The sequence below is a fragment of the Copadichromis virginalis genome, linkage group LG6 (genome assembly GCF_057382275.1).
Source record: "Copadichromis virginalis isolate Kocher_CV1m ecotype Utaka linkage group LG6, C_Virginalis_male_GT1.1, whole genome shotgun sequence".
Classification (NCBI taxonomy): domain Eukaryota; kingdom Metazoa; phylum Chordata; class Actinopteri; order Cichliformes; family Cichlidae; genus Copadichromis; species Copadichromis virginalis.
In genome coordinates, this window is record NC_140623.1 from 32,054,375 (window position 1) to 32,164,961 (window position 110,587).

The window sequence follows — 110,587 nt, forward strand, 5'->3', positions numbered from 1 at the left end:
GCTTATGTTCAACCCAGCTTCAGTTGAATCATGTTCCTGTCACACAGCTGCCGTTTGCATAAATAAGCAACTAAAAGGGTTGCCATATCAATTTACAGGGCAATATGTTGGTTTTGTTTTGACCTTCCCACTTATTAATGTCAGTAATTCCCAGTTTAGAAATTTAATTAATGTTTATGTTAAGCAAAATGACTTTAGTTACACAGGATTGTGTATCTATTAATATTAGCTCATACCAGCATGCTGGTCACACCACATCAGTGTATATATACTGTATATATGTTACTATAGCAGTGTGCACACTGTCCATATACACCAGCAACAGTATGCAGTATTTATAAAAATCAATATTATGGTAATTATAAGAAGAAGCAAAAAAAAAATAGCATGGTTCAGTTCAATTTAATTCAATTTTATTTATATAGGGCCAAATCACAATAATAGGTGCTTTATACTGCAAGGTAGAGACTCAACAATACAATATAGAGAAAACCCCAACAATCAAACAACCCCCTATGAGTAAGGACTTGGAGATAGTGGGAAGGAAAAACTCACTTTTGACAGGAAGAAACCAGAACCAGGCAGAACCTGGTAAAGTTTTCTTTTCTTTTCTACAACATAACAAAATCTCCCAGAAAATTTCTCCTCACATTCAAAATGAGCATGGAGTATCAGCACGACTGCAAACATGTCTGTCCAGTGGGAGCTCACCCCCTGTGTTTATATGTGCTGCAAATACACTTGCACATTCTCACACACATGCACTGCCTTTTTCTCACAGACTCACCACACTTATACATGTTGTAAACGTGCAGAGAAACAATCCCCCGGCTAAATATAAGTGTACATCAGGCTGTGTTGGATAAGGTGGATACACAGTTAGAAAAACTCCCAAAAGACCATTTAGCTTTCTGAGGACTGTGCTGCTCAACTGCCTTCCTGACAGTCAAAAGGAATCCATTTACATACTCCTCCTCTGCGGGGAAAAGCTATGCTCTCTGTTTTCGATGCACAGATTATAGTTACTCAATTGTTTTTTTTTCACCTGCTCTTCGAAGTCTGATGGAGGGAAGACAGTGAAAAGACAGAGAGAGAGCAAAAGAGAGATGAACCAGTCAATCAGGATCTGGTTTGACAGGCTGCGTGTCTTTATTTAATGACGCATACTGTGGTAGCACAAGACAGCAAATGAACCGTTACTTCTTATCATCCAAAACGAACTCTGAAATCTAAAGCTCCACAAGACAGACTTGGGATGGGAAAAAAAGATTAGAAGGGTAATTTAATTTGACATCTTCCCAAAAAGAAAAAAGTCGAGCATCTTATCACAATCTTTGTTAATTCAAAGCGCAAAAGAACATTTGCACATGTTCTGTTCAGGCTCATTAAGAGCTAAGCTCTTTGTTAATCTCTTGCAAAGGTCAGATTCAACAGACCTGCGTATTTGCACTTTTCTGTTGGAGTATCCAATTCACTGTACAAGAAGGTTTTCACACCCTTGCACGGGTGGCACGTAGGACCGCTTTATTTTCTCCTTTGGGAACTCTTTAACCTGTGATCATTTTCTGAGAACAAATTCAGACGTTTTCTTTTGTTCGTGCTGCCTTTGTGCCATTTTATTACACGCCTCTAGTGTGGTTTGTGTGAAGTAAACACACAGTAACATACTGTAAATTATAACATGTCATCACCAGTCTGAAGTTTTATATGGCTCCTTGAGACTGCTTCAGGAAATGGCCTTTATTTACTCTTTAAAAGGGTCTGCATTTTTTCCCACACCGCCATCATCATCATCATTATCTTAACCGTCATCGTCATCAACATCATATCATAAAAAAGTGCAGAATACTGTATCCATAACAACAAAAATAGAGACAAATATTCAGACAGATCATTTTGTACAATACACGTTCATAAAATACAATACATATCATGGACTTCACTGTGTCTGTTTCTTTTGTAAAAATACAAAGAGCAGTTACAATAAAACATGTTCTCGCTGTGGTGTTCGGTACTTTAAGCCTCTTTTTTGTGTGAACTTGGTCAATGTTGAGGCTGTGGGTGGCAGACGTTTCGAAAAGATGCTGCAAGACATGAGAGAAGTTAGCCTTCAGTTCTTTCTGTTGTATTTCATAGAATGTTTCTTAACCCAAACAACAATCTTTCTGAAATCTTACCAAATATTTGTGTTGCTCAAACCTAGAAAAGCATAAAAGAAAACGAGATTTTCTGCCAGAAAGTTCTAAAGGCAAACTTTTCCCACTAGTGCACAGGAAGCTCATCCTGGCAAAGCTTTTCCAAGCAGTAACACCTAGAGCAAACTGGTGATCCATGCACAAAGATCAATGTCTTTTACAATTTATGTACAGGATGGCAAAAAAGAATATATGTACAAGATCAAGTCCATCATACATATCTCCTAGTGTCCCTCCTGCACAGAATCTTTTTGAATGACCTCCGGAAGTCGTTGTTGAAGATGGTGTAAATGATGGGGTTCAGTGCACTGTTGCAATAGCCGAACCAGAAGAAAAACTTGAACAGTTTTTCAGGGACACAGCAGGACAGACACAGTGTCTTCAGCATGTATGTAAAGAAAAAGGGAAACCAGCAGATCACAAATGCTCCAATGACCACTGCCAGGACGAAAGTGAAGCGTTTCTCTCGGTTCTGACGGCCTTTCCAGCGGCTGCCTTTGGTGCTCGGCTCGCGCTTTCTGACATCATCTTCCCCTGGTTTGATTTGACTCAGTCTGGGTTTCCCCTTGGTCGATTTTTTTTTAATTGAGCATGGATTGTGCATATGATGATCAGAGGAGGATGAGTCCTCAATGTCCACCCCGTTGGCCTCACCTTTCTCATCCTCTGCACCATCGCCTCGTTTCACTTCCTCCTTCAGTTTGATGACCTGTTCGCCATTCAGCTTGTCGTGATCCTCATCATCCCCCATGCCGTTCTGCTTCTGGTTGGAAGCAGCGACGGTGGCAGCCTTTGGCAGATCCTTTCGCTTTCTGTCTCCGGGTGGTGCTCGTGTCCTCTTTTTGGCAATCTGGTAGATCCGAATATAGACCAGAACCATGATGATGCAAGGGAGGAAGAAAGACCCGATGCAGGAGGAGATGACATACCATTTCTCATCATTGATCCTACACGAAGGTTTAGTAACATTAGTAAAACTGTTATTATTGTTATAATCATTTTCAGTATTCTTGTCTTTCTTCATGGTGATTAGAGGTGGGAAGGATATAACTGCTGCAATAACCCACACAATGAAGATGATGCATTTGATGCGACGCGGTGTCCTTTTCAGGTTGTACTCGATGGCCTGGGTGATGGACCAGTAGCGGTCTAAGCTGATAGCACAAAGGTGGGCAATGGAGGCAGTGCAGAAGAGAACATCAAGTGCAAGATAGATCTCACACCACACTCCACCGAAGTACCAGTATCCCATGAGCTCATTGGCCAAGGAGAAAGGCATCACAAGGGTAGCCACTAAAATGTCTGCTGATGCCAGAGACACCAAGAATAAGTTCTGGGGAGCCCGCAGGGCCCGGCTTGTAAACACAGCTATGACCACCAGGACATTACCAAACACTATCAACAGGATCATGATCGCCACCAGCACTGTGAGTGGCAGGGCAATCTGGAGGGTGTAAACTTTCATGTCTGTCTGGTTGGTCTCCATAGCACACTCCATTGGAGCAGGTTGACCCACTGCCTATCTGAGTTCACCTGAGGTTAACAAATATCATCCACCAGGAAGGACAGAGCTTGTAGCTCACAGCAGGGATGAGGAAAGGAAGCAAATGAATCACTCCTCTGGGGCTTTCCTCAGCTTTTTCTCTTTCATTGTGCACTGCCTCCTCCAAGAATTAGCCCTTATTATTTATAAGGCTGACAGTTCATCTGAAAATATGAGGCAACACAAAGAAACAAACATCAGATCCTTCAGTGCTAACAATTCTGTTCTCGCTTAACTATGACATGACTTATGTACTAATTTCACCTGTCTGAGACATTAGGGAGTAACACTGAGAAAAGAGCGTAAAAAAGAGCGGAGCAGCCTTACCTGAGATGAAGGGCAGTGGCACAACGTGTCCAGTGCATGAGAGGCACAGGCATTAAAAAACTGTCAGTGGGTAACTTCTTCAGGCAGACCGTTTGAAAGAAAAGAGGCTCCATGAGGCAGATGAAGCGTTTCCTCTGCGTCTCCTCTCTCTCTCCTCACACAATGATCTCTGTGCTGCATCTAGTTGTGCTCAGTAGCGGACCTAATAGAGCGCTAATCACGTTATCCCGGGCGCTGCCGTGCTTCTGTCTGCGTGTGGAGTTTCTCTCCTCAGTGTTAACCAGTGCGCCACTCCCTCTCTTTATATTCCGCACGCTGCAAAAAGTGTCCCCATCACCGGGCCACTGTGCTTCCGCGGAGTGTCAACACTGGCGTTTTGCCATGCCATGTTTATCTGGCAACATATCGCACACAAAATACGGTCTGCAAGCTTAGTGCAACGGGGAGGCGGAGATGGAAAAGAAAAGAAATGAAAAGAAAAGAAAACTTGTGCAACTTCTGAACGAAATAACAGGTATATCTGGATCATGCGATGTTGTTACATTTTTAATTTAATTTGTTCCCCTTCAAGAATTACTGCTCCAGGTGTTTGACATGACGCCTCGTGATCCTGATTTTTAAAACGAAAAAACAGCCAGAGTAAATAGATACTAAAGGCAGAATTACTGCAAGAGAAAGAACGCTTTTTTGTGGCAAAGTTATGGAGGTTTTAATTCAGGTCACTGAGTAAGAAGCCACATTTTGCAGTTCAAAAAGAGACTATTGAAAGCGTAAAGTAGGGGAGACCGGGGATAGTTGTAACATTTTTGACATTTCTGTCTGTAAATTGAAGCTCTTTTAAGGTAGTGGATTCAAAATGTAATGCAAAGTATTTACATGTCTCTGCTATTAAATAGTGCAGCTATTTTCTCTGCAGCACAATTACCCATTGCATGGTATGGTCTCAAACACGAAGAGTGAAATGTTACAATTAACCACATAGTCTGGGTTAGTTGTAACATATCCTGGGGTGAAATGTAACACAATGAAATAAGGGTACTAACAAAACATTAACATGTAATCTTTGTTTATTCAACACATGAATGCACTTACATCCATTTATGTAGCTATGTGTGTGTGTGTGACAGAATGCAGAAATCTAGCTTTTGAACATATTCCAACCCCCCAAAAAAGACAAATTATGGAATTTTCTGAAACTGAATATTTCATTAATTTTGGTTGGTCTTCCTTGAGTTTGGCCTCATTGGCTCAGTGGGCATTATAACCTACAACTCTTGCACCAATTTTGAACATAACAATGAAGCTGAAAAAATGTAGTTGTTCACCAGCATCGCAATTCCATTACTTTTTATCCTGGCTTACCTTGGTGTGGTTTGCAAAGTGCTTCAGAAAGATGAGGAAATCTGTTTCTTGCACCCATCCTGACTTATTTCCACTACCAGTGCTTCCTACTGGTCCATCTCTGACACAGTGGTCTGCATAATGTATGTGTGGGAACACAAACAGTGGAGGAATTGTGTTGCCAATGGCATTACCGCATATACAAATGCGACCAGTGAACCTCTCTCTGCTGATGTCGTTGCCCCAACTTGTTTAATATAAGTTAAAGTAATAGTGTGGTAAGTTGTAACATCTGCATTATTGTTACAACTAACCCAGACTGTTGCTGTTACAACTGACCCAGACTCCTATAGCCACGAACTAGCTAACATTACAGGCAACGGCTAAAACATTAGCACTAAAGACCTACACAGAATATATCCCCATAGACATACAAATAACATAATTTAAGTTTGATGAGTTTAACTGCAAAGCAGATAATGCTATTAGAAATTGAAATAAAGTAGAAAAACTTACTTTTTGGCATACAAATTACTTTTTTTCGTGTTAAATTGTCTGTGTTTGACAAAATGTGCTGATTTTTCACATGTGATAGCAGAACTGAATTGGGCATGCACAGGATGAGTCACATCATTTGAAACTTAGCCCTGATTGGAGAAATTGGAAGTGTTACAACTGACCCACGTTACAACTATCCCCGGTCTCCCCTACAGGCCGTGTTGGGACAGATATTTTTTGCAGTGCAGCTGCTAGACTCTGTTGCTAAGCAGCTGCCATGGACACACCATGTGGATATCAGAGAAGCATTTTATTACCCACCAAACCTAATTTATTTGGCCACCTTTCACACTCCATGTAGAACACACAAGGGAGTCCCCAAACTTTTTCGAGAGCGGACCTCCGACTGACTCACAGACCTGTTTGCCTGAAGGATACATATAACAAAGTGGCCAATGGTAGCAGAGGCTCAGGCAGATGTAGAGTATTAGCTCTGTATTCCTTATCTCTCAACCTCCTAATTAACAGTCACTCCGAGTCACACCCAAACACGCAGAAATTTGACTATAACTATGAATAGAAACCCTTTGTCTCTTTACATGTCATGAACTCTGTTCAGTAGTTCACCTGATGTTTGAATTCAAATATTTAACTTCACCTGATGCTTGCATTACTCTGCCCAGTCCAGTTTACTTAGACTATATTTACCTGTCATATGATGCATTGCGTCCATAGACTAAGGATGTGCCAGGTAATCACACAACAGCTGCAACAATTTAACACTAAAAACATATTTATCAGTATGAAAAAAGGATAAAGACTGGATCTTTACTGAACTTTAAAATAAACCAACAGTGCGCCGAAGCCGGAAAATGTTTTTCATAAATCTAAGACAGCAAGGGAACATTTAAAAAGAGAGTAATAAAGAGTCAGTTTTAAGTATTACTTAAGTCAACTAGAAAGTAGTTATTTTCCTAAATCTGACACATACAGTGTGGGCAGTATTCCTCTGACATTAGATCAAAAATCTCACAAGACTTCGCAAACCCCACAAATGCTAATCCCCTCTTTTTATGTATACAATTTATAGCTGGAGAAGCCTGCGCTTTTGTTTGGTTTGGACACTTTTAGCATTTCTTTAGATTTCATCCACTGGGGGATTCATTATGGTCCAAACTCCCAGACTCTTCTCAGAAAGTCTTTCTTACCACAGAAACTGTGCTGAATGCATTGTTTGTGTTCCACTAAAAAAAATCGCTCCAGCAGGGTGACTCGAAGGAGGGAAATCTCGAAGAGAGGACACAGAGTACGCTGCTTATCATCAGTGTGTGCCGGGCGCGCTCAGAATGCAGGAGTCAGCAGACACACTGAAAAAAGTGTTGTGATAATCTTGACTTCAGTTGTGCTCGTCTCTCACAAACAAACTAAAGCTGCAACAGTTAATGGCGACTTCAGTGGGTTTAACACCCTGTTGGTGTCTATGCTGTGGAGCGGCTAAAACTACAGCTCTAATTATGAACCAACCATATTTTAGTTTGTAATTTTAGCTAATAATACACTGATTTTTACAGTCACGTGCTTACATGTAGTGTCAAATTTTCTGATGTTTTTTCCGGGGATCTTTTATTTTCTATTCACCGTTAATTTGATGATTTGGATCACGGAAACAGAAGTGTGTCTTTGACCCTGTTCACTCCAAAGCAGGAGCAACAAGATGTGGAAGAGAAAATTGACATGATTTTAGTCAGAAACATGTAACCCAATAGCTTAATGGATTATTAGAAATTTTGGTTGCTCTGTGAGTGTCTTCTGTTGAAGCCATAAACCACAAACTATCCGATAAATGTGCGGAAAGCTTTTAACGGGAAGTCAGTGAATATTCAAAGTGCCCACCTGCGAATCGCTGCTCACAGGCAGGACCCACAAAAAAGCCTGACAATCCAACTCTTATCTGTCCTGGCTGGTGAAATGATAGCAGCCGTACAGGGAACTGGCTGACTGTTTTTGGGTAAACATTGTCTCGTGGCGCCGGTTGATGCATGAGGGCGCGCACAAAGCGCAAGGATACAGTGACACCTGTCGTCTCCAGCAAGAGCCTCCCAGCTTCGGGAACCAGCTCCGTGGGAAAAAAGATATTTATGGACAACACAGACGATGAGGAAGTGGAGGAGGTCAATGAGCTCAGTGTTTTTTCCCCCAAGTTTATGATTTCCTTTGCTAAAGACAGATATGTGGGAGACAGCACTCTCCCACAGTACATACTTGAGCGTAACTAGACGAGACGATGAACTCGGTTGATCGGGTTGATTTTCAGATGGTGTTGGTAGCTCCATGGTGACATCATGTGAGTATTATTATAGATTTATTTAAAAAGATGAAATGAAGACAAGAAAAAAGAAGAAAACCCCGTTTCGAGCTTAAGTTAGAAAACAATTTCATCTCCCCAGCAGGGGGCGGTGTTGCACTGGACTGATGACACCGATACAGCTTCAGGCCGTTAGAGAGACTGTGATTACTTAAAAAACAAACAAACAAACAAACAAACAAACAAACATTGTGTAAAATGCACCTGCTGCTCTTTTACCATCTTTCGTTACACATTATGTAGCATAAATGAAACCGTATTAACCTCAAAGGCAAGGTGAAAATAGCCAGTCTGAAAGTGAATTATAGATATATGGTGAGAACATCTGTGGCAATGCTGCATGTCATCAACCTGACAAGTGAGAAATGCTGGATGCAGACAAACCGCGGGCAATACTTAAGATTAGAGCAACCTATTTCTTTCCGTTATCAGCAGTGGCGTTTGCAGCTGTATTCTCTGCACAGGTGAATAATGAATCACATCAGCACTTCCAAGATGAGCTGTGAATGAGAACAGACTCAGCTCTGGCACAGGTCAGCAGCGATGCAAAACAAACAGGAAACGTGTTGTGCAGTGAGTGCTGAAATCGTCCCCGGGGGTGACACACAAAGACTGCTTCCACTGCTTAAGTGGAACCAGTGGAAAAACATTTGTTTATTTCATTTAGAACATTAGAAGAGTGTACTTTTATTACAAATTAATAAATAGATTTTTCTTTCTTTGTAGTTTTAGACGGATTGCATTTTGGGCTACGATAAATCTTAATGATTTGTTATTGAAGAAACTACTAGCTCTTACAAAAGTTTCTTATCAAGGCAAAGTCCCACACCACCAGTGATGAAGCCCCAGTGCATGTCCCACTAACTGGAACTGTTTCTCTGTACAGCTGCTTGCTGTTGCCACATTTTAACAGCACAACCACCTCTTAAAATTGCCACTGTGGTTACATAAAAAAAAAATTTGTGTGTGTTTATTTGGTTGGTTGGTTTCTGCTATTTTAGAAATTATTGATGTTGTGTTTTAAAGGTGAGTAGCCTATAGTAAGTTTTGATTTTCAGAGCATGATGATTGATGACGATTAAGCACGATGAGTTTTTACTTGCACTTTCCTTTAATAAATCATGTGGATGTTTTGGATTTGCTCTCATGTTTTTTCATCATGGTGGGGGAAAAAACAGCTTATTAATTTCAAGTCTCTTTTAACTTCTGATTACTGTTACCCTTTAACATTAGGGAAACGTTAATATTAACTTAATATTCCCATGCTGTGATGTCTGTCTGGAATACAAAATGGAAACAAAACGATAGAAAAATGGGGGGGGGGGGGGGGGGGGGGGATCCTGACTCTAAAAAAATGTGAAATTTAAATACAAGCACATGAATTTGTAAATATTTATCAGTTTATTACAGTTAAAAAGATGTATGTACATACAGAACATCACCAAACATGGTCATTTTCACTCATTTGCAAAGTAGTACTCTGCAGCTAGTTGGTATCAGAATAATTTTCTTACAATGGGGCGGCATTGATTAAGTTTGTCATTTACAACCAAGCACAAGAGTCGGTGTATTTCTCTTCTTTTCCAATTGCCAAATAATGCTTAATAAAGGCATATATATCCAAACAAATAAAACATCGGAGGGGGGTGGGGGTGCTTAGTAAAACAGACTGTTGTTTAATTGCTGGTCCAGATTTCCTGTTTCAAACACACAGCTGTACACAGGTGGAAACACCTCAGACTGGATCTTGGTCACTGGTTAGCAATGAAGACTCACATAGAGGTAGTCATGTCTGCGTCTGCTCGTCCAGTCAAGAAACAACTCATCCAAAATCTGTTATGTCCAAGGACCCGCATCTCTTTACTGGCGTAAAAAGGAAATAAAAGAAAAAATGACTGTTTTTGTGGATTAAATCAAGCGGTCATAAAGGTTTTGCTTGGTGCACATAAGGCAGTCAAGTAAATGTATGGAGATACTACAGGAGGATGTGTCAGTGGCTGGGTGCGATTCAGATAAGTATGCACTGGGAAAGATTGGACAGCTTCACATTAAAGGGCCATTCCACCAAAGCTGACTCGGTTTATATACAAAAAAGATGAGTAATTATGAATCCATGTTCCCTCATGTGGAAACAAACCTGGAATTTTTTTGTTGTGTTTCTGAAAACATGTCCAAACATGTCTCAGTATAGATTTATTTTTAAGAAATTAAGTTTAGTCTCTCTGCAAAACTCCTGAATTAAACCTGATATAACTGCAGAGATAAGATATTAAAAAAAATAAATACGTTGTTCTTTCGCAAAATAACAATGCAAGTCAGTGTTGGTGGAATTCCCTTTTAATGCCAAAGACAAGGGAGACGTAAGCTAATGCACATCCACTTGGTAGCATAATGGCATCATCTTCCATTGCGCTCTCTGTTTTCTTGAAAAACTCATCACATTACAGATTTTGTAATACTGAGCCTACCATAACGTCAGATTACTGTACAGAGTAAAAGGAAAAATAAGACAGAAGAAACTAGACCCAAATTTACATTGTAACAACCAGTTGCTTGTCATCAAGTACAGTCAGTGGCCATAGACACAAGGAATAGCCAAACAAACACATTAAAAAAAGACCATTAAGGCTGCTTGTCAATGTAGATTAAGTAGGATAAGCATTGCCACACAATGCTTCGACACCCTTTGCAATATACAAAAAGGGAGCATTTGCAGATACACCAAATAGCCACTAAATCGAAATCTTCTATGCAAAAACGCCCGATTCTGACCCAGACAAATCATGTCAAATGTGTTCAACATGCTTGTTTCCTGTACAAAATAACAAGGCAAGAAAATGATGACTCATGATCCAGAAACAAAAAAGCAAAAGGAGCAAAATGACTGATTCTGTGATGCTCTCGATGGCCTAAAATCACAAACGATAGAAAAATAAACAAAATACTCCAATTATTTTGGATGCACCAGTACGCAATACATCATCACCACCTGCAGCAACAAGTCAGCACCTGGAACTGAATGGACAGGTCGGTGATCTCCATCTCCTCCTCAGAACATTAAAACTACATTCCACGATCTGATAAATGCTCTCCACTCGATCAGCCCCGCTCAGTTCGTGCCTCACCTTCCGTCATCTCGTCTCTTCATACCCTGGCATTCTCAGCCTTGCAAAATGGCACATGAATAAAGTAAAACAGAGAGACTGAATGTAAAAATGGGTCACAGCGCTCACGCTGCATACCTAATGCACATCTCACTTTTGAGTACTCGTTGAAGGCATTTTTCACACAATTGTTTACAGCTAAAAGTAAATACACACACAAAACAAAAGAAACTTCCAAAGCTTTTATATAAAACCCAGGAATGCAATGCCTCCGGTGTGTTGTTGAGCGTGAACACAGAAAGCCCTTTTTACAATTTTTTTTGTCTTTTTCCGACAGTCTTGTACTGTAACTGCGTTAAGCTCAAATATGCACCTTGTGTTGTCTCATCGTTGTGTCCGAACGATTTGATCTGTGTGAAAACCACCGGGCCTGATGCTTAACCGAAAAGGTCAGTGGATTTGTCCCTTGTCAGGTTTTCGAGTGAAGTCTCTATCGTTCTTGGGAGTGGATCGTTTTCCCTTCTCCTGCCCTACTCGGCTCCCTCTGTCTCGGAACAGCATATGTTTAAGTCCATGAAAAGCAGCAACAGGTTCTGCTGGTAAATTAGAAGCAGCGTTTCATTGTTCCCCCAACCCTGACCCGACCCAACTCCAACGTGAGCTGTGGTGCTCACGTCACTTGGGCTTCCTGTTGAGAAGAGTGGCCAACACAACCCACTAAAACACACCAAGCTGCTGCAGAGAAAGTAGGCCCACACATGTCAATACAAAAAAAGATCCATGATTGAATATAGAATTGGGATGCAAAACATCTTAAGGAAACAAAAAAGGTTTGGTTTGATTTCCTTTTGTTGGATTCTTAAAATGCACAGTCACAGGAGATAATACTAACTGAAAGCACATTTTATCATTTTGAATAAAAAAAACAAACAAAAAAACCCCCAAAACAAATTGATTTAAAATAAACTGGGCTCATTTGAACTGCAGTTAGCTGTTATGCTTGCAACAGAGAAAGCAGGATATGTGAATATTAAAACTGTCTCACACCCAGAGACCTTTTTTTTTTTTTTACAGTTCAAGAGAGCAGGTTCCTTTGCGACTGAAAGGAAAACCTTCCCCAAAGAAAGTTACCATTTATTTTGAGCCAGTGAAACTCAGCATTTATATTTAATTGATACAAATTTACAACCGTTTAACAAATAAAATACTTCTGAAACAAAATGCCCCCATTCAAAAATAATCAATGAGAGACTACTGATTTTTTTTTTTTGTCTTAATATAGAGAATGCAAATAAAAAGTGCATACAAGCAGCAGCATTGCTGGGACAGTGTGGGACAACAAAGATATCTTTAAAAAAAATTAAGTTACAAATCAATACAAATCAAGGGAATAGTTTGCATGATGCTATTAAGATTCTTAACTCGACCCTGTGAAAACAAACTACAGAAAATTAAAGACATCTTTTAAAAAGAAAAAAGAAAGAACTTTCAAGAAGTTACCGGCCAATGTTTTATTATAAATGTTTTTCTTCTTTTTTTTTTTTTTTTTTTAAACTCTCATACACTCACCACTTGCTCCAGAAGCTCAAAACGTCTTTTAAAAACGCTTGATATGTTGGTCAATGATCAACTGGATGACAGCTATGCAACCCAACACTGAAGATAATATCAAACAAGTAAACATAACTAAAAATTGCACTCAAGGCAACAACCAGTATTTGTATTAATATATAAAAACATCATTTATCCCATCACCTATGTATGCGCTGATGTTTCTCAATACCTTTTTGTCACATAAAATCAATATAGACAGGGCCCACAGCACTGCCTGCTTTGGAGAAAAGTCCAAGTTGCTTCTGTTTTTCAAGCATGTGTGATTGGCATTTCTCTATGTATGCATTTACTATCTCCTGCTGCTATTTATTTTAAAAAAAGACCCTAAAAAAGTAAAAACAAAAAGTAACAGCAGTAATTTAAAAAAAAAAAAAGTTACCGAAATAATTTATGTCTTTGTACTCTTGTGGTCAACAGTGTTTAGAAATAAACCACTGGTTCACTCTAGACATAGGCACATTTAAAAAAAAATTAAAAGGTTAAAAAAAGAAAACAAAACAAAATGCCAAAAAAAAAAAAAAAAAAAAAAAAAGAACACCATCATTAGACCTTTGTTCTCTATAGTCAAGAAGCAATTAACACAATTTATGTCAAGGGAAGATGAGGTTTAAAAAAATGTTTTAAAAATGGGAGAGTCAAAAGAATATATAACAAGATGACGTTAAAAATCACGGCAGCAGCAGTAAATTAAAAGTTCCAAAGACTTTTTGTTTGTTTTTGCATACAATTGTATCCTTGCTCACATAATAGATGCTTGTAATTACCGTAAATACATTGGCAATGGGAGCATGGTTTATATGGTTGAAAGACTTGCCACTTAGCTCACAGTTACTCAATATATATAACTTTATATATCTTCAGTTTTGGCAAATAGATGGAAATAATTCCTCTTGTATGATTCGGAATGAAAGACGAGTTACGGGTGATGGACTGGCGTCCTAAAATGACCGTGATAAACTGGAGAAACACAGAAGTCAAGTCTCCAAAGGTTTGCTTTGCTTCTGCCCAAGGATGATAAAAAGAAACATTTTCCTCCTCAGTATCCTCTTTTTATTTGCCCCACCGACACCTGTTGTGACGAGTGTGTTTTCTTTACAGTGTATGATACACATAATGAGGGTGGGCAGGCAAAAGGGTGCAGAGCAAGTGGAGGGTTTGCAGTTAATCAGGACTGGCATTGAGCTGCTCTTGGCTCAGACCATGGCACGGTATGGTCCCTGCATCTTGAGGAACTGAATGATGAAGGAAGGGCCTCCTGCGACAATCTGGGGTGGCAGATGGGTGAGGGGACAGTTCTCTATGCTCATGATGGACAGTTTACTGCAGAGGGCCAGCTCAAATGGAAGGCTGTGCAGGTTGGGGTTGTCGTTGAGGTACAGTTCCTCCAAGTTCTCCAGTGTGCCTGAGGACAGACATTATGCAGTGTTAGTTGAAGCGTATACTGTCATCCAGGGAAACTGTGTCAATAAAATAATTTTTTTTCAATGATAGCTCCTTTATTTAGTATATTAGATTTGATGCACTTTAAGCACTCATGAAATAGCAAATGAGGTACGCATAAGTGCAATTAATTCCAGCGCGCCAAAAGCTCAGGTCAGATTAGGTTCTGGTCATCTCCGCTAGACACCCCTGGCTCTGAGCAAAACAGCATCACCAATCTATTGTTCAAAGAGACAGCCAATGAGAATAAACTTGGGCTAAAAGCAGGGCACCTAAGTGCAGTTAAAGATAATCCAGGATTATTAAGAATGAAACTGTGCAAAGCTGCTGTAGTAACTACCACGTCAAGAATAAAAGTATTTTATTTATATTGCAAGAGGTTTCCTTGTAATGTTTTGCAATAAACTTTACTGATCATGATACCTAATGCTGCAACTAGTAATAATACAAACTGCCAGTTAGTGTCCTTTTGAAAGGCTTCACATGTTAGTGAATATGAAGGGCAACAACATAATTCATTCATATTAGAAAGGCCAAATTAAACCAAGCTCAGAAAAAATCATTAATGGCCATTAAGATGGTAAGGGCAAAACCTCCAATCTTCATTAGCTATACAAATTTTAAGTCTTACAAACTATAAATGTTGCACTGTTACTGCTTCAAAAGAAAATCCAAATACCTCTATACCACATCTATAACCTACTTCTTCTCTCTGCCTAAACACTCTAAAAATACACTAACCTTATCTTCTTTCCCCACTCATTTTAATCTCTGGCTTAACGCAACACTAACAAAGCTATCCAGATTGGTCCAGTCACTGGGAGGAAGGGTCAGAGGTGGCACATACTGTGGACTGTTAAGCTCTTGAACTCTAATGGTTACGCTTAGCCTTTATGGAAAAAAATAATGGTTACATGTATTTTCTTTGTCATAAAGGAGATTTTCAGAATGGGTATAAGAGGAGTACTGACCAATCTCCTCCGGAAGGTGTTGCAGCTGGTTCTCCCCCAAACCCAGATGAGTCAGGTTGAGGAGGTGGCCGATTCCTCTGGGTAACATAGTCAGCTGATTATTTGTCAACACCAGTTTCTGAAACGAAGGTAGAGACAGCACAATGAAACTGTAAAAAGGCTTCTGATTCCACTGTATGCCACAGCATTTACCAGCTGGAGACCAACTGTGGATGATTATCTAATGTGTAGACAGGCTGTGCTGTATCTGCTCCTTAAAACTAAAGTGATTTCTATGATAAAGGATTAGGATCTCAGTTTTTAAGATTGTTAAAACAACTGATTCTGATTCATATACAACAGAAATCAGAGCAACCAGACAATTTTAGCAATGGTAGGCTTACCTGTAAATCTTTCAGATAAGCGATTTCATTAGGTAGACATTCCAACTTGTTTTCCTCCAAGTCAAGCTCCCTTAACTTTCTCAAATTCCCAATACCATGTGGTAACTTCTTGAGAAGATTATTGGACAAAATTAACACCTGTGAAGACAATGAGGGTTTTTTTTAATAAGGAACAATCAGACAGCTTGGCACTATTAAATATAATGATTCACAGAATTAAACAATTAAACATCACAATTAAACCAAAAAATAAACCCAGAAAAAGCAACAGCGGCTGATATGAGTTTATTTAATAAATCACTAGCCTCAAAGATAAGTTCCCAATGTTCATAATTTATTATAAATCTGTACCAAATATCATCTCTTAGATATTGTGCTGAGATACTAAAAAAAAATCAAAAAAAAAAAATCAAAAATCACCCAACATTTATGTATGAAAGACTCACCTCCAGAGAAGCAAGACCACAGATATCCTCTGGGATCTTAGTCAGCTGATTGGTGGCCAGGTTAAGTTCAACCATGCTAGTCCATGTACCAAAATCCAAAGGCAGTGCTGTTAACTGGTTGTCCTGAGCGAAGACAAAGGAAAAGCGTTATTAGCAATATAACTGACTATTCAGTGAGTCAACAAAATAGGGTGAGCAGACTGATGGATTACATTAGATATGCTTCTTACAATAAAACATATTCTTTTGAAATGACACTTTAAGAGTACTCACCGTGTGTTTTTTTCCACGTAACAGATATTTGACTTCGATATATTTAATGATTCCATGAACTTTTATCGTTCTACCTCACTTTTATTAGAACTACTGTAAAAGCAAACTTTCCAAAAGTGCAGAATGTTGATTTGTTGCTTTGTTAAATATCAAAATTTTCTATGGATTCACAGGAGTGCATAACTTTTTGTATGTGACTCCATATTGCTCAGGTATAACAAAGCTTCAGTTCAATACCTGATGTTCCTGTGGTTTTTCTTCTCTGAAGATATTTTAACATGTCACAGCACAGATTCAATAATGTTCAAATTCAATTTAGCTCCCTCAGTTTCAGCCTCCTAGTATTGCTCATGCTAGCTCACAGTCACAGCTTACTGGAACACTTGACAATAACAGAGCCATTGTCCACCTGGACCTTTCTTTTTACGACAAGTCAAATATGTCTGCGGTAAAAACCAGGCTTAATATTCACCCGTTTTATCCTCTTGTGATACCTTACTACCACCAGACTTTGGCAAAAATAAAACAACAGCAGATAAAATGGAGATAATTTAACCAAAAGATATTAATTGTATATTGTATTACAAGCGTGTAACTATACCTTCATGTTAAGCTTGCTTAACACTTTTGCCCTGGAAAAGATGCCAAAGGGTATCTTGTTGATACGGTTGTGCTCCATGTTGAGAGAGTAAATGGTTGAGAACTGGGATGGCCCACCCACAGGGTACGACTGGAAGCAGTTTCTTGCCAGTGTTAAACTCGTCAGATTGACCAAACTTGACAGCAGACCCTGGCCAAATACAGAAACAGTAGCATGGCAGGAATCATATGAGCAGGACAAGGCTGTTGGTATATGCGGTTGGGTTTTACACTGGATATATTCACAAGTAGACCACAAACATATCATATTACATTTGTGATAAAAATCCATGGTCTACTTACCTCTGGCAACACTGAAATGTTGTTGTTTTCAAGATTTAGCTCCTCCAGTTCTCGACATAGCGCTAAAGATCTGGGAATAGCTGACAATCTATTGTACCTCAGACCTAAGCGATTTATGCTTGCCAAGTTTCCTGAAATAGTAACCAAAAACGTTTTTTGCAGTCTTTTTGTATCATTATTAAATGTAGCTGGATTCACAAACTGATGAATACAAATGATGTAGTTATATTACCTATAGTCTCTGGGAGGTCCAAGAGCTCATTGTGCTGCAAGTCGAGGTTAGTTATCTGTGTGCAATTTCCAATCTCCCTCGGTAGGTGTTCCAACTGGTTATGGGCAACGTCCAGAGTAATGAGGCTGCATAGCTCCCCTGCAAGAAGATGCATACAAAATACAAAAACTACTAATTCAACAAGGGTGTTTTCAATATTATACACTGGCCTCACTGACAACTTCTAAGCCTTTTGTCTCATTCCACATAAAGAGAATTAAAATACAGATTTAAATGTGCAGAACAGATTTTTTTCCCCCCGAATTGGAACAGCCAAGTTAACAGCAACAATTTTTAAATGCACTACAGTACGTTAGAGAGAACATTGACAATTACAACGCTGTTATTAGTTTGGGATTTTGGAATTTAGTAATGGTCTATGTAGTACTGCTGGAGCTGAAGGAGACTGTGTATAGGGGTGTTGTAGAATCATATACATTAAAAAAATGGCCATCACAACGTACACCCTGATTGAAAATTAATACAGCTAAATATTTCAAATCCATGGTCAATCACTCCCTTACACTGGAATCTTCTTACAGTCAGTGAAAAAAGGCTGTCTTTTGTCCTTCCTTCACCTGAAAAATTCATTTCCATTTTACTCACCTATCTCAGCAGGTAGCTGTTTGATCTTGTTCTCACGAATGCTGAGCATGGTGAGTTTGGATAGGTTTCGGATGTCCTTCTCCACTGTTGTAATGCGATTGAAGCGCAAGTACAGCGTGGTCAAAGATGTCAAGCGATAGACGACTGGTGGTATCTCTCTTAGCTTGTTATGTCGGAGGTCAAGCATTCGAAGCTTCTTCAGGGAGTCCAGGGAGTCAGGCAAACTGGTCAGGGAGTTCTCACTGAGGGCCAAAGTGACCAGGCCTGATAGGCAACCCACCTCAGCTGGCAGGCTCTGCAGCTTATTGCTGTATAGGTAGAGTTCAGTCAACTGTGTCAACTCCTTAATGGAAGTGGGCAGAGTGTGAATGGACCGCTTGGACAAATCCAGTCTCGTCGAATTCTCCTCCCGACATTTGTTAAGCTCTTTGATCACCTCTGCATTACTGGACTTCTTGCGTGTACCTGTTGCTGGGTTTGGCCGCTTTATCGTATTGTCAACGGAGAAGGCAACACCTGGTGTTGAGCTGCTGGTGTCCTTCTTTCCTTCTTTGGCATCTTTCCCTTTGGTCTTCGGGTCTTTGCCCCCATCCTTCACTAAGCCGGCCGGACCACCTTTGGGGTCCTTTTCTTTCGTTTCTTTATCTTTACCTAAAGTACTACTCATGTCGACGTTATCGGGGAACCTACAAGATTGCTCATGGGAGTCTCTCTTGTCAGGTCACTTATTCCAAAAAAACAGGACAGACAGCCAAAGAGGCTTTTAAAAAACACATTCCTGTGCAGGCCCACACATTTACAATTACCCTTGGAATAAAGGCCTTTGGATCCAAAGACTTTTTGGATACTTATGATACTTTGTCCCTTTGTTAAAATGCCATGGGAGAAAAAATCCTTTGAAGTAGCTGGATTGTGGCATCCATAGGCCACATGCTTAAGTGTTTGAACAGCACACGATCCCAGGACCTTCGGATGGAAGCTCTTTCCCGTTGCAAAGGTTAATGAAGGTTTGTTTTTTTCTTTTAAAATTCCTTCGACGTTTGCTGTGGGAGAAAAACAGAAATTTTGTTTAAATTGGCAATTTTTACACTTTACAAATATAACACTTTGGATTTTGACAGTAAATTTTAACTAGCTGTCAGTCACTTTCTCACACAATTTTTGTTTCTTTTAACTCTTTCCTGGCAGTTCTGACAAAAAGAAATACCCCTTTTTGAAAGAACTTCTAAGAACAAAATGTTTAGAAATATTTTCTACTCTGATGATGAATCTTAAAAGTGTTTCCTACTAAAAGAATGCAGTTCTCATTACCATTTAAAATAAATCTTTAGTCCTCTTGTAGTGGGCAAAGATCAGAATATGTGTATATGAAAACTGAGAAAAAAAAGAGAATAAAATGTAAACATGCTCCTTAGAATTGTGCTGATATATGACAATGTCGAGATCAAAGATTGTAAAAATGAGCGGCGATAGCATAGGTAATTTTTATTGCATTTCCTCTTTAATGCATTAAATCATTATTACCATTATCATCATTATGAAAGTTTAATAAATTGGATCTGCCTTCACTATCATTTCTCCATAGAATCAACACATGCAACACAGAGATGTCTGGGTTTGCAAAGGCACGAAATTAATGTGAGTGAAGCAGCTGTAGCGAACCATCATCATCTACTGACCGAAAACAGGAGGATATTTCTGACCGCCGTACTGATTTTTGAATTAGAGCTTAATGTGACTACTGAGATGCTCTTCTATCTTATCTCATTAGGCCTTAGTCATCTAGGTCTAGAAACCAGGCAGTGATCCCCTGAAAACATCTGGCTGCTAGGGAGAAGCGTGTATTCCCAGACCGTCTGACAACAGGCTGCTGGCTGCCAGTGTGTGAATTTGCAAGAACTGAAAAGAGGGTGATTGATTTGATCACTAGCAGGTTGCTGCTGTTAACGAGTGTAATACAAATAGGAAATTCAGACCACTCACCCTCAAAGTAAAAAGTTGCAATTTTTGAAACATGGTGGTTTGAGTGTTAAGTAGGGCTGCCACGATTAGTCGACTAGTCACGATTACGTCGACTATCAAAATCGTCGACGACTGATTTAATAGTCGACGCGTCATTTGAAGCTTTGTAAGATCACAAAAGCAGGAATAAGTAGCAGGATTTAAGAGTGTAATAACGGACTGAAACAGAAGATGGCAGCACTGCATGTACAAGGATGCCAGCTGCCGTTAAACCCCGAAGAAGAAGAAACTGTGTCCCAGAATTCATAGCGCGGCCCAGCGCAGTTGTCAACAATGGCGGCAGCTAGTTAGTTTTAATATTACTCTTATTATTCTTTCTGGGTCACAAAATAAACGTTTAACATATTTTCAGGCGAGAATGTAGCTGTGTAAACCTCAAATATCTGCTCAGTTTATCAAGACACCACATATTTTCAAAAGCGCTCCGACGTTTTCAGAGGCGTCTGTTACCCACTAGCTCGATAGCTAGCCGGGGGCCATGAGAGCACCGGACTCCCGGCAGATCGTTTTCAAACCCACCGCCCTACTCAGGTTAAACATATACAAGTCACTTAGATAACTTAAAAATGTTATTGTTTGGCTTTTTTCAGTATTTTATTTGTTCCTGAGTAAATCGGCTGAGTTTATTAAACTCCACCGAAACAATCTGCACATTTAATTAGAATTCAATTAACTATCATCTTGTCTTTATTTTTAGTTAGCACAGACCTTAAACACTTAAAGCTGTAAGCTAATGATAGTTATATAAGAGCAGATGCTGCTGGTGCAATAAGCTGTACTTTTACGTTCAATGGATGATGATCTGATTAGTCGACTAATCGCAAAAATAATCGGTGACTAGTCGACTATCAAAATAATCGTTTGTGGCAGCCCTAGTGTTAAGGACTTTTATTTTAAATGAAAAAAACTGTCCATTTCGAGTTTGTATCACACTTTCACAACCGCTTGAAGGTCAGCAAATGTTTTCAGACATATTTGTGTATTTCATACAAACTACAAGTGACCACAGCAACCTACTGACCAAAGCAATTGCACAGAGGGTTTCAGTGCAGCACCGTATAGCTCTTTGCAACCAATTTCACTTGGCGATAGCAGCAAGCAGCCTCCTGAAACCACTTGCCAATGGTAAGGAATACTTAGTCAATTTCACAGAAACCTCACGCAACCAGTCAAAACCGGTTGAGCAACCCTCCACCCACCTCCTCTGTATCTTTTATCAGACATAACTGGTTACCGGGAGATTGCAGACCAGTCTCTCAACTTATGTGATTGGAGCTGTGACTTTTTTCTTCATCTGGTTTTTCTGTCAGTGGAAAAACTCAGCTGTGTGAGAAGGGTATGGAATAGAGGTCAGGCGAGATGGGTAAGATAGGTGAAATGTTTTATTCAAGGGGGGGAGGATGATGGATGCTACTACAGCTCTACGGTTAACAAGTCAAGAGTCAGCAAAGGTTGACTTTATACCGTTTTAGCTGTTCAGCTGATATCTACCCACTTAAGTTAACTACTTATAGTAGACTCATTGTTGTACTGAACATGCGACATTGCTAGAAAACTGCCGGAACATGTTTCTCTTATTGTGTTTCACTGGCATTTAAACAAGATACACTGACAATATTCTTCCTTAAAAAAACAGGTTTCATATGCTGTCATTATAATTAAGATATTGAGTGTGCTCTGCCAGATCAAGAAATCTGTTTAATTCACTCAAGCATAACCTCACACCAACTACAAAACAAACATTGCATTGTTCTAAGTCTAACACCCCACTTAACCACCCCATACAAAATTTACAACGAAATGATCATATTGACTCCTGAGGCAATACTTATGCCCTAGATGTCCAGAGCAAACAAGAACGGATGTTAAAGAATATACATGTGTGGTACTTGTCTCAAATACTCCCAGACAAAACACAGTCCTTTGGATCTTTATGTGACAAACTAAGACAGCCTCTCTCTGGCAGCCGTCTCTGTTTAGCCTCTTGCTGGTGCACCTTGATGACTGTGTAAGCTCTCCAGCACTAGTACAGGCTAAGCTGCAGCAAAAAGAGAGGCAGGTTTGGCTCAGGATCAGAGCTAAGTGAAAAGGTTAGGACTGCTGAGAGTAATCTTTAGAAGTGGTTTTCAAAGCATGAAGTTCCCACAACAACAGGTCATATGACCTTTTGGGTAAAAGAAATGTTTGGTCAATAGTAGCACCCCTTACATGAGAGAAAGCCTTGTAGTGTGTTTCTGTAAATAATAAAATGATGTATCCACTGCTCTTTTTCCCTGTCATAAATAAGTTAAACAGCTAATACTGTCTCTAACAGGCATACCTGTGTACTACATATTTAAAGAAAATGAGAATACCCAGGCCAGTCCAACTCCTAGAGCAATGTAAACCAAACTGTGCAAGCAACTTCCTTTTATGGTTGTACTCTCCGTACCTGTCCTTTTACTTCTTTATGGCTATAACAAACTGCAAGTTAAAAAAAAAATCATCTGTATAGATTTGAATGCAGTTATAGACTTATAAGAGTTGTTGTATGTTATGCACACAATATGCACACTGATTTCAAATCAGTGCAGTTAAGAGTCCAATGCATTCTGCTTTCATTTAAATCTGTTTCTCTCGTCTCTGTGAATGGTAGACATGAGCATTGATCAGTGGTCACGACTATTTGCATAGTAATGATCGTGAAACTGAGCTCATGGCTCACTGTTAGTCAGTGGTGCTAGTTTTCGTCATTATGCGAAAGTACTGTTTATAAGGTTAGGGAAACCTACAGTGAACTGAGACTGAAGAAGTCACGTGAATGTGTAACAAAACATTTCTCCTGCTACATCCAAATGAATGGAGAAAACTTTCTCTGATTTTTCTCCACTCCTTTGCTTTTTTTGGTTCACCATGTGTGTGCCGATAAAAAAAAGAGTTTAAGGTAACTTGTCACATTACTGGAAATGAAATTCCAGTACAACTGTGGATGCTCCTTAATCCAAAAATGAACCAATATCAACCCCAAATTTTTGGAAGACAGCTGCCAAAACAATCCTGAATATGATGACAAAGGTCAGAATGCCACAAGCTCTGCTGCTGATAGTGGAGTTAGTCGTGTCCGAGGCACTGGCTGGTCTCTTGCTGATATAGTTGAAGCACAAGAAAGAGATTAGGGCAACTCCTGGCTCCATAAGACCAACATTTAGGCTACATACAAAAGTAAAAGAAAACGAAAATGAAGCCAAGAGAGAAAAGCAATGTTGTCCCCTCCCTTTGAGCTTTGCTCCACTTGATTTTACCTGAATACAGTCAACTAAGGAGAAATATACTTTTATTTCATAGGTATTCTGCTTAATTTGTCCTTGGGACTAAGCACCAAAGAACAGTTGCCTCATAGATAAGGCAAAGACTGTGTCTCATTTATGGCAATCTGATCAACTAGAATGCATTTTATGCTTCAATGAATGAAACGGTCAAAAATATTTTTATTCAAATCCTGGAGCATTTCCTTTGGGAGTGACCAAAACCTCTCTGGTGGGACCAAAATTCTTTGTATGCAGGATAAACCCTGAATTTGTGATTATCGTATCATCATTGTCAGTAGCAATGACAGTAAAACATTTCCCTAAGCAAAACAAGGGTATTATGATTTGTATGTGTCAAATAAATGCAGTGGTTTCTGTAAAAATCACTAAGTGGCTTAATATTTAAATGAGCAAATACATTATCACTTCAGAAGGATAATAACAGAACACATTAAGAAGAAGCACCAACAGGTAAGAGCGCTGTTGAACAACCACAGATTCAAGATATTCAGCCACTAGGTTAAGGCAAGTCCCTATTTGCATGAATGTAATGGTTGGCTATAAATACTGGAGTCCTGCTCAATTTGGATCATTTTAACATTGGCTCTAGCAGGCAGCATTCAAAAGCCCCTCACTTGGCTAGGTTCCTGCACAATGATAAATGATGATAAATAGAATCTAACAGCAATACATATATTCAAATACTAAAGACTGACAATATGTGACACCAACCTTTCAAGTGGGGATATGCTATAGCCAATACGGGTGGGAGAAAAACTGACACAAATATGAGAGATTTTGATATTTCGACTGCCAATACCCTATCGATACAGGGACACCAAATATCAATAATGTATTACAGAAATTAAAATACTCTTGTGCACCACCAATCCTGAGATAATTTTAGCCCAACAATATTACATTTTGTTACAAGGAAACTACAAGGAAACAAATCTGAACACACTCAGCTTGACAAAGCTACCTCCTAATTCAGAACAAGCTAACAGCTCACTCACAAGTAAAAATAGGATAGCAACCTCACTGCATCTACTAAAATTGGTGATGGCATCAATTTTTTTTTTGCATACTGTAGTGTCTGAATGGTTGCTCAGATTTTGAGAGTGTTTCACAATCACAACCACTTTTGATCGCAAGGCAACTGCACAGGTGGCCAGATAGGAGGCAACCTTTCTGCAAACAGTCACAGTCTTACTTAGACTTACTGCAATCACTCAAGTGAGACTGCTAAAGGTTTGCAAATAATTTCTAAGCTATAAATGCAGACACATTGCCAATATGTTACCACCAGTCTGAATGCGTTTCCAGGAGACTCGACTCAGCTGGCTTTGAGCTGGATGTATTCTGGTTATAATCCTTTTTATTAGGAAAGTTGTTGAGTGTAAATGTAGCAGTTCAATATGAATTTCTGATAAATGATACAAATATGTGATAGCAATAGATATTTGATTTTTGACCATTTATCACAGTTAATTGTTGTATTAGCATAAAAAGATTGCATGCAATTGCCAACTTGAACCATTTGAATCACACACTGATAGCAAACTGACTCCACCTTAAGATAACATTTCTGGCAGTGTTGATATGCCTGAAATCTCATTTTGCACCAAAAAGAAAAATAACTTATCAAATAAGGTCATCTTATTGAATGAAAAAAAGATCAGTGATATCTAGAGAAAACTGCTGTTACTTGAAATCTTTTTTTCAACATAAACTTTCTCAACAAATAACATTTAAACTCATCTCTCAGAAGAAATTATATACATATTATTAAGGCTTATTACAATAAATATTACATAAATTAAAACACTCCACTGTAAACTAATATCAGAGTAGGTCTTCAGCTGGTTTAGCATGTAAGACAATGTCCTATCCTATCCAAGTCAACCTAATTGTATTTAAATAATGCTAAGTCACAACAACAGGTCCCCCAAGGTGCTCCTAAAAGTAAAGAAACTCAGACACCATGTAGAATGATCAGTGTAACTTTTCTGCTCTATGTGCATCACTCTAATTTTGCACTTTGAACATTCCCTCACATCAGTTCTGATAGTTTCAGTAATCTACATCCAGCAATTTGCTGAAATCTGTGACTCCTTATATTGATGTTATGCTTATTATTTTTTATTACTGAGACAATGATTGTTATTCTCTCAATGATAAATATAAAACCTGCGGTGAAAAAGTAGCCAGAAATGCACAAGAGATATTGCTGCATCGACGCAAAGTGTAGTTACATTTCTAGGAAGGTACACGTCAGGTTATGGTGTAGAGTTTCAGAAGGGTTTGTGGTTATGATGTAGCTACAGAGCAGATTTCCTGCTGAGCCATAATTTCCCAGTCAGCAGTTAGCAATAAGCTAGCTAGTTTTTTTTAGCATCTGTTACCCCATGGCTCACTATAGTACCTTTGTGTTAATATAAACACATTACAGCAGACAATCTCTTTCTAAAAAGACTTGGATAAGGGTTCATTTGTTCTTAAACAACAGGGGGGAAAAAAGTGCATTTATATTCAGGAAGCAGACACTGAAAACAGACAAATCATAACCAGGTTAGCAATTAATATGTTGTTATGTGGTCTGAGTTATGTGTAACCAAAAGGTTCTATATCCCAGGCTTAATCCTCATAGTGAAACCTTACTTGGCTCATCTGTAAGCCCCAAGGCTCTAGTATACACAGAGATTATTGTTATTATTTTACACCTCATTCTAAACATGTTGTACACATACTGAAGTCTAAGAAAAAGCCATAGAACATGTAAAATGACAACATAATTCTTGGGGGACTGTTCAACCTGAAGACACCACACACATACGGAAAAGGTTTGGTCGGTTGTCAGAACTAGGTTACTGTTAATGCTGTGGTATTGGGTGTGCTTAGTCAGACCAAGAAAGTCTAGTGTACCAAGGATAAACTCAAACAGACTTGCTCCTGCTACGCAAACATGGCCCAGTGGGTGTTAACATTGCAGTAAGCCTACAACCCCATCTAAGCAATCGTTCAACTACTTAGCTAAACCCTACAAAATCCACAAAAGAAAGACAATTTTAACTAGATACGTATGACTGGAAAACCTAATAAGTCAACAAAGGACATAACTCATGTGAAATTATGCAACTACTCAGCCAAGCCTGTTTGACCAGAACGGTAAATTATGGATGAGCCTTTAGATCACCCTTCACAACTGACTGATATGCTCATGTGTGACTGTGTGTAAGCTGAAACTACTTGTTTAGCCAATGTAAATATGAGGCTGAACTCAAGCAAGGTTTTGCAGAAAAAGCTAATGCATTTGTCCATCAACACAACCACAACACCACCATAAAGTGCTATTTGAACTTCCCACATAGACTAATGAAGTTATCCATTAAGGATATCTTGGGCCCATCTGCTAATGTCAGTACATTCAGGCATGAGTGGAACTGTTCTCCCTTGTTTGTCCATTATAATCCCTTTAGGATCAGATGATACATGTGCCGATATATCAGCTAATTAGAGAATGCAATAAAGCACGTCCGAAGCAAAGAAATGTTTCAGAGTCAGATTCAAGAAATATTCAGTCATCTGCTTGCTGGTACTTCACAGTAAGTTGAGGCCTGTCAATATAGAATCTCCGTATGATAGAAGGACGCAAAATTGCACAACAGGGGTGAGGTGGCAGCTATCGCTGTTGCCACTAAACAGAACTCCACATGACCCCACTAGGTTGAGGGGGGTCATGTAGGCTACGTGTGCAAATGGCAAACCCCTGGAAACAGACTACCGACAGAAACGGTAGCTACCAGGTCGAGAAGTCGCATTTCAATATCACCCAATTTCCATGATATGAACACCTAATATGGGTATGACAGTGTATTATCAGTAATGTGAGTGTAACACCTTGACGCTAATAATGCTACGTTGTGACTGTTAACCTAACTGCACAAGCTAGACAACTATTTGTCGTAAACCAACTCGAGTAAGCTAAAATGTCTTCTGTTAGCTAAGCCACTTATAAAACTAAGACATATAATACACGTCTCAAAGTCTTTTCTAAACTGGGAGAAACTGCAACCTGCTAAGACGACTGACAACAAGGCAGGAAATAAAAACAGCTAAGCTGAGCGTCAACGGCACGGCAAACGTCAGTTAAACCAGACTGCTAAATTGCTACCGTCAGCTAGCGAGCAACTTAGCTTACAAGCTAACGGTACTTTTTTTTCCCCAAACAAGGAAAATCAAAACAGCTGTCATTAGCACATAATGAAATAAAGGACCATTGGTGGGTGTTTGCTAGACCGTGCAGAGAGGGTGTCGAGATTTGCCCTTAATACTCACACCCAGCGCTTAGCTTAATCATTAGCAGAGGTGTGTGTGTGTGTGTGTGTGTGTGTGTGTGTGTGTGTGTGTGTGTGTGTGTGTGTGTGTGTGTGTGTGTAACGCAGGCCCGAGCGGAGCGGCTGTCGGACGTAGACCGACCCGACCGAAGGGGGGGAAATCTCTGCTGTAGCCAGCTGAGTGCATACGGGTAGCAGATACCCAAAGAGAACATCCTGTGAAGGCGTGAAGGCAGCTGATATCCCGACCCGAGCAGCCACGCAAGGCCACAGAAGAGCCGACAACCTGTAACGCTGAATCTAAGCGCCGTTCCCGTTGTGAATATGAGCCGAGAAAAAAGAAAACAGTGAAAAACAGCGGCCATTCCGAAGCTGAACAAAAGAGTGCGTTCGTACTCGCCACCGCAAAATGACACATCGCTGTTACACACGCCTTAACGAGAGGCTGACAAGTACGTTACATCTAGAGCAATGCGTTACCGTGCTGTGGGGATAAAAACGTCCAATGTTAATGTACTAAAATAACTGCTTTACCTTCAGAGGTGTGACTCCGCCATCCTTGCTGCTTCCTCCTCTTTTCCTACACTGCTGCTCTGCTCCCCTCCCTCCCCCGGTCACCAAACTGCGTCATTCACACGCCTAACCAATGTTATCACGAGACTTTGAAATGCAATCAAACGTCCATTATTTTACAAACATTTATCTGTGAAAATCAATCTGAGACAATAATAATGATTGATTACAAACCGGAGCATTAAAACAATGTATTGAAAAGAAAATTAAAAAAGAAAACGAACTCATACAAATCTCTGACTTTTATTAACTGTAAAACTGTGCAAATACATTCTACAACTAAAAAGAGATGAATGTCCTTAAAAAAGCAAGCGGATTTGTTTTCTAATTTATGTCATGTCTCTTCTTCTTTTTTTACACTTATGAAAGTTTTCTGAGTTTTCAGCTCCTGAAAACGCCCCCTCCTGAAAACGCCCCCTCATAAGTGTAAAAAAAAAAAAAAAACCTGCAACCACTTGGGGCTGTGTCCAAAAGTTATTCGCTCCCATGTTAAAATACACACAGCAAAATGTGTAGACTTGCAAAATAGATGCAAAATAAAATCCAATGAATAAATAAAATTGTTCAATGTACATTTAAAACAGTACTACAACAGGCAATTCTATAATTATAACCTATACACTGGGCCACCTTTACAAATACAAGACAGATTCAAGCATCAGCAATCTAATTTAAACCACATCATGAACCCATCTGCATAATAAACAATACAAGCATGGTACAATCACAGAGAAATATAGTCAGAGCTATAAAGGTGCAAAAATATCTGTAGTTATGGCTTAGTGCACAATATATGAGAGACTTTCTCTGCAGAAATGGGTTAATGAACTCACCAAACACTAGGATACTTGTGAATCCAGAATATATAAAGGCTGCAGTTTGTTTTGCAATCTTTGACTGAGCTCATGCTTTTAAACCTTGTTGCACAAGCTAAAAAATTGCCTCTTTTTTAGTCTAATTTAGACATATGGGGGTTAATCCAAACATTCCGAATTGCATAAGCCCATGCCCCACAAAACCATTTCTAGTGCAATTGCTGTAGATCCACTACGGAGCTACTGTTAACCAAATAATTAACATGAGTGTGATTGTTACTGCAATAACTTACTAGTGATGCGAGGGGGCAGAGGCCACACAGTTATGGATGGGACTGATAATGCCACCCTTTCATTCTATATGATAACTTCTGGCTTCAAAAACAATAACAGGGCAGCAGACAAAATGCTTATGTTAGCTTTCATAATGGGGAGTACAAAAACCAGTGGTCATGTCCATGTTTTATATACAGTTTGTTATCTTTACACATTTAATTTACAGTGAATACAATTTACAGATGACAGTGGAAATACACTGCTCAAAAAAATAAAATAAAAAAATAAAGGGAACACAAAAATAAGACATCCCAGATCAGAATGAATGAAATATTCTTATTAAATACTTCTTTTTTTTTTTACAAAGTTGAATGTGCTAACACCTGTGGATGTCGGGCCCTAATTTACATTGTGTTGTTTAAGTGTTCCCTTTATTTTTTTGAGCAGTTTATAAAAGATCCAAAACCCATCGTTGTGTTGATTTTTTGTGTTGTATATATCAAACAACTTGTCTAACTCTAAAAATATTTTTAGTTTCATATAGATCCTAAGTGAGAGTAGATCATTCTAGAACATATTTTCACTTCATGTTTATTGTGGCAATAAAAAATAAGAAGAAAGAGATTATGCACAGACAAAATCATCTATATATTTGTTGCAACCATGACATCCGTACTTGAGAGTGGTTATACTACAAACTAATAACGCTGTCAAGTATTCATTCAAAATTGTATTTTAAGGTACTCATTTTTTATATCCCACTGAAACATATATAAAATACTTGAAATATATACAAAACTCTGAAGGTGAAATAATGCTTTTCATCTGCAGTAATTTCCCCTGACAGATCTAATATTTTTTGTTTAAAAATGTGAGTACTCGACACACCCCTTAGCTATTTTCAAGCCAACCAGAAGCCATCTCTCTGGATATACAGAAACATTACCAACCTATATCAGTGCAATAAGTGCACATAATTATTTTCCTTCTCTGGCTGGTCCCTTTATGGTTCACCATAGTAGATCATCTGCCTCCATCACATCCTACGCCTAGCATCCTCTTCTGTCACACCAACTATGTCCTCCTTCACTACATCAACAAATCTTCTGGTCTTCTTTTCTTTACTCCTGCCTGGCAGCAGTCTTGTCTCTATAACTTTGTCTCCAATATGCTTAAACTCATCTACCTCTGCTCCTTACAGCTACACTGTCACACATGTGTCTCTCTCATCCATACACATGTTCTGTCCAAAAATAAAAGTACAAAAAGACGCTCAATGACCCTGTAAAGCCTGCTTCATAGCGTCAAACATTATTCAAGTTATTGAGTTTTGCTATTCTGCTAGCTGCCTATAGGTGCCAGTAAAACACTGTTCAAATTAAATAGACAACAGAAGAAAATCACGTGATTCTTGCGGACGCGTTGGCTTGACAACTGTAATCTTTACCTGGTGCTGAAGGTGAGAAAAAGATTTCCATTTTACACATGCCCGAGTGGGTGAATAGTATTGATTTGTTTATACTGTTGTGCATTGGTGAGACATTGTGTCTTTGGATTAGAGAGCGTTCGCTAAAAGCAAAGCTATCGTTAGTGTAGCTAGCTAGCTAGCACTGTGTACTGACCTGTGGCTAACCTTCTGACCAGTTTATTATAAACTATGTAATACCCACTATAAAACTTAACAGGCTCCTTGAATTTTGCATTCCCTCTCGAGCGGAGAGCATTTAATGATGCAAAAACTATTCGGAATTTATGAATATGTGTCAAAAAGTCGTGAAATGTCCAAATATGCTTACCTTTCAGCGAGCACTCAGAGGACACCATGCCAGAGATCAAATCAATATTCAGAGAAGTTCTGCCTAAACAAGGTTTGTACCAAAGCTATGTGGACAGCAGTAGTTACAAAAGGTTGTTTGTGTCTCTCAAGACAACACGTGAAGTGAACTGAAATTTCACAATAGCTTGGAGATTTAATCAAGATATGCTCTGTGGTCTCTCCTGAAAGTCTTTTCTGGCTTAAAAATATAATTCGGGTCAACATTTGGGACAATATTGCTTTTCTTTAGTTAAAGGTGTACGGGTTGTTAGTAAGAACAAGCTGTTCAGTGGCTCACAATCAGATGTGTAAGATGCCAGATTGGTAACTAGTTGACCAGATATCAAAAATATTGTTGAATTCTTCCGGAGTGGTTGAAAAGATATAAGTTTATAGATGTAGCATCGTATATTTGAAACTCCTTTAAATAGAACAGTAGCTCTGTTTGCAGTACTATAAAGGTTAAAGTGTAAAGAGAACATTTCTCACAGCTAATGTGCTGCAGACTTTTATGAGAAATAGCAGACATGCTAGGTTTTTACATAATATTTTCATTTATGCTTAAATTAAAATTTAATCATTTGTGGATTGTTTGAATGCACCTCACAGGACAGCTCTCCATGGAAGATGTCCCTACTATGGTTTTGTGTAAGCCAAAGCTGCTCCCACTCAAATCAGTCACCCTTGAGAAACTGGAGAAAATGCAAATGGAGGCTCAAGAGGCTGTTAAACAACAGGAACTGGCAATGAAGGAGCAACTACAGTAGATACCCAGTGAAGGATTGGAAAAAAACAAATGCCTAAACTGGCAAAAGTCCTTCAGATGGATCAAGCAAACACACTGATTCCAAGCACTGGAATGTATTTGTATGGACTTGGAGGGAATCTGGCGTTACAGAGTTTAAAAAAAAAAAAAAAAAAAAAAAAAAAGTGTTTAATCCCTCTTTGTCCCTTTTGAAAGTCTTGCTGTTCTGTGGTTATTGTTGAATGATCTATAGCATGGAATTAGCAAAGATTATATCTGTTACTTGCCAGTAGGGGTAGTGAGCTACTTAGGTACTACTTTAAAGTGTTATATTATCATTATTATTATTATTATATATTTCAGATAACTGCTTATTTAAGTTGCAGTATGCAGTTAGTACTGTGTGTTAAACAGACAAAAACAGATGAAATGATTTCATAGTGATTTAATCAACAATCAAGGAACGTCAGGGTGTCTCTCACACTCCTTATTCCCCAAATATAAAAATAAACACTCTTAACACACCACTTTGTGAAGTTACCTGATTGGTATTCGTTTTTGCACAGAACTCGTGCCACGGATGTGTGATTAAAGACTGAAAACCTAGCACAGCATAGAAACAGTAGCTAGTTTGGAAGCCAGTATTGCATTGAACCAACAAACTCCCTTTTATTTTATTTTATTTTTAATACATTTTTATAAAGCTCTTGACACAAACCAGTCATGTCAATACAAACACTGCTTTCTAGAAAACACAAAAGGAGTGGCAGTGAAAACAAGAAAATACTGTACAAAACAATGTGGAATGACTGACACGGAGAGGTGTGGCACTTTAAGAGCTAGCTTATGTAAATGTTTATATTGAAACACCTTGGAGAGAGTGATCTACTTTAGTTTCAATCACAAGTGCATTTTTGTTTAAATTACCCTTACCTCAATTTTGGAAATGTACCTTCTTTTGACCATTAGAAAGGAGAAAAACCATTTTTCAGGTACTTTGAAAAATATGCAAGTAAAAAAGTAGCTTTATGTTTTTTGGGGTAATATGGCACACAAAGTCTTCTCAGTAGCTTTCAAGTTTGACAACACCACCGTCTCCCTCGCTGACATACCTCTTACGGCCCCTGAGAGAAGATGAGAGCAACAACATGATTAACAAAAACAGAAGCACATCTCTGGAGACGAGTGTCAGATGTGTGTGAAAACCAGCGTGCTTACCGACAGGGACAGAGATCCCTCAACTTTACATCAATGATTCCCATGCTGAAGCTCTTGTCAACAAACTGCTCCAAGATAAAGTATGCACGAGGGACATCAATGTTGATCTCAGCGATGTCCATGTAAACTCTTTGGTAGCCCTACAAGAAAAAGACAACCATTTTACAGGCCTACAAAAAAAAGAAAAAAAAAAAAGCAGTGCATAATTCACACACCAGGTGGCACCATACCCTTCTCATTTGGTCCACAGTAATCACGGAGGACACAGAGAGTGACTTGAGTAGCTGCAGAACCATTTTGAAAGTTTTCTCTCCATTAGACTCCAACACCATCACTATCGCCTGCGAGAAACATTCACAATCCTGTGTTTAATTTAACTGAAGACCACACAATGCAACATTAAGGGTGTAAAGCTAAAGAAATCCCCTCAAAACAGATAAAATGTTTCAGTAGTTTTATAACATTTTACATTTAGACTGCATTTAATGTGTCTGCTGCTACATCAAATGTAGCCATGAATTTACCTCATAGGCAAACTCGTGATGGAAATGGGGAACCTCAAGATCTCTGAGGCATCGCTCAGCCTCCTTGCTGTCACCAGATAGGATGTACTCCTTCAGAAGAAGGTTCATCTGGCATGACAGAATACAAATGAGAATTTTTGTTATGGCAATATCCATACAGTAACAAAGAGCTACACAAAGAAAAACAAAACGCAAGTCTGCTGCCATCTGCTTTCCAATTTCACTTGAAAGTGATGAAAACAGACATATTTTATGGTAAATGGCCTGTATTTGTATAGCGCTTTACTAGTCCCTAAGGACCCCAAAGCACTTTACATATCCAGTCATCCACCCATTCACACACTGGTGATGGCAAGCTACATTGTAGCCACAGCCACCCTGGGGCGCACTGACAGAGGCGAGGCTGCCGGACACTGGCGCCACCGGGCCCTCTGACGGCCACCAGTAGGCAACGGGTGAAGTGTCTTGCCCCAAGGACACAACGACCGAGACTGTCTGAGCCGGGGCTCGAACCGGCAACCTTCCGATTACAAGGCGAACTCCCAACTCTTGAGCCACGATCGCCCATGTGCCCATTTTACACACAACTGCTCAAAAGTTGTGAAAAGTTTTTTTGGGATACTTTTACTTCACCAATTCCTCGCTTTCAGACCTCTTAACATTTCTCCCACATATGACTGCTATTTTGAAAACAACAACGAGACCAGGCAGGACCGGTTCATCAACATGGCACGGTTTGCATTTTAGGAAGAAGTTCTACAACCCCCCAAATACATGATGAAGACTGTACAGTGCTGCTTCAATTTTATTCGAGCTTTATAATAAGAACCAATTACAATTCAGAAAAACTGCTTTCATTTCAGAGTGTACTTGATTCTGCTTCATATAACCTACCTCTTTGATGAGCTGTATGACTGGTTGCTGGCCTCCACCTGTCCCCCATTGGCTATCTATGCGAAGCCCACCCATACTCATCTTCAGTAGCACAGCTGCTCGGTCCAGAGCCGCCCTGAGAAGAAAGCGATACACACAAGGTTTATAAAACTTTAACCTAAACTCTCTCTCCTTGTTTTGGAGAGTTGCTTGTAATGTTTAAAAGAGGTGGTGCCTGAGTAGAGCGTGCTGGAGGCAACACACATGATGCACACTTCCTCATTGGGAACTTTAAATCCTCTACCCTCAATCTACATTTCTCCAAATAGCAAGCTAGCAAGGAAAATTGGACATTTGCATTCTTAGATACAAATTAGACAGGCAACATGTAGTACAAACTCTTAACAAGAAGGAAAAAAAAAAAAAAAAAAAAAAAGAAGAAGAAGAGTCCTGCAACAGATGGTCTGGTCCTAACAGAGCCCTGATCACAAAAAACAAGAGTCAGTCTGGGATTACATAAAAACATGGGCACTGAGGCAGTCTTCATTCAACCAACCTGCCCCAAACACCTTGTACACTGTGAGAACTGGTGCAGTTTCAAAAGCAAATCATGATCCCAACATTTTATTTTTATTAGATATTGTTTTGTTGTCCTTTTTTATAAATGCACACTTTTATTCAGTTTCTAGATAAACAATATAAATGGCAATATTTTTGAAAGCATCCTCACATCACTGGCAAAAACGTTTTAAACAATACTGTTCGTGTTAACCTGCTGCTCTCCAATTAGAGGACAACAAGAACAGCTGATCACAAGGCTAAACTAAATCCTCTTTTCTCATGAATCACATTGACTTATTGCATTATTCCAACAGCTATAATTACCCTGATCTCTCAAAATGCAAATGGTGCAGACAAACATGTAACTAACCATTAAAGCAATATAATAAAAGCAACCTATTGTGGGTTTGAAATCAGTTTATTGCTAAAAGATCTGGCTATATATGAAGACATTTTTAATTTCTGTGAAAAAACACAAAACAAACATTCCTTTTTGACTCCATGAACTTTTTAAAAACAAAGTTAATGATTTGGACATCTTTGTGCCATTTAAAAAAAACAATAATAAAAAACTAAATTTTCAACCGTCCATCCTAACTATTACCCCACATAGGCTACAGCTGGCAAATATTATGAGTTTCAAGAGATTTATACAAATTTATTTTCTGAGACAGAAAAAAAAAAAAAAAAAAAAAACATTTTTGCTATCATTTTATTCGAGCTCCAGAGTAAAACCCAAAGAAAATTTTTGTAGAATATTTACTGCCTATTTATTTAGCAAACTTTGATCTAACCCAAAATCTGAAATACAGATTTTGTATACAGTTTTTCGTATAGAATTACATATGGTATAGCTAAAATACAAACTTAACATGTACCCTGATCCTTTCAACAGAAATTATTACGCTCATTATTATTTATAGTTAGGTGCTCATATTTAACATGGTCAACGTTTAAAATAATGAGGTCAGTGTATGAACAAGTAATCCCTGTGAGCCAAAAGCTTCAGACTCGCCAGATTAATTGCTCTGTTTCTGACGGCAGAGAAATGTTCCTAATGTGGTAATACCAGGCCAACAGCTCCCCACCTACTGCCACAAACCTTCTGTTTGCTAAGGCTAGCAAATTAGAAGAGATTATTTAAAGGGAGAAAGAATAAAACTCCTTGTTTCATCATGCTAAGCTATTGTGGTGGAGTCCAAGAATGACATACCTTGCATATTCACAGTCAACTTTTCCTTTGTAGCCTTCGATGTAGGTCTTTGATAATATTTGGTCACTTACAGCTCGTGCAATGAATTGACCCACCAACTAAAAGAGAGATACAAAGATGGGAAAAAAGCAAATAATTTTAAACACTCTTGCACCATGTTCCTGTTTCTTAGAGCTGCTAACCCACTAAATCAGGAGATATGATTGGCTGGTCATTTATTTTCGGCATAAATAAAGTCGGCTTTCCACAGCCTGCAACAATAAGATTATTTGTAGTTTACAAGCTTCAGTTTGGAGGCCCCACAAAAACACTGACTGGACAGATGACTGACTGTTGCTTCACTTGCACGTGTCTCTTTGTTTACAGTAGTGTGAGCACGTGTATGAGGAAAATGAAAGAGCTGCCTTTGCTCTTCTGGCCTCCACAAAGCCTGGGCTCACTGTTGCTCATTGTTCCTGTACAGACAAGAGGCAGCTACATCTCAGCTGACCCACTGCTGTGTCTAGACCGACAGGCAAATGAGGAGTAAGGGGGCGTGTGCGGGCTTGTGTGTGAAACTGAGAGAGCGAAAGCGCGAAGGGAAGGAAGTGGGGGCAGGGCGCTATCATAATGTCCCTTTAAACCCACTGAGAATTTGGAGAGTGGGACAGACATGACCAGCGAGACCCAATGAGATGGCGAGAGGAGGGGTGCGGGGGGAAGTACGCAGAATAACCCTTTTAGCGTCCTTTGCTGAGCTTGCTTTTTGCGAGCACAGTTAGACAATAGCCACAGATCTCATGTCTGTGCAGGCCGAAAGGGAAAGAGCTCTAAAAAACACACCGGCTCTCTCTCGCACACCAACACACAAGAAAAAAAAAAAGAAAAGAAAAACCCCACAGCGTTGTTCCCCTGTGCTCAACCACAAGCTATGTTAACACTTCAAACAAAAAGCATACTTCTAGCTGACGAGTGTTAAAACTGTTATCTTCTTTAAAGGGACTGACTTGAAATAATTATTCTTCAGGAAGTCAGTTTGTTAAATGTCCTTTACCACTTGTTTTATCTCGATTATCTTGCTCCAATTATCGCTGAAAGCCAGAATTATAACTGAAGTTCTTTTGTTTAACTGCAAAGACCTAGTTTGGACTCATATCCTCAAGAAACAAGTAACTAGAAAACACACAAACAGAATAAGTTGCTATCTGGGGACTAAGTATACACACATTTGTCTCCAAACACTCACCTGAGCAGCCCCAGGTGTGTCTAGTACCAAATCAGGCAACTCTCTGAGGAGTTTGTCAAATGACTTTTCCATGTCGCCGTGGGATAAAACAGGCCCACAAAGGTCAGCCAGCAGCCTGGAGGTGAGCTCTCGGTGGCTGGCTTTGGCCTCCAGGGCCAGTGCTACAGCCAGTGAGGGCACCACGCTCCGCATAGGCCCCAGGTTCAGCTCTGCAAGCAGCTCCTGGAAAAGGAAAAGGACACCAACTTGTCTTAGAATTCATGGTTGTGTTAATATCAGTTTGTTTTTTTTGTTTTTTTATTGTGTGTTGATCTCAGCTTCTGTAATAGAGTAGCTCACCTCAACTGCCAGTATGCATCTACATTAACTTGGTAACACTCACCGCTACTTCATTTGTGTCTCCATGTTCAAAATACTCTTGCACTATGGGGGTAACAGTCTTCTCGAAGTCCCTTTCATCCAACGGGGGGACCACCGTCTCATACACACAGTTTTCCTGACAAAGCAGAATCGCACTTCAGTCACACTTGTTTGTGGAACATGTATCCTTTTTTTTTACATTTGTAGAAGAGCCTGTGTTAATAATAATAATAATAATAATAATAATAATAATAATTAATAATCCAGGTGATGTCAGCACAACAATTACCTGATCTTCATCATAGTTGGGGTCTCTTTCATCTACTGCCTCTGGTTCATAAACTTCACCAGATCTGCCCCATACACCTTTTCCTCCAGCCCCACCTGGAGACAAAGGGCAGTGACAATATGAATTGTGATGCATGACATTGTCAAAGTGCTTTCTTTTTCTCTTTTAAAAGCTTTAGTGCCCCACATGTAGTGGCAAATCTTACTGTTTCATTATCAAGTGTACAAACAGGTTTGACAACAGGACTGAATTTAGTCATAAGCTTAAAATGTGAAATGCATTTGGTGCTCTACTTTGAACTAAAACAGCTACTGATACTTCATTTACTGCATGTTTCCTGAATATCCTGACTTGCTTTGGTCATAGAGTACAAACTTCCTTTAAGAAATGGGCTTCTAGTCATAAAAAAAGGGAAAAATACTCGTTTTTCCATTAGCATTTAGTCTAAATTTAATCAATCTGTCTGCATAATTTGTACCAATCCAAAAATCACTTCACTCCAGTCAAGTTCCTGTATGTTACATGCATCACTGTGTTGGTATATGGGGGTCTACTCGCTAAATACTTCCTATGCAGATACATGCAGAGAACTGAAGCTGCTGCCAACATGCTTCCCAGGCTACATTTTCTGTGTAGACACAAGCAGCAAACATCTGCCAGTTCTGAGGTCAGCACTGGCAGATTGCAGACGGTTTAAGAAGCTGAATGCCAAAGCAGCTTGTGAGACATCCCTTAAAACCTCCATTAGTCTCCCACCCAGTATGTGGCATACGACATGTCACTATATTTAGCAGAGTCCACCTTGGTTGTGAAAACCGCCAAGCTTTAGCATTTAAACATTACACTTTTTCCAAACCTTAAATGCATAAAATTTTCATGCAAGAAAGCTACAAGCTCAAATTGCCAGGCTCTGATAGTGTGGCAGTTCTGTTACGCAATCGAGGAAAAAAAAGAAAGAGAAACAAAAGAGGGCAGGCTCTGCGCAGGGAGAAACTAGACATGCCCATGCCTGAACTGTACTGCAGTCTGCAGGGACACATACTGTAACCGAGAACTGTATGCTGACATCACTGAAGATCTGCAGCGAGAGGTGGCCGAAGGATTGGAAAATGCTGACACTTTGCTAAACTCTCATCTACTTATAGATCAACAATTATCTATACAACCTATACAAGAGGCAAAACGTTGGCAGGTCAGAGAAGCCATTATGCAACATTTCCAGCTGATTGAAAAAATTATATTTTCAATAGCATAATTATCTATAGCGTTAATGTTGCTTTACACCCAAATAGATAGACAACAAAAACACGGGAAATCAGATGCTCTATAAGCCTTGTGACTGTAACTTTAAACAGCACCTGTGCATCCAATAGTTATCTTAAAGATGGACTATTCATGTCACATCCTGTGCATTAATATCAACAACGAAAGCAGTTAGTGGTACATTATACACAAAATGGTACCAGGATTGTTTTTATTTTAACCTTCTCACAACAAAAAAAATAAATAAATTAGACCTCCTATTAACAAAACTAGTTACAACGAACGATTATGTTACAATGCTATTTTTGGGGAAGGGGGGCATTCACCATTCTGCAAAGAAGCCTGGAAATTTCCAGAAAGGCTTGGCTGAGCAGATGACAAGGGGAAAAAAAGGATACAAGTGAGTCGGAGCCATTTGTTTACTTGTTAATTGGTTTATGGCTTCCATAAAATAAAAACAACAACGACAACAACAACAAGAATGGATGACAGCACTACATGAATGTGTGGCTGTAGCACCTTCCCTTTGAAGTCCGGGAATCTGAAATACAAATGGCTCTTTGATAAACATTCACATGCCTTTGATAACGACCGTGCTTTGGTTACAACTGTGCTACGTTCTTCATTTAATAATATGCTCTTACCTTTCTTTGGGAGGCCTCTGCCCTTCCCGAGCCGGGACTTTCTGTCTAACAGCTTGCTCTTGGGACTTGTGGGTGCCACTGAAGTTCCCCTAACCACATCTCCATTATCGCTGAGCGAGTCCCCCCTGCCAGAGTCCCTGGAGGAGTTCTTCCTCAGCCTCCGCTTGGCCTTGGCCTTCAGACGTGCCTCATGGATGCTGTTGCTAGAGGAGGCCACCCAGTTGCCATTGATCTCGTTGTTAATATTTTTATTAGCGATAATGAAACCTCCATTGTCTTCCTCCCCAGATACAAAAGAGTCACTCAGGTCTCCAATCTCTGTTGGTTTACAAGAGAAAATTGTGGCGAGTTCGTGTTTGGTTTGATTTGATTTGATTGACAATATGCATGCATGCAGTTAATTTCTATCTGCACTTAAACACAGACTACAGCTGAGGGGGAGTAAAAAAAGTAACCGAATCTGTACACAGTGCAAGATAACATACTTTCACCCACTTCCGCATGAAAAAAAACCCCCACTGCCCCACATCCTATCCAGCTGATGAAGCACAATACTTAAATGGCTCTAAATGCTCACACTTACCCACGGGGTTTGCGTTCAGCCAGGCCTCGCAGTCAGCTGCCATGATTTACAGTAGAAAAGAAGCTTTTGCGACAGAACGGCGCAAAAACAGAATTTCAAGCGATACCTGCAATAACGAACAAGAAACTGTCACCTTATGTGTGGACGTGCGTCGATAACAAGCCCAGACAAGATTCAGTAACACCACGCCTCCCCCCTCCCCCTGTTCATTCAAAGTCGCACTGTTGATAAACAATGCCTAACGCTACATTAGCTTAAATATTCACTGCTAGGAGATGTAACTGCTTTAAAAATCTATCTCCGTGCGCGTATCAACGAATAAAACGCCCACACCGTCCAATATCCGCACTTTTGTAGGCGTTTTATGCGTCGCTAACGGTTATCTAGCTCTTCTTCTCGAAGCCCGAACGTCAATTAAACATAATGTCAAATTGCAAAGTCGCGAGCTCGTTCTCCATCTTGAAATACATCTATAAAATCCTAATATCTTTATATACGCTGTCATATAAATCACAGCATTGGAAAAAAAACAACAGAAAAATCTCCGACCGTCTGCTGTGTCCAAGCTCCAAACTGTGACACGAACACTGTTGTTTTTGTTTTACTGACAGGTAACGCTGGCACTTAGGCCAATGTTTTTCCTTTGCTCATTGGCTGGGGGAAAGGTTTTTTAAAGAAAGAGCCAATCAGCATGCAACACGGATTTCCTTCTCGCAATTTCTGTGAGGCCCGTGTGCTTTATTAAGTGCTGCCCTCTGTCGGCGATGTCGCGGAGCTGCACTTTCTATACATAGAAGTCATTTATTGGCAAAAATGGCATGTACTGGCAGCTGCAACATGCAGGTTTCCAAAAATAATAATAATAAAGCTATGGTCTTATTGACGTTACATTATCGATAGCCTAGGATAAGACATTATTAAAATATAAACTATTTGTGTGGTACTTTATACATTTATATTTGTATTTTTTTTTAAATAAAGATTAAAGTATATGTCTAAATTTATATAAATGTCTTTTATTTTCACCAAAATCGTCTAAAATCAATAATGGAGGAAGAATATTGAGATGCTAGTGCTAAAACTTTTGCTTTTTGATAGTTTCTAATGCAAAATATGCATAAATTCTCTACCATTAAATGGCCCTTCTTCCTCATCAACCTCTCTATGTATCAGAGAGAGTGATGAAAAAGAGCATAAGGCTGTGGTGGACAACTTGGTCACAAGGAGTGAGTAAAACCATCTGCATCTTAATGTGGCAAACACTAAACACTAAAAAGTGGTTGTGGATGAGGTAGCCACGAACACCAGTGACCCTTATTTTCATCCACTGGGTCTGTGTGGAGAAAGTAGATGATTACAAATACTTTGGTGTTCATGACAATAAACTGGACTTCATCAAAAACACAGAAGGCCTCTGTTTCTATTTTCAGAGATGACTGAGCTCCTTTTACAGCTGTTCAGGATCTTTTATGAGTTTGTGCTGGACAGTACCATGCTCTTTGCTGTTGTGTGCTAGGGCATTACACTGAGTGTGGTGGAAAAATAACAGATTCAGTACACTAATCCGAATGCCAGTACCGTTGTGGGTGTGGAGCTTGACTGTCTGACAGAGGCTTCAGAAAGGAGGAGGCTATCCAAGTTACAGTCAGTATTGGAGAGTCTGCAAAATGTGGCCACCAGACTTTATAATTCACATTTATAATTCCTTACTTTCATTTCTGAACATAAAAATTGGTTTAAGTGATTGAATGTTATACTTGTTCTGGCTAAGATTTGAGTGTAGAAACATGAATTCATTTTATATGGCTAATAAATACCAATATAATTTTTAGTTTTAAACAAGACTGTGACAGCTTTCAAAAAATGTGTTATGTTTTTTATTGTTGGTTTTTTTTTTCATGTCAGGTGGTCTAATAAATTTATTACGTACTGTATATCTCACTTCCAGTTTCTAGTTCCAGACCTATTGATATAAAGGGATGATGCATTACTTTAACAAAAACGTTTTGTATGTTAACACCAGTTACATTGGGACAACTGATGTTTAATTGATATTAAAAACTGATTTTTTTCCACCATGGCAATATTATACTTAATTTAATGTAATGATAATTTCACTAAACGTTATAAAAAAAATACATGTAGTTGAAAAGTGGGGTACATGGCCAATCTTCCATTTTTAAAATTGGTATTTTAAGTGAATAACTAAAATTCTGAAAACCTCATGTATGAACAAACTTAAATTATCATTACAACATTTTCATTATAAGGTCACTCAAAAGGATTTTTGCAATTGACAGCATTTCCAGTTTTTGTAGTGCGATCCGGATTTTTGCATATTGTGAGTAACCAGCAGATTCAAATTTATCACAGTAAACAAATAATGATGAAATAAAAAACACGCATCTGCATTTAAAAACTTTCTCTGGGTTTTACATTTCTGTTTACAGCAGTAGATTTATTGCAGAATTACATGGATGTAGTGGGGGGTTTTTTTTGCCTCAACACTTGGTGGAGCTCTTTCACAGCGCTGCCTTTCAAGGTTATTACACACAAAAAAGCTGCTAAAGCAAAATGATCGAATCTGTTTTTTGTTCAAGAAAGGAAGATGGCTAATTTGAGACATTCACATGGTTTATTCAAGTGTTTTCCATCAAAAAGTCAAGAAGTCTGTCAAAGAAAAAATAATACTATATTGCTGAAGTCACAGGATCAGTATTCACAGTATACAAAAACAGAGTGTGAGCTTGATAATCCCTCCGTAACAAATTGTCGTAACATGAAACAGTTCATGTTTAAGTTAAACACATGGTCCAGTTGAAGTTTCATATCTAAGGCATTACATGTCTTGGCAAATATGACTGGGATTGTCCTATGAATTACATTCAACATAAAAGAGAAAATAAAGATCTTTTGTATCACTGAAACATTATTAATCTAAAGGACGTATAGTCGTATAGTTGAAAGGAGGTGATCCATCGGTGTTGACTAATTATAGGCCAATATCAAATTTGTGTGTTTTATCCAAAATCCTGGAATCTCTAGTTTGTGACCAGTTGAAAGAGTTTTTGTACTCTAATGATATTGTCTCCAAATTTCAGTCAGGCTTCAGGAAAAAACACAGTACTAACACTGCCACTATGAAAGTGATAAATGATATTATTGTGGCACTTGATAAGAAATTGTACTGTGCGTCACTCTTTATTGACCTCTCAAAAGCTTTTGACACTGTTGATCATGCAGTCCTAAAAAACAGACTGCTCAGCCTTGGATTGTCAGAACATGCATTAGCGTGGTTCTCAAATTATCTGAAAAATAGAACCCAGTGCATTAAACTTGAAGGTCTTTGTTCTAAATTTGTTGCTGTCCACAAGGGGGTGCCACAGGGCTCAGTTTTGGGTCCCCTTCTGTTCCTTTTATATATCAATGACTTGGGTCAAAATGTCTCAGACACAAATTTGCATTTGTATGCTGACGACACAGTTATTTACTGTTATGGATCATCTCTTGCTCAGGCCATTGAAACTTTACAGAAAGCCTTTGTTGCTTTCCAGCATTCACTTATTCAGCTAAAATTAGTTCTCAATGCTGACAAGACTAAGCTAATGTTGTTTTCCAAGTCAAAGAAGGTCCCGGAGCCTATTCCAGTGGTGTCCACCCTTGAAGGAAATGTCATAGAGATAGTTCATGAATATAAATACCTTGGTGTCTGGATTGATGACTCCTTCACCTTTAAACCACATATAGAGAGACTAGTAAAGAAACTGAGACTTAAACTTCGTTTTTTCTTCCGTAATAAACAGTGCTTTTCTTTTGCAGTAAAAAAACGTCTTGTCACTGCAACCTTTTTATCTGTGTTAGATTATGGTGACATTCTGTATATGAACGCTTCTTCTTCATGTCTTCTAATGTTGGACACGATGTATCATGCTTCCTTGAGGTTTATTACCAATTGTAAATACCTGACCCATCACTGTGATTTGTACTTAAGAGTAAAATGGCCTTCTTTGGCCATTAGAAGACAGGGGCATTGGTACACTTTTATTTACAAAGCTATGCTTGGATTGCTGCCTCCTTATATTTGTACTTTGGTCACAAGGACAAATAGTGGTTCTTACTCCTTGCGCTCAAATGATCAGCTGCTGTTGTCTGTTCCCCTTGTCCGCACAGAGCTGGGTAAGAAAGCCTTTGTCCACTCTGCGCCTTTTTCATGGAACATGTTACAGAAAGACTGGAAACTAACTGAATTGTTGTCTTTAAATACTGAAGTTCACAATCGCATGTGGGGGGGAAAGGGAAAAAACAAAACAAAAACAGCCTTAGATATAAATAAAAATGTTAATTTTATTATTTATACAGTGAAATTTGTTTAACAAGAACAATAAACCTGAGAATCTGCCTCAGTTTTTAAACCGAGGGGGGGAAAAAAACACAGTGGCCCTGAGAGCTCACGTCACAAAGACGTACGAGAAGATAAAACACAAGCAGATGAAGAAAACATCCTCACTGATGATGTCACAAGTGAAAAAAACAAATGCCACAAATGCTTTTTGGGTTTTTTTGTTGTTATTGTCCAGTTTTCTTAAATACACATAGCTCTCAGGCTCTGTAACAAAAAAAAAATCATAAACTTAATACCCAACATATTCAAGTAATTTAGCAGACCTAAGTCTGTCCCAGTTGTTTCAGTGATGACGAGACAAAATTCAAAACACAAACTGTAAAAGACTTTTTTCTAGATAATTTAAGATAAATGTAAATGCACTTTTATTCCAACAATATAACTTAATTTCATTTCACACAAACCATTAAAGTAAACTGTAAGAAAAATGATAAAATTGAAGTTAAATTTTAAAACCTTACTATACATTTCACTTCATGTATGTACAAACCTGAAAGCCTCTATTGCCTGCGCCATTCAAACATTGCTCTCCCATAAACATCAGCATTCTTGTATTTGTCCGCATGTTCCATGTATGGCATTATCCGTGCTTTAGGATCGTTTAGGAAATCCTTCCTCTGATGTTCGTTTTGGAGCAGGTGAGAGGTCGAAGTATCGTCACTGTGCAGCTGGAGGTTCGGTCAGCATGCTCGATAGACTGACCTCTGCCAGCTGGGAAAGGTATTTCTGTTAAAAAGAAATCAAAGCAGATACCTGCTTAATACCTGCAAGTTGTGTGCTAGCCGTCTCATAAGTCGGTCTTGCTCCAGAACATCCCTCAGCACCCTAAAACCCATCCATGCTTTGGTTTTTCTTCAGACACCCTTCACAGGAAAGCACTTCACAATTGATCGATATAATCCCAGGAAGAGACACATTATACTCAGTAAAATTAAAGTAATCTAAATGCTGATATAAAAATCCAGCCTCATTCTGAGAAGTGTCAGCACGATGGCTTAAATCATTTATTTTGTACTGTCTCGAGATGAGAAGAGTAAAACAAGAATCAAAACAAAATCAAACAAAACAAACTGCTAAACACACAGAGCTTTGACAGACAGCACAACTGTTTAAAACTGTTTTTTTCCTCCTTGGAATGTAATGCATCAAATGTGAAGGAAACACGCTCCCCGACCTCGCTTCAGCTGTGCTGCAAAGGACGAGGGAAATGTAAGATGGGTCGGTGCTGACTGGCCAATAACGGGAAACCTAATACAGTCGCAAGTTTACATGCGATGCCTATGTTCGTGCGTATGTGTGCGCGTTAGGACGTGACAGCAAGCTGTATATTTATGTTCGATTTCAATTTACGATTACGATCCATTGATTTTGTTAAAAACTTTTTTTTGTCATTTAAATTTGAGCTGTTATGAAATGAACTTAGAAACTTAGAAAGACTTAGAAAATGGGTTCAACGATTTGTCAAGCCACAAACGCCCATTAGAAAAGTAAATCCTCACATTTCAGGAACTCGAATTAGCAAATTTTCTCTCAATAAACAATAACAAAAGAAAACAAAAGAGACAAAAGAGTTATTTATTGCCAAAAGTGTCTTTGTGCTATCTGATCATTTAATATCTGTTATGTCTTCCAAACGAAATTTTGTGAAGAACATCTTTCTGAGAGCAATGGAGTCTGAATGAATCATTTGCTCCATGCATTGATAGGTAACACAGCCTCTGCAGTGGGGTTAGTGCTGAATTAAAATATAAAGATAAGTCATTTTTATCATTGCAATCCTGTTTGGAGAACAGAATCCTACTTAATAAAAAAAGAAAAGAAAAATAAGTTTTATCCTCATGTGACAAAAGCAAGGCAAATTAATATAATATGCACGTGCTGACTGTGGAACAAAGAGATTACTCTCTAGGCTGAAAACAGCTGGTGTAATCTTTCGTTAAGGCCACAGTTGATGTGGCCTAATGAATCCCTCAGTAAGGAGTGTGCGTCACACAGATCGACTTTATATGGGCATGCGGGAATGCCAGCACACACGGGTTTATGTCAGATACACTATCTCCCGCCATAAAGGCTTGATGTGTTCATATAATTAATTTCTCAAAGACTGGATAAAAGAATGGAGGTGTGTGCCGTCTCGCAGTTTGTACCTGTAGGTTCCTGTAATGGATGGTGCTGCGGCAGTGAGTGGTCTTTGCAGTTTCCTCACTGGTGTAGAAAAGTCCGCAGAGTTTACAGTAGAAGCCGGTTCTTGGCACAACAAACTCCACTCCTATGAGAGAGCGAAAACAAGAATTACAATTTAATCCTTGTCAAAAGACGAGACTCGCATGGTATTTAATAATGAAACCTTTTTTAGAAGGATTTTGATCCAGAACCACAGTCAAGCCTCATCCCACTAATTTGAGTCATTCTACAAATTTGCATACATTTTTTCTAGATAATAAAAAAAAAAACAATTATAGAAGGTCAGTTATCAAACGTAAATTAACTACTCTACTGGGACTGGCTCGTGGGTTTTGCGGCTGACTGAAACCATCATGCTGCTGGTCTCAGATTACACATTTTCTTCTCTCTCCCCCGGGTGCCCTGATACCAAATTAACTTTGAACTAACTTTAATTGTAAATGTTTTTTTCCTGTACTGACTTCTTTCAACGCATAGTCTCCATCATCCTTTCTTTTCTTTTTCTCCATAGAAAATACATAGTATTCTTTATTCTAACAAACATCACAAGGTTTTAAAATTTATTGTCTTTTAATCCAAATGTATCTTGTCCAGACGTGTTTTGTTTTTTTCTGCTTTCTAATATTTGTTCTATTTCCCCCCGTCTGCATAGGTTATAGTAACAGATTTAAGGGCACCAGATGGGTTGTAGCTGAAGGTAAACAGAGGCTTGGTTAAAAATTAAACATGGTTGGACCAATGAGCACTGAATAAAGCACACTGGGAGTGATGGGGTACGTGGAGACCTTAACAGTTGCTTGAATATTCTGTATGTCAGTTGTAAACAACTATGAATTCAGTGGGATTAAGGAACTTTACACTCTCATTGCAAAATGTCTTATAATAAACAAAACCCAGAAACTAAAGTAGTTTTCCGTCATGAACAATGTCAGGGGAATCAATTTGTTTGATTTAGCCGAGGGAGAACCTGGATCAAGTGTATGGAGCAGGACACGTGACATCTAATCATTTGTTCTGACTCCATCGGGCAATTATCTGAGCTATTTGCACATGGGCACAATCAGACATCACGCAGACTGAATGGAGCTGGCAAGGCAACAGCTGTTTAATGTCCAATATAACTCTACTGGACATTCGATGATAGATTTCCAAAGGGTAATGTAATAAAATCACAATCTGATTTTGTGCGGTTAAATTCAATTGAAAGAATGGGATTATATTATCTAACAATAAAAGCGATCATACCCTGCTGGCAGTGAGTTCTTATAGTCTGCCCACTGCATTCATTTCAGACTCAAAGACACGGCAAAGCCCTATTTTTAATACCAGGATTAATTATGTATAACATAACTGTATAGGTTCTCAGTCATCTGTAATCTTAAGAGCTTGCAGAGAAGGTGACTAGGCAAGGCAAGGCAAGGCAAGTTTATTTGTATAGCACAATTCAACAACAAGGTGATTCAAAGTGCTTTACAGAGACATTAGAAACAAGAACAAATAAAAAGCATGATTTAAAATTGATTAAAACAAGCAAATAAACTAACTAGTTAACAAACAAACAAACAACAGTATATAAAATCAAAACAGATAAAATCAGAACAGTAGATAAAATCAGTAGTTAAATGTAAGTTTTGAAATTTAAGCTTAAAGTGTGGATTTGGTGCTTTATTCAAATGCAGCTGAGAACAGGTGAGTCTTCAACCTGGATTTAAATAAACTGAGTGTTTCAGCTGATCTGAGGCTTTCTGGGAGTTTGTTCCAGATATAAGGAGCATAAAAGCTGAATGCAGCTTCTCCGTGTCTGGTTCTGACTCTGGGAACTGATAAAAGACCGGATCCAGATGACCTGAGGGATCTGGATGGTTCATACTGGGTCAGGAGGTCATTGATGTATTTTGGTCCTAAACCATTCAGAGCTTTATAGGCCAGCATCAGAACTTTAAAGTCTATCCTCTGACGGACAGGCAGCCGTCAGAGGATAGACTAGACTCCTTTAAGTTTTTTGAAGATGTTTCACCTCTCATCCATGAGGCTTCTTCAGTTCTGGACTTTAAAAGAAGTCCAGTCGCCTTCTTTTCAAGCTCTTAAGAATTATTTATAACCAAAACAACTAAAAAAAAACAACAACACTTTTAGTTAGCGGGAATAAAATGATTGCTGGACATATATAAAACATAAGCGCAATGATAATGTGCTCTTAAATAACTAAAAGCTAAATGTATTAAGAATGTTCTAAATGGTTGTTTGAGGCTTTGTTACATATTGACTCAGTGACTCAGAAACCTTTGTAAATTTGTTTCTGACTGGGTCCCACAATGATCCACATTTATTACAAATAAGAAAAAGGCTAAAAAAAAAACTAAATTTAAAAGCTGGAAACTAACAGAAGCCAAGCTGAATTGAAAACACATCCACCACACACACCTATTTTCACTTTCAGGCTGGTAAAAAACGAACAAGATGGAAACAATCAGAAGACTTATCAGTATTCCATTGGTGTTTATGCACACGGATTTTTTCTGGACACACATGCAACAGAAATAGCTGCACAATGCTTGTGTGTGTGCACTGTGCACTGAGCTCTGTTGTTGTTGTGCCACTCCAGGGCTTTTGTACAGTAAGTCTCTGCACCGCAGGCTGAAAACTGGCCATGTGCTTTGGCTGCGTCATTCTAGCTCTAATGATGATATAAATACTGATCCCTCAGGGGTGCATTTCACAACCTGCTCACAGAAATAGGTCAGCAAGTAGCCAAGCAGTTCCAGGCAATTAGAGTGCTAATGCAACAGATTGTCAGTGCCCTTACTAATGGTGAAAAAGATAAAACTTTTTTATCTTTGGGACTAAGATTATGGGCTCAAGACTCCCGCAGCTTTTGTCCACGATAATGAATAAATATAGCTGTGATAAGCAGGTTTTAAGCACACTGCTTTGAAATATATGGACTAAAGAATTTTCAGAACTGAGAGCAGACAAAAGCATGAGGATGCACGCTGAGACTTCTGTTTCAAACCTTATTCTCTGACCATCAGGATATACATTTTTTTAACAGCAACGGGTGTTAACTGGCCTCTAACATACAACCAGGTTAAATTAAATGTAAATCTTTTACAAACAATTGTGCAGTTGATCAGAATGAGGTTGTTAATTATTAACAAACTCGTTAGGAGCAGAGGAGGTGTGTGTGAGCTTGTGAATTTCTAATGCAATGAAATCTGATGGTAAACAATTTTTAAATTGCCAGCTCAATAGTACAAAATCCTTTCTCCTGCGTGCTCTGTGCAGGCTCCCTCACCTAAACCTAAAGTATTTCCAGTAGTGCAAATGCATTTGAAGCTGACCATACCCTGTTGTGTGTTTTATCTGAGCAGCAGATTTTTTTTTTTTTTAATTTAATCAGAATGTCACACGTAAGAAGTCTAGACTAGATTAGAAAAAAGGTGTTACTTTTCATTTGATACTGCTGTAACTTAGTGGGTTATCTACCCAGACATCCAGTCTTCTACTGGTGACTTTTTTAGGTTGTGGACTTTATTCCGAATTATTGGAAAAACTTTAGAATGAGAACCGCTCGCTTTCAGTGATTTTATCAGTTCAACAGTAACAGTAACATGGTAACAAAACTGTGTTATGCTTACCCAAAGGAATGCCGTGTTCACTGACAGCTCTATCTTGTTCACGAGATGGTGAGCGGGCCTCAAAGTCTATGAAAGGCATATGAGTTATGAGAAAGAAACGTACTTACTTCTTGTTTTGTTTTTTGTATCTGGGTTAAGACAACTAAATAAAACACTTGTAGAAAAAATCTTCTCAGGTTACCCATCACGTAGCTCTAATTACATTTATAACCATATTGGTGACTTATTCTAATGAGGTACAGAAAGAGGAATAATTTTACAGGTCTCACACTAGCTAGATGCTTTTGTCCAACAAATGATTAACAAAACTGTATAAGTTTAACAAAATAAGCTTAACAGCTACACTTGTCTGTTTTTTTAATGGACATTAATGTTCTCTTGTAAGCAGTACCTTTTTTATGAACATCATCCTGGTGTTGCACTCCATTATTGACTACTTCCATGACCTGTCCTACTTCTGGGGTCTTGCTGTCCTCTAATACACAGATGTGATTTTCCATAGTCTCTCCTGGTGGCCCGTTGTTGGCTATTTCACTACCTTCAAAGCATGTCTCCTTCAATGCAGCTTTAAACTCCTCACTGGGGAATTCACTAAGGTTAGCAACTGGTAACTCAGAAGTCACTGGATTCGTTTTCTGTTCTTCTGGTTTGGCTGAAGTCGTAACAGTCTCTTGTTTCTCAGTTACAGTTGTTGCTGCCTGGTCTCCAGCATCCCCACAAGACTTTTCAGTCTCTGGAGATTTCTCATTAGATGTTGGCTGCACCTCCAAGGATGAGGAAGACGGCAATATAGACTCCTCTACTGATGGCTCCCCTGCTGAGTCTTTGGGGCAGGATGCAAACTCTTCCAGCTCAGAAAGGTCTGGCTCAATAATGGAATCATCTTCTCCTCCCACTTCATCTACAGTGACCAGTTCCTCCATGTTCTTAGGATACCAACACTCTTCATCTGTGTCGTCACAACTTTCCCGATCCTTCTCCTAAGAAAACGGGTCAAGAAAATTGTTTTTAATACCCTACTTCCAGCTGGAACCAGAGCTTATAAGGTGTCATAAACATCATGTTTACTTACAGCGTCCCTGTCTTTACCACCTTCATTAGTTTCTTTTGTCTTACTGATTCGCTGAGGTGAAACTGATTTTTCTTTTGACTCGCGGTCCTGAAAAATTCAATCTCTTTAGTTACAAGAAATATTTGGCAGATGTAAATAAACAATGTACATTTACAGAAGTTACTCACAGTATTTTCAGTAGCATTTTCTTTCTCTTTTTTCTCCGCAGCCGTGTACCTCCTGCTTGTTTTCTTACTCCTGCCCCTGCCTGGTGAACTCTGCCTCTTATTTTCAGGTGTTCTGCAAAGTGTCTGATCAGCCATCTCAAATTCTGAATGCCTGGACCTAGAGTGGTAGTCATCACCATCCCTCCTCTTTGGCTTTGTGTCATGTCGCTGGTATGGAGGTCTGAGCGGCTTGTCTGATTTGTACACTTGTTCCTTGTAGAAATCCTCTTCGATGTTCCTGTACGAATTATAGGATGAGCCTTGAGGGCTTCCTCGTGGGTGCCAGTCTCTGCCCCTCATCCCTTCTCCTCCACCTCCTCGCTCATCTGTAGATCTGAAACTAAGATGATCTAAGGATTTTTGGTAGGTCTTTCGACGGTCAGGCGCCCGTCCACCATTAGGTCGATCATCATCCACGCTGCCCCCATTCCTCCACGGATCATCCCTCTCCCTTTCATCCTCACCCCTTCTTAAGTGTGACGACCACTCCCATGAGCCCCGGTGGGGGCCCATACCATCTGAGCCTCTCTCCGGACCCCTGCATGGTGGCCCTTGGGGGCTGTGGGCTGAGCTGCATGATGTAAAACTGGGGCTGTGGGAATGAGGACTTAGAGAGTGGCTGATAGGGCTGCGAGAACGTGCTCGCTCTGGTACAAAGCTAGGAAGAGAAGATGCACGTTTTTGAGATTGCATTTTCCCCATTAGCAACTCAAAGAAGTCTGCTGCATGAAAACAAACATTTGAGTTTTCTTACTGTTCATGTTGTTGCATCTCATCCCTTTCCCGCTGTGAGGTAATATCCTGGATGATTGATTGAACATCTTTACCTGGTTTCTAAATTAAAAAGACTTATGGGTTTAGTAAATGCCCAACAGAGTGTATAACTGATTTTTGAAAATGTTTCTCTTTAGTTTTACCTTGAGTTGCAGCTCCTTGTACCTCTTAGACATTCGTATTAGAAGTTTTTGGTTGTTAATCATAGCTGGAGTAAGTTGGTAGTACTGAACCATGGCATGAGCTGCCTCCACATATGCCATTTCTACAAAGGCCTGATGGAGGAATACAATGTTAGAAAGTTGCAATAAACATGAACCCTGTTACGAGAGGTTCTTTTTTCAGGGCTAATCTTCTCAAACATATATACGTTTCAGATGACAGAGTAGATGGAAGAAAATCTGAACATCATCATCCTCCAGTATCGTATTTCATTAACGTAATAATTCACTGAAACATTTTCTTTAATCTTTGCAACTAATACAGTGATTTTAGAGTGAATGCTTTAAATTTGATAGGGGTGATATGAATGCTGCAGGTCTGTTAAACGAAACCCTGGAGCCTAAGTGAGCTGTCAAGTACTGGTAGTTAAACAGCCAGTAAGTTATGACTAAGTGTTTGGTATCATATAACAGCCGTGGCAGAAAAGAAGATGCAGATAATAAAAAAGAAAAAAAAAGATCATTGAAATTTTACACATGTGCTCTATATAAAGGTAATCATCCAATCCGCAACTTTTCTGGCGGTAACCACTAAAGAAATCTGTGCAAACATAGCAAGATGCTTCATATATTTTAAAGTTAAGTTCGGGGTATAATTAAACACCCTGCCACAGGTATTAAAACCCCAGCGGTCAACTGTATGTATGACAAGCAGCTGCAATCAATCAATAAATGCTAAAATAAAGAAAACTGTAACCATGTGTCCTGCATGGTGCACATTTTAAGCACAGAAGTTACCTTTTTATACTAATGTAACAAAGAATGTACTGATCTGAATGAGCAATGGCCAAAAGTATAGTTTTCTTTTTATATAGACATGTAATTGAGACCTAAACAGTTTCTGATAAACATGAACAACAAGTTACTATTCACTGATAAATAATCATTTTGTTTTACCTGATGTGTAGATCGCATGAGAATGTAATTGGTAACTTTGCCAAAGGGTATTCCCAGGTTGATGACATCAGTCTCTGTGCAGCTGCCCTCAGGGAGGTTGCATATGTGGACGACTCGACCGACGGAGGTGTTTCTGATCGGAAATGGCTGCAAATATGAAACAAAAATGCAATCTTTGAGCAACTTTAAATACTTTATCTGATCTTTATTTAGATCGTCAAACTTTAAAATAGCTTTATTCTATTTGCAGCACTTGTAACCATGACCAGGATACAGAGAGCTGTGTTTATGTGTCAATTTTAGTGTGTCCCACAATGAGCACACGACTTCCCAAATGCAGAATGCAGACACTGAAGACAGGTGTCAGCCATGGAATTCAGTTACCCAGCGTCTCAAAGGTAAATATAAAAGATATCACATGACATTTCATAGCTTTAATTTCCCCTTTGACAAATCTTAGCAAGAAGTTTTTTTTCCTTCCTTCCGGAATTATGTGAAGCTAGGCGTAGGAATTGTTATCGATCCTATCATCTAATTTTGGCTGATAACAAAAAACATATCTTCAAAACTCTGTGTCAATCTCTGCAGTATATGAAAATCATGCATACTGTGTAAAATGAGTCTAAGACTGCTAAGACACTAACAAACAAACAATGTGTAAATTTCCCTCCTTCATACAGCCCACCTTAGCACATTTATTAATAGATCCTTGGGAGCCATCCAGCAGTAAAAATTACATTTTGTTATTTTTTGGCATTAGAGACATGTCAGTTTACTAGGCCCAGACACACACATCTCTCCAGGCTGTCAAGTATTGTGACCTGCACTGCTCAGCACCCACTTGTAATTCCTTTTTTAAATCTGACCTGAGAGGGGGTAATACAGAGGCACAATACCCTCTTTTGTTATGGAAAAACACTAGAACGTGCTCTCTCCGGTATAAAGCTGGAGAAGGAAGACAAGTGGAAGCTAAAGTGCTTCCTTTAGTAATTCTCACATACTTAGAGTTTGATAAACCCATCAAATAGAGTTTTATAACACGTAAAACTTTAGTATTAAAACCACATAAGATATATTGTAATTGATAATACAGATACCTGCAACTCTTATGCACCTTCTTTACTGTGACGGAGAAGAGTGAATCCTGCGTATTGCATCTTGCAAATACAAAGCACTATATTCACCATCAGACTAGCTGGTGACATGCCGTCATGTTCCTTTGACATCACTGCAGAAAGCAGTTATAAATTCAACTTGTTATATCACAGTCTTAATTCTGCAACCATTGTGCTGCAACTGCAACTTTTCCAGCACCCCTCCTCTTCTTTCTGTGTCTCTGGTTGACAAACCTTTTTTTTTTTTTTTTTTTTTTTAAATGACATCAGAAACAGCAGTATGCGACATTACGTGATGGCAGAGCTTCAGTTCATCCTTTGTCATTTTTTTTTTTTTTTTTTTTTTTTTTTAATAAATAGGACAGGGGGAATGAATGAGAGAAAGAGGGGGAGAGAAAGAAAGAAAACCAAAGGGGAGAAGAGACGGTGAGAAGGGGGGGGAAGAGAGAGAAAAAAAAAAAAAAAAAAGAACTCCTGGGTCACCTGTATGGAGAAAAAAAACAAACAAACAAAAAAAACAAACAGAGGAGACAGCAAACAACAAAGAGCAACATAATAATAGAGAAAACAAAGCACCATCACAATAAACTAGCTAGCCATAGATATCAATATTTACTAAATAATAAACGATATTGTGCAGCACGCAAGATAGACAGCGCACAGTGTGCTTTGAGGTAGCAGCCAAGAAAGCTTTAGTCCGCGTCTGTGAATACCCATATGTGCATACCTGTGTGGATCAGCATGCTTGCATTCCAAAGGTTTCTCCATGTAATGATCTGCTAGGGAGTGTGGGGGGGCCACAGCCCCGTCCTCCAGGGTGTGAAGCGGGTATGGAGGAGATCAAAACTCCAGACATCCAGAGGCCCCCAGAACACAAGAGACCATGGAAGACCAACAGAGGGGCAGCCGCGCCACTGTTCCAGTAAGAGCTGAGGAGAGTCCCAGATGAGGGCTCGCCCAGCAGCCGCGGAGCAGAAGTCAGGGGGAGTTGCAGTGACGCGCCCGTGAGCTCCGCCGGCCCCCAGCTGCGCCTGAGTGACCGAGCCCCAGGCCGAGAGGCCGGGGGCACCCCACCTCCAAAGGGGCCCGAGCGAGCCCCAGGCCCCAGGCCCCGACAAGCGGCCGCCAAGGAGTGAGCCGGTGTGTACCCGGACGCCCACCCCCAGACACAAAGAACCACCAACACACCGACACCTGAGGGAGTCCGCCACCGGCAGGGGAAGTGGTGGTGGGTGGAGATAGGCCTCCAAACCTTGGAGGGCCTGAGGTGTCCCCAGAGAGGTGGCGTCTGATACCCAACCTGACATATAGACACAGACATACAGGCACACACAGACACAAACATCCATTCCCACCCTCATGCTCTCATATGCACTCACTCCACACTCAACCAACGTGGAGACAGACATAAAGAGACGCTGTACACACAATCACACTCCCCAAGCGTACTCTACAAACCGGGTCTAGGTACCCTTGTCCCTGGAGGGGGGAATTGCACCCAGACCCAGGTGGTGTTACCCTTTTCCCTGCGGTGGGGAGAGGCAGACCACCCCGACTCCGCAGCAGCAGGGAGGCCCCACACCCCAGACCGCAGTCGGATGGCCAACTCCTCCTACTAGCCCTCCCGCTCCAGCAGGCCGCAGAGAATGGGGGTGGGAGAAGACTCCAAACCTCCCTCCACCCGCTCATTGTAGTGTTGATGCATATGTGTTCTAAGGTGCAATTAAAACCCAGGAGGGCATGGAGCTACCTGCCATTGGTTGACAAACCTGACCGACAGTTCCATGTATTAGCCAGACCGGGGTCTCGATTCGACCCGGAGCATTTTTAATTTTGTCCAAGAAAAGCCCAACAATAACAAAGACTTTACTTTGCTTGAATCTAGAGTGTATATAAGTCTTCGTAAAAAGTAACCTTTAAAATTTACATGTCAGTTTGGTGCATATTCTGTGCATACACAAACAGCCCAAACACAACATGTGCCATGTGACTATATTTTAGACAACAAAAAAAAAACATTTGATAATGCTATTAAAAAAAAAAAAAAGATATTATAACTTAATAGTTTCTGGCCAGCACAGTGACATTAACAACTTCAGATGCAATTATGATAATTCTATTAACAGCCACATGCCAGTTCCACCACCAGAACACATAAAGGTCAGTTCAGGATGGGCTCAATAAACAGATCCAGGAATAGGCTGTTTATGTCCCTGGGATATTAGTGAGAACAAGAGGCTCAGTCGCTGCTTGCTTTAGTCACAAATGTGTGACCTGTAAAAGTCAGGCCTGTGTCTGATAGGCCAGACAGTTTGACCACAGCATTAAGATCACTTTCAAGGTTGGCTCAGGCTTTGAACAGTAGCCGTTTCCGTGGTCCGCAAACCAGAAGTGCAGAGTTATGCCGTGTCGTTGACTACTCACAAGGAGACACTTTACACACAGCCTGGACCTCCTTAATGTGGTTTATTTATTTAAAAAAAATAATTTGAATAAATGACAGAAGACCTTTGGTAATGTTCAGTGTTCACTAAAACTTAATTATCAACAATTAAAATGCACAAATACATAAAGAACAGGAATGGAAGGACTTCAAATAATCTTTTAACTGAACTGGCAATCAACCCTGACTGAAATTGTTTAATTAAACCCTTGCGAGTTTCTTACAGTTTCTTACAATTCAGCGAAAGGAAACAGTCCTAAAAATATAGCTTTGCAATGTGTTCAGTAAATTGCAGTGGAATCTCTTCTGAGGATACGTCTGCTTTTTTTTACAAATCAGGGTTCATGCTGCAAGACGGTCAGTTTGGTTTCACAGTTTCTCCCCACGTTCCTACGCAGAGTGCTCACAAGCCGATTCCTCAGATCACTTTACCAGTCTCTCACCAGTCTGAAACTTAACACTGCTGCCTGGGGGGTGTGGCCCTAGGGTCTTTAGGTCTGTGCTCCATGCAGCGGTTAGCTGTAATCCTGTGTTTATCTCTGTTCGAGTTCTGTCGAAAGAAGCTACTGTGTTACGTCAGGCTGGACAGCTGACACTGCAGTGCAGAGGAACAAAAGTTGTGCATGCTTCTAATGTATGTATGAACCCACATTATTATATGTTGTGGTATCTTCACAGTGTAGTGGTTTACAAATTCCCTCACAAGCAAAAGATCCCTGGTTTGAGCCTTGGATGGGGCTGTGTCTGGAGGGACTTTGGTGAAAAAGTGTCAGATCCAACATTTGGTGGTACCTAAATCCCCTTTTGAATATAGAGCAGCTGAAAATAGCTTTCATCTTTATACTGGTAATTTTTTTTCCTTTTAGTCTGGTTTGTATCTGAGTTACTGTAGTTTTTATTTTTTAGTTTTAATTAAACTTTACTCACATTTCAGTTTAATTCCCGTTTGCTTTTAAAGCGACCATATCAGCTTAATTTGTGTTACTTCTAAATGCTTAGTTTTTATTGTAGTTTTTGCCTTAATATGGTAAAATGGTGCACTTTTGCATTTTGGTTTTGTGACTCTTGCCTGTGAAAAGCGCTTTTCAAAATTTTTATTCACTTACTAAAGTGTAGTTTTTATTTTTTATTTCAGTTAACTGCAACCACAATTTTTTTTATTTAGTTAAGTGAAATTAATGAAAACAATTTATGTAACTTTTTAATTTTTTTCTGTGCATATCTAACAACTAAATTGCTGTTACACTAAAAATGACACAGAATATCAAAACTTGTATGCGTGTGTGCATTTGTGTGATCCCTGGGATCTCGCAGGGCTTTAAAAACAATAAAACCTCACATGTTAGGCTTGGACAGGTGTGTGTTTATTGCAACCAACATTAGCTCATGTAGCACACCCTATAAATACTTCCACGCTAATAAAATCAAATCCTTTGTCAAAAACCAACCAAAGACGCACACGGCTTTTTCCATCACTTACTTCAGCATTCTGTTATACAGTTACCCTGGCAACAAAGAACAAACAGCGGCTTTAGCGGCGAAGGAATCTAGTTTAAACATTAAGGCATCCATCTCTGGATCGGCCTGTCTTGTCTTTGAATTTGACTTTGAATTTGTCACAAATTAACTTTAATTTAAAGTTACAAATTTAACTTCAAAATTTAAGGGAAATTATAGAAAGTGAGAAAATATAATCTAACAAGTTGAATGCCATGCTTTATGCATTATAAAAAACTGAAGCTAAAATAAAGTATAGAGCACACGAGTCTGTATAGTGTGTTTGTGTAACCATATTAATACATATCCATGCACTGGGTGTGTGTTGATGCCCGCAGACTGTTGAAAGCTGCATGCTAGTCATAAGTGTAGGCTTCCCGAACGTTTGCTGGGTCTAATTTTGGTGTCCTTTCTCTTCACTCATCATCTGCACTGTGTTGTCATGATGGACGCCTATCAACAGCTGCTGTTTTTTTAACCCCAGTCAAACACAGGCTCTTTAACTCAGGCAAACTCACTGCAGGACCACAGTTAGGACAACTATCCTTCATCTATACTCTTAGAAATACTTTAAAATCAGTGTTAGGATTAGTTTTTGCTTTTGCAACCCATTTGGTAACCCTCTACATTGCTAATATTAATTATGTTTGAATCCTTCAGTGTCATCAGGAGGTTAAATCTAAGTGTCTTTACATATTAGGGTGCATAACCAGAAAACAGAAGTAAAAGAAAAAGTGTTCAAGCAATTACAAAAAAATCTCTTATTCTTAAAATATAAATGTATTCTTGAGTAAATCTGGATAAATGTTCCTATGTATGTATTTGTATTTATTGCTGTTGTGCTCTTTTTTAAACCTAGGGCTTTCGTAATTCATGCGCTTGATAGATTTGGAAGTAGTCTTCTAACTATTAAAGTTCAGTGGAAGAGCGCTAACATGAAACTTGGTGTTGGGCCTGAGCGTCTGTCAACAAGGTGAACTGAGTCCATTCAATAAGCAGCACACATTTGGTGTTGATTCTTACTTATTCACTCTTTCTTGATGTTTAAATGTCACATGAAAGAAGTGTAGCAGAATAAATGCTCAGAAAAACTAAATGAAGAGATCATGTCAAAGGTATAAGAGCCCTTTGAACATACTGTTGGATGTTCAAATGTAATTTAAAAAATCAAATTTGAATTATATATTTTTTTTTTATAGGGAGTGAAAAATCAAGAATTTCAGCTGCTTCTTTGTCACTAGCATTTTTTCCAACTTATCTTAAAATTTGATTTATGTGCTCTGGGCAAGCTCTAACAAAGAACCATGTATCCAATCCAAAAAACCCAAACATTTGTCTGACCTTTGACTCTGGCTGGTGTGAGGCAAATCCTGTGTCTGGCGTGGGGTAAGTCTTCATGGCTGTAGCTGGCAAGTATGACATACTGGCTCCTGAGGATACATCTGTGGAAACAATTTGATATGGGAACTTACAACTGTCCTGAAACAGTAAACCCAGTGCGAGGGAAGAACTTTGCTTTAGTAAAGTACATTTTCAAACTGTTAAATATTTTGTTCAAAATGTTTAATTTTTTTTTTTATTGTTGCTTTTTCTTAATTTCCTCTTTGTTCAAAGTCTTTTTTTGCCCCAACCAGCACCTAGCTGGAAGAAAAGGCTTTGCTAAACACGTCACTCTTGAGAAACATCTGGGAAACAGTAATGATGCTCCACTGTGATGCAGATGTAGTTGCAGTTTCATTTGCATAACCCATTTTCACACAAGCCCTGTAGCTTTATAGATATTACAGATGGAGATGCAGCTGAGAATGAAAATGTTTGATGAGTCAGATTGGAGTCTTCATTCTGCAGTTTTCTCTGCACCACAACATTCACATGGTGTCTGATTAAGCAGATTTCTGCCATTTTGGCCGATGTGAGAATCGTGCAGGCATTAGTCCTAGCTAACTCGTGGTGATTATGTTTTCTTGTCTCTTTCCCCTCATGCTTGAGCCAGTTGCAGCAGATGGCTGAACTTCCCTGAGCCTGGTTCTGCCAGAGGCCTCTTTTTGCTACACGAGAGCTCTTCCTTCCCATTGTTGTGTAAATACTTGCTCATAAGGGACCATCCAATCACTTGGATTTTAGCTCCAAAACTATTTAAACCAGATGGTTTAATCTTAAGTGCAGAGTGCCTCCACAATAGATATCCAAATGTTAGCTTCAGATTTATTTAAACCCTAAAGAGAAGATTGTCTAAATTTAAAATCGGTTGAATGTGCCATAGGAGCTGTAACTATGATGGAATGACCTCAGAACTATTGGAAATTGGCACACAGTACTAGCATAGTTCAAACAGCTACCCAGTCTTGGGTAGCTCAAAACACATTGTTTCCATTTTATTTAAAGACATTTCTTCACCACCCTTCCAAGCAATGGGAATACATACTGAGACAGAGATCTTCTAACAGATTACTCATCCAATAAAAATTGTGTTAGGTAATTAATATATATTAATGCTGTATGGGCTTGTTGGCAGTTTGTAGTTAGTAATTATACATAAGTGAATGCATGAAGCATATATAATAGGATCAAGAGAGTTTGTCAGAAAAGCAGCGCGTAGAAGTCTTCGGCTTTGTTGTGTTTACTACTACTCCTCCAGCATGTACAAAAAAAGATGACTTGGCACGGTGCAGCACTGTTTTAGGACTTCAAAACACTTCACGCTAACTGCACGCAGCACTTCAATGTGTTAAAATAAGAAGTGTTCAACTATAAAAACATGCTGCCTCATGTCCTAAAAATACCCCGTTTCTCATAATCAAGTGATGAGTAAAATATCACTCTTACAGCAGGAGTTAAGACTGATGTTTTACACTTTGTGCTAATGTAAGGAGATACACAGCTGGTGGTGTTGGTGGTGGGTTATCCTACCTTGACTCGCAGCAGAACAGACTATGTGGTTCGTTCCTGCGGGGTTCAGACCTCCATCAGAAGGCCTGCTGACAGCATAGTGAGTAGCTCCAGCTGATACCACCGCTGAACTGCAACAATCAGAGACGGCTGATTTTAGCTGCCTCTCCCCTGCCTTGCTCGCTCATATCTTATGACAGAGCTCATATTCAGAGAAAGATTAAGACAGCTGCATAAGAAGTAAGGAAAAGGAAACTAACATATTTCCAACTGCTAAAAGAGGTTTGCTCTGAATTGATCGACATCGTTTTAAAGCTGTGTAAAAAGTCTGAAACTCAGCAAAACAAAAACCACAACAAATCACATCAACACAGAGGCTTACTGAACGTCCTCAGTCATCAATGATAGTCTAATTTAGACTGTGTGCAGTGAATTTTTGGAGTTGTAAATGACTCACCTGTCATTTGCATACAACATTCGATTCTGGAGGTGTAGCTTTCCCTTCACGTGCTGTTCCCAGTCCTAAACACACGTACACACATAAACACTGTCTGAACATGTAGACTCAAACAGCTTAGACACAGGAAGCCCAATACTTGCCCTCCCTTAGTGGCTCTTAGCTACCCCTTGTATAACCTCATGGCTGAAACCAATTAAAGAGACACCATCATGGACTTAGAGGCCATCGAACAAAAATACTTAACTACTGTATATTAGCTATTCTTAATATCTGCTTAATGCTCATTCAGAAAGTCAGGACTTGTTTAAATTTTGTAAAATCCTTCAAGCAACGCACAAACTTGTGTTTTAGTTCAAGAAAACTAACTTTGTTCTGTTCCTGTTTCAAATATACAAATGCATAGATTCATATAATGGTCACGTGCTAAGATTTACACTCATCAATTTGCTCACCTTTAGGTTGTAGACCTTCTTGTCACAAATGCTACACTGGTGTGGCAGCTGAGTGGGTGTAACAGCATGGTAATCATTGACTTGATAAGGCTGAAGTGTCCTGGTACCTGACGATAAAGCTTCCTCTTTTCCGTGCAGGTGCTGGTAGAGTCCTAAAGCCTGCATGCCACTTGAACCAAAAGAGGAAACTGCTGCACTATTGCAGTTTAACTTCGTATCATGGGTTGGCTCCTCTGGGTTATATAGTTCAGTCCTAGGCCGAGCCGGCTGTCCAGCTGGTGTCCACGCAGGGGGAGGATTAGAACCCACATCCACCATACCGGTGTGAGACAAGTTGGTTTGACCTTGCCATTGCTCTTTATGTCCCATTGAGTTAAAAATGTTCATTTTCTGCTCACTAAACCCAGCTTGTTGTACTTGCATATCCTGTCTATAGAAATCTCGCTGAAGACCAACATTGGTCATGTTATTTGCCTGAGTATTGATAACTGTGGACAGCCCGTTACCAGCAGTGGCTGATGCTGCAGATGTCCCTCCAGATAAGTTGTACTGAAGTCGTCTGTCTGTGTCAGAGGGGTAAGTCGACCCAGACTTTTTCCCATACTCATTGCCCTGTTGACCCATCGCGTCTCCTCCACAAGGATGGTTCAGCCTAACAGTGCCTGAATTTTGGTTGAATCCCCCACTGACCAAGGCTCCCAAGGCTGAATTTGAAGAGGGGAAACCTAGCACTCCTGTGGGGAAGGCACTCTGTTGACTTCCAACCATAGTTGAAGTCCGTAACTGATTAAACAAGGGCTGAGACATGTTGACATTGGAGAGAACCTGATTGAGAACAGTGGCCGCAGCAGCTGTGTTGCCTTCCTGAGCCAGTTTCAGGCGATGGAGGGTAAGCTGGGCCTGAAGCTGAGCGAGTTGGAGGCTGGCTGGAGTCAAGAGGAGCTGCTGGTTTTGCTGCTGAGGACCTGTCTGCGAACTGCCTGGGAGCTGGACACCCAACTGGAGACCCTTATTGTCAACACCGTCCAAAGGTCCCGAAGTGATGCTGCAGGGTACAAAAGATCACAGATGTTTTTCAGGAACCTCAAAGATCTAATCTATTAACCTTGCCTATTTAACTGATACTTATAGGCTACAGAACAGATCTTTGCTCTGTTCTTCATTAAAAATGGTGGATTTAGTCTACAACTGTCTGTAAAGTGTCAATTACACATTACACATGTTTTTCATTTCTAATAAAATATGTGGCCAATACTGTGATTTGTATGATATTTTCAGACCATTTTCTTTTATAGCTTCATAATTATTTACTAGTGATTTGCAATACTGCAAGGTTTGGTAGCAATCCAATACCAAGTAAAGACACAGTGAGTTTTGCTAATACCAAAAACCAATATATATACTTTTAACTTAAAAAGCAGCTTATGTAGAGCAGAGAGCTGTGTCATGATTTATGACATCAATCATCACCAGTTTGCAAATTCTGAACACATTTTAAATATCACTAAAGCATTTTTTACTTTCCAGAATATTTAGTTCACAAAATAAAACACAGCTTTCACTAAACCATCGATTCAATCTTGCTAGTATTACTCTGATAACAATACTGGCTCAATATAATGATAATAATAATAATAATAATAATAATAATAATAATGGATTGGATTTATATAGCGCTTTTCAAGGCACCCAAAGCGCTTTACAATGCCACTATTCATTCACTCTCACATTCACACACTGGTGGAGGCAAGCTACGGTTGTAGCCACAGCTGCCCTGGGGCAGACTGACAGAAGCGAGGCTGCCATATCGCGCCATCGGCCTCTCTGGCCCACACCAGTAGGCGGTAGGTGAAGTGTCTTGCCCAAGGACACAACGACCAGGGCAGAGAGTACAAGGATCGAACCAGCGACCTTCCGGTTACAGATGCGCTTCCCAACCCCCTGAGCCTGGATTGATATGTGTACACATATTGTTTCCCACACCTATATATAAGTAACAACCAATTCTCTACAGTTTGCATCACACAGGGTCTTGTGTACAGAGCATTTTTTTTAAAATTTGATTTGCAAATGTTGTGTACTGATACCAAATAATGACACATTTTGCACAGTTTGCACAGTCCTTTGCAACAGCTTAATAAGCACTGATATTGTGCTTGGCTTAATGCCCACCGGCAGCTAATTTCTGATTAGCTTTCATTACACTAACTAATACCATATATTGCTGGTATTACAAAGAAAGATTTATCAGATACTTCACAGTTTTCCTTTTCTTGCTGATATTGGCTGATTTAAAGTTTCAAAGTTTCAGCTTTAAATTTTTACACACTTAAGTGCCCCACAGCTAATATCTGCACACATGGAAAATCTCACAAGCAATAAACCAGAAAATGAGAGTTTAGCACTGCCATTAGCCTGTTGTCATTGCTGCTGGGATTATGGCAAACCAAACAATGTAATTACACAGCATTTTGCTTCTGATAAGCAGATTCCCATCTGCTTATGCATTGAAACAATGTCTTAAATCAAACATAATTCCCAAAGGTCCCAACCTAAAACTATCAGGTCTCCTGCCAGGTTCATTTCCATACCCCAACGGGTCACAGTTGTTTTTCAGGACCTACACAGTATAAACATTGTGGCTAATCAGTGTGCATATGGACACAGACACTATGTTTTAACCTGTTAAGACCTGTTCATCAATTTAATTTTGAAACCTTTTGAAAGTTTATTACATCTCTATGGCACATATACTAGCATAATTAAAGCAATGTTATATCCATCTAAAGCAGCATATATTTGATCCAGTATGGTCAATACTAACACATCTCCAGTCCATTGTTGACAGCACAGGAAATATCATGTATTCTTTAATTAAGTCCAAGGTGCAAGGATGAAACAGAAAGGTAAGAAGACAATCCACTGAGGTATTCCCATGACGATGGCCACGTGTACTGACACATCTGCACATCTCCTGAAAATCTCCCTGTCATGTCTCTTTGTCAATTTCTGAAGGCTCAATTCTTCATATTTAGCAGCTTTTACAGGTGATAAAGAGCTGATAAAGTCTAAAAATCACACTGTCTTGGTACTGATTGTGTTGTCCCCACATAAGTCAGTTTGCTCCATTTTGCAGTTAACCTGGGAGCTCATTTCATGTTCATGCTCACAGAACACAGAAAAACCCTTAAAAGGTCTCTGCAGACCTCCATTAGCAACCTGTGATATCCTACTCACAGCATATGAAGCGAGCTCAGTGTGTATCATGAGTGTCTCCTAAAGAAGTTAGGTATTGTCCGTTTGAATACAACTTATGCGTTCACATTCTCAATCTGCCCCAAACGGGATGTAAGCAGCAGCAACACATGTGAACTCCCTCGACCAATCACACGATTGGAGCCTCGCAGCAAGCAGTTCACATTAACATGTCTAGAATAACATCATCTGTTAATCCTACATCACAAGTACTGCAATCCTCACACATTTCCTCTTGCCAGTCTGCCTCTGTGTGCCTGTTAGATCTGAAAACTGCTGAGTATGAGTTTGGAAGATTTTCCTGCAAAACTATCTCAGTAAAGCACGTGATCCTACAATCCCAATGTCCCTCTGGGTCTTAGTCAGTGCAGCTATCATCTCAATTTTGTCTGCTATAAGAAATAAACTGAAGAAAGAGATTAGACTTTCTAGATCTTACTCTCCATCTTGGCCGCAGCCTTGCATTCACAGGGTATTATCTTTAACTCATTGAGGATTTGGGATCTTGCAGTGTGGCTTTGTAGACCTCAATCAGCTGATTACTTATGTAAATGATGTTCCACCTCCTGATATTATAGCATCACAATGCAAAGAAAAAGCACTGGGAAAAGCAAGAAAAATCAAAGTTTGGATAGCCAGAGTTCAAACGCAAGTACAAAACACAAACATTGAAATGAGCTGTAGGAAAATTAAGTCCTGTATGATTTTTAATCGTAATATTTGCATATTAATATTTGATTTAACATTATTCATCCATGTAAAACATAAATTCCATTTAATTTTGACAAAGATGTTGGAAAGTTAGCACCTGAGCTATTTATTTACAGACACAACAACACAACACAAACTGTTGTAATAGAACAACACAACCCACAGGTGCCATGACCCTGTTTCACTGGCCAGCCTTTTCAGTTTCAGATGAATGCTCTTACACGAGAGCTAAACTTAGTCGACTTGACTATTCATCACATTATCTATGTTAAGCCCTTGACACCGGCCTGCCTGGCCACTGCTTCAATATTTGTGCAAATACTCTGTCAGAGACAAATAAGCGACAGCCATAAATCTTTGTTCACAGCAATTATGAAGCATTTGAATCTGGATTATTTGCAATTTTTTCATAAAAGGTAGTACTGTGCCTAAGAAGTGAGAGATTATAAAATGGATTTTGGTTGTTCTAAACAAAAAAAAGTCAAAAGGCATTTTCAAATATTAATTTATGAAACAGAATCTTGCAGAGGATTATCACCTTCATGTCTGTCATCCTGTTGGCTTTTTCAGTTGTGATATGGTCTTGTGACTACATCGCCACATCATAAACTTGTCATATCATATCCATCACTCACACTTCAAGTGAGCCATAAATCATCTTGCTGTATATACTGTGGTCCTAAAATCCCACCTCTCCAAATGAAACATTGTGAGTTTGTTTTGGACTTTGAGAATATTGTAGTACACTTTGTATTGAAATATTGTATTAAAGGTTGTGTATTTTCTACAGTATAAGAGTAATGGCTGATGTATAACACCATCAAATCATAAAAAAAATACTAGTTCAATCAAATCTGATAATAAAGCATTCATTTAACTTATTATGTGTCCAAAGTGGTACATCACAATGAGTTAGTTCATCAGCAGAACTTTCTGTTTCCAATAATTGGTCATACTCAGTGTTTTGGCTTATTACCCTAATTTAGTCAACAGTTTTTATTGTTCTTTGTCTGTAAAGCTCTTTGGAACTTTGTTAATAAATAATTTATGTATTTGCAACATATACAAAGCAAAGTAATCCAGTACAGTCTGTGGAGTTATAATACCTGTGCGTATGATATTTTGCTCATCCTGGACAATTCACAGCTCCCAGTTCTTCTTAAGTGAACAAGCATGCTGATGGAGAGATACACTTACACCATTCCAGCTTATGACTCAAAGCTATAAATACTAGAGTTGCCCTCTGCCATCATGATACACAGTGTCCTTAATAGGCTAATATGGACTCTTGGGCTCCTGGCACAGTGTGCCAGACACTTCAAACTAATCTTGTTATGACGATAGGGAATATAGGTGTCAAAATAACCTCAACCAGTTGTGGAAGGGAAGGGTTTAACACTATGTATGTATACATATATGTTTCTGTAGCTTATTTATAGATAGATAGATAGATAGATAGATAGATAGATAGATAGATAGATAGATAGATAGATAGATAGATAGATAGATAGATAGATAGATAGATAGATAGATAGATAGATAGATAGATAGATAGATAGATAGATAGATAGATAGATAGATAGATAGATAGATAGAATAAACATTCAATGTGACTTTCTATATTTCATTGAAAAGTGGAAAAGAATATCAAGAATATTTAATAACTACAGGAATGGACAGGAAACGTAAATAGGAAGTTATAAAGTGACAAACAAATCTAATCTGAAGACAAATCATTCAAAACAGAAAAACAAACAAAAACATGCATTTCTGTTTAAAATAACCAATTTATCGATCGTGGCTCAAGAGTTGGGAGTTCGCCTTGTAATCGGAAGGTTGCCGGTTCGAGCCCCAGCTTGGACAGTCTCGGTCGTTGTGTCCTTGGGCAAGACACTTCACCTGTTGCCTACTGGTGGTGGTCAGAGGGCCTGGTGGCGCCAGTGTCCGGCAGCCTCGCCTCTGTCAGTGCGCCCCAGGGTGGCTGTGGCTACAATGTAGCTTACCATCACCAGTGTGTGAATGTGTGTGAATGGGTGGATGACTGGATATGTAAAGCGCTTTGGGGTCCTTAGGGACTAGAAAAGCGCTATATAAATACAGGCCATTTACCATTTACCATTTTCAAATGGACTAGAGAGCTTAGATTTGAAACATGCCTGTGCAATTTTCAATCCTAACACACTCTGGTACTATAGTATCCAAAAGAGAAAACAGTTGCAAATCATATATAAAAACATCACACGTGTATGAAATACAAATATAATATTGATATTATACATTATATAAATGTAAGATGGCGGCACGTATGCAGCTGCACAGCGCCCCCAGTCCCACAATTTGTTTTATTTTTATTTTGAAAATAAAGGGCTATTCTATTCTTTTCTATTCTATATTTGAATATTCAAATATAGAATATATTTGAATCATCTGCCGTGATGTGTTCTTATTTTGTTTCAGGTGGTGTGCCAGTGTGTTTTTTGGTGTGTATTTGTTACAGTTCCCTGCTCTGAGTGACGCGCTGAAAACAGCCTCTCACAGTCAGAGTCGCAGTACAGATTCATAGCAGACAGCATTAGCTCAGTCTTCAGAATAGCTTCATGTGTTCTTAGCTACATAAATACATGTACAGGTTTCTATTTCGTCCCACAAGGTTTAATTTTAAAAATACATAATTAGAGAGAATATACATCAGAATTACGGCTGTTTATAAACTTACGGAGCAAAGTGATGGCAGATGGTATCAAACAAGAATGTCTACTTTCTCATATGGCATCATTTACAAGTTAATTTGCTGATAACTATGCATGCTCACTTATTCATTTTTTTCTGATAGGGAACCATAAGCTGTCACAAAAACATAATAAAGACTCATAGTGACCTTTTTGCTAAAGAAAAAAAAGGACAACAAAAAGAGGTTAAAGGCTGAGTGTCATCAGCATATTTTAAAATCAAATGAAAATACATTCCTTAACAACAGAAAATATGATGTTTCTAATAACATAAACCAATATAAAATGCCAATAACCAAAACAATATAAATCCATTTTATTAAGAAAATCTCCCCCCCCCCCCCCCCCCTTGTGGACAGGGGCACATACGTTGTGCATTATGATGTCCTCCCCCATATTTTCACTGTAGTTCAAGAATCTAATTATTTCTAATTATTTCAGTGAAAAATTCATATGAATGTTAAAAGAAAAAACTCCCATCTATTTCCTTATTCAGAAAGCAGTCAGATAAGCTCTATTCTGCACCTGGAGCGCTGATTCCTTTTAAATTCAGCTCAACAAAGCATTATACAAATACAAGACCACATCCTAATGTCCAGTTAAAACTTCATTCGTGCATACTGTATTATGAGAAGCATACGTAAAGCAGCAGATTCATAAAAATCAGCCAAAAACAGCTGCCAAGCTGTTCTATTTTAAAAACAATAATAACACAGTCGTTTGGGGGACATGTCAAACTACAACAACCACATTCTCTCTGCAAAACTCGCAAGACAGCATCATAGTCAAAAACTTGAGCGTTGATCTGGTCTGTCTACAAAGCCTCATCGGAGGAAGTAACAAATTAGAGGAAGGGTTCAGGTCCAGTTTGGTTCAAGAATAGTCATCCGCTGAGTCCAGTAAAACATCCAGCAAAATGCAACATTGTCCAAAACAGTTGCATCTTCACGATTAGCTATAAATCCTGCTTCCGTGCAGCTGACAACACTTGATGCTATACACCCAACGAGCCAAAACTGACAAGCAAACCTTGACGTATTGGAAGAAATGCACAAACCTTGAAAAGTTAGGCAGTGAAGGTCCGAGTTACACCTCTGACGCTAAATTCTGCACTGCTTCTTAATAATCTGACCTTTGCCCAGCAGCTGAGATGGCATCTTTGTCCACTAACATGTTGACTAATGCTAGCACATGTACACTAACATAACATCACTGCTAGAGGTCTTTACCCCAGCGTGAGTGACACTGCTTCCCTGTGTTAACGGGACAGGCAGAGGCAGAGACGCGTGTGATGAAAAGTCACAAGTGGTTGGCATGTGTGTGTGAGGACGGGGCAGACCAGCACACAGGAGGAGAAAGTATTTACAGAGAAGGCATTTGGGTAATGCAGTGCAATCCTGAATCTGTTGCCTCCACAATAGCAGCTGTAAAGTTTGGTGTGGAGTCAAGTGTCAGGTTCAAAGTCACAAAAAACAGTAAAAGCTGTCACAAGACTACCAACCAACTACCTCGTACGTGTTTCGCACCAGCAAACCCACAATCAGGAAGTTTTGCGACGCAAAACACGGATGTAAAAAAACCCAAAAAAACCCCAAACAAAACATTTGATAAATCAAAAAAGATGCATATTCAAATACCTCCAATCTGAAGGGTATGCATATGGTGTGATTTTAACAATAAAAAACATTAGCTTCTTGTATGCATAATGTGCACATACGAAAAATTAGTTTTGCCTAAAAAACACCTCATTGGAAAAGACTTGTCTCTAATTTCTGCTTTCTCCAAAAGATACCAGGAAAACAAGTGAAGTATGCGTGAAACTCACGGCAACCAGAAAAGCTGTTGTTGTAAGATTTATTAACACTGAAAAAATTGAATACATTTACATTTCTACAATAAAAGTTGTCTTTTTTATTTTATGATGTAAATAAAACAAAATAATAATTATTTGTTGTTCATCATTACAGCTACATGACTATAATATTGCAATTTGTTTTTATATTTATACAACTTAACTCTATTTATAAAAAATGATACATATTTAAGCACATTTTAAAAAAATTATATATAAGTTTTCACTTTACAAATGTGCTGTCTGGGCATGTACAAAAAATAAAACTTTCACAACATTTGTCTTTTGATTTACTTTTGGGAGGTTTTTTGTTTTGTTTTTTGGTTTTTTGTGTTGTTATGCATTCATGTAGTTAAAACCAGATCATTAGAATTACATAATGCATTTTGTTCGCTTCCTATTTCATAAGAAGTCACCACGGGTAGTCATGTACATTTGATTTGACAGATTTTCACATTAGATTCTTTTCCTGACTGAAACACAAAGAGATTTCTGTGTCCTCCCCTGATCGCTTGTCAGGCAAAACACATGTTTAAAACACGACACTATACTCCAGCCTACTGTAGATAAAATAAAATTTACAAAAAACATATACATTAAAATACATATATAATACATACATACATAATATATGTAAGCCTACTTTTTTTTTTTATTGGGGTTTTATGTAAAGTGCTGTCAGTACATTTTTTTTACAGCTGCAAATAAAATCTTTACTTAAGCATACATGCATTCAACTCCCAAGGAGCCTTCAGTTTGAGAGATTTATAGTCACTCCATCTGTTAGCGTCACAACCAGATGGCAGGGAGAGAACAAGCTGCTTGTTTGACTGCCATACTTTATGACTATCAAGAAAAAAATTTTTTTTATTTTTTTAATACCGGTAGTAGTAAACGTATTATTATTATTATTAAAATTCACCAAAATAAAGTTGCAGAATATCTTTCAAGTACTGTTTTCTAACACATTTAAATCAACTGCATTTTCTGACTGGATCCAGCAGACTAATGCAAAAACAAATTGTGTGTTAGTGAAGAAAGAAAGCAAACTGATAATTATACTAAACATAGATTTTATTTTGTCTCCTTTAGTTTTTGATTTAGCTTCAGAACGTTTTCTGTAAGTACTTGCAGCTGCAATGTCTTGTAATGCTGTTTTCTTAAAGTGTGGTACAACTTAGAAAATCAGACTTTTTAAAAACTGTAGCTGAAAGTACACGGAAAAGCCTGAAGTATCACACAAAAGGTTGTGAATGGTATTTATGTTATTCCTCTATTCACAGACGATTTTAATTCCATTAAAATGCAAAAGTAATGTTTATTCTGCATATTATCAAAACGTTAATTATGTTTTTTGTCACTTCTATTTTTTTGTTTTACTGATTAGAAATTTCTTTAGCAGTTTAGGATTAGATCCACATTAAATCATGTCTCTACTGCTTCACTGACTTGTATTAATTTCATGATGACTGTACCAACCGACAGGGTTGTCATCTTTTTTGCCTAATTCCACTTACACACAATCTTTACCATAAAATGTAATAATTTACAACATTTTGACTAAAAAGAGACATTATTTTTGTCCATACACTGTTAGTAAAAAGACCTACAAGGTAGGTCCCTTACAAAAAACTATTTCTGCTGTCCACTAGGTGGTGCTACATATCAACATAAGTAGCCCCAGGTGGTCTGATAAGGATTCATCATTTTGCCATATGAGGGCACTCTTTTCATTTTAATTAACAGGTCCTTACCAGGTTCCTAGAATATGACATACAGTGTTTACATTTGCAGGCAGCGATTTAGAAAGTGTGCCTCATAATGAAATGCCATGATGGTGGTATGGTAGCCTTGGAATGGGAAACAAAGGCTTTCCAATCCCTTGCACAGATGTGACATGCAGACAGAATGTGGAGAGATGCGTATACGTGGATACTGCTGAATGCATGACTCAAGACACTAATCAAGAGGAGCACGTGTAACCTCTGCTCTTCCTAATAGGGCAAAAATCGTTACTGACACTCCAGAACCTTAATTTAACTTTTCAACAAATGAGACACATAGCTGCAGCCTATCAAGCAACGAAAGACGGTCACATGGTGAGATATGTGCTAGGAAGCGGGGTCAGCTTGCTTTCATCCACATTTGGCACAGACGGTAGTTCCTGATTTATAGGTTTCTAGCGACGGGTGAGGTATCTCGGCCACAGAGACATAGGGTCTGGCCCATCGCAACCCCCGTAAAGCTGACACATCCACTCAAAGGCATCACTTTGATCCATACCATGTTTCTCTGGTGATGCTTGTAAAATGGTAAGATTTATGCAGGGGATCAGTCACAGGGTTTTATGAAGTCATATTAAAATGTAAACTAAAGTTTGTGGGGCAACTTCAATCGCATGCACCCCGCCCAGGATAATCAGCAACAAACAAACCTTTAAATCAATGACTTACACCAAAAGTGAACAGGAGATATGCAACTACACGTTAAGAGAGTTAGTTCTCACATGCACACGGTAGCTGAAGGTGATCTTGTTTCAAGCATAGGCTGGTAGGATACTGGAGTCGTGGAGAAACATGCAGGTCAAAAGTGTTACTTGATAGCTGTCTCCCAACTGTGGACTTTTAAGAGCCCTCCAAAAAATATGTTTCCTAGCAGGAAATCCGCAATTAGTTGTCAAAGCCCCCATGGCATGGTGCCCACTTAAGGACTTTAAAGGGACACCTGCTTAAAGCGAATGCAAAAAATTTTTTACTAGCCAACTGATGACAAAAAATGTGCTCGCTATTCACTAAATTTACAAAAAAAAACCTATGACAAGTAACCCATGAATTGTAATGCCAAACCTTTATCAACACTTGTCCATTTTTTCTAGTCTATCGGATGTTCTGTGGTTAGTTTTGATTCAGCAGTGCTGACAAGAGCTAAGAAAAGCCCTTCGGTTACCTGGGATCTGCTAACACTGAGTGTCAAACTGGGTGCTGAGTGCTGAGGGCCAGGTGAGTCAGCTTTGGACAGAGTGACATCAGCGATCCAGCTGGCTGTCAGAGCTGCTGCTGGCGAAAAGAAGGAAGGCAACCTCATAGGGAAAGTCTAAACTCCATAAACTAGCACCAGTTAGACAAAAAATGATCCATTTCCCTTAATTAAAATAAAGATATATACTATGTAAGAAATACAGTCAGCCCAAATAGTATTTTTTTTCTTCTTGGCGAGTTAATCCTGTCTAAACTGGATTAGTAAAATATTTGTAATGTGGGAATTCAAGCACAGGAACTGTCACAAGACTCAGAGGTGAAGTAATATGAGGAATGGGGGTGTGTGTTGGCTTTGACAGCTGAGCTTTACCAGCCATTTTTTCTGCTGCTCTGAAATAGTTATTTATAGCTGCTGTCTGGGTGTAGACAGTAAATTTACTTTTCACTGGAAGCTGCTGTGCCGTACCACATTCATGTTTCTTTGTGAAATTCCCAGTGTAAACATCAAAATAAAGCTTAACATGTCCACAAGCTTACTGATTACTTCTGTTGATGTGTAACTGCGGGGTAGAGTAAGGAACACGTAAGTTTAGTCGTTCCTGACTGTGGTCAGCAACATCAGAGCTATATTGGTGCGCAACGTGATGTAGCGATGATTCCTACAACCCCTCCTTCATTCCTTCTCTCTTTCCTTCCTTTCACCCTCTCTCCACGGTCTTACCTCACTCCCACTCTCCTCCATCTCCTTCCAAAGCCAGCATTGCATTTTGCCATCTGTCACTTCTGCCAGCCTCACAAATATCAATTGCACCCAGCTGTGTCATCCCAGTCTCTGACCTCTCAGCCAATGGGAGTGCAGCTCCTTTCTCACCTCCCATCATCTTTTAAAATTACTCCATCTACCCCTGAGTAGCACTAATGCAAGCCACAGTGTTTCCTGGCCTACATTATAAAATTGCATCTTTTCAAACTAAGCTGAAATGCACCATTAATGATTCAATAAATTCCTTTAGAGCCGATAAATAGTCCAACCAGCAATGTAATTCAGTAAAACCACTGCAAACCAAGTGAAGCATGCACAGGATTCCCTGCAGGAAGGTGACTGCACAAAACTGGACAAAGATCAAATAAATGGTAAAAAATGGTAAATGGCCTGTATTTATATAGCGCTTTACTAGTCCCTAAGGACCCCAAAGCGCTTTACATATCCAGTCATCCACCCATTCACACACTGGCGATAGCAAGCTACATTGTAGCCACAGCCACCCTGGGGCGCACTGACAGAGGCGAGGCTGCCGGACACTGGCGCCACCGGGCCCTCTGACCACCACCAGTAGGCAACGGGTGAAGTGTCTTGCCCAAGGACACAACGACCGAGACTGTCCAAGCCGGGGCTCGAACCGGCAACCTTCCGATTACAAGGCGAACTCCCAACTCTTGAGCCACAATCGCCCACAAATAAAATGGGTGGGAGAGCTACGAGTATTGATCGTATTGCAATATGCAAAATCTCTGTCTGTCTGCAACAGTCCTCATACACAATCAGGAGTTCAACAACTAAACTTGGTACAAAGGATGAGCTACAATCCCTGAAGATTCTTATCTGTATCAGAAACTGTTGCAACTGCCTAGCAACAGACTAAAGAAACCTGTTTTAGCACTCATGCACCAATAACACATTATAAAAGCTTCGTATCATTTTTACTTGGTAGCAACAACATCTATAATTTACATCCATAAATGTGGAATTAAACGTACTATAAAATGAATTCATTGTGTTGCCTGACAAGAACATAGCAATTGGCTAAAATGAATGCTTTTAAAGCACCCACTACTTTAAGATCACTACATTAGCATCTCATTTATGTCCAATTTGAATGATAAATGCCTACAAACTACCTACAAATGGGCTAAAACTGCCCAAAATTTAAGCAATTAAACATCTACTACCACTTTTACTTCTCACAGTGTGATTAAATATATCATTTTTCCAACAGTATGGGCATTTACTAGTATTTTAAATACAAGGTAATTCAATAGCTTCACTTGCTATGGGTGGGTTGGGAGTCGAATTCAACAAAAGACATTGAAAGTGATTGCACACATAGACATTTTTCTTGTTTTCTCTCTTTCACTGGAAATATTGGTCTCATGCAAAAAGAGGGATAATCTGCTATGAATTTCATGTTTTATTAATAGTAATTTATTAGCTATTTGTAGCTCATATAGTCTAAACTGCATGTTGAGTAATGGTTCAGTCACCTTTTATTTTACCAATAAAATTGGCTTAACACGGTTGTCTCATTGTGATATTGAAATACAGTCAAGACACAAACCACATGGCACAGCAATAAAAATGAGAGTTAAAGTGAAGACGACAGAAGGATAAAACAGCCAGTCATACTGTTTTACCCTAAAAGTAAAACAGCGGTGGACATAACACAAAGCTGACAGTGATAGAGAGGCCATTGCTGCCATATGGCTCAATATATCTCATCTCAGGAAACTGCTGGCATCTCAGGCTGCTCAAAGAACCATTAGTAGAAATGAGCCTAAACAGGGAAAGCAAGCGATTTTACCACCTTTTCCAACAGCTGCTCTGCAGAAACCCTAAAACGACAAACGAACCGAAGGGGAAAGAAGAGACAGTCGTCCCAGTGTAAGTGAGAAATCCCCCTCAAAGCCAGTGGACAGAATGGGTTGGCTATGCCCTGGAGTAATGACCATCGAGGGATTTCTCTGCAGAGCTTAGTCATTGGAGTAATACATACTAATAAAACTCAAGCGATAAACTAAGACTACTCATCTTGTACTTTATCATTTTATAGCTACAAATTAGGGTTGCCAACTCCCTGAAAAATAAATAAGGGACACCTCGTGGCCAGGGCCGGGCAACCCAGTTGTCTTCACCCTTCCCAGCAAGGCTGGACTGGGACAAAAAATCGGCCCGGGCATTTTTTTTTTTTTTTTTTTTTTTTTTCTAAATGACATCAGAAACAGCAGTATGCGACATTACGTGATGGCAGAGCTTCAGTTCATCCTTTGTCATCCTGGGTCACCTGTATGGAGAAAAAAAACAAACAAAAAAAACAAACAGAGGAGACAGCAAACAACAAAGAGCAACATAATAATAGAGAAAACAAAGCACCATCACAATAAACTAGCTAGTCATAGATATCAATATTTACTAAATAATAAACGATATTGTGCAGCACGCAAGATAGACAGCGCACAGTGTGCTTTGAGGCAGCAGCCAAGAAAGCTTTAGTCCGCGTCTGTGAATACCCATGTGTGCATACCTGTGTGGATCAGCATGCTTGCATTCCAAAGGTTTCTCCATGTAATGATCTGCTAGGGAGTGTGGGGGGGCCACAGCCCCGTCCTCCAGGGTGTGAAGCGGGTATGGAGGAGATCAAAACTCCAGACATCCAGAGGCCCCCAGAACACAAGAGACCATGGAAGACCAACAGAGGGGCAGCCGCGCCACTGTTCCAGTAAGAGCTGAGGAGAGTCCCAGATGAGGGCTCGCCCAGCAGCCGCGGAGCAGAAGTCAGGGGGAGTTGCAGTGACGCGCCCGTGAGCTCCGCCGGCCCCCAGCTGCGCCTGAGTGACCGAGCCCCAGGCCGAGAGGCCGGGGCCACCCCACCTCCAAAGGGGCCCGAGCGAGCCCCAGGCCCCAGGCCCCGACAAGCGGCCGCCAAGGAGTGAGCCGGTGTGTACCCGGACGCCCACCCCCAGACACAAAGAACCACCAACGCACCGACACCTGAGGGAGTCCGCCACCGGCAGGGGAAGTGGTGGTGGGTAGAGATAGGCCTCCAAACCTTGGAGGGCCTGAGGTGTCCCCAGAGAGGTGGCGTCTGATACCCAACCTGACATATAGACACAGACATACAGGCACACACAGACACAAACATCCATTCCCACCCTCATGCTCTCATATGCACTCACTCCACACTCAACCAACGTGGAGACAGACATAAAGAGACGCTGTACACACAATCACACTCCCCAAGCGTACTCTACAAACCGGGTCTAGGTACCCTTGCCCCTGGAGGGGGGAATTGCACCCAGACCCAGGTGGTGGCCCGGGCATTTTGACTAGAGACCGGCCCACCAGGATAAAGATTGAAATGTGACGTCATTCAGGGATAAAACCGCAAAGGATTCTGGGAACTTGTGGCAAGAGGTACTAGCGCACGCAGGCTTTCAATTGAACTCAGTTACACAGCGATAAAAAGAAACCCAAAAAATGGCAAGAAGCTGTTGTATTATTAACTGCAATAGCCGGTCGCATGACAGCCACGGGAAGCCGATGGGTAAAGAGATCGTTTTTTTTTATCGGATTACGTCGTTGAAGTGAAAATTTTTAAGCCATGTTTCCGAAGTAAGAGCCGACGGATGGTCTGGATATACCAAATATAACATCTCAGAACACTCCAGCTCACATGTTAGTCTGATCCAAGCATTCCCACAAAGGTCAGAGTTTTGTAGTAGTTAATGCGTCATTTTTCTTAACATAATTGGTGATATAGATTACAAGCAAGTCTGGCGCTGAACAGAAATTGTCGCGCTATGCTCCTTTGTTTATTGTGCATAAATAGTGAATTGTCCTGACACAATATTGCGTTTCGCTTCTGTTATAACCATGGTACACTGACAAAACCATATACTTTTATTCACAAGATAAAACAGTTGTTTTGTATCACTAATTGTCCATTGCGATTACAACATACAATATTATTGTCACTGCTACATTTCTGTAATGCTACTGTAACCGGTTTCTGCTTCATCCCGCTGCAACAGTTCGGCCCAAACAGACTCCTCGACTCTGCGTTGTGTAGTGTTTTTAAAAAGACAAGGAGTCTCTGATCGATCGTTGCCACTTTATTTCCTGAATGGAAACAACGGTGTATTATCAGTGCACAGGCTCGCCATACACCACTCCGCACAGCACACTCTCGTATGGCTACGGCAGACTGGCAGCGATTACTGCAGCAATATTACAATTTCTAATATACAATAAAATAACAGCAACAACAAATGATGTACCTGAATGGAAACAACGGTGTATTATCAGTGCACAGGCTCGCCACACACCACTCCGCACAGCACACTACGGCAGAACATCTCATTAGCATTCCGCTTTAGCATACAGTTTCACACATTAATAAACAAATGAAAAGTACATAAAACTGGTGTTGGACATGTGTCCACTAAGCACTTATTACACTCGGTGCTCTTCAGCTAATCAAACATGTTTTATGTGTCTGTACTACTTAGCTATATTGTGTGCGGAACAATACAACTCACCTCTCGTATGGCTACGGCAGACTGGCAGCGATTACTGCAGCCAGCCACACCGAGAGGGGGGGCGCTGTTTCCCCATTACACTGATATTTGTGGCAAGTGGAATAATACCACATAAACACTGTTACACTACCAGAAATTATTTCCACTACTAATTAATTACCGTTGAGCTCAAAGGTCCTATTAATAAACTGTTAATGAATGTGTATTTATGAAGACGATTTGTGAGACTGGTAAACTTATGATATGTACAATAGTCTTTCGTTCTACACGGTGCGTTTCAAGGTCCTGTACCCATCCGTCGGTAAACTGTACCTGGGCTTGTTGCAGTGACCTGAAGTTACTAAACTTCATGAGTGTATGCACTCACTCCAAGAACCGTATAATTATAAATCTGAGCGTGGTGAAAGTTGGGCAGCACGCTGACGTCTTTTGTCCACTCTTTCACTCCTTTGATTTTGTCCTCGTATCTTTTCTTTGTCTTTTCGTCGAGTCTGTCTTTGTACGGACCGGCATTGTTCTCCTTTTGTTTTGTACATTCCTTTTTTGTGCGGCAAAGAAAAAAAAGAAGGTATTGGAACCGGAGAATGAACGTTTTGCGGTGCTGCAAATGTTTGCATTTGATGCGGTACTTGGATTGTTTTGCCACGAGTTCCCGGCATGCAATGCGCGAAAATCGCGTGATTGCTAAACAAGGGGGAGGGTGCATCCAGCCTCCTCGGCTGTAATTGGTCCAGCCCAGAGTCGATCATGACCAATTGGCCAATCCAACGCCTTTCATTATATATACCCTTCCTAAAAAAATAATAATAAAATAAAAAAAATCCATCGGCCCATAAAAACAAAAAATCGCCAGCGGCCCACCGGGCAAATGCCCGGTATGCCCGATGGCCAGTCCAGCTATGCTTCCCAGTGTGGTAGCTCTTTTTTTGTGTGTGAAATTATTTTTTTAACCATTTGACTTGAAGTTGATTTAAGCAGATGCATATTCTTTGTGATATGAACACATGGGAAACAAATGATCATTTAGCCATTTATTTTTAGCTCAAAATGACAACATTAACACAGTAAAACAGGTCTCCTTCTTAAACAGAAGCCTGTCATGCTTAACTTTTGAGAATATAAGTAAATCTTTCTTTAAAAGAACTCTGTCCTGCTTAACTTAAAATTATATAAATTAATAGAAAACAATAGAAAGAAAAATATTCTTGTAACTGTGCACATTTAGTGCATTTAGTACAATTGGCTTCAGTTGAGGTATTATTTCAGCTTTTCTAATGCTAATCAGCTGCTCCTGTTTGTAAACCCGCTTGTTCCCATGATTACGCATCATAACTCATCATCATTATTCATCTATGTATTACTTTTATGTATTAGTCATCTATTTGTTGTAATCATCTATCCTTACAGATGTTTATTACACAAAATAAGTTATATTATCACACTTCTGGCCACATAGCGCTGATATTCACTGCACATGCCCATATTAACTTTTTCCAGCCAGGTGTTTTCCTTTTCCCATTCCTCCCTGTGCTTTTGCAGCCTATTTTTCTTTCTCTGAGCGAACAAACATTGCTGCTCTAATGCTGGGCTCACACTGCGATTTTTGGCCCATTTTGAGACGATTTCTGAGTCGTGCGACGGATTTGGTGATCAGACCGATTTTGGCCTTCATCGTGCGTCGTGTAGTATACGTGGGGTAACGAGAAGCGATTAACACCTCACGACCAACTCCCGATCATCAATCGCTGTGAGGGTGTCACCGCAGCCGCTCACACTGCGCACGCGCAAACACGTAAACGTCGGTGAAAAAGACTGAGCAGCACAGCTGTGCAGCGTGTGATCTGGACACAAGCCATGGAGGCACAACTTGTAGAACTTTAGAAAGCTCATCCGAGCCTTTTCGATGTGGCATCACAAAATTATCATGACCACAACAACCGTGAAAACAGTTGGATTTACACTGCTGCTTAATCACAGCTGCCTGATCAATGTTTTTCATTAGCAATTTAGCAAAGTTGATGGTGGTGGTGTGTCTGTGTGAGTGAAAGACAGAGAGAGCGAGCGACAGATTGTAGTGATGTGCGATACCACTGATTTTCTTTCCGATCCGATACCAAGTAAAATTCAGGGTGGTATCGGCGATACTGATCCGATACCGATACTTTGTACAAAGCTTATTTTATTTATTGTATCTCAAATTATAGCATCATAATGATTACAGGACATCAGATTATTTGTTCTTATCACTTAATAATGCAGAGTTCATCATATAGAAATAAAAAAAAACTGAAGTTGTGCTATTTGAACACGTTGCCTGCCTGCAGCACTAAAGGACTCCATGAGAGACGTCTGTCTCGCCCTAGCAGCACCTGACTCTCTCCTCCTCTTCAGTTCGCCTCAACATACTCTCGTCATATTCTGTGACATGATTTACTCTGAGGTGTTTGACAAGGTTAGTGATGTTGCCACAACCATACATGCCAACCCTCCCGATTTTTCCGAGAGAATACCGAATTTCAGTGCCCCTCCCGAAAATCTCCCGGAGCCACCATTCTCCCGAATTTCGCCCGATTTTCTAGGACAACAAAATTGAAAAATCATATTGCAGAATTCATAGCGTGGCCCAGCCAATTCCAGTTTCCAACAATGGCAGCAGCAACTTAGTTTTAATATTACTCTTATTTCTCTTTCTGGGTCGCAAAAAAACTTTTAACATATTTTCATGTGAGAATGTAGCTGTGTAAACTTCAAATATCTGAGCCGACCGACACATCGTCTTCAAACCCCCCCCCCTTCTTTCCCTATTCGGGTTAAACATGATATATAAGTCACTTTGATAACTTAAAAATGTTATTGTTTGGCTTTTTCGGTGTTTTATTTGTTCGTGAGTAAATTGGTTTGGCTGAGATTAAAGTTATTAGATTTGATTAAATTAAATTTGACTTTATTAATCCTTCGGAAGGGTTCCTCCGGGGTTTTCACACAGCTGAATAAACGTCAAACAGAAAATGGTTAAACAGAAGTGTGAGACGGTCAAGAGTTTACGTCAGTGCCCGGTTATATTTTAGATAGCAAGGAGCAGACAGCAGAGTTTCACTCCACCGAGGGAGCTCGTGACGTACTACCCGGCTTTCTTTAGACCGCGAAGGCCGGGTCCTCAGATGGAAGCAGCCTCTGAATTTGGACACCCCCGCTGTTTCCGGGCCGGCCAATAATAATGGTGACATTTAACATATTTTATCCGATAAATAGCCCCTGTAAAATGTATTTACCCCCCTCCAACAGCCCTTTTGAATGTCTCCCTAGTATGGCCACAACACCTCACTCTTGGAGGTGAGGTGTTGTGGACATTTGGAGGTAAAATACGTCCGCACATGACTTCAATTACGCTCAGCCATTGTTGTGAGTGCGCTTTAGGTGTACTGTCATCCGAGACTTGCACCGCAGTGTCGGCGTTTGTTTCCCTGTTGGCCATGCTTGTTGTTGTGGTCATCTGTTGTCTTCCGGTATTTTCTCTGTAAGCGACCTTTCCTCGACCAATGAGATAATCTGAATTGTCATACTCGAATTGTCATAAGTGTGCTGTCAGCTCATTGGTCACAAAGCAGGAGAGGGGCTGGGAATTATGTTTTCAAACAAAGCGTTAATTCCATTAACATTTATAGACTACTTTTGATTCTCACTATATTACGGGACAAAGTGCGTCCCTTATTAGCTCAATACGGGACGTGTACTTTTGTTTCGAAATACGGGACGATTCCGTATTTTAAGGGACGGTTGGCAACCCTACTACAAATACACAGCGCTGAGACACGTCTTTCCTTTCAGTTGCATAAACTAAATCAAAGTCAAAGACAAAAAAATCCACACAGCATCTGTGACAAGCTTCAGTGTGAAATTCTGAAAAAACTGCTATGCGCACACACACACATATGTCTACACATATATTGAATAACAAAAAATTGTGTTTACAAACTGACACATTAGTCATGGAGCAGAGAATTATAGTCATATTACAAAGACTGACTTAATATGTTCACAGATTTGCACAATATACAGTTGCATGTACAGAAAGTCGCATCTCTGTATTTTTGAATGCAAAACGATCTGATAGCATAAGGCTGATGATGCGCCTCGATCAGCAGCAGTTATTGAGGTAGTCTGTGTGTGGTTAGCACCATACGGTACGATAACTGCAATGCAAAAACAATCTGAGATGCCACGAGGCTACAAAAACTACTGTAAACTTAGTCTGGTAGAAACAGCTCTGGGAGGACTAATGAAAAAAATTACTATGAAATGTCTACTGGGTTCGTGCAAACATTGTTTTGCCACAATATACAATAACTTTCAGAAACTTCAAATTAAATTTTTAATGCTTTTCCTTATTTTCTGTAATATTTCACATTACCAAAGTTTCAAATAATGCTCTTGGATCGGTACAATATCAAAGCCCGTCTCTTTAATATGGTTGTGCCCGGAATATAGTTCACAAAACATTTTTGTTTACGAATGGCAGTCAATCTGAAAACCGAAAAAAGGCGTCCTTAAAGCAAGAGTAGCTGAAACCGCTTGGCTCAGACACATGATTACGTAAGAGGCTCCACCAACCTGCAGCTCAATTCCAGGGATAAATATGTGATAAATACAAAAACAGCAGGTCAATTTTAAATAAATGTACCATATGCTGTTAAGCCCTACTAGGAGCTTTCTCTCTGTGTGTTTTCAACTTAAAAAAAATGTTACCATCATTTCAAGAGAACCCTCATAGAAATATACATGAAAAAGCATGCCTGCATTGCAGCACACTGCAGTTAGAAATTATGTGTAACATACACACACAAAGATACATATAAACCAGAGAGGTTTTTACTGAGAACACAACGCCTCAGCGGACTGAGGGAGTTTTGTCTTCAGTTTACCGCCTGCGAAGGGGAACAGGCAAATCCACACACACCACAGGGAGTCAGGAAGGTTACTGCCCTGCTATCTTCACACTGATGAGTCACTGACAGCTGTGTCTGAGCTGTTCCAGACCCACACACAAAAACACCAGAGTAACTTTTTTTTTTTTCCTCGTGCACTGCGCTGACAGTCCGTGTTTCTCAGACAAATGAAAAACAGAGAGAACAAATTAAAAGGAGAAGTGCCATTATTATGTCAACCCACCACCTCTCCCACCTCCCTGTGGTGCAATTGATTAGCTGGGAAGTTAATTGGCAGGAAGCTCTTTGGCATGGATGCTGACCTTGTGGTGACAAGCAAAAATCTTCCAGGTCACCTCCCCCTTATGACACTGGATATTTTAGGCTGCCCATTAGCATGCTTGATTTCTAATCCCTTCCTCAAACTCCTGCTTGCTATGTAGCTACACCCCCATCTCATTATTTCTTCCTGTTTGGGGCTGTTCTGTGCTTTAGCCACTGTTTACCTCCCATCACCACCACTGCCACCTCCCTCCCCCATCCCAGACATCCACACAGACATCTCTTTATCATCCCTGTCTGTCAGTCGGTGATAGGGGATGGAGAGCGGATGATAGCAGACGCCAGAAATAGCAGCCTGACGTATGATTGTTTCTGCCTTGGACACAGCACTGTGGAGTAATTGTTGGACATTGTAAACACCTGAAAGCAAAGTTGCCATTACACAAAAAGGAGTTAGCAAATTTTCTAGGAAGAGCCACAAACTTTGTCTGTGTTAAAACTGTGAATGTGGTTAATTATTTTTGATTTTAAAGGAAATAAGATAAAGAAATTAAAAACCCAAGCTGCAATTCTACCTCACCATCACCACTCGATCATACCCTGTCTTCTCTAACGCCCACAATGACAGCCATCGGTCTTACACAGAGTTGAGTGGACTGGAATAAGACTCCATCTTACACCACCCTCAAACAAAGTTTCAAACCAAGAGCAAAGCTAAAGAAATGAAAACATACAAAAACATTATGCCAACCTTTCAGATGAGGGTAAAGAAGAGGCGTGATCAAAGATCTATGCTGTAATTAAACCTAGTGTGGGTGAGTCAATCTACATACACACAAATGTGCTTCTAAAAAGGTGATAAGATGATGGCACAAAAGAATGTGTACAAAGAGTTACATAGCAGTGATGAGTCAAGTGTAATGACAAAATGAAGATGATCTTTTTGCTTTCAGCTACTCATTTGTCATTAACCTACATATTATAACGACAGATGAACTAAAAAGTAGCATCTTATTAAAGCTAAAGAGCTCAAAGCCTTTTAATAATGCTACCCACACCGATAAAAAAAAGAAGAAAAGTTAGATGTTACATCAACACAATGACGATGACCTGACCTAGTTTGCCAAGTTGAGTATTTAAAAAAAAGACTGTTTTAGTGTTATGTAAGGTCTGTGCGGATAGACAGGGCAGTGACTCATTCCAGGCCCCAAAACCTCTCCGTGACTCAACACTACACCAAAAATACTGTGAGTCCTGAATGCCTGCTGCTCCACACTTTGGGACAATCAGTAGGACTTAACTTGAAGAGAAGGCTGAAGTTTTATAATTGATCAAACTCTTACAATTAAGAGAGAATTATAAAGTAGAGGTAAAACCTCAATACCAAAAAAGATTCTGTTGAAAATACAAAAGAGCAAAATTAATGACAGGCAAATAATTTAAACTACAGCCCTTGAAAATCAGAGCTAAATTCCCACTTTTATGCACATTTTTATATCATTTGAGAAAGCATGCAAATACTGGTGGATAAACCATGACAGCAATATTAAAAAATGAATAAAAAACGAATAAAAAACGTCGGTAATTACCAAAAATGTGGAGCAGCCGTGCCATAATCCTCGCATTGAGTGGTATGGATGGTATACTCTATATCTGTCTGAACACAGTGCAAAAACATGTACGATGAGGAAATTTATCCTAATATTGAATTTGATGCCAGGAGCATATTTTCAACAGTTGGAAAAGGAGCCATTTATCCTGGTGAAAGATTAAGCCTTGTTCAAACACACTGTATGCATTTTGAACCTGAGGAGCACAGCTGCAGTAGTTTTCAACATGTTTTCCCTTTCTTGGGTGACTGATTAAGGATCTGCTCCACAGTTTGGGCCTCATGCATTTTTTGCAACATAACGCGCTGATGCATGTCAGAAATGAACTTCAGGCCAGTTTAGCATTCTGATTTACCGATTCCACAGCTAAGCTTTTGGGTTTTTTTGTGGTTTTTTTTGTTTTGTTTTGTTGTTTTTTTTTTGTTGTTGTTTTTTTTGTTATGACGGTACTATCTTGCTTAAATAAGCAAAGTCTTCCCCTAAAAAGAGGTCATCTGGATGATGGTCATTCATGCTTCTGCATCACATTGTTAAAGCTTACCATATAATGCTTCTGAACTGGCATTCTCCTCCTCAGAAATTTATATACACAGATTTTAAAGTTTATGTGATGATATATAGTCCTGCAGTATAAAATGTATGTGGTAACATAAAAGAAATACCGTTGCTTACTACCCCACTTGGATGCTCTTAAGCAAGACACTTATCCTTAACAATTAGCAGATGTATTGTGCATTTACAACAAACATGAAGGTACCTTGTCTTGTGGTGTGATTACATGCAAACACTATTCAACTGTGCCGGCCAGTGCAAGTAGTTAAGATAGTTAAAATAGTTAATATGTGAAAAACCATCGGATTGGAGTTTCCTCATACACAATCACACACTGAGCTCAAGTATGGTGCCTGGAGTAATATGGGCAAAATTGCAGGAAGTTATGGTAACTTCTGAAAATATGTTACTGCAACTTGGTAAATGGCCTGTATTTGTATAGCGCTTTACTTAGTCCCTAAGGACCCCAAAGCGCTTTACACTACATTCAGTCATCCACCCATTCACACACTGGTGATGGCAAGCTACATTGTAGCCACAGCTGCCCTGAGGGGCACTGACAGAGGAGAGGCTGCCGGACGCTGGCGCTACCGGGCCCTCTGACCACCACCAGTAGGTAACGGGTGAAGTGTCTTGCCCAAGGACACAACAACCGAGACTGACCAAGCCGGGGCTCGAACCGGCAACCTTCCAATTACAAGACAAACTGTCGACTCTTGAGCCACGATCGTCCCACTTGGTTCTAGCTTTCAGTGGTACTCCTCGTTGGCTTTTAGGGGTGATTATTTCTTGTTTCAAAAACTTCAAGTCATGCAGCTGTACTCATGGGAATAAACTAAGGCAAAACTTCTCTTCACATTTGGTGTGAACACATCATTACTTGTACTGTCCCCTCAGCAGTGCCATCATTTCCACTTCACTTCAAGACAAAAACTTTTCAAAGCTTGGTGTAAGGGCCTGAAAGACTTCAGCATTTCTTGGTAGCATACATAATGTTATTTCCGATGTTATTTTACAGAGTGTAGAAACAATTTTTCTGATTTTTTCAATTTTGTCCAAAAGCTTGGATGGTTTTATATTTAGGATAATAGTATACATATACTTCTTCTTTGAGTTTTTAAATTGTATAAAATGTTTAAGTAATATTTATTTACTGGTCTGGTGCTGAGAGTCTGGCAAAGTGCCATGCTTCTGATGCTTACATGAAAGATAACACAAAGGGGGCTAGATGGCAGATAAAGTGGTTCTCACTAGTAGTAATGTGGTCTCATGGGAAACACTCCCATTCCAATATGTAGACAAATTACCAAGTGACTTAAGTGGGGTTATTTTAATGCGTAAATGTAGCTCAGGCATCTTGATTTATTGTTGAAATTTCACTATTTAAAGTTAAGGGAGGCAAAAAGTGACTTTAATCTCCAGGAAAATAAAAAATAATTGAAAAAAGGATAAATTAGAGTGCTGATGTTGTCAAGTTAACCCATTAAACATGTGTAGCCTTTAATTTTAAGATGAAAGACAATAATTAATAAAGTTGTGAGGAGCTTAAATATTAAAAGTGGTCACAGAAACTTTATAGTCTTTACTGGCCTCTTATAAAGTCAAAAAAATACTTTTTTTGTAGAACTCCACTGCTTAATATTTATACATATAAGTACTGAGTATATGTAATACTAAGTACTCCAGAACTACTCCAAACTAGCTGTGATGTTGGGTTTAATGTAAAGGTTTATGTGTTAAAAGTGATCTGATTACAACTATAGGATTAGGGACACTTTTCTTTAGTTAGTTATGTTTTTATTAAATCATTCATAGACATCTTTAACAGAAAAGAATTGAATGTTTACTGAACATTATGTCATAATGAAATAAAAGATCTACCCATTAAATTAAATTGTGACAGTATTATAGATAATCTAATAGTACTACACAATATTTATGTAATGATGTTACTAAACAGATAATAATAAACAGATAACGTGTGCTTACTCACTCTCTCACAGAAACATTGGAGGCCTGTTTGTTGGCTGCAGTTCAGCCACACACAAACTCAAACAGTAAGCTATTCTGTGATGGAGAGTTTATCAAACACTGTTTAATTATTTAAATTTGAATATGGCTTTTGTCCAAATGAGTTAAATTTATTTAATCCTTATATCATCTTCAGGGCTCCATTTTACAACTACTCCACTAAACTTCATTATTCTCCCAAACGGGTTATAAGCAAAGTCCTGTGTTTATTGTAAGATATCTTTCATTTGCCTCCATTTCCACACAAGAGCATTCATCATTTTTCTTCACACAGCAACCTGTTCTCAACATATATACTCTATCAGCTGTTCTGTTCACCTGCTATGCCAAACTCCAGAGTGGATATCAGGCATTTCCCCATTAACATTTGTGCAGACTGTATCTACAATTACAATTGCTGAGTTGTAAAGTTGTATATTAGCTCTAACTATAAGAGTCCTCTCTCCTGGCATGTCTGATAATTTATATATTGCCCACCTGGTGTCCTCCACATATCCCAGGGTCTGAACATGCCACACTGAGAACAGCTTCTGTCATCTACTCCCTCAGCCCAACTTTCTCGCGCCCCTCGTGAGGGTGAAACAAATAGAAATGGGTCAAAAAGCAACATGAGCCAACCCTATTAAATGTCCAACTCTATCTTAATTCCACCACAAATCATCAAGCTTCTTCAGGCTGTCACTCATTTCCACATATAGTCAAAAGAGTGTGAACAGTGTTGAGCTGCCTTACAGATGAAAGTCCTGTCATTTGGTAAAACACATGGTAAAATACAAAGATAGAGTGAATTGTAATGAGAAAGTTTTTTTGTACAAGTTTGTTTTGTATTTTCTGGACTTTTGAGAACGGAACTAGATTAGTAGTGACATTAATAATCAAAAATGTTCAGAGAACTTTATCTGAATACACTAAAATGTTCAGTTGGAGATGTAAAGGCAATACAAAGAGCCACAAATTGCCTACACCAAAACTTCTGTGTGAAATTCAGCAAACAAGGGCAGATATATAAACATAAAGACAGGTAAACAGGTCTAATGTCCAAACATGTCTCTATGAATGAAATACTGCACTCCTTTTTGTACCTTACAGCAAAAAGGACCTTGTGACTTGTGATTTTTCACTATATAAATAAAACTGAATTGAACTGAGTTATAGTTTCCAGACTTCCATTAGTTTGAATGCTTTTCACTATTAGAAAATATGTCAACAGTTCAAGGAAACATGGTGATAGTCGGAAATGCTGAAAAGACTTTGAGCTGTAGCTTCCAAAGTACGTTGGTCATGAACTAGTTCAAACTACTAGTTACAAAAGAAAAAGCTAAATTTTGATATAAAATCCTGAATTTGGTCAAATGAGGTTTGATAACATATCAGCTTTTACAGTTTTTAAACTTCAATTCAATTCAATTCAATTTTATGTATACAGCGCCAAATAACAAAAACAGTCGCCTCAAGGTGCTTTATATTGTAAGGTAGACCCTTCAATAATACATACAGAGTAAAACCCAACAATCATATGACCCCCTGTGAGCAAGCACTTTGGCGACAGTGGGAAGGAAAAACTCCCCTTTAGCAGGAAGAAACCTCCAGCATGAATACCAGCTAATCACAAACAGATGGCTTTCTTCAAAAAGCAGTTATATTGCTATATCTGCAGACCAACTGAGTGTTTTTGTCTATTAATCATTAAAATCAGTACTGAATAGATTTATTTCCAAATATCTATCACTGGTTTAGAAATTAGGGAGACATATAACCTTATAAACACAGAGCATCTTCACTATATACATAACCAAAACCTGACAAAGTTATTAGTACGCTTTGGATCATATTAACCATTAAAAACCACTTAAACCTGACTTTCTGTGGGGACTTTCTGTGGTCAGCCAGACATGTAAACATGTCCCTGGATGGAAAAAAAGCCAGCAAAAACAATCAGGCACCGCTCCACTGCCTGTGACGGTCAAGATGAATGAATCCAATTTCACACGCAGTTCATTTATATGGTGATTATAAATAATTATACAAAGGTATTTATCACCTTTTGCCTTCCTTCTGCTTGCCATGGTGTTCCCTACTGAGCAGCCCTTCTTTTAACGCAGAGAAGCTGAGTGTGGTATTTCTGCTATTAAGGACCTATACATAGCCAAACCCCGGGTAATGGGACGGGGGCCATTTGCTTATCCCTACCCAGATACTGACAGAATTCAAGTCCAAATTCAACAACCAGTAATAGACTAGCTCTTTTAATTTACATAACCAACTAATTTTAAATCGTAAGCACAAGGTTAGGCTAAATCCTTAACATAACAGAACAGTCTACGCCCAACGCCACCTATTTATCTTTCAGCGGTGCTCTTTTTCACGATACAAAGAGACTGCATTAGCAGACATTAGCACCATGCAATAACAAATCCATTGCTGGTAATATGTTGTGCCAGATTACTTTGCTCTATAATGACAAGTATATAATGAGCTACAGTAGTACATAGTCACACAGCATAAGCAAAAGCACGCTAACACATAAAATAACAAAAATACACCCACACACCAAGTGCGTAGACACAACGAAACAGATAAACAACACCTAAACAAATTGATATATCTGGGATTGTAACAAGCAAAATATGATATAAAATGTCTTTAAAATATATGAAATGGAGATTAAATGTATGTATGTCTTTAAAGTACACTTCACAAAGGATTAGATTGTCTTGGCAAACCCACGGACGACATAGTGACATAATCTTGGTGTGCACATGTGAAATAACGTTTAAAAAAAACTGTCCTCATATAGAACAAAGATAAATCAACAAATAAAGTTCTTATCTGCAGGTATTGTCTGTGTATGTGTGTGCGAGCTCCACCTGTGCATGACAAGTATACAGAGAATTTGATTTCCTGGATTCTGGCCTGCTCACTATGTGGATGAAAGGAAGATGCCTTTGGGGTGAGCACACGTGCTACAATCTCCACTGGCCTCAGCTGTTGATGCCGGCCTAACAGAGCAAAGCAGAGTGGCTGTGTGATACTGTGTGGGTTTATGTGTCACTTAAACACCCGTACTCTCCTTCTGTTAAACCTGTAGGGCAACATGCATTCAGTACATTCTCCCAATTCAGAACTGAGCTGCTTCCTCTAACTGTGTGTGTGCAATGTGTGACCTTGCACTGAAGTCTGACATACAGTAGCTGCACTGCAGGGTGACATTTATTTATATTAATTAGGACAATCAGAAGAGCCAGTCTATTCAGACCTTTCCTGGTTCGAAAAATAGTTTACTCCCAGGTTAAACTACAGCTTTAAAGGCTGAGAAAGACAAACTTATTCATTTTAATTCCCAAGATTTTAGACATTTCGAATATTTTGCAGTGAAGGCTTTTACTGCAGCTGAACAGTGCTATAACTGGCTGACAAATCCTGTAAATGTTCATTTTAACTACTAAAGCCAAAATATTAATTTTGCCACCTGCAAAACAGGTTACTGTAAGCACCAATCATGCATGCCTCTGCAAACAGAAAAGCTCTCTGCTAACTTGACAGGGACTTCTTTATCCGTCAAGGCCCTACATGTGAGAAAAGTTGAAAACAAATCAATATTGTGCTCAGCATTAATAGTAAAATCGTCTAACTTTGTGAAAAACTTTCACATTCGGTATTAAACTTTCTGACTGCTGGTTTTGGATAGCAGCAAATTTGTCAGTCGAGTTTTTATACACTACATAGAGCGTCAAAAAATGAACTATGCTTGTGGCATTAGCCTTTAATCCTCCCTCTTCCCTCACTTTACTATATCTTGAACAAATACCACTAAACGACTGATTGACAACAAGCAGCAGAGGCCTCCTACTCGCGTTAGCCTTGTCAGAAGAAAATAGCACAGCAGCAGCAGTATTGACAAAACCTTAAAACAGTATCTGACTCATTTATGACTCATTGAATCCAATGTGGGGTTTAATTATGCTCAATTCAAGCAAAGTGCCCACGTACCCAAGCTTACATGCAGCACACTACCTACGCGCTACCTGAACAACAAAATACAAAATTATGAAAAACTAAAGTTATTTGATTACTGTCACGGACATAAGTTACAAAAAATGTATTCAATACTTTGATGATGCAACCCCCACATCTGCAGAAGAGCAGCAGAGCTGTTGTCCCAACATAATTTGTTATAACAAGGAGGAATGTCTAGTCCAGCAGCAGATGGTTTGATAAAAAAATGCATAGTTTATTTAATAACAGTGATTATGCAAGGACTCATAAAGATGGAAAACAAGCCATATAGTCAGCGTTAAATAAAAAGTGCCCAGTTTAGTGTTTGATGAGCTGCCAGTGGATCATGACGAGAATGTGTCCTTACTAAACTTTTCACATAATCTTCCCATTTTTGTTTTTTGGAAATGGACAAAGGCTTATTTATATTAGGATAGTGAAATATTATCCCAGGCCCAACAAAGGCACCATCACAAACATATAAAAGCAGTCACTGTTCACATGCACGGAGCAAATCTTACAAACACGTTGAAGAATTTATCCGAAAAAAAGAATGTTGCAGCCCCCGCTGGGAAGTACACTTCATCCGTTTCAAATGAACAACCCTTTAAATTTAGATTGTGTTCACATCGAGACCTTTAAACTCTGCCAGCTCATATATTTAAGCATTAAGAGCTGGAAAGGTAGTGATGAAGAGCTGATCCCAAAGACAACTGATTGCCTCTTGTAATTAGAGCTAGGATCAACTGCTCAAAAGGTTCATGCTATGCTATGTAACTGTAACTAAATAATTTTCAAGAAGAAATAGTCACAAATTTAAAAAAAAAAAAGTAAAAATCTCAAACAGCTACTGGATACTTTAAGCTCTACGCTGAACAAACTGTAACCATCCTAACAGTATGACTGTCTCTCTGAGCGATCCTGCTAATCTTTCTCAGTTTTGTGCTCATGGTGCTAGAATTACAGTCCATCCATTGAAAGAGCAAAAGTCTGTGTGATTCTCAGTAATGTGCAGCTGATACTGTGTTACTGATGAATCCAAGCAACTGCAATCAAACGTCACAAACAATTACCGCCTCTCATTTTATTAATATTGTTCGAGCTGCGTCTGTGATTTTTTTCTGCATCAGCTAAGAAGACCATCACAGCATCGGCGTCATATTACCGCTTCATTTATAGAGACACCAGAACCAAACTGAAACTGTGATGATTTCGGGATTAAGTGGTGCATCCCTCTCAAGCCCGTCTAAGTTGCGTGCAAATCTCATTGGTAAATATATACAGATGCAGATATTTGACAATGCTCTTTTATCATTGCTGTCTTTTAATGTGGATACCATTTGTAAAGACATTTAAACCCCTTTAACTCTGACCACTCCCATTGTTCCAAATAGTTAGCCTTGCTAAGTCTACCAACTCAACGCCTATAAACCCTTTCCCACCAGGACATAACCCCATGTGCTGCAGGAGAAGAACCACAGACATGAATTTACTGTCACAACCAGCACAGACTCCGTATGATCATTTCCTGTTTTATTTTGAAACTTTCTACCAGTTTATTGTACGTGTTCCTTTGGTTTCTGTTTGCCCCCAACACCTGTTTCCCTTGACTTAATTACTCTTTATACAGCCATGCTGCCATCTGTTTCCTGTCAGACTATCTCAGCAATTTCCAGTATTTTCTTGTGACTTGTTTCGAAATTTCCTGTAAATCTTCCTTGTCTGAATTTTTGGATTTTTGCTCTGTGAGTCTTTTATTTAGCCTTTGGATCTACTGTTTGGTTCAGCCATTAAAGCTACAGCATACTGCTGGAGTCTGCCACCACCTAAACTTTCTTTCACCATTGTGGCATGTCACAAATCCTGCTTGTAACAATGTTTTTCTAAGGCCTTTTCACAGACTGTTAGCTTGAAGAATATGCATTTAATAGTTTTGGCAATGGCTTGTGCTGTAAGAGAATGTGTGCCGAATTAAGTGAAATATTGCAGAGCTTTAGAAAAGGTGTACTCAAGCTTAAAAATCATTTAAATTAGGTAAAGCCCAGCCAAATAAACTGTTACGTGTTTGTTTTTACTGTTATGCTTTATTACTCTGCATTAGAGACACTGATCTTTATGTACAAGTCACAAAGGCTATGTTAAAGTTATAGAGAATGAAACTTCTTTGTTGTGCCGTGGGCTGATATTAATGGTGCATTTTGTGGTAACATCCTCAGCCTAATTTAATGATCCAATTACAGGATGCACCTACACTTGGCTGAAAGTGGACACCAGCGCGGCCGTTGTACCTACGAAGACTTTCTCCGGTGCAACTGTCAACCATTTAACATCAGGATTAGCCACAGTTGCTGCCACGTGTCAACAAGGCAGTGAACACATGCTTGAGGTGTTGGTGGGGGAGGTAGATGGTCCCGTGACACAAATAGGTGACACTAGAAATTAAGATTTTCTGTAAGCAACAGAAAGGACAAATCTTCCTGGTAAAAAATGAAGGACGAGCGTAATTAATCTGTTTTGTCAACTTTTCTGTCTTCTTAAGGAGAGACAAGATCTATTGGAGGGGACAGTGATGACTGTATTTTAGTATCAAATGTTATTTTAAAACATAAAAAAAAATTAACTACTCTGTATTTTTTATTTGCTCAGCCTTGTGCCAACCAACATCACGGGTTTCAAAGGGATCCCGCACAATCACAGATCTGCAAAGCGACCACACCAATCACTCAACACTTCTCTGTCCAGACGGCCATTTGGCCAGATCCATTTAAAGTGTGCGAAAGTCTAAATTAGCTCCCGTTAATGACCTTGCAGGGGATTGCAGGGATGATTGAAACTTCAAGTTAACGACTCGGTGCAAAGAGCGCTTTGAAACATGACACACTTGGCAGCAAACTAAAGGATGTGAATTTGCTTTGATAAAACACATCAATAGTTTTCTATTGTTGTCAATTTTCAGACATCTGTGTTTAATGGCTTAAAATCTATGAGATTTAAACAACAGAAAAAGGATGTTAACAACACGTCACCAGAGGGGGACAGCCCGAAAGAGTAAATATCTGTGAAACTTCATTTTCAAAAACTAGATCTCCAGAGGATTTTTGGAGGATGCTTCTGTTTCCCTGAACCACAACATAGTTATTTTCAATATTTTGCTTTCGACAGCTGTGGCTATATACTTTCCCTAAGGCTCGAGCGTGGTTACACATGGCAAAATGGTCCTTCAACTCAATTGGCTCCCCTCTTACACTTACACTGCCTCCACTGAAAGCTATTTATTACATTAAAAGTTTTGAGAACACAGACATTTAGACAGGCAAAAAAAGATCACAGATCAGTCGACGAATAAAACAAAACACATAAATATTATAATTGTACATGTTTATCAATGCAGAACATTCTCTGTCCTGATGAGCTTAACTATGTACCAATGTAACGTTAAATAGAAGAGGAGCATAAAATAAACTATATCATTGCTGTTTTGATTTACAGTGAACAAACAAATAAATATTATATAAATATAAGTACATGATTATAGCTTTATTTATAAATCCATGGATACTCCCAAACGCAAATGCTTTTACAACTAACCCAAAAATCAAATGCAATATATTCACTACTTCATTAAAGACAAAGTTGTTCTTTACAAAGCTGAGTTTTAGACCGTAACGTATTACAACATGTAATGCCTTTGAGTTTTGTTCTGTTTTGTTCTGAAATGTGGCTTTCACAGCACTGAAGAAAAGTATCAGCACATCGATAGAAGAACACCGGCTTTTACCTTTCCTGCTGCATTTTCACATATCAACTTCCGATGCGGAGCCGCACGGTCTGTGGTACAAGGTAAAATTCGCTCAGACACTGAACTTTCCCCTCTGTGACGCGCTGTCACAGTGATATAGAGCCGTGGCAGGTGGGAAAGAGTCATAAGATCAGGAAAGTGAAATGGCAAAATAAGGGAAGGTATGAATGCTAATGCATAGATGGTGTGACAAAGCATGTCAAGCATGCTCAACTGATCTGTTACAGGACAATCCGTCACAGGCTACTCACCACTAAACCACCACAAACATGCAGTCTGGTCACCCGGATCCTTCGGTCCTGTCCTAAATTCTGGCTGAATGTTTTTGTAACGACATGTTACAACTTTACAGTTTCCTTATTAATTGTGCAGATGTTTGCACAGTGGTCCGTATACATTCACGGCAAGTCAGAAAACTGCATACGTGGACATGTTAGGCTCTGGAAAATCCATTTATTTTATTGTAGCCTGTGGTGATATGAAAAAGAAAAAGCTTCCTGATGGAACTAATTCCTTATATCTGTCTTATATCTGGGATAATCTGTCACATTACAACTGAAAAGACCCTGGTAGGTGTTTAAGAAAGCAGCTAAAATGGCTCTTTTCTTAAAGGGGTGACAGCTTTTAACAACAACAACAACAAAAAGTCTCACCAATCTTGTTACAGTCTACTACCCAAAGAGCAGATACTTTTTCTTACTGCACATATTTATTTGCTGCATTATAATGATCTTAGTACATAATTGTACATTCCTATTGTTGCTTTTTTCATGTTTATTTTTTGTACAGCTTTATTCGTGTGATGCAGAAACATAGAAAGTCTGGCAGAATTTTTTTTGTTTTTGTTGAGCCCTAACTTTTCTTGTTTGGCAGAGGTTTGCACAGCAGTTCGAATGCGTAACAGTCACTGCAAGTGAGAAAACCCTGCACATAGACTCACTAAGCGCTGGAAAATCTATTTGCTCCATTAAAAAAAAAAAAAAAATTATTATTATTTTACATGTTCAGACATTTCCAGAGCTAAAAGTAAAAAATCGTGTATTTTATTTTAGTCTGAAAAAATATCTGAGCTAAAAGTTTGCCTTATGTACAAATGTACAAATTCCTCACAACTAACAAAATTCAGATTATTATATCTGAAAGATTTTTTCTGACATGTTTAAATGAATGATATCCATGCCTGGGCTGAATATTTGAGAATTAAGAAAATGTTTATAGCACTTAAGACAAGAAGACCTCAGCATGTCACAGTGTAACTGAAAACACTCGGGTCGATGTTTAAGAAAGCGCATAATGATCTATTAAATTTGAACATTTGTACAATCCTACCGTTGCTTGTTTCTGGTTTTGGAATATTTAGACTTTATTTCCCTTAAACACTTTTCCTTTAATAATTTATCTCAGCTCTTGATTCTCCAGGTTATCCAACAATACTTTTTAGGTAACTAATAAGTCTCGAGAAAAAGTCGTTCTAAGGCTGCACAGTCTGACTACATGTTGGGTTTTTGTTTGTTTTGATGATGGCAGCAAGCAGGGCGACAAATCCTTAACTGAATGACGATCTTAAATAAACAGCAGAATGGAAGTCCATTAAAGTGCTATCGAACTCTTTTACTTTGCTGATTTGCAATTAACCAAATAAAATGTAGCTACTGATACTATCACACACAACAATTTTCATGTATTCATTCAGTAGAAACTCTCTGCCCAATAAACGTTTCCACCAATTCATATTAATATTTAAAGACAAATTGCTCAGTTGTCTCCTCACACACTGTACAGTAATTCAAAGAAAAATCATCAATAAATACAAAATATAATCAATATAATCAAGATTTGTTACAGAAATGATCACATACGTTTTACAGTTTTATTGTAGGGTTGCAGAGCTTGAGCTCAGTGATACTGTGTTGCTGACAAATTTAATATAAGACCTTTCAGTGACTTCACATTGTTTGGCTTACAAATTACATCTAATTTTCTAAATTTAATGGATATGTTTATCAACTGAATTTAGTGATCTTAGGTACAAAGTACATGTTGAAAACAGCTAATTTTCCTAAATTAATTGTTTTGGTTTTAAAAGGTTAAGTAGTTTACAAAATATAATTTATTCCAATTTAAGAAGCAGCAGCAAACGTGTGACGTTAAAAACAGTGGGATTGTTTTCAACACATCTAATATTTTGAACAAGACAACCACAGATTTGAATGAGCAGCGGAAAAAAAAATCACAGCAAGGCCGATAGTTTATTTTCAGTCAGCATTTCTGCTTTTTAATATGAATCCTGGATATGTTTAAAGGGGAAAATGTGTTAGCTCAGTATATTCAGATAAACCTGCTGACTGTACAATTTCCCTTTTATTTAATTTTATATTGCTTTTTCCAAAAAAAGAACCTTAGAGCCTCTTTAAAGTGCAGATATTTTTTAAATAAATTTTAATAAGCACTTTGTTATATTGTTGCATATTGTTTTTTTTTTTATATATATGGTGAGTATAAAATCCTCAGTACTGTAGTAATATTCACTAAGACACATTATAGATAGCCGTATTTAAGGTTATCAAATTCGATTTCATGCAAGAAGACCTTACAGGACAGATGCAGACATTTTTCCAACATCACAACTTTTTTTTCAGGATATTCATGATACCACTGCAAAAACGTGCTGTGGACTTTTTTTCATAGAGCCACGTGAGCACCTGGCATGTGTTTGTACTGTATCCTGATTCTGCGGTTTACAGATTTTGCGCTTACCTCTGTAAGGTGTTGCTTGTTGTCTCAGGGGGGTATCCACTGCTTTGTCCTTTTCCCAGCATTATTATATGACCTGTTTTGTCACTGTCAACGCTGCTTGTCCGATCCCAAACGTTCTGCATGGCAAAACAAACTCCCTAGCACCACCCCCAGCCTTTACACCCTTCCAGTCACCCCCCTCAGAAGTAACCACCTCAGACCAAAGACACCAGATCTTGATAGGGCAACTTTCTCCAGCCTGCTTTTCTTTGTCTTTTTTTTTTCTTTCTCTTCACTGAACGGCCACAGAAATACCAACAGGCAGGAAGAGACTGGGGACTGAGCACTTCAGCGGGGTCTCTGCTGCTCAGCTACTCCTGATCGACAGCAGCAAAGGCAGCAAAGCCCCCTTTACCCTTGGCTATCCAACTTTCCCTATAAACTATGCTACATACACTTCCAAGACTTCCCTTCACTTCCTGTATTCTCTCCAGGGGCAAGAGATGGGGAAATCAGTGTAGCGCCTGTTCAAAGAGAAACAGGAGGATGACTGAGTGAAGTTAAAGAGGGAATAACAGAAGAGGTGGGCTCAGGGGACCGCATAAGGGGGGTGTGAGTTAAATAGACTAAAAGGGAGTCCCTGCCCAGGACAGCTCCATGCAGTACAACAACAGGGACGAGAAGGTCTCTCCAGCCACCGCTGATTATCACCTCTACACTGACACAGAAACACAGACACACGCACGCTTGCATAGTCTGGCTGATGAAGGCATGCACTGCGGTTCTGGGAATGCCATCAGTCACTCAGTAGGTGTTGGGATCAATTTAGCTGCTGAATCATTGGAGAGATCCAGTCTCTAGGCCTGGAACACAGTGTCAGATTATTAACATTTTGCAATGGTCAGACAGGCTGAGGTTTCACATCTGTCAGCCAAAAAGTAGGGTGTGCTTGATAATAAATCACCATTAAGAAAAGGCTCATACAGAGTGACAACACATCAATCCTCCGGGTCTTGTACGTGCTGCACGGTTGGATTTTTGGGTATTTATTTAGATTGCAAAGGAAAGTGTAATTTTGCAGGGGGATTTAAGTTATGAAGACAAACCTAGAAAAAAGTTTCCAAGAAACGAGTCAGAGAATCTGAGAGATGATGTTTGTTTAAAGAAACCTAAACCATGTCTCCCCATAGACAAACATATCATCTAGATATAGCTGCTATTTTATCTGATTGATCACGAAACAAAGATTTTCAGCAAAGTCTTGAAACCTAAATTTATAAAATAATTGAAAAACTTTCACAATATGCTTTTACAAGTGGATTAGAGTTTCATAGCTCATCTGGATTTGCCCTAATAAATCTACTTGTACACAATGAAGACTGGAGGAAAAAAATAAGGAGCTGGAGCTTGCGGCTAAGCTGTTACTCTAAAATGTAAACAGACCCGCTACACTCGTGGTTGTTCAAGGAAGCTGCTCCTGACTGATCAGCCGTTTATGGTAAATAATTGTAGTGCACAGAAACAGTCAAGCAATCAAATTCAAGTCACAGAAAAGCAGGAGGCAATTCCTAATCATCCACGAGATGCCACATTCTCTCCATCTTCGCACTGACTGCTTGAATGATGAATGGCAAAATTGGAAAATATCTGACACACCTTGCCGACAACCGCCAGGAAACTATCGCTATGCGTTGCGTGTGTGCAAGCAAGCGTGAGTGTATATATGCATGTGACAACTCTACATAACAATCCCCCACACTTATTTTTGGCGCTGTGAGAAAGCAGATACCACTGTAGCATGAAGTGGTTTCTATAATGGTGTGTGCCTGGATGGCTCAATGATAAGCGTGGCAGTTAAGAGAGGTGAAATACATTTAAACTGTATTGATTCTGTATTGAATCTTTCAAAAAACAAAACAAAACAATAACAAAGACTTGACAGCCAGTTTTATTTTCATTACAAAATGATTAATGAACATATTTTTGTTCCTTTTTTCTCTTATTTATTCCAGTTGTGATACATCAAGGCAATTTTATCTCAAGAGAATTATACACAACAGAACAACAATATTAGAAATACAGAAAAAATAAAGGCTAATTGCTATGACTTTGTTTTACATGTAGTCACATTAAAACATTAAGTTGGGCACTTTAACTTACACCCAAAGAGCCACTAAACTGCAGCTGGAGCAGTTTAGGGAATGCTGTTTATAAAACTAATACCTACATACGGCTGATAGCTTATCACTTTTCGCCTACATGTGAAAGTACTTCACTTTTATCCATCTGAGTCTCTGTGTACTGTTTATACAAAAATGCACTCTGGTTTTAATGACTATGTGAGGTGAAAGGAATCAGAATATATCCATCTAAATGTGTGGCATAAAACCACATTTCCCACAATTCACCAATACAGGAGCTAACTTTAGCACCGTCATGTGAACTGAGACGACAGTGACAAGTGATCTGTCATATTCAATGTAGCCAGCTGTGGTTGGAAAGCCGAGTGATGAAAAGTGGTTTTTGATGATAATGAGTGACAACAAGAGGCCTCGCAAAGACCTAATCAGTGACAAAGTGCTGTCCAAGTCACAACGTCACAGCACTTACAGGGTAAAAATGGCAAATGGACAGCGATATATGACCAACCAGTCAGAGCGGTTAAGGAAGCCAAACTGTCTCTGGACACATTTGTTACTTATTAAATGTTTTTTACATGTTCCCAGTTTTTGTATATTCAGATAATTACAATCTTTTTCCGTCTTCAATCATTTTCAGTCCGGTCCTTGTACCTGATCATTTTCAGACTAAAGTGTTTATATCTGTTACACCACTTTGACCTACTGACCTGTCAGTCATTCAAACATAAAAAAGCACCTAACTCAAGGGATCAACCAGTGTCTATCTACACACAGCAGACAATTTAGCTTTGTTACTAGCAGCCTGTCACAAAGACATACAATTTGTTTCAGTTTCTTTAGTTGAATCTACAAAATAATCCTCAATGCTACACCAATGTGATTTACAAAGAGCTATTATATATAGTTACAATATATCCAGCTACGCAAAATAACACATGAACCGAACTGAAAATCAGTGGCAGCACGTCTTATGGAGTGATGAAACCAGAGAGGTACAATGATGAGTATCTACAGCCATCTGTGAAAGATGACTGAGGCACTGTCATGGTTTGGGGCCGTATTTCAGTCGCTGGCTTTGGGGATCTTGTCAAAATTGATGGAATTAGGAACACGGAAAAGTACTGTCAGAGTTAAATCCACCGTGTAATCTGACCAGCAATGATATTTTTCAGTATATGACTTTGTCCACAAAAACACTGTCCATGAAGTAATAACACTCAGTGGAACACTATCAGTCATGGATTAGTCAATGAAGCAGTGTTGGATCATTTTGACAGAAAACGGAAAAAACAAAAGACAGCCAACATCCAAAGAAGAGCTTCAAGAAACCTGGAGAACTGTTTCTGAAGTAAGAACTCTTGCCTAAGAGAGTTCAGACTGTGTTGAAGAATAAAAGTGGCCAAACACTGACTTTCAAGCTTGTGAGAATTGTGCAAACTTTTTTTTTTATAGTGTATATCTATACATTTCAATAAATCACTGCACCTATTTCTCATTTTCCTAGCAAAATGTAAAGAAATGACTGGGTGCCTCAACACACTTGAGGCACCAGAGTTTAAGACATGAGGGACAACTCTGAGGTTAACCTTTCAGCATGTGTCCCCAAACTTCTACGTGCAGATTTGAAACCAGAGCAGTATATTTAATCATGCATGCAGTCATGAGAAAACTAAGAGCGTCTCTAGTTTTACAGGGATAAATGGAACAGGCATGTGGTTTAGCCTTTGTAGAAATCTCCCTGGATGGAAAATGTAATGGCACCACAACTTCTCCGTATCAATATCACCATTAAGTTTTGTGACACAATAATGTAGTGAAACAAAGACAACCATATGCATCCATACCATTTGCGAAATACCCAAGTAATACTGTGCTAAGTAAGAAGCAACTCCCTTTCCAAGCGATCAGTTTTCAGAAAATTCTCCCAGTGCAGCTGAGAATGTCTCTGTGGAGCCGAGCATTCCCGTAAAGACGGGAATGCTTATTTTGCAGAGGATTTAAGACGACATGTGTTAATTAAGAGTCTAAGTCTACTTAGACTCTTAATTAAATTCATTCTGTTGCTCTACCTTTGACCTCATTACAGCGAGACCTCTGCACTCAGATGTGAGCCGGCTATAGTATGCGACAAGTAAGCGCTCACAAATTCATTCGCTGCCACATGTGGCACACACACATGCACACTGAAGGTCCAATGTGCTTACAGCCGTTGCATGAGAAGAACGTATCTATTTCAGCAGATCTCTTTGACTGTGTGCACCCCAGCTAGCACAAATAGCAAACACAAACACAGAGGGCATTAGTGCTAATCGTGGTTTGGACTGAAGCTGTTTAAGATATCTTTTTAAATTATTTGTGACTATCTGGGATTCAACGGATTAACGTTTTCCCCCCAATTTTTCCCCCCAACTCACACAGCCACGGAAGGCTTTGTATTTTTCCCAAGTGAAGAACAGTTGCTGCCTAATTAAAGGTCATAAAGGTATAGCAGGAGAGTTTTTTAAGCACTGAAGCTGCTCAGCTTACAAATCCAGGTCATTCATAAACACATGCACACAAAAATGTTAAGAGACTACAGGCACTTTCATCTAAAAAGACTTCAAAAAGGGATGAACTCACAGTTTAGATGCTGGTGCCCTTGTGGCTAGAAGTTATAATCAGTCATCAACATTTGGCCGGAGACCCAAAGAACATATGACCTCATAAAACGAGCTTAAAAAAGGAATGAGCCTGCAACGATCACTGACAACAGCTTGTAAATTCCTTTGTTCGTGGCAGGACGGCGCTTGCATTATTTTATTGTTGAACTAAATTTATACTGTGACACACAACAGCACCTTTGATCACTATCTCTCAGTGTTACTGGTATGTACGGGACATAAAAAGATGTCTTTTAAATAGCCAAAAGCAGAGGCAAGTTTATAAACAGCTTAATGTTTTATAGACCTGAATGACACTAACACCATTGGTGGAAGCTGCATGGGGTCTGAGGTCTAAACCTGAGAAGCTTTAAACAGCTGTGATCCAGAGAGTGTTTGTGAACATTTTATAGACCTGAGGAGCCCCTAAAGTGCCTGGCAGTGAGTAAGTGTCAAGCCTTGACTTAATTAAATGGTGCCGCTTATTGTAATTGTACAAACAAATACAAAGTAAATACAAACTGACTAAAACTGCACTTAACTTGCACCTATGTGCTAAGTGTACTTTTCCAAATTCTGTCCAAGTGAAAATTGATTTGGATACACACACGTACCACCAGAAATATGAATAACACCTTTCATCATCTTTACTAATAAACTGAACGAGCATCATTAGTAACGGTAGTAATTCTGAATATTAATCAGCAAAATTTCTTCATACACTTAATGAATCATGAGAATTTGACCTTCAGGAGTCTGTCAACCTCATAGCGGGCACAAGCAGCTAGCCACAACTGAAAAGGCATAGATCAGGCCATAACATTAAAGTCATGAAAAATGTTCCCCATGTTGTATTTATAAGCGATCTCTGGGAAAGGAAACGCAAAATAATGCTGAATATTTAGCAAAAATGAATACCTGAATCTTTCAAATTACTACAAGAGACCGCTCCTGATTTGTCAGCAATTCAGGTTAAGCTAAAGACTGAAAAGTTGTGCTGATCACAGCAATCTATTAAAACAGCATTCGCCCATCTGAAGCATGCTACACGCCTGACCTTCAGGTAGGATCATAGGTCACTTTGGTGAAATTTGGTTCCACAGAGTCTTAGTGTGGGCATCCAGCAGCAAGCCAGCAGTGGTAAAGGTCTGTCTGACTGCCTGCCAGGCCAACTGGTGCCATGTAAATAAACACACTCCAAGAAAAACCCTGACAGGAAAAACCTCTCGGTATTTGTATCCATAATTATTACTTGTATATTCAAACATAACTGAAGTAAAGACTCACGCAGATTTCGACAAAATGCTAAGAAATCTGAAAAATCTTCAAAAGTCAAAAGAATTACTTTATTCAAGCTGGTGATTTGGGCAGGTGTAACAGGTTTTGCTAACTAGTAACTTAGTTACTACCTAATGCAATCTAGGTTTTTTTTAAGCACTTTTAAAGCCACAACTGATTTAGTCTAATTGAGGGTAATTGGGTTCAGGGTCCTAACTAGCAGTTATTATCTTTTGCCTGGTAATGCGGAAACGAGTTGGTGAGAACCACCATGGGATGTCAACATCAGATGCAGACACGGTTGTGCAGCGCGCAATGTGCTTTTATGCATTTTTCACAGTGCTCTGCCCACTGTCCTCTCACCAGCCTCACTCACCACTTCTCCTCTCTGCTCCCACTGTGCTACTACATAAATAGGGGAGGCTGATTAGACAATATTTAACAGGTGTTCCTCCACATAGCACTGCACACTGAACCACCTGCCTCCTCCAACAGTACAAGTTTTTCTAAATCAACACAAGCTTATGATCTGCACTTTCTTTAAGTTTCAGCTCTGCAACCATAATCCCTTCAAAAGCCAAAGATTTTAGTTTCCTAGACAACACGTTCTCACTCCCAACTCGTCAAACGTGTGGCTCCCTCTGCTGCACTTATGGACGCGCAGGGTACCCCCCTCGCGTCGGGAATTGACGTGAAGGGTCCTCCGATTGAAGAGATTGCCGCGGAAGAGCCTGTTGTCCGTATATTTATATATTTCCGAAATCACTTTGTAGTGACGTATACTGAACACAATAAATTATATAATGTAAACAACTACCTGAAAAACAGGTAGAACGATACTTTTGTATGGTTTATTGCATTTATGGAGGGAGTGATGTATGCTGGGTAATGGCACAGCTAGCTACTGGGTGACTTTATTCACCCGCTTCGGCTGTTATCAGTCCATACAATGAGCGTTATTAGCAGAAATCAGTCCCATAGATATGGGCCATCTCCTGCTAGATTGTTCAGAAGGTTGTTCTCATCCATCCAGATGGAGGATCACTAACAGGAACGTGGAAGACTCCAGAATCCACTCTGGCTGCAATCCGGTGGATACAGCAGTGTGTACAGGTAAGACCATTTAAACGGACAGCATTTATAGAATGACTGTTAAAAGTCAGCGAGTGTCAGTAATGTTAATGTGGTTATGTTAGTAATACACCGAGTGCTAATATAACAGCTTTAAGATGCATTTGTAGATATTATTACGTGTTTTACCGTCTTTATGGTGCTAGCTTAAAGTTACGGTGTAAACGTTAGCTTATATTGGAGTAAAGCTGTTACTGGTTAAACGATGTTAGCACAGAAATATTAGCTTCTGTCATGACTGATGAAGTTACTAGTTAATAAAGTTTCCAGTAAAGTGTTTAATCGCAGCCACAGACTGACAGCAAATATCTCGATTAGCTTCAGTGCATCTGTAATAAATATGTGCAAGTTTCAGTGCTTCGTTTAAACTGTATGATACTTATACTGACCCAGGGTCAGTGTAAAATACAATCCTAGCTGTATGAACAAAGCCTGGCTCCTTTAATCCTGCATGACAAACCTCAGGATGCAGGTTATTATTACTCTTTCCTGCTGGAACACCTGTCACACCTGAGAGTCAGCTAGAAACTTACAGTGTAGTGTGCATCATGCAAAGACTGCCAGACTCTGTAATACTGCAAATGATCAGTGACTCAAGTTAACACTAAGTTAACACTTCTGCCATCAGCTTTGTCTTCTGGTTTGAAGACAATAAACCACAAAAAAGATGATTTAGTCACTTTGTCTGCGTCATGCAGCTCGAATGTGTCGTGTAACGATGTTGAATAGCCGTCGTTATCCCTCTGCTGCATCAGTAGGATTGTACTGTACAGCATCTCATTGATATGTGAGGAATGCTAATGTAACACGATAACAGACTTACATCATTAAAACATAAAGGGCAGGAGATATTAAGATATTTTTATATTTATATTACATTTTATAGCTGACGGATATTACTAAATAGATAGAATTTACTAAATAGCTGGATGAACATGAAAAATATGTCTATAATAACAAATGACCATGAGAGCCAGTAGAATTAATTCAGCTGGACACTCAAACGACGTCCTTAAATGCTCTTTAAGTGGCAGAACAGATAAACAAACAGTTAATTGCTTACTTGAGATGAAATCTGCTCAGCTACTTTGAAAACAGCTTCTAACTGGTTCCTCCTTTAACAGGATGACTGCTCAGGGGTAAGGCCATCATGCAGTCCAGCAACCTTTATGGTTCTGCTTTGATTCACCAGGAACTATTAGGGAAACCTTCCAGCGCCTCCTGTGAAAGACACAGGCATAAACACACAAACATTTATTAACATGTTCCACAGTCTTCCAATTTGATTTTCTCATCCTGTGGACAACAACGTACATGGATGCAGGTTTATTGTTAACTTTTGTAAGGTTTATTTAGTGAACATATCCAGCTGCAGCTCCACTGTGATCCTGAGCTGGATAAGCACTTAAGAAAATGTGTCAATAAATGGACATACATCAACTTACTATATTTATCCAAACAGACGGGACCAATAATGCTTCACTGAGTTAGAGACTTTAATGTCTCTTCTATGTAAGAATGTCTCGTGTTGATATACCTGCAAACTTGACAACAAAGGTTTTTCAGACTGCATGTAGCTGTCCTCTATGTCAGCTCACACATTTACATTTATGTCACACTTATTTCTGCTTTCCCATTTTATAATTATGACTTACATTTTGATTAGATACCTTGAGTTTGTAAATGATCAGATTACATAATTGGAATACAATGTATCCAATTCAGGATTGCGGGAGGATGAAGCCTATCCCAGCTGATACAGGACAAAGACAGGCTGCCAGTTTATTGCAGGGCTAACACGATATGTGTAACAGAAAATCCACTTAAATGTTTGATATTTCTTATAATAATCATAATTATGACTATTATTTAAAGGTTTCTTTATAAATACATTTTGATTTTTTATAACCTCTAAAATATAAACCTGAGCTGTTTCAGATTCTGACCTCTGACCTCACTGCAGCTTCCTCTTGGAAGTACGTCTGCTTCTTGTCTACCCCCAGTGTTGACCGCCTGCCCTTGATATCACGTACTGTACCTGAGGAACAAAAAAGGACAAACACTTGCCTTCATTTAAGAAGTACATTCATACAGAGGTAATCTATGGAAACACACTAGTTCAACCTTTGGGAGGAATCAGTTCCTGCGAAACATTTCTGTAAATGAACATCATGTGGAGAATGAATGAAATGAGTTCTTCAGGTGACTCAGCAGTCCCACACTGACAAATGAAATCTAGTTAAACTATTAAGCATATTTGCTCTTCTGAAATCTGTGTTAAACAACATCAAACATAAATTAGTAACAAAAATACAGCTGAGTAGAGGCTTTACAAACCACCAGCAGCCATAATGCTAAATTTTAATCTTCAAATGTTTCTGAGCCGTCTTCAACCTGCTTTTAACACATTAAAGTCCCACAGTCAATGCAGCCTGACTCAATCCTAGATGTTCAGCACACAGAGACACAGAGGTACTGTTTAAAGTTTAGTGATAACCTGAGTCACTGATCATTTGCAGTATTACAGAGTCTGGCAGTCTTTGCATGATGTCCACGTCACTGTAAGTTTCTAGCTGACTCTCAGGTGTGACAGGTGTGCCAGCAGGAAAGAGTAATAATAACCTGCATCCTGAGGTTTGTCATGCAGGATTAAAGGAGCCAGGCTTTGTTCACACAGCTAGGATTGTATTTTACACTGACCCTGGGTCAGTATAAGTATCATACAGTTTAAACGAAGCACTGAAACTTGCACATATTTATTACAGATGCACTGAAGCTAATCGAGATATTTGCTGTCAGTCTGTGGCTGCGATTAAACACTTTACTGGAAACTTTATTAACTAGTAACTTCATCAGTCATGTAGGGCTGCCACGATTTGTCGACTAGTCACGATTACGTCGACTATCAAAATCGTCGACGACTGATTTAATAGTCGACGTGTCGTTTGAAGCTTTGTAAGATCGCAAAAGACGCAGGAATAATAGCAGGATTTAAGAGTGTAATAACGGACTGAAACAGAAGATGGCAGCACAGCATGTACAAGGATGCCAGCTGCCGTTAAACCCCGAAGAAGAAGAAGCAGCTGTGTCCCAGAATTCATAGCGCGGCCCAGCTTAGTTTCCAACAATGGCGGTAGCTAGTTAGTTTTAATATTACTCTTATTATTCTTTCTGGGTCACAAAATAAACGTTTAACATATTTTCAGGCGAGAATGTAGCTGTGTAAACCTCAAATATCGGCTCGGTTTATCAGGACACCACATATTTTCAAAAGCGCTCCGACGTTTTCGGAGACGTCTGTTACCCACTAGCTCGATAGCTAGCCGGGGGCTAGGTCACTAGCGCCGTGAGAACACCGGACTCCCAGCAAATTGTTTTCAAACCCACCGCAGTCTTTCGGACTCAGGTTAAATATATATGAGTCACTTAGATAAAT

At 39.3% G+C, this 110,587-nt stretch overlaps 4 protein-coding genes and 1 long non-coding RNA gene across 8 annotated transcripts; 1 reads left to right on the forward strand and 4 right to left on the reverse strand.

Moving 5' to 3' along the window:
• Nucleotides 1-396: 396 nt before the first annotated feature.
• On the reverse strand, nt 397-4,355 carry adra2a (adrenoceptor alpha 2A). The gene is made up of 2 exons (XM_085459891.1): nt 4,066-4,355; nt 397-3,902 (listed from the first exon to the last, which is right to left on the reverse strand). The coding sequence occupies exon 2, from the start codon at nt 3,691-3,693 to the stop codon at nt 2,407-2,409; it is 1,287 nt and encodes a 428-aa protein (XP_085316017.1). The 5' UTR covers nt 3,694-3,902; nt 4,066-4,355; the 3' UTR covers nt 397-2,406.
• A 6,233-nt stretch (nt 4,356-10,588) lies between these two features.
• On the reverse strand, nt 10,589-28,577 carry shoc2 (SHOC2 leucine rich repeat scaffold protein). The gene is made up of 9 exons (XM_085459892.1): nt 28,500-28,577; nt 18,320-19,362; nt 17,675-17,812; nt 17,443-17,573; nt 17,102-17,290; nt 16,228-16,350; nt 15,782-15,919; nt 15,399-15,516; nt 10,589-14,389 (listed from the first exon to the last, which is right to left on the reverse strand). Exons 2-9 carry the CDS (start codon nt 18,984-18,986, stop codon nt 14,181-14,183), a joined length of 1,713 nt encoding a protein of 570 aa, XP_085316018.1. The 5' UTR covers nt 18,987-19,362; nt 28,500-28,577; the 3' UTR covers nt 10,589-14,180.
• Nucleotides 28,578-31,003: 2,426 nt separating this feature from the next.
• LOC146708148 (uncharacterized) lies at nt 31,004-32,363 on the forward strand. Its single transcript, XR_014920931.1, has 3 exons — nt 31,004-31,088; nt 31,433-31,497; nt 32,055-32,363. It is a non-coding gene; the product is annotated as an uncharacterized LOC146708148 (long non-coding RNA).
• Nucleotides 32,364-32,620: 257 nt separating this feature from the next.
• Nucleotides 32,621-41,655, reverse strand: pdcd4b (programmed cell death 4b). 2 transcript variants are annotated; one of them, XM_085459893.1, is made up of 12 exons: nt 41,493-41,655; nt 40,944-41,049; nt 40,361-40,678; nt 38,454-38,548; nt 38,187-38,300; nt 37,805-38,026; nt 36,580-36,677; nt 34,827-34,941; nt 33,933-34,040; nt 33,624-33,749; nt 33,409-33,548; nt 32,621-33,314 (listed from the first exon to the last, which is right to left on the reverse strand). In XM_085459893.1, exons 2-12 carry the CDS (start codon nt 40,984-40,986, stop codon nt 33,254-33,256), a joined length of 1,440 nt encoding a protein of 479 aa, XP_085316019.1. In that variant the 5' UTR covers nt 40,987-41,049; nt 41,493-41,655; the 3' UTR covers nt 32,621-33,253. The 2 variants fall into 2 exon arrangements, with proteins under 2 accessions (XP_085316019.1, XP_085316020.1); XM_085459894.1 differs by having other exon boundaries at nt 33,639-33,749; nt 41,493-41,653.
• Nucleotides 41,656-45,267: 3,612 nt separating this feature from the next.
• rbm20 (RNA binding motif protein 20) lies at nt 45,268-100,390 on the reverse strand. Of its 3 annotated transcripts, XR_014920932.1 has the most exons (15): nt 99,984-100,390; nt 63,194-64,238; nt 62,739-62,803; nt 62,303-62,412; nt 60,734-60,834; nt 54,338-54,484; nt 53,363-53,494; nt 53,200-53,279; nt 52,407-53,103; nt 52,240-52,326; nt 51,559-52,147; nt 51,168-51,233; nt 47,493-47,614; nt 45,836-46,071; nt 45,268-45,549 (listed from the first exon to the last, which is right to left on the reverse strand). XR_014920932.1 is itself a non-coding variant. In XM_085459895.1 (14 exons), exons 1-14 carry the CDS (start codon nt 100,103-100,105, stop codon nt 46,003-46,005), a joined length of 3,432 nt encoding a protein of 1,143 aa, XP_085316021.1. In that variant the 5' UTR covers nt 100,106-100,390; the 3' UTR covers nt 45,268-46,002. The 3 variants fall into 3 exon arrangements, 2 of the variants coding, with proteins under 2 accessions (XP_085316021.1, XP_085316022.1); XM_085459895.1 differs by having other exon boundaries at nt 45,268-46,071; XM_085459896.1 differs by lacking the exon at nt 99,984-100,390 and adding an exon at nt 97,206-99,002 and having other exon boundaries at nt 45,268-46,071.
• Nucleotides 100,391-110,587: the final 10,197 nt, after the last annotated feature.

Bases quoted from the DNA above. Each gene is read 5' to 3' on its own strand.
- pdcd4b (XM_085459893.1), bottom strand. From the start codon at position 40,986: ATGGCAGCTGACTGCGAGGCCTGGCTGAACGCAAACCCCGTGG. The intron at 38,549-40,360 runs GTAAGAGCATAT...CTTTGTCTCCAG, and splicing joins CAGAGGCCTCCCAAAGAAAG to GTGGGGCTGGAGGAAAAGGT. The intron at 38,027-38,186 runs GTGAGTGTTACC...TTCCTTTTCCAG, and splicing joins GAGACACAAATGAAGTAGCG to GAGCTGCTTGCAGAGCTGAA.
- shoc2 (XM_085459892.1), bottom strand. From the start codon at position 18,986: ATGAGTAGTACTTTAGGTAAAGATAAAGAAACGAAAGAAAAGGACCCC. The intron at 15,517-15,781 runs GTAAGCCTACCA...CCTTCGTTTCAG, and splicing joins CTTATCTGAAAGATTTACAG to AAACTGGTGTTGACAAATAA. The intron at 14,390-15,398 runs GTCAGTACTCCT...GTCTGTCCTCAG, and splicing joins ACACCTTCCGGAGGAGATTG to GCACACTGGAGAACTTGGAG.
- adra2a (XM_085459891.1), bottom strand. From the start codon at position 3,693: ATGGAGTGTGCTATGGAGACCAACCAGACAGACATGAAAGTTTACACC.
- rbm20 (XM_085459895.1), bottom strand. From the start codon at position 100,105: ATGCAGAACGTTTGGGATCGGACAAGCAGCGTTGACAGTGACAAAACA. The intron at 62,804-63,193 runs GTGAGCAAATTG...ACGTGTGTTTAG, and splicing joins AGAAGGTCTACAACCTAAAG to GACTGGGAACAGCACGTGAA. The intron at 52,148-52,239 runs GTAAGTAAACAT...CCGTTTTCTTAG, and splicing joins GTGGTAAAGACAGGGACGCT to GAGAAGGATCGGGAAAGTTG.